Genomic DNA, 144,179 nt, shown 5'->3' with positions numbered 1-144,179 from the left:
AGAGTAATTTTTTAATTAGTAAAGGTTTAGGAATAATTAATTCAACCCCCCCTTCTTAATTATTCTGAGGCCACTCGATCCAACACAAAGAAAAAAAGTCCTCAATTGTGGTGGCTATTCTCTCTTTAGTGTTTAACTCAATTTGGAGTGCTTATTATTCCAATAGCTCTTAAGGTGGTTGGCCCCTTGCTTCTTGACTCAAATTCTTCAAGATATGGCACCAATCCTCCTTCCCAATTCCCTATATGGTAACTCACAAGCAAGGAAACAAAGAGACAAGCAATAACCAAAGAACAAAAAAATTGAAATGAAAGCTAAAACAATATAGTTTTAACAAGAAAAATTTTCAAGGATTATTCAACAATTAAAGCAATGAAAAGCACAAAAAAGCAAGCTAGGACTCAAAGAGAAACCTAGAATGGCTCTAGAGTAGAGTAGAAAAACTAAAAAAAAGACTCAAGAAACCTCTAGTTTTGGCACTTGTTTTCACAATAATTTTCAATTGAAATTTCAGAACTAGGATTGGTATAAAATAGGCACCAATTATAGAACAAATTTTGAGCCAAAACAACAAGCACACTTCCCTTTCACTTTTTTTTTCCTGGACACAGATTTTTATGCCAACTTGTGTGATTTTTCTTATTTTTTCCTTTAACCCAAATCGCTTGTTTCTTTTTTTATAATTTTGGTCCAGATGCCTAGAAAATTCAGTAAACATTTCAGCTCAAAACACGTAGTGACCAATCCCCAGTAATTTATACAAATTCATATGTTCAAGCTGCCAACACCAGCGATTTCAACCTAGAAATCAAGAGTAGTGTTTATGTTGCTTAAGGCTTGGATAGTTACAATTTGTGTTTGCTTATGCTCAATTATCTTGAATAACACAATTCAAGAGATCTTAAGACTTATTTGATTCACAAATCCAGCCACAACTCAGCACCACAACTCAACTTCATCATAGGCATCATGTAGGAATCTTGGAAAACAAAAAAGAGTTCAACAACAAGACTACTTTTAGGAATTGATTTAGAACATGTTATGAACTAAATAACATGCATGAATTAGACTCAAAATTCAAAAGATAGGCTAAGAATGATAAGAATACATGAACAAATGTATCTAGAATTCAATAAACAAAATAAAAATTCAACACAAACTTACGACTCTAAGACAACATGGATTAAGTGATTTACACTTAGATTTTTTGTGTTTTTTTTTTCTAATCAATATTTTTGGAAGAACATTTAGATCTAAGGTTCAGCACAAGAATATTATGAATGAAAAATGCTAGAACCTAAAATCAACACAAAAATAAGATTCAAGAGTAGATCTACAAAATTTGAACCATAGAAATGCAAGAACAAGTGTAGATCTAAGATTTAATCGGTTTATTTTTTTTAATCTACTCTAAATAGCACCAAACCACAAGACAATGGAGGATATACATGGAGAATAATATGAAGAACAAGGAATTAAAGATAATTCACCGAACAAAAAGATAGAGGAAGCAAAAGAACATCACCTAGATGAAGATGCTCTTGATACCACATGATGTAAGCTTCATGGAGCTTGTAGGCCTAGGATCTTCTTCATCAATGGATTCCTTTGCTTCTTGGAAGATGAATGGCAGTGGAATGAAGAAAGGAAGAGAGATAGGAGACGCCACTTCAAGGAGAAGATGAGTCTAGAAGAAGCTCACCACCATAGGAGGCCATGGATAAGAGCTTGGAGGAAGAAGGAGATGAATGAAGGGAGAGGGAGAGAAGAGCACGAAATTTTGTGCTCCAAAAGAGCTTTGAAATCTGAAGTTTAATATTCAAATGATCAAAGTTCAAAAAAATGCACACACAAGGCCTCTATTTATAGCCTAAGTGTCACACAAAATTGGAGGGAAATTTGAATTTCTATTCAAATTTCACTTGAATTTGAAATTGAATTTGTGGAGCCAAACTTTGGAGCCAAAACTTCACTAATTATGATTAGTGAATTTTAGCTATGGTTCAGCCCACTAAATTCAAGATCAAGTCCAAGATTCTCCACTAAGTATGCTTAGGTGGCATGAGGCATGCAAAGCATGAAGCACATGCACAAAGTGTGACTATATGATGTGGCAATGGGGTGTAGCAAGCAAATGCTCACCTCCCCCTCTAAAATTTAATTGGATTGGGCTTCTCCCAATTCAATTAAATTTATTTTCCAACACACACATCAAATATTCACTTAATGCATGTGAAATTACAAAACTACCCCTAATACAAAACTAGTCTAGGTGCCCTAAAATACAAGGGCTGAAAAATCCTACATTTCTAGGGTACCTTACCTACATTATGGAGCCCTAAATACAAGGTCCAAAAATAATGAAACCTTAATCTAATATGTACTAAGATAAGTGGGCTCATACTTAGCCCATGAGCCTGAAATCTACCATAAGGCTCATGAGAATCCTATGGCCTTCTCTTGCATCTCTGGCTCAATCTTCTTGGAGTCTTCTATCCAATGCCCTTGCGGGGCAGGATTGCATCAAACTTCTAGTAACTTCCACTTCCAACTTCCAACTTCCAACTTCCATTTTTAACTTTCAACTTCCAATAACTTCCACTTCCAACTTCCAACTTCCACTTCCAACTTCCACTTCCAACTTCCTACTTCCACTTCCAACTTCCAAATTTTAATTTCAAATTTCAATTTTCAATTTTCAAATTTAACTTTTCAAATTTCAATTTTCAAATTCAAATTTCAATTTTCAATTTCAAAATTTCTTTTTCTAAATATGAAATAGTTTTCTTAAAATATGAAACTAATTTGAAAAGTTTAATAGATTCTTTATGCAAGTCATTGAATGCATCTTGAAGTTCATCAAAAGAAATAGATAAGTCATCTCATAGTTAGAAGACATTACCTCTTTAAAGAAATGGCACAAGTCATTTAATGCATCATGAAATGACACTTCTTTATTCTTCAACCGGGAGAGGTGATTAGCCACCACATTCTCAGATCTCTTCTTGTCTTTGATGACTATATCAAACTCTTGTATGAGTAGGACCCATATAATCATCCTCGATTTTGAATCTACTTTGGTGAGAAGGTGTTTGATGGCAACATGAGCAGTGAAAATCACTACCTTTGACCCCACTAATATGGCATGAATTTTTCTAAGGCAAAGACAATGGCTAGCATCTCCTTCTCTGTAGTGGCATAATTCATTTTTGCTACATTGAAAACTTTGCTAGCATAGTAAATGGCATGGAATGTCTTGTCTTGCCTTTGTCCTACGACTACGTCCACTCCATAGAAACTAGCATCACACATTAACTCAAATTCTTTACTCCAGTCAGGTGCGATCATCACTGGGGTGGTTGTGAGCTTGTCTTTCAGGGTCTGGAAGACCGCTGAACATTCTTCATCAAAATTAAAAATAACATCTTTGTTCAGCAGATTGCTCAACGATCTTGCAATTTTGGAGAAATTTTTTATGAATCTCCTGTAGAACCCTGCATGTCTTAGGAAGCTCCTGATGCCTTTAACATTTGATGGTGGTGGCAACTTCTCAATGACATCAATCTTGGCCCGGTCTATCTTAAGGCTATGCCTTCTCGAACCATGAAATGACACTTCTCCCAGTTTAAAACTAGGTTTGTCTCCACACATCTCTGTAGCACCATCTCCAAGCTCTTCAAGCAGCATTCATAAGAGGGTCTAAGTACCAAGAAGTCGTCCATGAATACCTCGATACTTTTCTCCACCATATCTGTAAAAATGGCCAACATGCACCTCTGAAATGTGGCAGGTGCATTACATAACCCAAATGGCATCCGTCTGTAAGCAAAGACACCAAAAGGGCATGTCAAGGTCGTCTTCTCCTGATCCTTCAAAGAAGCAGTAGTAAACTTGTCCCGCAAGCCTCTCCAACATCTGGTCCATGAAGGGCAAAGGAAAATGGTCTTTCCTCGTGGCTTTGTTGAGCTTGCGATAATTTATGCACATTCTCCAGCTAGTGACAATCCTTGTTGGGATTAGGTCATTTTTTTCATTCTGAATTATTATCATGCCCCCCTTCTTTGGTACCACCTGGACTGGGCTTACCCAAGCATTGTAGGAAATGGGGTAGATAAGCTCAACCTCTAGTAGCTTGAGCACCTTTTTCCGCACCTTTTCCTTCATTGATGGGTTAAACCTTCTCTTGGGTTGTCTGGCTGGTCTATATTCTTCCTCCATCATTATCTTGTGCATACAGTAGGTAGGATCGATTCCATTCAGATCTGATATGTGCCATCCAATTGCCTCCTTGTATCTCTTAAGGACCTCTATCAACTTGTTTTCCTCTTCTGTTGTAAGCTTATTGTTGATCATCACAGGCTTGGTCTCGTTCTCCTCCAATAACACATACTTTAGGTGGTTAGGTAAGATCTTCAGCTCCACCTTGGTCTTCTCGGGTGGACTCCCACTTTTCAATTCTTCAAAACTAGTTATTTTCTTCACGATCTATGTCTTCCAAGCAAGCCCTTAGATCCTTCTCCTCTTCATTGGTTAGACAATCTACAGCATTGATCAAAGCTTTCTCCAGTGAAATTTGTGTAATTGAAAGAGCACTGACATCTTCTTTATTGACCTCCTCCACCTTGAAGCACCTCCTATCTTCCTCTGGGTATTTGATTGCTTCAAAAAGGTTGAAGGTTACCTTTTGGTCGTCAACGCTCATTTCCAAATTTTCATTCCCCATATGTACCACACAGTTGGCAATCAACATGAAGGGTCTGCCTACGATAAGAGGAATCTTCGTATCTTCTTCTATGTACATGATGACAAAATCCACCGGGAAAGTAAAGTGGTGAACTTTGACACAGATATCTTCTCCTACCCCGTACGGTCTTATGATTGATCGGTCTACGAGCTAGAGAGTCATCTTGGTAGGGTCTATCTTCAGATTTCCAATTCTTCTACACATTGACAGGGGCATCAAGTTGATGCTTGCCCCTAAGTCAATGAGAGCCTTCCCTACTGACTCATTCCCTATAGTGCAAGGGATTGTCATGCTCTCAAGGTCTTTCAATTTCTTGGGCAGCTTCCTCTGTATCACCGCACTGCAGTTTCCTCCCACCATAATGCTTTCATTATCAATGTACTTCCCCTTCTTGGTGAGGATGTCCTTCATGAATTTGGTGTAGAGTGGCATCTACTGCAAGGCTTCCCCAAATGGCATGGTTATCTCCAACCCCTTGAATATCTCCAAAAAAACGCTTGAAGTAGTGATGCTTATTCTTCTTTGATGGTACTAAAGGATATAGGGGCTCCTTTAGAGAGGCTAGTGGCTCTTCTTTCCTAGCCTCTCAGGCTAGCTGGCTTTTGGTCTTAGAGGTTAAGACCTTCTTATATTTTTCTTTCTCTTTTTCCTTCTTCTCTTCTTCCTCATTCTCTTCTTCTTTGTCTGCCCATTCCTTCCTCAGACTATTCTCCTTTAGCTTTCTCTTTTTCTCCTTGCGCTCTCATCTGGCTTCTAGTCAACACCCCCCTGCGTTCCTCCTTTAGGTTCTTCTCTATGTTGGCTCCAAAGCTGCTGGTGGGTCTTTCAGCCATTTGTTTGGCTAATTGTCTTACTTGTATCTCCAGGTTCTTGATGGAGGACTCCATGCTCCTATAGTTGGACATGAATATCTGCATGAATTGATTCAGCGTCTCCTGAAGCTTGTTGGTCTTCTTATAAAGATCTATCCCTTGGTTAGAATTTTGGGCTGGTTGACTTTTCTGCTCCTTTTTGAACTGGTTCCCCGGATGATTCCTCCAGCTTGAGCCCTGTGTTAAATTCATCCCTTGGTTGAATCCCGATGGTCCTCATTGGTTGTAGCCTTGGAATCCGTGGCGACTCTGAGCTCCCATGTAGTTCACCTCCTTGGAAGAATCTTCTTGGGCTATGCATTGCCCTAGCTCGTGTGCTCCACCGCAAATGTGGCATCCCCCTATTTGCATGATTGAATAGTGAGAGGGACATACCGCTTCTATTTGTTGAGGGAGCTTGCTGAGGGTTTTCGTTAGGTCTCTATCTGTCGGGCCGATAGCTTGTTTTGGGCCAATGTTACATCTTGGGCTGTGAGTTCCAGAAGGCTTCTCTTTATTGGCATGTATGCTCAATCACGAAGGATGGCGTAATCATTGGCTGCCATGTTCTCTATCAGCTCCATTGCCTCCTTCAATGTCTTCAACTTGATTTTTCCCCCTGCGGATGCGTCAAGGAGTTGCTTTGACTGTGGTCGCAGGCCATCTTTGAGATGTTTAGTTGCACCAGCTCGTTGTACCCATGTGTAGGCGTCTTTCTGAGTAGTCTGTGAAAATGGTCGAGTGCCTCACTGAGTGATTCATCGGGGAATTGGTGGAATGAGGATATTTCCATCTTCCCCTTAGCAGTTTTTGACTTTGGGAAGTATATCTTTAAGAACTTTTCGACTACTTTCTCCCAGGTCCGCAAGCTATTGCCTTTAAAGGAGTATAGCCACCTTTTTGCTTCCCCTACCAAAGAAAAAGAAGATAGATTGAGGCATATGGCATTCTCAAGAACACCGGCTATCTTTATCGTGTTACAAATTTCTATGTAGGTGGTGAGATGAGCATAAGGATCCTCATTTGGTAGACCATGGAAGAGGTTTCCTTATATCAGTTGTATGAGAGAGTGAGGATAAGATATGTTGGCCGCTTGAACCTTCGGCCTTGCAATACTGGTGAAGAATTATGGGGTAGTTGTACTAGAGTAGTCCTCTAGTGTCACTCGTCGTGCATGCTCCTCTTCCATTTGATAGTAGCTTTGTGGAAAGGATGGAGGTGAGGGTTGACTGCTCCCTTGTATTTCTTGCTCTCTTCTTCTTCTTGCGGCGTTGTTACGCCTACAAGTGGCTTCAATTTCTAGATTAAGTGGAGCTAAATCTTCGGCTACATTTCTACCTCACATACACAAAAACAAGCACTACCATGCAAATTATAGAAGAAAAATAATGAATAAAATTAAAATTGTAAAATAAAGAATAAAAGAATTAATAATTACAAATTGAAAATGTATGGCAACCAAGTACGAAGAACAAAGTCCAGGCAACGACGCCAAAAACTTGTTAACGATTTGGCAATTGTACCAAATGTTCAAGTAGTAAAGACTCGGAAGTCCGAGTGTCAATTTCCACAAGGACTTTGTTTTGTACTTGTGTTGGATAATTTTTAATTTATAGAGGAAAATATAAAATGAGGTAAAAAAGATGAATTTAAAAGAACAAGATATAAAATAATAAATATTAATAGACAAAAGAAATAATAAAAGACAAAAGAATTAATAGGGAATTCAATGATATGAGAATATTAGGGCCTAGCATGCCTCATTTGCCTAAGATGTATTATTTTTTATTTTTCTTTATCAATCAGGTGAATTTATCCTACCCTCATCTATTAGATTACTTGCCCCTGATATCTCACGATGACAAGTCTATTTTACCTATCTATCCCCCAAATGGCTTTGCAAAGATTCAATAGATAAAATGCATGAAGTTCTTCTAGATACTTACTTTGATGCATGGACATAATGCAATCATTCCATGTCTAACAATGATTTTATTAAGATACTCATTACTTTTAGTTCTATTAGAAATTACCCTCTGTCGAGCAACTAATTCTTAAAACTAATGCATACAAAACCTTTCGTGTATTCCTATTAAGGATTACCCTCTATTGAGCACCTAACTCCCAAAATAATGCAAGGATGAATGATGCATGAAATGAAAAGTAAGAAAGGATAATAGGAAAAAAAACACTTGTTGCATTGATAAATATGAAGTGTACAATACATCTTTTGGCCTTTTAGGCTTGCCTGACCCTAACTAAGAGTTTAGCCTTTCATAGCCATAAGGGGTCTTACACTTGAAAAGAGGTTTAGAAACTGATGGAGGAGAAGGGATAGAAAAAGGAATAGAAAATGATGAGAGAGAAGAAAGCATTCCCTAAGGTAGAGTTCTCAAACTTTGGGTGTGTATTAGAGTGCTCTGAGACTCGGTGTGTCTTTTCTCCTTGGCTTGACTCTCTTTTTATAGTTGTTGGAGTAGACTTGAGTCTGCGTGTTTGCGCTTAGCACGCTTGCTTACTTAGTGCAGGTGCCTGCCTGTATTTGTGCTTAGCGCGTGTTGCTCACTTAGTGTGGTGCTTGTATTCACGCTTTGCGCGCCTCTTCCTCGCTTAGCATCAATGCTTGTTTTCACGCTGAGTGTGCCCTGAGCGCGTCTTTGGCTGAGCTTTTTTTTTCTTCAAATATTTGCTATTTTCTGCATCTTTTTGACTTTTAATCTCTCATTTTTCATATATGCAAAAGTCACGAATAAGAAAAACATCAATTTCTAACAATTAAGCATAAATAATTGCTAAATAATTATTTTTAAAAATATTTTTCCTCTCATATTTAAGAGTTATCAGTATACCATTTATTCAATCCATTCATCAATTGCTAAATATAACACTAATATTGTAGCAAATGCTTTCCAAATAAATTATGTTAGAGCATTTATATAACAGAAAAGATTTATTAGTTTGAATTAATGCAATATACTAGTTCGTTGGAATAATTTAAAAGTAAAAGCGCTCCTTTTATTACTAAATATAATTCATATTTGTGCTTATTTTTGTTAGAAATTTTGTCTATATTTATACCTCGTAAGCTTTAAATCAAGATTGACTTGTGTAAGAAAAATAAAGATTGACTTGTTATTATAGGATGTTGTATCACTTGTTTCGATGCCTTTAAACTTTTCTTAATCTTTACCTCAATTAATGTTTCTACTATTTGAAGAATGTTTTTTTTTTCAAATTGAATGTTTAAGGCTTAATTGTATTTTTATCTCTAATTTTTTATTTTTGATGAATTTTATTTTCAATAAATTAATTTGATAAATTTTACCTTTAACTTTTAAGAAACTTTCGAATTTTATCCTTTGTCGTTTTATTCCTGACACTTCTTATCCCAAATTTTTTTTGACAAATTTTACACCCAAATTTTTTTTGGCAAATTTTATCCCCAAACATTTGTGTTTATTAATGAATAAATGATAAAAAATAAAATTCAAAAATTTATTAAAAGTTAGATAAAATACACCAAATTAATTTATTGAAGTACTCGTCAAACACTAAAAAGTTGAGAATAAAAAATACAATTAAGTCTATTTTTAATTCTCTTCTATTGATAATGTTATTTTTTGTCTATCTTAATATGCAATGGTAACTTTTTAAAAAAAACTGGAGTGTGAATTGATCTTTGATAGTTTTGTGTTTCAGGCTATTAACGTCATTAGGGAATTGTTATTCTCACCTCCACTTTACTATTTACACCCCCACATGCTTTAAAAAATTGTTCACTAAATATCTTTTTTCATAAAAAAAAAACATGATTTCATTAAATAAAAAGGTTGCAACAAAATACACAGCAAAAATATGTTTACACAATAAAATCATATTTTTATTGTGTGTGTTTTTTTTTTGCACCCCTCTTACTCAATGTTTCCATTTTGTTAATTTTTTAAAATTATTTTTGAATTAATTATGATACAAATCATTTGAAGAGATGACACACATTACCTTTTTAAATAATAATGCAATTATTTGTGATTTAATTACCTCAATTTTTAATTAAATTTTTTAATTTGATGACTCAAGTTATCCTTTTTAATTGTAATCAAATAAATTATGACACAAGTTAGTATAAGAATTAATTCAATTATTATGATTAATAAAGGTCATTCATATGATAATTAATTCTATTAATTTTATAAATGCTAACCTCTATTTAATTAACTCAATTTTAATTAAAAAGATAATTTATATAATACTGAATACTATTAAAAAAAGGTAAAATGTATCTTAATTAATTTAATTTCAATTTTTAAAAAAGATAATTTATATCACTATTAATTTGATTACTTTAAACAAAGTAACTTATATCAAATAATTAATAAAAAAATTCTTGAAAATTTAATCCAACAAAAATGAATTTTTGTTGAGCAAAATATATAATAGAATAATGTTTTCATTATGTATTTGATCCACAAAAATGTGTTTCTACTATGTAAGGGAGGTGCAAAAAAATTAGACAACCAAAATATGATTTGGTTGACAAAATATACAACTAAGTCACGTTTCAAATGTTTATATTTTGACATCCCCTACACGATGGAAACATGATTCTTTTGTGTATTTTGTCAATATAATCATGTTTTCATGAAAAGTGTATTTTTAGAATATCAAAATTTTAAGGCCATTCCCAATTCCCATGATTAGGGGTTTAAGTGGGTGTAGATCACCCGTGAATCTGAAATGATCCAAACCAACCTAAGTAGTTTGAGTTGGGTAATTTTTGTGTTTGAGTTAGACCCGAACTGAACCAATCAAATCCGTTGAGTTTTGGGTTAGGTCACGGGTTTTAATATCTAAACCTGCTGACCTGTTAATTTGTATTAAATTATTATTATTATTATTATTATACTATATATTTTTAAATTTTTTTAAAATGAAATACTATTGACTATTGATTACATAGATTTATTGACTTGAATTGAGTAAGTATCAACACATCTTTAACCTTCAAGATCAAAGCAATAAGGATTTTATTAATTAAAGTCACTTTAAATGAGCTTCTAAAAATATTTAGAATCTATTTACAAAGAGTATGTCTCATAATGTATTATTGGTTTTAGTAGAAAAAAGTGTTTGAAACTTATCCTCACTATGCTTATTGAAACTCCTTATCTTGAATATCATATGTTTAATTTCTCATCCCCATGGATAGATAGATAGATAGATAGATAGGAGACAATTGTAACACCATTTACCCCAACATGCATATAAATGAAAAAAAAATATAAAATATGGAATCTAATTAGAATCAATTTTATTTAATAAAATCGTAAGTAAATCCATGTAGGTAAAAGGTTTGCATTCGCTTCACTGTTATCAAATAAGACTTATTATAAACATTTTTGACTCACAACAAAACCGTTTAAGTTTACAAAAGAACTCAAGTTAAGTAAAGAAATAAATAGTAAAATAACATGTTCAGGACATTATGCAATTAAAACAAAAATCAATGCCCCAATATCACATCCTACCAGAGCATTGTGACCCGGCGTCCTCCAACATGAGGTTCCTTAAAGCAATCCACCTAGTTATCTGCTCCCACTAACATAAGTTTCGAGATCATCACAAGATCCAAATACAAACAACACAAAGGGAGTGAGTCATCACATTTCTCCACGAATAGAGATAAATGAACGCATACAACTATGTTATAAATATAACAATAATATAATTATAGCAACAATATAGGTATAACAAGGCTCAACTTTGGCATAATTCGCATCTTTTCAACACTCATCACGTAACATCACTTGTCCTAGAATTTAATCACAAATCACATTCTATGCCTTCACGATTAATCACATATTCAAAACAACACATTTCATATACAATACAACATCTCACACTTACACAATTCATTACACACTATCACATAACATGTCATAATAATCATTACATAGGCATTATACAACAGATATACTAAGACTCAATCTTATATGCAATGTGGTACCATGTTAATAAAAAACCTCGTGTGGCACCTAGGAGTACATGACAAGATGGACCACACACTAGAAGTCAGGTTACTTTCACTAGGTGAAATCATAGGAAGACCAGTTAGGGTCACTCCATCTTGCGAGAATACTCCAACCATATGGGATCAATATATGCTTAGAGGAGCACTCAAACCGGGTGTATTTACTCCCAAGGTCTAGACTCCGAAGAGTTCATCAGGGTCTCTCCTTCTTGATTCAGGTCCAACTCAGAAAACATTTTAATACACAAACTCTATTTATGAACTATAATAAACATGTAACATCTCCTTTTTCGTAGACTAAATTAAAAAATATTGTTATTTATAAATAAATAGAATTTTATAAAATGATAAGGATTTTTATAATTAAATAAATAAGAAGAAATAACTATATTAATTAAAATAATGATTTTAGAGAAAATAAAGAGTGTATTTTATTTATTCGTTTGATAGAAAATAAAATAGAATTCTTTTTTATAAAATAATAAAAATAAATAAATAAAGTAAATAATAAGTTGTGAGTATTCTAAATATAAATAGTGATAAACTGACAAGCCTCCTCTTCTCCTCATTTTCGTTTTTCCCTCATTTCCTTCCAAAACTCTTTTTTTTTCACATACCACCAAACCTATCTCAGAAAAACAACGATCTCGGACTTATTTACCGTTGGATCATTGTGAAATTTAAACACCATGTTTTAAATTCAACTCTGAGCATTCTCACCGTTGGGAATTTCGTAAGCATGTCGGAGATGAGAGCAATACCATTCGTATTGTAACTTTTCCTTTTCCGCAGAAACCCAGAGCTGTCTCGGTAAAAATATGTAACCAGATTTTTTAACCGTTGGATTGTCGTGAAACTTTGATATGTTTTTCGAGATTCAATTTTACACACCTTCACCGTTGGGATTTGCGAGAAAATATTCATGGAGGGAGATAATGGAATCGCACCAAGACAGTACAAATGGAGGCTTCAATCCCTTCTCATTCTCTCTAACGTTTGGGAACCTTATAAGAGCAATCAGAGGAGAAACTTGAGAAATCTCAAGAAATTGCTAGAGATGCCGATATCACTGTCGGAAGACACGTGAGCCCGCTTAGAGGTAAGGAATGAGTTATTCATAATTGGGGATTAGTGAGAACATATATAGGAATACTTAGAGGATTAAATTGGGGTTTATTTTGGGGTGTTTATTAAATTATAATTTTTCCTTTACAATTATAAATACAATATTATTGTCCTTATGTACCAATTGATGTTCTCATAAGAATTAATTGATAAACTTGAGTGTTCTTGATGTTTTGAGTTTTAACCCATGATTTTGATATAATTGTGTGAAATTATTTAAGGGATTTTACTGTCCATGTTGTGATAAACCTTTTGTATAAATTGTTATAGTGAGATTATGAAATGGTGATTCAAATTGTGAGTATGTAATAAATTAAACCTGTGATGAATGGTTAAATAAATGTGTATTGAGATGTAAGCTATGAACTGTGCAATCACACAATTGTAAGATCCTTTAAGGGCGACGAGTATTGTGATGGAATCCATGTGGGAACCCGACGAGATAAAATGATTTTGAAAAATAATTGAGTAGTTGTGTGTATTGTATAGTTCATAGGTAAAGTATATATGATTCATGAGGTGTGATAACGTGTTAAATTGAGATTATACCATTGTGATTGAGATCAAGTGTAAGTGATAAAATGAGTATGTATATGATTGAGATATATATGTGCATTGAGATGTTGTGTGCATTGAGTTGTGAATTATGAATTGTACAATCACACGACCATAAGACCCTTTAAGGGTGACGAGTTAATGCTAAGACCCTTTAAGGGCGACGAGTTAATGCTAAGTCCCTTCAAGGGTGACGAGTTAATGCTAAGTCCCTTTTAAGGCGATGAGTTAATGCTAAGACTCTTTAAGGACGACGAGTTAATGCTAAGACCCTTAAAAGACGACGAGTTAAAACTATTTTGAGAACAATTGAGGAGTCGTGTGTTCGTACAGTTCATAGATAAAGTCTGTGTACTAAAATGTTTTTTGGGTTGGACCTAAATTAGGAGGGAGAGGCCCTGACAGACTCTTCGGAGTGTAGGCCTTGGGGGTCACCCGGTTTAAGTGCTCCTTTAAGCCTGTGCGGATCCCACATGGTTGGAGCATTCTTGCAAAACATTGTGACCCTGACTGGTCTCCCTATGATATTACCTAGTGAAAGTGACTTGACTTGCTAGTGTGTGGTTTGTCTTGTCATGTACTCCTAGGCGCCCGACGAGATTTTTCACTGACATGGTACCACATTGCATATAGGATTGAGTGTTAGTGTATATGTTTCATAACGCTTGTGTATTGATCGGTATTGATTGACTTGGTGATATTGTGTGTTGATCCTTGAGTACGTGAATGTTGTGAAGATGAATGAGATGTGTTGTGTTATGATGTGATGTTGGGTGACAAAGTGGTGAAATGATGTGAGTTATGTTTAAGTAAGTTTTATTTTGTTTTTATGATATATACACCTACATGTTGTCTCGTTACTCTTCATTAGTTAGGAATGTGATAACTCACTCCCAGTGTGCTATTTGTGTTTGGATTTTGTGATGATCTCGAACCTTGTGTTCGTGGGAGTAGATGAATAAGTGGATGACTATGAAGAACCTAATGCTAGAGGACACGAGAACACAATGCTCTAATAGAATGTGACATTAGGGTATAGGTTCTATATTAATTGTATGAAGTTTTAGACGACCTTGTTTTGAGCCGAAGTCAATTTATTATTTATTTGAACAAGTTTTATTATGATGTTAGAAAGGTAAATGTGAGCCTTTTATCCTTTTGAAAGGCTTGTATTTAAATGTGTTTTAAAAACTTTTAATTAAGTTTGATTTCTTATTTCTTTTATTATTAGTACATATATGTATGGGGTAGAGGGTGTCACAAAACACATGACTCCTCAATTGTTCTCAAAATAATTTTAACTCGTCGCGTCTCAAAGTGATTCAACTCATCGGGTTCCCACAGTGGATCTCATCACAATACTCATCGCCCTTAAAGGGTCTTACAGTCGTGTGATTGTATAGTTCATAGCTCCCAAATCAATGCATACAAAATCTCAATACACATGTATCTTACAATTCAACACATACTCAATTTATCACATACACACAATCTCAATCACAATGTTATAATCCCAACACAATATGTTATCACGCCTCATGAATCATATAAACATCACACAATATTAATATTTACATGGCATAAAACATGTATATATTATTTTCAATTAAAAAAAGTTAATAAATAATTAAACTAAAAATGCATTGAAAGTATTTATCGTTGAATCTTAATATATTAATTTACTTTGATTTAATTTTATTATTTGAACTATTAATTCCTAATTTATTTTAACAATTCATATACATATATATGTGTTATAATCATCAACACGTAATAAGCTTATGAGACCAAAACATGACAAAGAACATTTCCAACAATCTAATCTCATGCTAATCTAGTAAATCTTGTCCAAAACACAAACGAATTATATGGAAATTAAATGCTTCTCACAACACGGGGAGTAAAACTGCTCAAACAAGTTCACATAATCATATCAAATCAAATGAATTAAAATCATAGGTTCAAAAACACGAAAACACTAAGAGCACTCAATTTTATCAACCAATTCGCATTATGGCATCAATTAGGCCGTCAAACATAATGTTGGATCAAGTGGCCTCGGAATAATTAAGAAGGGGGAGGGGTTGAATTAATTATTAATGAACCTTTACTAATTAAAAATCTATCCTTCTTAATGTTACTAAATTCAATTAGGCTTTTACTATAATGTTAAGAAAGTAAAGAACAAAAATAGAAACTTAACCAAAAGTAAAAGCGATAATTAAAGTGCACAGTGGAAATTAAAGAGTACAGGGAAAAAGAAGACAAACACAAGAGTTTTACACTGGTTCGGCAATAACCCGTGCCTATATCCAGTCCCCAAGCGACCTGCGGTCCTTGAGATTTCTTTTCAACCTTGTAAAAACCTTTACAAGCAAAGATCCACAAGGGATGTACCCTCCCTTGTTCTCTTTGAACAACCAAGTAGATGTATCCTCCACTTCAACTGATCCACAAGAGATGTACCCTCTCTTGTTCTCAGTTACAACAATCCAAGTAGATGAACCCTCTACTTGTACCACAAAGGATGTACCCTCCAATGTGTTAAGACAATGTTCTCAGGCGGTTAGTCCTTTGAAACTTTGTGAAGGGGAAACAAAAGATATCTCAGGCGGTTAGTCCTTTGAAATCTTTTGTTTAAGGGAAAGGGAAGAATCAAAAGAATTCTCAGACTGTGTCGTTTTGAATTCTTTGAAAAGGGAGAAGGGAGACACAAAAGAATTCAGGCGGTTAGTCTTTCATTCTTTTGGAAAAGGGAGAAGAGAGACACAAAAAGAATTCAGGCGGTTAGTCCTTGGCAAATTCTTTTTGGCAAAGGGAGAAGAGAATGAAAAGATATAACACACTTGTTTTCTGTGAAAGAACAAGGTTTGGAAACCAGAAAACTCAGAAAGATTTTGGCAAAGGAAGAAGAAGAAGAAGAAGTTCAAAAAGATGTTCAAAGAGATTCAAAGGTTGTAAAAGTATATCTTAAAAGTTATTGAAATGCAAGTCAAGGTCTTGCTTTTATATACTCTTCATGTCTGGTCAAGAAAAACTATTGGAAGAGTTATAACCTTAAGAAAAACCTGAAAACCATTGGAAGAGTTACATATCTTGATTTTTATTTAAAACTTGTCACTGGTAATCGATTACCAAGACCATGTAATCGATTACACAAAGCTTTTATGAAAAGATGTGACTCTTCACAATTGAATTTGAATTTCAACGTTCAGATACACTGATAATTGATTATCAATATATTGTAATCAATTACACCATTTAAAAATCAATTGGAACATTGCAAATTCAGTTAAAAGCTTTTGAAATCAAACTTTGTCACTGGTAATCGATTACAGGAAACTGGTAATCGATTACCAGAGAGTAAAAACTCTGGTAACTTAGAAAATTTTGAGAAAAACTCTTTTGAAAAACAAAATTGTGCTATGTTTGTTTTTTGAAAAATCTTTTCAATACTTCCCTTGTGAAGTCTTCTTGATTTCTTCTCTTGAATCTTGAATTCATCTTCTCTTGAATCTTGAAATCAAACTTCTCTTGATTCTTGAATCTTCTTGATTTCTTCTCATGAAACTTGAAATTAATCTTGATCTTGAACTTGTTGACTCAATCTTGAAATCATTCTTTAGCCTTTTTGTTATCATCTTTATCATCATCAAAACTGCTTGAATCAACTTGATTCATTATCATGATTCATCATCATGAAGCTTGCTTCTAGACATAACAATCTCGTGATTATAATCATAAAGGTAGAATTACAATAAAATAAACATCCCAAAATAAACCTCAATTTGATCCTCTAAGGATCCTTAGTTGTGTTCCTTCTAACCCCAATTGCGATAAACTCATCCCTTATCTCTAAGTGGGCTCACGTGTTTAGTCTGACAGCGATAGCGGTGTCTCTAGTGATTTTCTAAGATTTCTCAAGCTTTTCCTCTAGTTGTTCTATTAAGGTTTCTAAGCGTTAGAGAGAAGGAAAATGGATTAGAGCCTCAATTTCACTATCTCCGAGCGAGGGACATTTCTCTCTCTATTTGGGTGTATTTGGAAAAAAATAGGGTTTTGGGAGAGGAAGAAGGGAGAATGAATTTGGGTGGAAAAGAGAGTGTAAAAATACTCTGATCCTATTATTTACTCTATTTTTTTGTTTTATTATTTTATAAAAAATGAATTTTATTTTACTCTTTTATTAAATAAATAACCAATTAAAACATCATTTTATTTTCTAAAATATCATTTTACTCTATTTATTTTCTAATACTATGAGACCCTTATTTTAATTAACAAAAACTATTTCCTCTCATGTATTTAATTTCTAAAAACTTTATTAAGTTTTAAATAAAACGCTTTTTATTTATTTTACGAAAAATGAGGTGTTATATCAATGGAGTGGAGTGGAGTGTGGTAGCATAAAAAAAAAATCTTTTTAATAAAAAATTTGACAAGAAACAATTGTGTCTAATTCATTTAAAGAACAAATAAAATTAAATGTTTTGATATGTTGATTCAATCTAACTCAAATCGTTTATAAACCGATTGATTTAGGTTAGATTTCATTTTTCTTTTAGAAAATCAACCCAAATCAATCTATTTAAATTTAATTGGGTTGAATCATAGATTAGATCAAATTCAACCCAAACTCACGACTCCGCTTACACTTGTAGTCATTATTGCTTTGTTTGGAGAGTATTGCTAGGTGCACCCAGCATTCTAAAAAAATGGCAAAATTGTCCTTGCTTATTTTTCCTCTTACGGATCAACTTGATCCGTAAGAGGAAAAATAATAATTTATTAATTATACAACATATTTAAAGATATTTATTTTATGATAAAATTTATAAAGATATTTATTTCATTATTTATAATATAATTTAATATATTTATTTATTTTATTTATTATAATATATTTATAAATATTGATTTATTATAAATAATTAATTTTTTAATATATTTTTTTAGAATAAATTTGTTTAGAAGATGATATTAAAATACTTACTCAGTCCCATTATAATTATTGTTTAAGGTTATTTTATACATATTAATAAAAATCAATAAATACATAAAAGATAATAATAATTTTAGTAAATTAATATTATCATCACTAATTTATTTTTTATTTTTATAATTAATTTATTTTTTATGTCCATTTTTTGTTTAATTTTTTTCTACTCATGATGTCCATTTTTTGTTTAATTTATTTTTTTCTACACCCTTCAACTTCTTTATTTAAATTATATTTAAAGTTATATTTAAAATTATTTTTTATTAGTTGGTAAACTAAGTTAACTAGACCATTTATAATATTTTACATATATTATAATTAAGTTAACTAGACCATTTTAATAACACGTGTGTATATAGACACAAATGGAATACACAATCAATGGAAATAAATAAAACTAACATTACTAATGAAAATAAATAAAACCAACGCTACTCATGAAATGGGTTCATGTACAATATCTGTATATACATGGAATATCAATAGAAAATATGTAAATAAACTACGCCTGATCTGTGCGTCGCCTGCGTCTAGACCTAACATATACTAGATGGTCCTGTGTCACACTCCTGGCCAATCTGAGGCATTCTTCGATCACCTCATGTGTCGATGAGCCAGGCGTGACCACCCCTAGACTCAGATGGCGCTCCAACCTCTTAGCAATGTCATCACAAATTTCCTGTTACATACAAAACAAACTGATTACACAAATTATTATGCAAATATTGAGGTAAATGACATAAATTATTAGTATTACTTACCACTGCATGTCTAGGCTCCTCCACAGATGTCGACGATGCTCCTGGCTCCGGCACGTGAGGGATATCCGTCTGTGGGGCCTGAGGGACGACTCGGGGCTGCGGGGCGTGACCATGAGGCAGAGGATCTGATGCGTGGCCTGGTGTCATAAGAGGATGGGAGATGCAGAAGAACCAGTCCATGTAGTCACTGGAACACACCCCTAGCACAACGCACACCTCACCTGCTGGAACGATATGATCCTCGTAGTGCATCCACCTGTCGTGTATATCATCATACGAGACCCATGAATCGACAGGAGGAGCAGGAATGGTCTGTGTGTAGCCAAACTGCCGCACGACCCTCCGGTCGATAATAAATAGCAATAGGCCCCCAACGCAAGAGACCGGAATAGCATGATCTGACGTGGAAGTCCCGGACCTCCCGATGCTCCCCATAAGGGATCCAACAGACATCCGGAATCCGGAGTCGGTCTAGGTGCTCCTTGTACGCCGGCGTGCGAATGCTCTTCACGGTCTTCTTCGTCGCAATCCACCTGCACGCACGCGAGGAAGCCTCGTCGTAGTCCTGATCAGCGGTGGACTCCGCGACCGAGGGAAAGTGCTCGTAAATCTAGCACTACAGATGTAACATTAAAATTATAAACATTAATAATGAAAGTGTAACAAAATTTAAAGTTGAACATTGTTGAGCCTGAATGAATGAAAAACATATTTGTTACCTGCAGCAGTGTGATGTAACTGCCAAGTTGTCGACTGTGGCTCATAGATGCATCGTTCAGCTGGTCGTACATATGAACCAGAGCAGCCACTCCCTAGGCGTACCTCTCTGTCATACTGAGGTCACGAAGGGCCTCCAAGTAGACAACATGCACATTGGTTGCACTCTTGTTAGCAAACAGAATGCAACCCAGAAGATGGAGAAGATATGCGCGAGCCGCAGCTGTCCAATGACCTGTCTGGCATCGACGCTCATATATATCACGTACCCACTGCAGGCGTACGTACAGTCCACGACACTGGGCTGTCTCAGCCCTGGCAGACTCTATAGAGACAATCAATAAGTCGACCAGCATCTGAACCACATCGTCCACGTGCAAGGGCTGAAAGGCGTGTAAGTCTCCAATCACAGGCAGATGGAGAAGCGAGGAGACGTCATCCAGCGTGATGGTGAGCTCTCCCACCGGGAGATGGAAACTAGAAGTCTCCCGGTGCCACCGCTCCACAAACGCGGACAAAAGTCCCTGATCGCCGGTGTCTACCGAACACGCGATCAGAGGACTTAGTCCTGTACCAGCAATAAGTCCCTCAATGGCAGGGACAGGCCTGCCTAAATTGTGGACCTTCCTCCCATGAGATGATAGCTTCAATTCAGGACGCTCTTGAATTGAAGTATAAAGGAATGCAAAATTTGTTAAAATCATCATTTAAAGGATTAGTGTAACCACAATAGTCTGCCACAATAGTAATAAAAATTTCTAGGGCCAACCATGTGGATTAGTGTTTTTATATTAATTAAGGACGTTGGTGTCATACAAGCACTAGGTATTGATGGTTTGGAATATTTGGATAATTTCATACAAGCACTAGGTATTGATGGTTTGAAATATTTGGATAATTTCATACAAGCACTAGGTATTGATGGTTTGGAATATTTGGATAATTTCATACAAGCACAAGATATCTTTTGGAATTTTTTAAATGAAGTAATTCATGCTAATCAATCAATACTATTTATCTATAATCATAATTCATACAAGCACTAGGTGTCAACATCTCAATATAATCATAATTCATGCTAATCAATATATACTATTTGGATATGATTGTTCTTTAGTAGAAATTGAGTAGATGTAGATCTATGTAAGTTAGTCCTTGGTTGCTTCTCTGCGTGATTGGAATTTAGAAGGGATGCTGAAACCTTGGTTGCTTATCTGCGTGTACCCTCATAAGCTTCAGTGGATGAGTGAAGTCTTAAGTCGTTTTCTTGAATTATTGGTTACTGGAGGAGAACATGGTTGAATGTAACATTGACTATTTACATGTCAATATAATCATAATTCATGTTAATCAATATATACTATTTGGATAATTCCCTAAAAGAGGATATATCTATATATAATCATAATTCATGCTAATCAATCAATACTATTTATCTATCTATATGTCAACATGTCATTATTTACAACCAAATTGTGACTAAGGTCAAAACAAATTGTAACAACAATCTAATAAGAATGATCCAAATTACAACCAATATTTACTATTCTACCAAAGTAATGCTAAACGTTGAAAAAAAATTTCGTCAAATATATAAAGTACTCACCTTGTTCAGAGTTCAAACGAAGACCTTGTATTAAAGAAATAGCCTTGATGAAGTAAGCTACAAATTTCAGAATCAAAAACACACAAAATTCAGAGTTAGCAATTTTAAAAATGCAGTTCTAGACAACTTCCGGATCAACATGATCCGTAAGCTGGTTCTACACTACTTACGGATCAAGTTGATCCGTAATAAAGAAAAGGTGTAAACACAATTTTCGGATCAAGTTGATCCGTAAAATTTTTTGGATCATGTTGATCCGGAAATTGTGTTTACAAATCTTGCGAATCAAGTTGATCCGTAAGATTTTCGGATCATGTTGATCCAGAAAAGCTTACGAATCAAGTTGATCCGTAACCTTCCCTGTCAACACCCATGGCGGAGACAAAGACGAAGAGGAACTTACCTCGACAATGCTGACGCGAGGATGCAGCAACACCACCGTCAACACCCACGAAGAAGAAGACGAACGAAGCACGCGATTGGAAGGTCACAAAGAAGACCAGCGAAGGTCACGAAGAAGACGCAGCTAAGCTTTTTCGAGAGGAAGAAGAAGGATTGGAAGGTCACGAAGAAGCAGGAATGGCGAGGAAGAAGTAGAAGAAGCAGAAATGGTAGAAATGAACAGTTTTTTTTTTAAATTAAGTAGCCCAGGGGTACATTTGTCTTTTCCTCTTAATTGCTGGGTGCACCAGCAATAATGCTAGGTGCACCTAGCAGCACTCTTGTTTGGATTAGGAAATGTTGGTGACCAATATGGACCATAACTAACAAGGCCCAACTCAACTATCCTAACCCAATGGAAAAGCTTGACTCCCTCTGAGAGGAGTATATCATAGAGACGGCATGAGAGAATATCATAACCGAAGCTAAAGGAAGAAAAACCAAAGAGGATTCCAAGCTGCCATGCGTAATTCTAGACTCTAGTGGTTAAGTGTGAGCTTTGTACAAAACCAACTTGTACGGGGTTAATACTGTAAAAAATACTCTCTGTTGACTCTAAATAAACACCTGTTAAAGAAAAGTCAAAATTCTCAATGTTACTAACTAGTAAGTATCATTCTTTTAACTAATTTATAACTTTAGTTGATTAATTTATATTTTATTTGATTGAAATAGAAGTGTTTAGTAAACAAATTTATCTTCCTAGTTTACAGTATTTTTTTTTTAATTCCTACATTGCACTTTTGATTTCCATGATGTAGTATTCGAGAGATTTCAGTCCTCACATTTTTATTAATTTTCAAAATTAGTAGTATTATTTAAAAATTTAAAATTAATCTATTATTAAATAATCCACAAAAAAATCTCAACAGAGATCTCATCTTAACACACTCAACTTTCAGGTTACTTAAATATGGTCTAGACAACCGAAAGAAAAAATTATACTTCCCTTGTTCTCTGTTTAAGGTGATAAACGAAGTCTACAAAGCCAAAATTTTAAAGGAAACAGATAGTTAAACGACAATCAATCCCACATCAATGCCCATCACCTCTTTAAACAGCAAATCAATGTATCTAACTGCTTCCAACTAAGTTCCTTGATAGTCATCGCTAGCTAACTCATCCAAGTATGCATGTAGCTTTTGAAGTCCATCAATTTTGACTCTTGTTTTTTTAGTACCTTGAGCAAGCAAAGGAACCTTTCCTGATGCTACTTCCTTACAATCATCATCTTCTGAATCACAGATTCGACCTCGGCAGCATTATACAAATAAATAAATATCTATGAATAATTTGGCAAAATTTCGGTAGTTGTGTCCTTTCCAACAACCAATGCTATCTGAGATATATTATTATCTTTAGGTTTACAGTAATTAACATATGAAATTAGATATTTGATCTTTTGAATTGATTCTTATTATATTCATTTTTAAGGTTAATTAACTACTTTATAAAAAATCCAATTTAAAACTGAAGTGATTGCATGTTAAAATAACACATTAATAGGATTGGATTGAATGACTTTTGTTCAAAATTAATCTAATATATGTTGCGGACACTCCTTCTATGTTTCATATAAACTAAAATTGCTAGCAAATCATGTTTGTATGTGGTGGCGTAGCTATGTTGGAGATGGCAACAAAAAAATAAAAATAAATTGAATAGGTATAAGTAATAATTTCCTTTAAAGCAATAATTTTCTATGTACAAAAATAAATAAATAAAACAGAGTTAGATAAATGTGAAAACTTGACATTGATAATTGCAAAACAAGGGAAATATTATAACATAAAAAAATCATCCTACAGTCCTCATCAATATTAAAATTGAGGAAAGCATTTCAGGCCTGGACAATAAATAATGAAACATTATTCAAGTCATCAGTGTATATAAGAACCATTGATAATTAAATAATCTATTTTTCATTCCAAAATGAAAAGGAAGGAGATTGAGATTATCTCATCCAAATACTGCCAATGCTTACTCCATTACAGTGTGTATATTCTAATAGTCTTTTACCTCTCCCAATCTTTGCAAAAAACCAAAGGCATTTGCCTCAGCTTTCCCAACTAAGTAATCTATACATGAAAATCACTCCCACCAATTTACTAAATAATGGAAAAGGCTTATTAATTTTGCACTTCAAACAACCATTTATTGTCTGATCATAAACTAAACGAGAAAATGCTCACACTTTTTAACGTTTTCTTCTTGACACACTGTCATTTGGTGAATTTCATACTAGTCCCACCAAAGATGGAATGAGACCTGCATAATTTAGTAAGTCTTTTGCATGAATTTCACCTAATAATAAAATGTGTTAAGAAAAATGTGTCAAAAAAATGTATTACTAGCATTCCTCCCAATTGAATAGCATATTTCCTAATCGCAAGTAATAATAGATCCAAATGAATGAGATGAGGGAAATGGTGGAGATTGACGAGATTTGGCTCATCTGAAGACAAGATGGTGGCATGTATTATCACAAGGGTAAGGACAATCAATGGCCTTAACAACTGCTCGGTCGAAATACCAGTCTCCAACAGAAAGAGCAATTGCCTGCATAAGTGCATATAGTTTAGACTTAGACAGGAAGATCTTAAAATTTAAAAGGGAAGCATAAGAAAATTATAAATACTAGCTTCAGAGATCAAAGATAGAGTCCGAGAACACGATTAGGTTTTAAATAGCACCGACATGGAAGATTATAGAACCACCACTGGATAATCTACTATGTTATGATTGACTTTGATGTGAGCTTACTACTTATACTGATAATAGTAACAGACTAACAGACCACAATGCTTAAGTTGCACAATGCAAGGCTTAAACTTTTTTATTCCTTTTCTTTCTTTCTTTCTTTTTTTTGAGAGGTTCTTTCTTTCTTTCCCAATAAGCACATATCATGAAATGGAATATTGCCATTGTTTCAAACAACAATGTCGTGGATCCATGGCGGAGGAACAAGAATAAATAAAGAAAACAAAAGTACTTCAATGCAATTAATACTTTATATATCAAATATCTAACTGGAAGCCTATTCTACCTCAGAGCAGAAGGATGAAATATTGGCAATCAAACCCCATTAAAAAGCAGATTCCATAAGCAAGCATATATGGCCAATAAACAAAGCATGCATTTACAATTTCCTAGAATTTTTATCAAGGTGAATATCCTATGGCAAAAATCATATAATCATTAAGTAATTATAAGCTCAATCTAGTATACAAACTCCTCCACATACCAAGATGCGATATTCTTAACTAAAACTGCATTAGAGACATGATGAAAGACCCACCTTGTTCCCAATGACAGGAGAGTTGTCAGCAAACCATGTATCCTGCCTCTCAGATTGGCAGTGAGCAAAACATGAATTTATGAACAATCCATTCTGACGTGATCTTGAGAAGCCTTTAATAGCATTCAGCATTTGATTCCTGAATCCTGTATTAGATACAGGGAAATGACTTGTTACACTAATTTACTGAAGATATTTTTGTACTTCTAGTGAAAGCTATATCTCATACGTCAAACCACCTTGCAAATATTGGATTTGTGAAGAAGTACATTTAGCATGATTTAATCTGCAATCATGCCAAAAGCCATGGGGATCTGCTGATGAAGGAGCTAAGCTTGATTGGACCTGATGATAAACAGAAAATATTTGTTTAAGTATAATATGTCTACAATTGATTTAATGCAAGATTTATCGGGAATTAAGCCAACCAGGTGACAAAATCCGACATTTACCTGCCATGAGTCATAGGCAGTATTAAGAATGAATAGCGGGGTTCTAATACCAGCAATCAAATTCTGAGGGAAGAAGCACTGAAAGAGGGGTAAAAGATACATCACTAAAAGCCAAACTCAGAGCAAGTAACAATTATGGAGCATCAAATCTTCGCACATTCATTCAAATGAAACTGATTTTTCTAAATTTTCAAAATAAAAGATATTTATCATTACCGAAGTGGGATCAAGGTGACTAGTACAAATGTGTGGCAGATTCTTTTGCACTCCCTGCAATGGATGGACAAAATATTTATCAAGCTGTAAGAGCTATAAACTTATAATCATGTCAAAATGGACAAGTTTCAAACCATACAAGCTAATTGGCATGTAGCAGATCCTCATTTCATATTAAACAAAGTTTTTCAGAATTCAATTTAACTCCAAACAATATAAGTTCCTACTGAGATTTGGTGAAAAACCTTGTGAAGATCCATGATTAGAACAGCAGTATCCAGCATGGAGTTTGAGTAAAAATGACATTTTATTTCACATTAGCTTATTTGAAATAGTTGAACCAAATACTATTAGTCAATTATCACGATGACCATGAAATAGGAAATGTTATTTTGCTTTCATACTTAAAGAAATTGGTGGCCTCAAAAAAACTGTGGTACCTGTAGCCTTACGACACCACTGAAAAAATTCCTGATGGTATGTCCCCTGGAGACATCAATCCTGTAATAGAATTAACAAAAAATTTAAGGACCAAAAATCCTGTGGTAATGATGGAAACGGCATTCATGGAATGAAATTCTGCAGTTAGTCACATACGCATCAAGAAATAATCCTGCATCACTAAGACACTTCACTTTCGTAGTCTGTGGGAAAAAACCTCTGAATTCATCACAGTGTATAATAGTAGCCAAACCACCAGCCGAGCATCCAGAAAGAAGAGCCTGAAGCAAAAATAGTAGTATCTAACGTGAGAACAAAGATTATATAAGTAGCAATGTATGTGTGCATATGTGTGTACAACCTGCCTGGCAAATCGCATTCCCTTTGACATCAAATCTTCGATTGCTGCCGACCAAATACGCTGTCCTCTAAATTGCAGTTGCGCAGCCTGTCTCAACAGATAATATTTGCCAGTAAGTATTGTCCAATGTAAAATTAAGTGCGTGAAGTGTCATCAACATCATGCCTCAGTTTTTTATATGTTAAAATTGTGATTATCTACACCTAACTGGTAACCAAAAAATAGATGTATCTACAGCTAACATTAGAAGAAAGATGTTACTATTATCAAAACTGAATGAAGAAAGTTGGAAGTCGGCAAAGTTCATTAAGACATGTTGCAATTCAAAGTTTCAAAAAAAAAAAAAAAAGCAAGATAAGAAATAAGAGTTAAGCAGAGGTATTTGTATATTCTCCTATTATCAAATCAAATCTATATACTGCAACGAATGCTATTGCAGATACTACACTAATATTGTAAGCTAACTACGTTTCTTTTAGTTTTTTTTTTATTTCATCTTCTTGTCAGCCTCCACAGAATTAAACACCGTTTCAATTTTCAATAACTCCAAGACATCAAAATCTACCTTATCTTCACCATCCCCAGCAAAAGAGGCACCGTCACAATAACGAATTTTCACTCTGTTCCAGTTGAAAAAATCTGCAACCATAAGGAAACAACATGAGGAAATAGGGGCTGGGGATGGAGAAAGCATAAATAGAATAGTTCAGGTAATTAAATTGAATGAAAACCTGGATTATCTTCAACATTATTGCTTAATATTCCAGTAAAAGGTATCTGTTTTTCCATGAATGTTGATGACCCACGCCGTGTTTTCTTGCGATAAACACATGATCTAACGTCATTACACCACCCACCTCCCTGCCACAGGATTTACACTTAAATACCAACAGAATTTTTTATAGCACAAAAGGGAAGTAGCTTCATCAACACTTGGAAACAACCATACATGACATGTTCAGATCCCAAATAATTTATCTGAGTATTTTCAATCATTATCTTTTCACACACACAATAAAAGTCAATTCCAACATTACTTACACTAGAAATGCTTACTCATTAATCTTTACACAATTAAACTTGCATGGTATATTATTTCGGTATACAAATCTAAATCTATTAAGAAGATATAAATAGAAGCACGTGCTACAGATCAATTTGAAAGATCATATTCATGTGATACCTCTAAATTAACGATCCAGCTGTTTGCTCCTGATCCATATCCCCGATGCAAATGATAAGCAGGCAATGTTCCATCCAAGCAAACTGCGACAACGAAAGAAAAGAAATATATTTAGCTAAATTAAAGGGCTACAAATTCTTATCTATCACCCAAAAATAAGGCTCTATATATGCTTTCTTTAGTTGATAAAAGTGTTGGAAAACTACTAGACAGGACGCCAATGACAGATTCACTTAGAAGATTACTGCACAAGTTCAAACCGTAACTCCATAAGCAATTCTGCCATGCTGCAGCTACTCAACTAGCCCCTAGGTGTTAAGGGATCTCCCAGAGAAGGTTGTCCACCAAGTGGAGAAAGTGACATCACGGATTCAAACCCACACTGATGGAAAAGGTGGGAATTTGTACCAGATCCTTAACAACTAATATCAGCCCGCATAGGCTCTGTAAATGCTTTAGTTTCTGAGTACATGCCTTCATATTTTTAGTCATTTTTTAAAAATTAATTGACATGCAACAAGACTTTCAAGCAATTTTTAATTAGATGAACTACTTTCTAAATAGCAATGGATCTTACTAAAACAAAAATCAGAACAACTAATCAAATCTGCTTCACAAACTCGCATTCATGAGATGAAAAAACAAAGAGGGTGGAGTTATACTGTACCTGCTCCTTTGCCAGCAGCACTTTGAATAACTGTGAGTCCAACCATGAGAGAAGTTCTCCCAAGGAGGGATGAATGTACCTGTTCTTGAGACTCCAACAAAGAGAACTCGGTTTCATTGAAGTGGTGATATTCATAGGCAGAAAAGGAATCAACCCAGAAGCTGAAAACAAGTGCTGCAACAATGCCAAGCCAGAAGAGGTTCCCCATTCTCATTCTGGCTGCTGTTGCTGCTTGTTTGTGAAAGAAACAGCACACAAAATGCACAGTTGGAACAGCAGAAGAAGCCAAAAGGTGGTGTTTTTCCTTGGTTGATTAATAATGGCCCAAACAATGCACTATGTGCCAAATACTAGAAAATAGAGAAATGTGGGAAGGTTCATAATAATACTAAGGAGAGAAGAAGGAAGAAGAGGGATATATTTATAGACAGTGAACAAACAGTGTTTGCCGGGCTTTTTTCAGGTTTTAATTTCAGCATGCGCGTTTCGGATCTTATGTTTAAGCCTTAAGGTTTGATTCAGTAGCAAGACCGGACATAACTTTCGGTCTTTCATAACTTGCTATTACTATTATCGAATTAAAATTAGAATTTTATTTTAATAATTACTATTGAACAAATACTTGTTATAATTATCTCTATATCTAAAGTTGTTGTAAAATAAATAGTAATCAAAAGTGCGTTAATTGAAAATAGACCATTAAAATAAAAGAATTGGCTCTAAAGTGAAAGGAGTACTGCAATAATGGTCCTTAATTTGAAAATCAATTGTTTTTGTTGATTTTATTGTAATTAACTTTATACTTTGTTATATATGTATTTGGTTTTATCATGATTCTCGATCCTGAACTTTTTAATCAATGATTTTGAGTGTACTTTGTTATGAAACATAATTTCATCCTATTCAACCACGTCCAAGAATGCAAAGATCCAAAATGAAGTGTGACAAATGAAGATTTAAAATAAAAATATGACAAATGCCATCGTTTCAACCAAGTCCAATAAACGAGTGTAAGGTCAAAACCAACGTTTCAATACTGTGAAATTTTCATTTTTCTATGGCATAACCTCTGGCGCATAAAACTAACACCATGTTTATATAAAAAATAAACAATTAATTAATCTTTACAACTTCAACTTAAAATGTATATAACCTCTGGCGCGTAAAACTAACACCGAGTTTATAAAAAAAAAAAAAACAATTAATTAATCTTTACAACTTCAACTTAAAAGAGTTTAGAAGTTGGTTGAGTTATAGGTTAAACGATCCATCATTTTTAGTCACGTCAATTAGCTATGTGACAAGAATTATACGTGGACCGGATCTAGTTCTTGTGGTACCCAATTTACAATTCAGAACTGCCGACAGAATCAGAGAAAAAAAGAAACATGGAGCTTGATTTAAAACTTGAGTAATCTTTAATCACTTTTTATATTTCCTAAATTTGATGCCAGGCCAAGTTTGGACTTTGGAGTGTCTGAAACGAACAAAATGCTTTTTATTATACATTCCTTCTTCTGCTACTACGGTTACCAAACTCTTGTTTTCAATGCCCACAGTTACATAATGTACTTGTTTGGTTACACATACAGATCAGGTTATGAAAGTTATAATTTTCTTTTTTTCCTTAAAAGATTAAGAGTGTTTACTCACTAGATGAAAGATTAATGTATGATTCATCTAAGAAAATTTTACATATATAAAGAATCAAACACATTCTTCCACTAAATTAAATAATAACATGTTTGATTTATCATTCAACTTGTTGTGTACGAATTTTAAGATAAAATATAATGATCTAATGAAAACTACACCACGTCAATTTTATGTTACCAAGATTACAATTTAAAATGTGCTAATGAAATTAATCTAGAAACACACTTTAGAGTAATAAAAAAACACACACCTTGTCTTCTCTTATATATATTTTTTTCTAATCCCCGTTTAAGTAAAATAACTATAAACTAAATACACGCTAATCGAGTGATTAGTAAAGGCCATTCCCACTAGAGGAGTGACATTCGGTGATAGCTTTTCAAATTTGAATGACCCCCGCGTCAATAATCCAGAAAAAACGACACTTGGTGTCTTCGTTTCGTTCACGCAACATCTCCTTTTGATATTATATAGATTTTTCTCATAAAATAAAACAAAAATCTGATGTGTAGATATTGTGTTATGGACTTATGGTGTTGTGTGTTATTGTGTCTTCATTGAAGACACCTAAACATACATTCACTCGAGTTCACACACTCCTCCACGCAACACAAACGTAAACCAAGTTTTGGGAACATTTATGGGGCCTAACTTGTGCACCACTGAAGTGAAAACTCTAGTCAAGTGGATTCGGGTTTATCCATGATTTGATTAATAATCAAGTTGCGTATTTTCATGTAATTTTCTACGTCTTAATCAAATTTATCGATATGAAATGGTCCAGAAAACTTCATTTTAGTGCCAAAAAATACTCAAGTGAAAGTGACTTTATATCTATCTACGTCTAATTACCACTACTATGAGTACTCTATGATTCTTCTCAAAAAAAAAAAAAATGAGTACTCTATGAGTACTGTCTTTTTCGTAATGGAATTTTCATGAGATTATGAGAATTGAGCTACCTATTTTAAGTACGACGATGACCCTTATATATTTTTAATTTTAATTTTATTTTTATGAGTTCTCATCGAAGTTAAACAAGATGGTCAAACTGTTATTAATCATAATGTTTGTCTGTGATCACGTGCTATAGACACAAAGATTAATGGTGAACAGCAATTGATGGTCTCGAATCATGATCGATCGTCACTATTTTTAATTATTTTTAGAAGAAAAAATAGAGAGAAGGATAGAGTAGGTGCATGTGAGATCTGCTATCACGTACATACATACATGTGCATCTCTAAGAGTAGTTGCCAATGGCAAAGACGCGCACACAGCTAGCAAGCCCACCAATTTGCCGCTTCCTGTCCTGTACAAAAAAATTGAGCAGGCCCTATTTCTCATAAAAGAAAAAAAAAAACTTAAAATTGGGATTTTTACAATGACTCAACACCTTACTCATTAAACTAATACTAATTTAGACCCCTTTGATATTTCGATTAAAAGTATTGAATATTTTTTAAACAATTAAAAAAAGTAATCAAACATATTAAATATTATACTCAATCATATGATAAAGTTGAAATCTAAAGAATTATTGTAAGGTTCTATTACGTCTATATAAATAAGAATGATATATTTAATGAGAGAAATTATATTTAATTTTTATCATTATCATCATTATCATTATCATCATGTGTAAAAAAAATTTGAACTAATAATAATCTCACACCGTGAACAGATTTAAACTGATTCGGTCGATTGGGAATCCCTGTCATATTTGATATGAAAAAATATATATGACAAAATTGAGAAACGGCCATCTAACATAGAGGAAGAAGCAGCAGCCGAATAGAACAACAAATTTAGGTCTGGCCAGGCTCACATTTAACCTTTTTTAACATAAGCCAAATCATGTCATCACTGCAACGCAGATTGTTTTATTATCAATGGTTTGAAGCTAGCTCCAATTACTAGCAAAAATTAAGAGTAATATATTAAAATTAAATATAATAGTAGTTCAGTCAAGTCTTGTCGCGATCTTAACAATTGTAAAACAGCCTTGTAGATGCGTCGGTGGTGGTACACCAATACATCTTTCGGAATTCTTTGCTAAAAAGTCAATGTTTTGTTAATTAATCTGTGTTACTGTATTCTTTGTCCTTGATATATCATAAGTGTAATAAAATTTCAACTGTATGTAAAAAATAAAAATAAAAAAGTTAAAAGTTTTTAAATCTATCCAAATGTTTTAAATTTTCGATCGATGCTGTCTAAGTAAAAAATAACTATACCATAACTTCTGTCAGCTTAGGTTTTTAAGGTAGATAAGAGGTGTCTTCTAGCTGATATTTTATTTGGGGTGCATGTTCTATCGTTTAACAAATAAAAAGTCACGTTATGTAATTTTGTATATGGAATTGAAGTTAAACTAATTTTACACATAAAGATAAAATTATAATAAGAATTTCATTATATTTATTAGAGATGTATTACAAAAATCAATTAAGTATTTTCGCTTAATGACTTAAGTTTTGGGATTATTAATTTGTAATGTGGTATTCGAATCTTTATGCTCGAGTAAATTAAAGTTTGCTTCATAAACATGTATATTATATATTTTAAGTCCAAAGAATCCTTGGTCAGAGAAACATGTTTTTTTTTTTTTAAGAGGGAGAAACATGTTATGCATGTATTTTCATCTGAAAAAAGTTTTTAAATTATTGGTTCATGAATCATGATAATGTGAAGGTACTTCTATTCAGACTATAAGGAGAGAGGGATGAGGTGCACGAGGACTAAACCGTGCTTCTGGATCTTGAATCAAAACCAAATTTATATTCAGTTATTTTTAAAAAAACTCATCCCGGCCCATTTCCCTTACTCTTTTTTTTTTTTTTTTTAAGAAAACAAAGTAAGGTTTCTACACATGGCTTGTCTCGACATAATACAATGCCTTTCCTATCCCTGACCATTCCACGTATAGGTATTGCATAAAAGAAGAAAGAATTGTACGGCAAGAAGTTTTTTTATGTACATTATTATATTCTTACAAAATCTTCAATCATGTATAAAAAAAAAGGAGAGAATTCACGGAAGGTACTAGCTAATTCAAATTATAAAGAGAAATTATATTTTAGTATAATGTCAATTACAATAAAATTTAGTTTTTAAATTATATTTATTTTTTTATTAGAGATAATTTTGTTCTGAGTAAAAACAATATGATGGGCTTAACTCTTTTATATTGGGTTTATTTTGGAAAAAAAAAACAAGGAAAGAAGAACCAATGGAAAACCCTCAAAAAAATTATTCCTTCCACCTTTTGGTTCACCCAATAAAGAAGATGAAAGAAACATTTATTTGAGTCCCATGTTAGAAATTGGTTCCATCCAAATCTTTTGACAGAAAAAGGGAAGGAAAAAAGTTGTCGCATTTACAAAGATAAAATTGTTCTTACTTCTCTTCTCTCCCAGTGGTCTGCACTACTTCATGCATACTCCCAAAATCTTATCCCTATTTCTCATTTTGCTCATTCTTACGGATCTATGTGTTTTAAAGTCAACCATTAGAGGAAGATTTTGAGATTAGAAGGAAGATGGAAGAAGAATGCATAAATAGAGTCAACAATATATGATAGATAGCGCTACTTATACGTGAATAGTTTATGAGGTCAATTAGTCTCATTTTCACACTATAGGATCTACAAATGAACATTATTAGACTGAACCACCTCAAATGACATGAATCACATGCAGGAACACTTACACATACAATTTTTAGCAGGATTTATGGGGGTACAGCTACATTCGAGAGATGCAGAAAGCAATGGTCCAAAATGAACAGGTGTTCAGCTCTAAATTTCAGGGGCCTAGTAAGCCCTCTTCTAAATCTCCATTCATTTTGTTTTGGCAATGGCAATAGATTAATTATTACAAAATTTATTATATAAATTTATATATGTATTAAATATACATTAGAAATTTTAGTGTTATATATAGCGACACTAATTATTTTATAACATAATTAATCTCTTAGTAAGTTTGTCAGGGGTAATTTTGAAAAAAAAACAAAAAAGTATTGGGTGTAAAAAAAATGTTTGGTGCACAGAGAAAAAACCTTCTGTTTTTGGTTGTTTGGGCCAAAGTTCTAATTGGCACCGCGCCTTTTCTTTTTTATTTAGAGTGTTACTTGGTGCACCCAACATTTTTGTTGGGACACCCAGCAGCTGTGGTGAAAAGGCAAAAATGTCATTCACCCTAATAATATAAAAGACTTACATTTCTCGTCCGTATTGCGTGAATCCTTCGTCTTCTCTTCCTACGGCCGTTTCTTCTTCTTCCTCTCACCATTTGCTTCTTCGTCTTCCTGTCACCGTTGGTGTTGGTGCTTGTTCCACTTCTGCTCATCCTTTGTCTTCCTCCGTGTCAGTGGTTGTTGCTGTTAGTGGTTGTTGATCCTTCGTCTTCATCAATTCTCCTTCTGGTTCGTTGGAAAATCTTCTTTGAGGTAAGTGGTCCTTCGTCTTCCCGCTTTGAAGTTGTTTTTGTTGAAGTAATGAATGATTTTTTGTTATTATGAGGTTGTTGCATGATTCTATTGCTATATGTAATTATTTTTTGGTGTTTATTGTTGCTGGTGTTGGTTATTTTGAAGCTTTGCCGAAAAAAATGGCATGTTGCCAACAAAAATCCATATGGATTGATGATCCGTACGGGTCATACGGATTGATCCGTATGACTCATACGGATTATCAATCTGTATGACTCATACGGATTACTGATCCGTATGAGCCATATGAATTAGTGATCCGTATGGGTTTTTGTCGAAGTTAATTGGATTTTTTTTTAAATTATAAAAATATGTTTGGTTGGTTACAATTTAAAAAAAAAATTGTCGCTACTGCCATTTTTTATAAACTATATGGATCACTGATCCGTATGGTGTATTTTAATTATTTTTCAAATTAAATGTTTTTTTAAAAAAACTTTGCCATACGGATCACTGATCCGTATGGTTTTTTTTTGTTATTTTGAAATTTATAAAAGAAGGTTGAATTTTTTGAAATTTATTTGTTTAAAATAAATTAAAAATAAATTTCATTAATTTAATTTTGTTGTATTTATTTTGAAATGTTTTTTAGTTTAGTGATTTTGTTGATAAAATTAGTGTAATTATTTTTTGTAGTGTCATAATCATTTGTGAAATTTAATGATTAATGAAAATTTATTATGTATGGACTGATTTGGTTAGTGTTGTTGATTATTTGGCATGTTATTTTATTTAATTGTGTTTGATAATATAACATTACATTTGATTAGATTAGTAAGAATAGATTATATATCCCATATGAAGAGTAAGATTAGATTAGATTTCACAAATTAACACTAAGATTATATTAGATTTCCTAAATTAAGACTAAGATTAGATTAGATTTCTCAAATTAAAACTAAGATGAGATTACCTAAGATTTCCAAAAGTAAGAATATATTTAAATTAATTATAATTAGTTATAAAAAGTAATTTTGAATTAAAAATTAAAAATGATTGAAATCGTTTATTAAAATCTAGGCCATTGAATATAAAAAATAGGATAATTATTATGCAGATAATGGTTAGAATTATAGGTCTTGGTCGGGCTTTAGGGTGAGCAATAGGAAAATTGTTGGGGAGGAGAGACGAGAGTGACGATGATGCCCCCCAGCGACGAAGGCCTACTGCATCAGCCCGTAGACAGCGACAACAATAGGTTGTTGTTGAGGACCCTCCTATGGCCGAGGAGGAATTGGTCGACGACCAACCAGAAGCACCTGTTGAAGAAGGTGCTGCTGATGTTGAGGGTTTTCCAGGTGGACCCCATGAGACATCAGTTCTGACAAATTTTGAAAATCACATTGCTTTGAGAGTATGGAATAGAGAGGTATGTAATTTTTAAAAAACATAACGAACGTAGTTTACTACTTAATTATTTTTTTACATCATCCATAATATTGTTTGCAGGAACGTCTTGAGTTGAAACTATATTCCCATGGAAGGAAGATGGCTAAGTTCGGAAGGCCTGCCCCAGAGATTGAAGGCCTTGTGGTGGCCAGTGGACTGAGTCCTTTGATCGCTTGTTCCCTAGATACGGGCAATCGAGGACTAATGTCTGCTTTTGTGGAACACTGGCATAAGGAAACTAGCAGTTTTCATTTGTCCGTCGGAGAGGTGACTATCACCTTGGATGACGTTGCATCGTTGTTACATTTGCCTATTGTAGGGGCGTTCCACAGCTTTGAGCAACTTCATATCTACGACGCTATTGAGATGTTGGTGGAGTTACTCGAGATCAACGTTGTAGAGGCGAGAGCTGAGACCATTTAGTATCATGGGTCTTATGTGCGACTATCTTGGTTGCGCGACCTGTATGAGCTGAAGATTGAGGCATGTGATTGGATTGTAGCAGCGCGAGCATATTTGTTGCATCTCCTTGGATGCACACTCTTTGCTAACAAGAGTGCCACACACGTGCACGTGGTATTCTTAGATGCATTGCGTGACCTGACGTAGACTGCGGGTTACACTTAGGGTGCTGCTGCACTTGTGCACATGTATGATAATTTAAATGACGTGTCCAAGAGCACGGTGAGGCAACTTGCAGGATATATCACTCTGTTACAGGGTAGTTAAGATGTCACGAAAAGTTTTTTCATTGAACTTTATTATTATATGTTATCGTGTATTTTAATAAATATGTTTGTAAAATATATTTAGTGTTGGATTTACGAGTATTTTCCGTCTGTTGCCTCTGATGTTCCTACCGAGGATTACGACGAGAGGAGATCGCGTGCATGTCGTTCGACCTCTGGCAAGGCACTGCCCGTTTCCACGTATCGGAGGTGTTTGGATAGATTGACCCTTGACGAGGTGTGCTGGATTCCGTACGGTGATCATCGTTCATTTAGAGAATTTGAGGTCTTCTCATTATTTTTCGACTATCTTAGATGGGGCCCCTTGATTGTCATTCACTGATTGGATAGGGTTGTACGAAAGTTTGGCTACATCTAGACTATTCCGCCACACCTTGTTGTGTCTTTGCTGTTTGCTGCAGAAATTGATGATAGATGGATGTAGTTTGGTGACTACATTGCACCTGTAGGGCAATTATGTATAGTGCCTGACCACTATTCGTCAGATTACCTGGATTGGTTTTATATGATCTCATACCCATTCATGAGTCAGGCACAGCCAAGGAATCCTCCTAGAGTACTGTCGGTTCAGCAAGATGAAGAATTTGTTGAAGCGGATATGTTTCAGCAACCGATGGTGGTAGCGGCACCTAATGAGGCAGACATTGATCAACATCATCTTTGGCATATAGTGGTAATTTTTTTTGGGTTTTTTTCTTTGATGCTTTGTTTAGTATTTGATTACCAACAATTGTTATGTTTGTTTTATTTCACTTGCTAGGATGACTTTGCAGCAATTGCTGATAGGTTGGACAGGCTACTGAACCTGAGGATCTTGATTGAAAGAACAAAAGTCTATACTGTTGTTGAAGAATGTGCGGGCATCGCAAGACGCTACATAGGCCAGCCAACTGTAGCCCACAGATCGAGGCGAAGGTGGCGTACGGACGGACATTGAAGTTTTACTTAGGGTTTGTAAATTTTCGGTTTATAATTTTTGTATTTTTATTTATTTTGGATATTTTGGATATTTTGTGTATTTTGTATATTTATTTATAGTCAGTGACACTTGTTTATTTAATTTTAATCATTATGTGATATAAATTGTTGTCATTCGTGTATCCTTAATTATTACGCATGTATGATACATCATTGTCAGAATTGACAAGACATTGTGAAATGCATGTGTATTAACATAAAGCATGACATGACATTGTAGGACTTGGCAACACATTCTGATGCAAGATAAAGCTTGACATGACATTGTTGTAGTTGACAACACAAACATAAATCATGTGCATTCGTCTCTATTTTTTTAAAAAAAATTGAGCTAATGTTAGTGAAAACCATCTATATATATGACACACGCCAACACTCTAAAAAATCACACAATCTCTCACAACCTAATTCTTAGAACAAAGTATGTAATTTTTGGGAGAAACAAGCAGTCAGACGATTGTGAACTCCACATTGGATTTTATTTTTCCAAATGGATCGATTATTCACAACGATAGTGGTGTTTATTTTCAAAGTTCCACTCCAATATCCATTCGAGTACGTAACACTTGTGATTTTGAAACGCTAAAAACCAGAATACACAATACCCTTCAGCTAACTGACAAACAATATTTGGATGAAATTTACTACCAGCAGTCAGTCACAGATACAGGTAACCAATTTCGCTTTCAATGTATGCAATTGAAAAATGATGATGATGTTAAGACAATGTTAATGTGTAATCATCAATTTTCGTGTGTTGGCCCAATTGAGTTATTATGCACCATCGACAAAACACCAGATGGTATATTAAACTTACTTGAAGTCACTATGACCCCTACTCATGATGCCCTATTATATTACAACGGGAGGTGGAACATGTCACGCCAAAATGAGTTTGTCGATTACTCGTTCACAAGAAAAAATCTAAAAAAGTTTGACATTCCTTTTGGATGTACCATCGATGAACTGAAGGACTTGATCAAGCAAGTTGCACCTCATGAGATTCTCCCTTATGGTATTCATGAATCACAAATGGTAAGGCAATTTTTTTTTCGACAACCAAGCCACTATGAGTATTCAGATAAAGTTATCAAATTTAAAATTATTGAGCTGAAAACTAACGATGACGTGCTAAAGGTCTTAGCACAATCTAACTACTGGAAACAATTTAGGCCAATAGAAATTTAAGTTGTTTTTAGTAAACAGGTAATGGAAATGGAAGACGATGTGTATCGGTCGCAACATGATTGAATGCAAAATTAGTATTACTTAATTGTAGTTTTTGATGCAAATTTTATTTGTTTCTACTATGTTCAACTTAATGTAATGTTTGAATTCATGTCCATTAGCGAATGAAACCGTATGATTATGATTTTTAAAGCTTTTAATTGTTTTTTACCTTTTAAAAATACTGATTGAAAGAAAAATTCTAAATGTAAAAAAAAAAAAATTACACAAACGTCAATGCTAATAAAATTTTATGTTCATGGTTCACCTAAATCAACAAATTCGGTATTCAACCTAGACAAAGTGTGTAACACTGCATTCTAGCTATGTACGGAGTGGACCACTGCTTTGCTTGAGAATGACAATGTGTACTCCACAACAATGCCACTGGTGGTAAAGGACAGTGGTCTCGTAACAACACCTGTTACATAACAACAGTGGTAATTGAATGTTAGATACACTATTAAATTTTTAGCATCTTTACTAAATTCATAATTATACAATTACATGTACAAAATGATTTCCATACACATGACCAATGCATATTACACGATGCACAGAAGAATCTGGCGGCGGCTGACTTCTAAGAGGAAAAAATGTCATGCTTTGTTGTCCTGAAAGAGAAACAATGATCATGTTGTTTCGTGAAGCAATGACGTATCCCATATCCATAATATTCATTCACTTGTCCATGGTAACCTACATGTAACAGATAACAAATAGTGGTTACTTAAAATGTTATTTTAACAAAAAATGACATAATAATAAAATTTTGCACCTTAGATAAGTCGTCAACAAGTAGAGAACACTTTGATGCAATCTTACCCCGCAAGGGCATTGGATAGAAGACTCCAAGAAGATTGAGGCAGAGATGCAAGAGAATGCCCTAGGGTTCTCATGAGCCTTAGGGTAGATTTTGGGCACATGGACTAAGTATGAGCCCACTTATCTTTGTACATATTAGATTAGGATTTCATTATTTTTGGGCCTTGTATTTAGGGCTCCATAATGTAGGTAGGATGCCCTAGAAATGTAGGATTTTTCAGCCCTTGTATTTTAGGGCACTTAGACTAGTTTTTGTATTAGGGGTAGTTTTGTAATTTCACATGCATTAAGTGAATATTTGATGTTTGTGTTGAGAAATAAATTTAATTGAATTGGGAGAAGTCCAATCCAATTAAATTTTAGAGGGGGAGGTGAGCATTTGCTTGTTACACCCCATTGCCACATCATATAGTCACACTTGGTGCATGTCTTTCATGTTTTACATGCCTCATGACACCTAAGCACACTTAGTGGAGGATCTTGGTCTTGATCTTGGATTAGTGGGTTGAACCATAGCTAAAATTCACTAATCATAATTTGTGAAATTTTGGCACCAAAATTTGGCTCCACAAATTCAATTTCAAATTCAAGTGAAATTTGAATAGAAATTCAAATTTCCCTCCAATTTTGTATGACACTTAGACTATAAATAGAGGTCATGTGTGTGCATTTTTTCAACTTTGATCATTTGAAAATTAAACTTCAGATTTCATAGCTCTTTTAGAGCATAAAATTTTGTGCTCTTCTCTTCCTCTCCCTTCATTCATCTCCTTCTTCCTCCAAGCTCTTATCCATGGCCTCCTATGGTGGTGAACTTCTTCTAGACTCATCTTCTCCTTGAAGTACCATCTCCTCTCTCTCTCTCTCTTCCTTCTCCATTCCGTTGTCATTCATCTTTGAAGAAGCAAAGGAATCCATTAATGAAGAAGATCCTAGGAAAACAAGCTCCAATGGAGCTTACATCACACTTTAATTCCTCAAATCTCTCTATGCCACCAACCAGGTTCATATACTCATCGGACCAGCTAGTCAGTTCTTTATGCAGATGGTTCCTCACCAATGACAACGATTCTTCACCCATTCCCAATAAGGCAGCTATTGCACGATAACCACAATTACCATCTGCCTTGACATCAATAATGTTTTCAATAGAATCCTGGATGCAAGGATGAAATTGATTCAACATTGAAATATTTTGTCTCTGTATTGGGTCCTGAGATGATGATGCACTATATTTCACTGAATAATTACTATTTTGCACAGAGTGTAACACATCAACAACTCCCAATAAGACGGATCACTTTTTGTTGACTTTTGTTGTTTGGCAAGCGGTTTTTTTGGAGCACCCTTGGTCTTCACTTTTTCTGGAGAAGGACACATGGAGTTTATATCAGGGTAAGCAATTTCTCACAACTTTGACTTCAAATGTATTTTACCACAAACATCGAGCTGCTCAAAGCGTTATGATATGGTTTCCATCTCCTCAGTTATGGTCACCTATGTCTCACTTAACCTTTGATCTGAAAAACTAAGTCTCCGCCAAAAAATGTGAATTGTCTCCAGTGGTATAGAGCTAAAAACATATTTAAACAACTCACATGCACATGGAAGACAATGGGTACTCCTCATGAAACATCCACATCGTGAAGGGTTTTTGCCTACAGAAGCGACACGCTCATACTCAACAGTAATTTCATTTAAAGCATACCTTGATACCATGTCAAGTAGTTTTTTGTACAAGGTTACTTTAAACACATGTCCAACCACGTGTGTGCTTGTCTCAAAAGATGCTTTAATCTGGGTGTGTTGAAGTGTTATCATATTATTCATTGCTTCCCAAACACTGCATATGTCACCAACAGAGTTTTGTAGGAGTCTCTTTAGTGACCAATGAGCACTCTCAACCTTACAGATGAAATATACAAAAAGATGTAAACAATCACATCAATGCCATTTAAATCAACACTTCAACAAATGAAAACAAACAAAAATTAATATTCATACCTGTTAGTGGTTGTGTTTCCAAGATGCATCACTTGTTTGTCCATACTTTCACAAATCTTTCTTTGTGTGGAATCACCCATGTTTGACACACATAGTCCACAAACATAGGCCACAGAGAGCAAGCCATTTCAAAGTTTTTAAGATACTCATCAAAAGAACTCTCATTGGGACAATCAACCAAACTCCCCCAAGCCTCCATTACATATTCCCATGCATTCTTTTGAGCAACCAGGGTTTTGCACTTTTCCTTGACATTCTTGTCAATGTGGAACCGACACAGCAAGTTCGTAGCATTCGGGAATACAGTTTTCACTGCATTCATCAAAGACAAATCCCTGTCAATGACAATAACCCCAGGGAGTGCATCAACTCTCATGAAAAGACCCCGAAACTGCTCTAGAGCCCATATAACATTATTAAGACGTTCTCCTTCCAAGTAAGCAAAACCAGCGGAGAATGTCATTCTTGTTGGTGTAACACCAACAATATCAAGCAACGACAGGTTGTACCTATTTGTTTTATAGGTACTGTTGATCAAGAAAACCAAATTACAAGAATTGGTTAACTTTACTGCATCAGGATGACTCTAAAACAAGTCGCGTACAACATTATCATCCTTCAGCCTATGCCAATGAATATACTGATCTTGATCAAGCAACATCATCAGTTGTTGCATTTCAGTGTTACTCCCTCTTATGGAAGAACGGTAAGCATGTCTCGCATTGTAAATTTGTTTGATTGTTGTATAATTATTGTCATTGTGTTCCTTCAACGTCAACAAAATATTTTTTGGCTTCACCGTGGACTTCGTCATATTAGCAACAACAATCTTCTCATCCTTTGTCAGTCGACTTGCATATGGATGCTCAACCAATGACTTTGCCATTTCGTGATTGTGAATCCCACAAATTAACTTCACCATCCAATCGTCTCCTCCCGAAACTGGCTTCGCACGCAACTTAAACAGGCATCCATATTTTCTACTGCCAGTGCATGTTCTTACCAAATTATGTTTCTTAGGCCTATACTCCCCACTTCTTTCACAAGCTATCAACAGAAATGAGGCTCTTCCTTGGACACCGATATTGGTGTCTGACCTCATTATAACGGCAACAAATCCAATGTCGTGAGCCAACGATCGAGCCCATTATAAAACTTCATCACGGCTACCAAACAACTACAACACAATTCAAATTAGGTTTGCCATGAGTAAACATTTATGTAACATAATTATTGTACCAACAACAACAAATTGCACATATACCTCAGAAGTATTAAAGACATCAGAGCAATCAACTTTAACACCAACATCTTCCTCATTTTCGACATTCATTTCAACTTCTTCAGACATGATACTATCATACATCCACTGGTCTTCATCTATCTTAATAAAACATTTAACAAATTCAATAACAACAAATTCAAATTCAATCCACACAAATATAGTTGTTTACACAAAAAATATTTTACAGGACTTTTTCATTAAAATGTCATATAAATCTAATAAATACATCCTTCAATAAAAAACATTAAATACATAATCATTCTCATATAAATTTATTTAATTATTAATCATTAGTATATTCATTTTTAAGCAATGTAATATTACAAAAATTACTAAAAACAAAATTTACTAAATTATTAATAATTAATTTAACAATTAAAAAAAATCCGTATGGGTCATATGGATTGACAATCCATATGACCCATATGGATTGACAATCCATATGACCCATATGGATTGGTGATCCGTATGACCAATACGGAATTGCGACCCAGTGATCCGTATGGTCATATGGATTGGTGATCTGTATGACCCATACAGATCACCAATCCGTATGCCAATCCGTATGGGTCATACGGATCACAAATCCGTATGTTCTTCGCGTACCTCTTCTTCTCTTCTCCGACAACAAAAACCGACCACAATCCACAGTATACTCCTCACTATCGCACGTACACCACCGGAGAACAAATACGCTTCGAAATCACCTTTAATGGAAGCAACGTACACTGACTTATGAAAATTTTGCGGAAAAAAATGGTGTTGCATAAATGAAAAAATCCTACTGTTATTTATAACCGAAAATACCATAAGGGTATTTTCAACATTTAGGAAATTTGTTGGGTGCCCCAGCAAAAATGTTGGGTGCCCCAAGCAATTCCCTTTTATTTATGCTATCTAAGCAAGTTGTTTGGGCCAACTTTAACATGATAACCATCTAACATTTGTTTTGGATATTTATGCTATCTGCACCTTTTGTTGTATTTTGAAAAGCACATTTTAGGATGTAAATTTACATTCTAGATGAACATTCCAATATCTAGTGGGAGGTGCAAGATTTAAATAAAGGAATGCAGGATTCAAAATGCCTAACCTTATGGATATCACATTGCTAATGGCCAATAAAAGGATATCACCTAGCTTTTTTTTTCTTTTTTTCTTAATGTCACCTACCTTAACTAACTTTTACTTAACCCAACATCATTAAAAAAAGGATATTGCATTGTTAATCATATTAAAAAATTATAATAACGTAATTAATCATATTAAAAAACAATATAATTAATATTATATTTACATATTGTCATATTTCTTTTAAAAAAACTATGTAATGATAATGTAAAATAGTTGTATAGTGTCATCTAATCACAAATCATCATTTATGATAAGTTTATTAACTTTTACAAAATTATCTTAGAAATCATAACAATAGTAATTTATAATTAAATGACAATATAAATTATTTTACATTATAAATGTATTGTCGATAAACTCATTTCTTAAACTCATTTCTTAGACTGATAGTGATGACCTAACATTTTTGTCACACTTCTTATATAGCTATTAATTTTTATTTTAATCAGTTATATCTTTTGTAATGAACAACATGCATGCTACTTGAATCAAGATAATTACATCTCGCTTCATTATTTTTTTTAATTAGCTTCATTAATTAAGACATAATATTTTTAATCGTTTTTGTTCCAAAAAATTAATTTTAAAATATTCACTTTTAAATTCTTCCCTAATTGCTTCCATGATTTGGTCCCAATGAAATATCTTATTTTTAGTTTTAGTTCTTTATTTTATTTTTTTTAGTTCCTGAAAAATTTAAAAATTTAGTTTTACTTTATGATGTGAAGTACTGATGATGTCAGACCAACATTAAGAGTTGATTAACTTGTCATATGATTAAAAAATATGACAAGATAACAATATGTAAGTTTTTTTTATAAACTATATTTTAATATAAACTATATTTTAATCTAGTTTGACGTGATTAATTGTTCTTAAAAAAATATATGTGACTATTTTGTTAGATTTGTGAACACATGACAAGTAAATTGACTGAGAATGTGGTTATTACCTCATATGTTATACTTGACAACAGAGATTAAAAAAAATTACAAGAATTAAAAGAAATCTTTAAAGGACTAAGATCAATAAAATCCATTTTATAAGGACCAAATTGTAATAATGTAAAATAATCCACAATACAGAATCGATCAGATTAGTTTTCATTTCTATAAGAAAAAAACCTTCAAAACAACAAATTTTTCACTTATTAGTTTTCTGTAGCATTGGTCAGTTTTCATCAAACTTGAGCCGATTAAACAATTTATCCCCTAAATTTTTTAATGATCATTTTTCTGAGTCATATAAACAGGGTATGTAACCAGTTCATTGATTTTTCACTGTACTTTTCCTATTTGAGAAAACGTTGAAGTACAAGCACTTAGTTTCACTGAAACTATTTTCAACAGATCTCATATTAAAGCTGTTCAAATATGAGATAGTAACCATGCATGCGTGCGTGAATGTATAACCTTACCTAAAATTATCGTGTCAAAAACTATTGTAAGATTTGGTTCACATACCGAGTAAGTTAGTAAATAGTAAGCAGTGGTATAGTATTGGTGCAATTGGAGATGCTCCTATATCACTATATGTATAAAGTGAAGCTTCGTATTCAAAATCCCAGTGCCTAATTTTAACTTTTGTTGTCAATGTTGCTGAAAAAACAAAAGCAGTGTTACAGTTGTGATGACTCTAGTATAGTGTTGCTGATTAAAGAAGAGATACGACGAGGTTGGTCTTATTTTCGGCCTACCCACATAATTTCACTCCAATTCCGACACACCTCCCATTAGATTTCTGTTCTGCTTATCTTCCCAAGGTCCAGCTTTCTCCTGCATTTGTTCTAGAAAAGGAAATGCTGGCACTGATTCATACTACAGTGGGAACAACAACTAGTCATAAAACAAGGAAAGAGAGAGAGAGAAAAAAAATGATGTGACTGTTAATGTGATGTAATTGGAAGGGAGGAAGACAAGTGAAGTAAAAAGAAAAATAAAAGATAAAAGTAGTATGTATAAGGTAACTAGTATTATTGATATTATTATTGTCATCACAATTTTTGTCAATAAGACAGTGACGAGGACAACAGTAAAAATAATGACATAACAATGATAACGATAAACACTATTATCGTCATAATAATTATTGTTGCAAGTAGGGATGATAGTGGACTTGTGAGAAAAATAATGACAAAGTTAGTGGTGATAATAATGAAATGATCTTTACAATTTAAATGAATTTTTAAATGTCTTTTAATCTCATTGTTGCATTTAAATTTAAAGATTGAGTTTAGGTTTTCATCTAAAAGTAAAAAATATTCTCATGATATGTTTTTATACACATACATAAATGAGTGATGAAATCACACTAATATAATTTATGAAAAGTATTAAACCATTCAATCATTTTTAATTAGACAAATTTTCTCAAAATTATTTGATACCCATTTTATGTACATCAAAACTAATCCTATGTGTGCGTATTTGATACCACCATTCATGTAGACCAAAACTAACTTCGTGTGTGTGTGAACCTTACCTAAAAGGTTTGATATGAGCCTTTTCACACGTGACAAATGTGACAGAAGTTATAATAGAAGAGACATGGTATTGTGGAATATATCGACCTTGGACTATGCCAGTTGTCTAGCTAAACATGAGTGTTATGTGGTTGTTCACAACCCTGTAATAGACAATCTCTAAAACCTCCATCACCACGATTATGATGAACACCATGGGACAACTTAGAACAAGGCCTGTTGCACAAGTCACGAGGATCCTTACTTCTACTTGTATCTCCTCGCTCAATGGTCAATGCCATATTCAAGGCCTGCTCATAGTTCATATCACTTTGTCTTACAATCATCTTAAACAAATAACTCTTTTAGTTCTCCTCTTCTAAATTTTACACCAAATAAACTATTTTTAAATAATGTTTCCTCTTATTGTTCTTTACTATGTTTGAGTGAGGAACAAAATAGAGAGAAAACAATTAACTAAGCATCTCTTAATACATAGTTACAAGTGCAGGTGAATAATTAATAAACTTATATAACAAAAAAGAACATGTTAAATGAAAGAAAATAAAAAAACCTTTGACCCTGCACACAACAGACACACAGATGGTGCCAGAAGCAACAATGCTAATCAATCATACAAGAAGCACACATGCAAGATAAGAGAGATTTCAACAACCACTATCTTTTTCAGTGTTTCCACATAACATGTTTTATCTTATCTAGTCCTTAATACCAAATCATGTCTTGAGCCTCCTGACTTTATCTGTGCTTCCATTCCCTAGAGTTCCTTCCGTCATCTGTTTCATCAGAGGAAGAGGGTCCCTCAGTATTGGCTTCACTTGTTTGGCTGCTTTCTCTAGCCTTCACTCTCATATCCTTCTTCTCTTCCTCGTCTTGTTTTCTCTCACCAACCGTTTTGAGAGGAGCCTTCAAATTCACCTTTGAATTGTTGTCTTCAACTTTGTACTTGTACCAAGAGGCCCAATAAAGGAAGTTAAAAAAATTAAGGCAGCTAAGGATTGCTAAGAACCAATAGAACAAATTGAGATTGTTTTGGTTTAAGTCCAAGCCATGCAACCATCCTTGTTTGCTTGGAGTGACCCTTTTGGTAACAGCATTAATGACATCCACAAAGACTGTGCTCAAGAAGTAACCAAGAGACATGGACAAATATGTGAAAGAAGTTGACAGTGACTTCATGGTTTCAGGTGCTTCTCTGTAGAAGAATTCTAGGAGTCCTACAAGAGTGAACATGTCTGCAACTCCAAATATAGCATATTGGAAGGATAACCAAAAAAGACTAATTGGCCTTGAAGGGTCCTTCCTTCCTTGGTCCCTTCTTTTCACTTCTATTATCCCAGCTATTGTCATTGAAATTGCAGAAAGTACTAGTCCAACGCCAACTCTTTGAAGCTGTGTAACCCCAGAAGGGTGGTGAGTGATCTTTCTTGCGAATGGAACAAAGAAAAATTCATAGAGGGGAATCAGGATGGACATGAAAAGAAGGGGGATAACTGGAATGGATGGTGCAGGCACAGTGAAAGAACCAAGTTTCAGGTTCATCACACTCCCTTGCTGAACTGAGAATGTTTGAAGCTGTGCTAAACAAGTGTTCATTATAATGGTACTGGCTAGTATAGGTAACATTCTGGTTAGGATCTTCACTTCTTCAACTTGTGTCACTGTGCAAACTTTCCATTGCTGTGACTTGATGTTTTCCTGAAGAATGCTTGCTCTATCTAGAAACCTGATTCATCAAAAACCAGACCATTAAAACAAAATCAAAAATAAAAACATTGTCATCAATTATTAATAAGCATGGGGAGTTGTCCATTTAAAAGAAATAAAGAAAAAGAAAAAGAAAGAAGAATAAAATTATTGGCATGTATTGATTGAGAAGTAAATTGCTTTTCATTATCTCTTCAGTGAAGTACTACACAGAACGGAGCCAACAAAAAAAACAAAAGAGTGTGATTGCAGCTAGTACTGTTGTTTTAAAACTTTTTTTTTCACCGAGTTATTGTTGTCAGGAACTTATTTATTTTTTCGTGTGTGTGTGTGTGTGATGTTACAAGCGGTTCAGATATATGTTTTCCGTGATCATTCTCTGTATGGCTTGCAGCTCCAAGCGTGCAGCAGTGGTAGTAGGCCCAGAGGCCTTGGCGCTATCTACTCCGTCGTACATTAAGAAAAAGAATCTCAACACGCCAATGTGCTGGACCATGTAAGTATTAGTTACTTGTTTTATCGCTTACACAACATTATTAGGATGAGTGAGTGTTGCATTATTATGCAAGCTGTTAACCATGAATTTTGAACATGTAGTATGTAATGTATAATAGACCAAGAGTCACCTCATTTGGTTGGTGTGTGCAATCTTCTCCAATGTAGCATCTTCATAGACCTCATAAAGTTCTTCATCAGACTCTGGCAGTGGTAACTTCCGGTTTTTAAAAGCCACAACAATAACCTGTAGTGAACAAAACATTGGTTGGTTTGATGCTTATTGTATATATAGTTTGCTTGATAAACTTTACAACAAATATGTATTACGGTCCTATTTATAAAAAACGTTATAAAAATTTTAATTTATAATAAGTTTTTTTTATAAGTTGAATTTTGACTTATGAACAACTTTAATTTATAAAAACTCTCTCGTTTAACTTATGGAAAAGTTTATTTTAATTTATGCATAAGTTAATCTTAATTTACCTGAGCGATCCTCAAAATGGGGCTCTGGCCGGGAGTTTTGATGCGGTAAAATGGCTTGCCAAGAGCAAGGGTGAGAAATCCAATGGAGGAAGCTATGGTTATTATGATGAATCCCCAATGCCAAGCCTTTTGGGTGCTAACCCACACAACCCCAGTGACCCCTATAATTGATCCCAACGTTGAACTCAGCAAAATCCAATTGAAGAAGCTAGCAAGAGCCTTTGCTTCTCCTGGGTTCTTCTTTTCGTCAAATTGGTCAGCACCAAATGCAGTCAAGGAGCCTCTCACTCCTCCCATGCCCAAAGCCAACAAATACAATGATGAGTAAAACATGACAGCTATGCCACCTTTGACACAGCTTGACTTGCCACAATAATCTGGGTGTAAATGGTCCAGACCAGCTTGAACCGTCAGCATTACCAAAGCCTGTCCAACATGAAGAAACAAACTTTAACGTTTTTTTAAACCACTTTTTTTTATGTCTCATTGGACGCATTGGTATTTGAAATTTTCAAATAATATTAACATAGTATATTTCAAACAATAATACTATTGTTTAGCAGCTACCAGAACTTCGAGTGATCCAAAAAGCAAACATGTGGTTAGTCTGTTGAAGTAAGTGTCCGAGATGAAGCCACCAACGAGTGAGAGCAAGAAAGTTGAGCCCATAAAGTTTGTCAGGGTGTTGGCAGAGTTGGACAGATCAAAGTGCATCACCCCATAAAAGTATAGAACCAAGCTCACCATGTTTGCCACAAAACCCATGTTGTCCAATGCTGATAACACTGCAGGAACAAAGGAAGATCAAAGATGAAGATAAGGTATATACTAGTTTGCAAGCTAAGCTTCAGAACATTGAGAACAATCTTCAACATCTGTGCTTACCAAAAATAAACATGGAAGCCCTGAATCCACCTTTTTGTTCTTCTTCCTTTACCTCTTTGTCTCCCTGCATGACAAGATTTGAAATTCATCAACTAAGAAAGGAAGTAGAGAATGAGCCAATAAGGGGTGTTGAATGTCTTACTTACCATTCTCGAGTTTCAATTCAAAATGGTGGTGGTGAACATATAACTCAAAAGGGAAGCTTTTGAGAAAAAAGGTTCACTTGAGACAAGGAAGGTAAAGAGAGAAGATGTTTAGTCCAATGCTTTAAAACTGTTTGCTTATGTTGTCCTCCTTGCTATTTATCATGATCTCTCTCTCTCTTTTCTCTTGGACTCTGCTGTGCTCACCAGTTTGAAACGTCCAAACAGAAGTTACGTACGGGTTGAAGTTGAATTATTATTGACAGGGTCAGCACAAATTTCAAACTGAAGGGGTAAGAGGTTTAAGGCTGCTAATGCTTAATTATGGATGCTGAATCAATCAATGATGTTAACCAAGGCCAACATATGTGCCCCACTACACTTTATATATGTGCTTGTCTTCGCTGAACAATCCGTTTGAGGCGTTGTATCACTATTCCTAAACTAGAAAGCTTTTCAGTATTGCTCACGGGTCAAATTGAAAGGAAGAGTATACTTACAGAAAACTGGGGGAGTGGGAAGACTTTTCAGTTTGATGCATAGCATGTGACCCAGTGGTGCCAGTGGCTATATTTTCAAATTCGTAGACTATTATGTTTCTTTACAGCTGAACCGTGCATACATCACATGCTTTCCCTAATAATTAGCTCTTAATTATGTCCTGAGGATAACATTGTTAAGGAATAATTAATGGGGACATTGAATAGTTGTGTTAAATAAAATAAAATATGTTATTATTCTATTTCCTATTTTGTGTGCAGAATATTAGGAATAAGATCAGCATTTTATATTGTTTCTTGTTAATTGCACTAATTTGTGATTAGAAGTTGTGATTCTATTTGTAATATTTACAGACGAAAATGAGACCAGAGAAAGATAAGAGTCAAATTTTCTAACATTAGAATTTATAACTTATCTTTGTGTTTGTTTATTCTTGCAGATTCGTTTATTTTAGTAGGCATCCATGGAGATGGGGTGCTAAGAAGTTTTATATAGTCTGTTTTAATTCTCAAGATGTAACTTATAAGTTAAATAATTACCTAGTGACAATTAGTTTTAAGTTGAAATGTATTATGTTATAAGTTGGTGGTCAATTAAGTGCTTGTGTACCCGTAAACTCGTGTTATTGATAGTTAAATGTGCAAAACATTAAACAATCTTGTGTCCTAAGTTTGGGTTTTTTAAATTTTCATGATACTGAGCCAGGGGAATGAATGGGGTTGAAACTTGTCCTTGGTTTGGCACTAGACAGCATTGTCAGATGGAAAAGGATCCAATATTTTTCCTTGCTATGGGAAAAACCACAAGTGCCCCTAGAATTTCCATGTGTAATAGAGGCAATAGTTGAATTTGAAGCTTACCCAATTTCTCTACAACCGACCTTCCATCCTCGAGGGACAAGTGGAGGTACATCATTTTATTTGAGTGGACAAAAAAAAAGAAGAAAAAAACATCATTTTTAAGAGGACAAAGTTGAAGTATTAAAAAAAATGTAAAACAAAGAAAACTTCATATTTTGGGGGACCAAGTAACCAAGCCGGGTAGCCCTCAAAATACAACGCAGCTTCAACCTGCCTCAAAGACTGTAAAAAATGTATTAGGAAAAAAAAATATCGAAAATCCCAAGTCAAATACTCAAACTATGGGTCACATGATACAACTCATATGCGGTCCTTCATGTCTCGTGGAGCTCCATTGTTAGGCAAAAGTTCATGAACCTCATTCTCCCCCTCTTATCCTCTCATGGGAACTTAGTTTTGCCTTTAGCTTTGGTCTTGTAGTCTCAATCCAATGATAATAACTCACATCTCGTTTGAACTGTCTCGATCTATCAAAATAGCAGTCTAACTTCTACTATCTCAATCATGCTAAATCTTTTTTCTGTTTAAAAATCGTTATCAATTAGAAAGCACTCTTAATTTTGGTAAGTTCCACCTTGTTTGATTGGTGTGTGAAGAAAAAATCATTTTGAAATCTTGACTTGCAAAAACTAGCCGGCCTTATTAGCTGTCCTGTAGTATGTGACAAGTATCCAAAGGCGGTTTACTTAGTCCTACGTAGTTGCTGAGAATAATGACACCAGAAATCAATATCAGTATTCAAGTGGCTTCTTGTCATAATGAATTTGTAATGCATAATCCAAACCATGTTAATGCCCTTTGAATAGAATGTCAAAACATTCCGTGTGATAAATGTCCCGCATTGAAGATGGGTTTTTTATTTTTACATACCACAAATATTCTTTATGGGAGTCAATCTGCTTGAGTTAGATCGAACTATATTATTATGAGCCATAAGATTCTCCCTCTAAATATTGAATACAATTTCATATTTAAGATTGGAACTCAAGCTCACTTCTTAAGCTTTATTACAAGAATTGAAAATTAAGAGATATGTTTATATTTATTTATATACTTATACAACTGAGATAGCCTAGGATCATTAATTCTATTTAAACTTTAGAAAGCAGCAAATGCTGCCAACCTGTGTGGACTAGAAGTGCCAGAAAATTCTGAGCTTAAACTCGAAAACTAAAAGGCAGTTATTGTTGCCCATATCCCATTTCTCAAAAGCATAGGTAGGACTAGGGTCAGATGTAGTCAGAAACAAATTCTCTTTTGGTTCAACTAATCATTATCATCAAGGAGCACGTAAAAGAATTGAGTTCACTTTGAAGTTTACCATTTGATGGAAGATAAAGTAGCATTTTATTGCCGTGGTGGGCTAATAAATAGCCACTTAACTACTAGGTCCACTGTTTGGAGAAGTTGGCAATGCGGTTGAAAATTTTGGACCGAACCTATCAATTATTAGTGTGTGATACACCCTTTTGCGTGTGTGTGGCTTTCTATATATGAATGAAATATACACTTTCATAAAGGCTACGTAGATGCTTCTCTATCTCAAAGACACACTGTTATGGTCCTTAGTTGATAAATGTTCTTTTTTGATAAAGCTTGGTTTATTAACCCACCCTCCATGCTATATGCTTTTCAATGACACCCGTTCTATCACTTTTTTTTCCCCACAAAAATAGTCCATGACTTTTCCAAAGTGCTTGAGTGATTGAGTATGAGTTTTCTTCTCTCATCTTCTGTTCTGTTTTGTTTTTCTTCTACTACTTCCTACTTCTAGACACATGCACCGTGTTCCAGTAGTTTTCAACCTTGGCAGTTCTACTATTGTTGTTTCTTGTTGCCCACGACACCCCTGTTGTTGCTTTCTTCTGATCATGCTGTGAGTCTGTGCCAGAATATGTCGCTTCTGCATGTGTATGCGTGTGAGGCTGATTCAACATTTATTTTAGTATATTTTGCAAAATGTGACACATTAAAGAGAAAACGTGTTAACGTTGATACGAAATGGAACTTCATCAACTAATCTTCAACTTTATATTTTAACGTTAACATCAATATTCAAAATATTGATATACAAAAGAGATATAACTTAATTGATTGCGTAGAATGTCAGTTGATTGACAAGAATATGTGAGTGATCAATTCTTTTAGGTAGTAAGAGAGGAATGTTTTAGAAGGAATTGTACCGTGCAAATGTTTAAAAATTGTTGCACCGTGAAAGAGGATTTTTCACTGTTAGATTAACTTATTTAAAATCTAATGGTTAAAAAAATATTTCTGTTTTTTTCTTTTTCTCTTTTTCTGTTTTGCTTGCACAGTTTGTCCATCTCTCTTAGCAGTGTCATTAATTATTTGGTTGTGGTCATCACCGGTCAACTCCGCGCCACATCGTGCAACCCACAAAAGGGGTACGCATACGTGAATTTGCCGTAAACTTATTTGTATCTATTTTCGATTCTTACTCGTTCCAAAAAAATATATTGATATATACAAGGAAAAAATTAAAAGGAAAATCCTAAGGTTCAAGTATAGCAATAGTAGCTGTCTTTGGCGTGTGTGGGGTGTGAGTTTATCATGTGTCGCTTCAAATTGATCATTATTAGTTTATGTAAGCGGAAGTGAAGGGACTTGACCTTTTTTATGGGGTTCGTGTTATTGTAAACTAAAAAATGGATGGTGCCGCCTAAGTGTAAAATATGCATATGGATTGTGTCTATGATACTCCATAATTATTATTGCCAACGAACAAAAACCAGGGGAAAAATTGGGACTACCATGTGGATTGTATTTGGAAAGTGGAATGCTAATTAAGTTACGTCCAAAGTTAGGATAGTTCCATTGGTTCAACCAGTGATTTCAGTGAAAATGGTCAATCTATGAATAGTTAATACGTGGACTTAATTTTTTTAATATGTAGATTTTGAGTTTTATTTGCATGCTAATAATTTTTTTGTTATGTTATTAATTATTAATGTTGCTTAAAATTTTTAAAATAAGCGTCTAATGTATTAATCATTTTAGCTTTTTTCTTTTTAATTTTATATTTTTCACATTATTTATTAGGTTTTTTATTTTTTTTCTCTTCTTCTTCTTCTTTCTCAAAATATTAACAATTTCAAAAATATGAAAAACTACTTTTTAAGATTCATTTCAAAACACTTTATACTTTAAAATCAATTTTTTTATGTTTATATTTATTTGTTTATTTGTATAAAAATAATAAATTCACATTCAAATTGCAACATCCTTCGTTATAATAAATCCACAATAAAACAATTTTTTTGAAATATCAATAATATGATTTTTCTTTGGAAACTCCAATGGTTTGAAATACTTCACATATTATAAATAAGATTGAATCATTACAAACTAAGAACATTCTCAATATGGACTTCTAAAATGAAGGTTAAAAAAAATGTCTTCAACTCTCCTTAATTTTAACAATTTTTTCCTTGTATTATGAAAATAACATTTTTAACGAGATGATAATCTTAATGAATAAAACAAGTTCTAAAAGGGTACTTTTAATGGGATAATAATCTCAACGAATAAAACAAGTTCTAAAAGGATTTGCAAATAGTTTTGCTTTCAGCCGACGCGGTAATCCGAAAAATCAACCATGATGTCTACATTCTTCTAAAATAACACTAGTAATAAATATCTTAAAATAATAGTGTTTTCATAAATATTATAGAATTGTCACACATATCTTCCACATAACAACAATTAATCATAGTGACACTACTATACAAACGGCCTATTACACCGGTTATTTTTGACATACAATGCCGGTTACAAACCGTCATCGTAGCGGACGTTGTAGAAAGCTTATGCGTCTTCCACGACGGTTCCTTAAAACTATCTTAGTATGTGTTACATTTTAAGACGATTTCGTCGTGAGAACCGTCTTAACTGTCTTAGAATTCTAAGACAATCTTGGAGACAAGACAGTCTTTAAATGTGTTATATTTTAAGACGGTTTTCACTATGAGACCGTCTTAGAATATAACACATTCTGAGACGGTTTTTGATAGAACCGTCTTAGAATATGTTTTTTTTTTTAAGAAAATGACATTTGTTTTTGTTGCCACCTATATTACAATCATTCAAACCAATTTGTTTTTATTAATTATCACCTAATAATTTGTAAAAGGGTCTACCATTTTACTCATGTAACAAAATAAAGCGATATATATATATATATATATATATATATATATATATATATATATATATATATATATATATATATATATACACACACACACAGAGAGACACACTACAACTCTTTGTTGTTAACCCTGGTATAGCAATGTGCATATCCACTGATATATATGACTTAAACTCAATCAAATCTACATCATCAACAATATCGCTTTCATCATTAATTATATCACCCCGCTGAGATTGCTCAGTATGTACCTCACTTAACTCATGGATATTGACATGGTCTGTATCTTCAATTTGCAAGCTTGGTTGAGTAAGGCCATTAGAAGGATCTTCAGTTAGCATCGTATCAACATTTCCTCTAGTGCCATCTTCTTTTTCAAACCTGGTACTAGAAGATGATTCCAAATCTCTTGTTTCCACATGAGCAGTAAAGCCTTGTGGATCTAAATTCTCACAAATGGTTCCTTGTGAACAAATCTGATCACCTGATATCTCAAGTTCGTCACTTACCCTGTTATTAGGTTCAAATTGTTGAGAATGTACAGTGGGACTGCTTGTCAGCTGCTAGCTCCAGTTTCTTCAATAGTATTAACATCAATATCATCCTCGGATGAGGTATTAGATGTGTTACTGGTTGCTTGACTGCAACCAAAATTGTCCTTTGTAAAAATGAAACCTTCCTTGTTCAGAAGTTAACATCATTGGCATAAAGCAAATACATAAAACAATTTAACATGAAGGATGGAAAATGCACTCATAGCTTTAAGCAATAAAGCTAAAGCAACAAATAACAGTTAGACTTTCATTTGGTTTATGGGGAAATAAGGTAGAGAAGGTTGTTTCAACAAATAACAACTTAGATTCATTTGACGTAACATAACTTTCAAAATGACCTTCATGCATTGGTTGCCTTAAACCCTAGGTCTATCATTTTCCAACAAAGTACACACTACCAATATAATATAGTTCACAAAAAGAATCACCATTTCAAATTTACCATCATATTTAGAAGTTATATAACTGCATTAAAATTGTTAAAGATCTAATTGGATTTGATGTAAATAAGGAAGCTTGGAAACTACTGTATAGCTAATTTGTAGGGATTCGTATTCATTGTAATTATTTTATCATTCTCTGATTATAAATAAACCAATGTGTCAATGCCACTTGGCAAAACTGAAACATATTTTCTCTAGCACACCCTACCTAGCTCATTATTATTACTAGAAGAATGCAGTCATGCTTAACTAACCAAATATATGTATTGTAAACCAAGGTACCAGACTAGGGCTACACACATTCTCCAACTAGCTCTTCAAATTGAGCCACAATGTGTTTTCCATAAGTATTTTTCAAAGCATCAACATTAAGTGTTATGCGAGAAAGTAATGTTGCTCGCTGATTTTCAGAACAGATCTCAAGAACCTTCGGGATCACATAATTTGAAAATTGGTCTTTCATCATTGTCTACATTGAAATCAAGCATGGTGTAGTAAGCAAGAGGACAAACCCCAAAATGCATAGGTCATGCCAGTTATAAAATGAACCTATTAATTATAGCACAATTCACATTACATGTAAAGAGATGAACTTTCTACCATTGTAATAATTTGGAAGACCTCAACAATACTAATATGGCATAATAATCATAATATATGGAAGCATCAATAATTCTAGCTCATAATTAATGTAGAAAAAGGATCTTAGAGTAGTTTTAGTGTCTCAATCAACTACAAAATGAAACTTGAAAAACTCTAGATCGGTCAAGTAAAACAGCAAAAACAATATCCATTCATGCCCTGCCGCTAGACATCTAAGTACAATATTATACAATTTTAAGTGACCATACACATGCCCTTTTAAACAAAGATCCAGAAACAAGCAAATATGCCTTCATTGTCATATGCAGGTCTAATTCAGAAACGAGTAACCCACTAATTTACATTTTAGCAACTACACATGCCCTCTTCCTGTGAAGAAATATAGGATTCTCCATATATCCTGGGTATCTCAAAACACATTTTAGATGCCGAAATAAGGAGGCTAAGACTTGACAGTGGTGTCATTTTTAAAGTTCACTAGTGTATTTGAAAGGAATACCAATGACCACTTTTTAGTGCTTTCAGTGCTCTGCTCATGGTTGTTGCAAGGAAGTCTATATTACTCATATATGTAGAGAGATTTTACAACTTTGTATTATTTTGTAATGTTGTTTTCTTCTCCTCTACCCCTTCCTTTATTTTGGGAGGATTTTTTGCCTTCCCCCAATAACTGTTTCTTGAACAGTCTATTCATTTCTAATAATATTTTTATCAGAAGAAAAACAAACAAGCAAAACTCTAATCCAACAGCTTTCCTAGATAATTAGGTTGCAATTTTTCTTCTATGCAAGTTTCAGGGATAAAATCTGCTATGCATAATAATATATGAAAATTTTATTAACTAGTAAATGTGATTAGCCTTGAGAAATTAATACTTACCAATAAATTATCATTTTGTTTGTCATGTCCAACAATCTCCACAATTAACAAATGCCATGAACTATGGCATCACCATACTCCAAACATTTCTCAACAACATTTGATGCAAATTTATGCTGGGTTAATTGGACGATATGTCTTGACAGCTTGTGAATAATTTGACTCCTTTCCTGAGGTTTTCCTCTCTCCAACACATGCTGTAAAGACATAACCAGAGCATCATAACTAAATAAATCAAACAAATTTTAGACATTAAAGATCAACAAGCCATACAAATATCCCATGTGCAAAATAGTAAATGTTAGGCAAGTAAACCCCAAAATTTATCTATATCATTCATAGCATATACATAAAGCTGTTTGAAAAGGCATTATTAATTAACACATAGACAAAACAAGTATTTATAGGCTAAGGACAGTCGAAGAGGACCTTGAACATCTCCTCAACAAATACACACACACACACACCACACAAATACACAAGATGTGTAAAATTTAATTTCAAGATAGTCCTTTTGAATGAATTGGATTGTTCCCTCCCAAAATTGCACATTTGATTCAGTTTCTATTATGCATCATAACCACCATCCACCGCTAAAAATTTGTATTACAATTAACATGGAGAGAAAAATAGTAAATAACTTGAGTAACATAATTACCATACTGGTCCTGAGCAAGAGTAAAAACTGACTCCAAGATTTGATCAACTATAAAATGACATTGAATCTCATCTGAACAATGTTGTAGAACTCTTTACAAGAAACATAATCATGGGACTAAGTGCACAATAAAAGAAACATCATTTTCTTAATGGAAAAGGTAAATGCAATAACCTTACCTGTATTACAAAGAAGTAAGGACAATTTAGAAAGACATACGGAAGTCTAAAGATATGAGGATGATCAAATTAGAAAGAAGTATGAACAAATTAATCTTAATGAGTAAACCACTCCAATCAGTATTAGTGTGATAGAAAACTAGAGATTTAGAATGACACAAGGGAAACTTTCTCCTCTCTAACTCTCAAGTATTTGAACTTGAGCAGCCTGGTTATCTCCCCTATCCCATTTGATTATTGAATACAAGTAGTTTATCTGTTACTAAGAAAATTAGGTCCCAATCCCCTACTAAACCTTTTACTATACGTATCCCATTTAAATTTAGGGAAAGGAGTGCTTGTATTGACAAAAAAAATCAAATAATATTCAGTTTTCCTTTTCTCAAAGTGAGAGGATATGTGCCAAAAAGGAAGCACAAAGAACATGCTTGTATCATGGTATTAGTCAACATTGTTTGCTTCTGTGACTACATATACAAAACCCAATTTGTAGTGACAATAGACAATTCTTGCTTTGATGAAGTCTTACTTCATTCCATTTTCTATCAGTTATTTACACACAAAAAGCCCCATAAATTCATGTTGACACTGCTTCATCAATCCTTGATAATCAAACAGAATTTGGGCTGAAGTAAAAAATATTGCTCTTCAAAATATGGAGTTTTCCAGCATGGGAAACTATGCAACTCGTATTTGACATGGAAAACAAACAGACCATAAATAGTCTCATCTTGATCTATTGCAAACAAACTTATTTTGTCATTACTAGGAACTACACCTTGGCTAGAAAGATAAGATAAATTTGTGAGATAAGCAGCCCCATTTTCAGACTGTAATTTGCAAAAAGGCAGACATATAGCAAATGCTTAAGTAGGATCTTCATATATTTAGATCATTGATAAATCTCAATCAGAGATCCTTTGGTTAAAAATGGTAGAAATAGTCATAGTCATACTGACTAAAATCCATGAACATATCTTCTAATAGCTTTCAAGACAAACAACTGACATGAATATATACCAATGTCTTAATGTTACATGAATAAAAAAAATTACATACCTTTTTGGATTACATAACAACCATACATCTGCAGACTTAAAGGCACTATCTAACCAAGAAGTCGATTTGCAAGTTCCTTTCTCTGCTCAGGGCTTCCATACTCAAAAAACTATGCACAAGAGAAACAGACAAATTGAGCATAATAGATTCCAAACAATCATAAAGGTAGTTAATGACAATGTACATCACTTCAAAACATGCCTTTTGGATTACATAGTTTTAAAATACATCAGTCATTAATTTTTAAGTATGTGGAAGAACCTCTTTGAACACTAACTCCTTCTCTTTAACACCGCAACTTTCCAACTTATGCTGTAAAAAATGACTCCCATGCTGATTAGTGTTGGAGTTAACAAAATGTCAACTTAATTTCCAAAGCCAAGGGTTGATAAAGTGATAGGTGAAAAGATCACCAAAGTATTACTTGCCTAAATACAACTATATGAGGTTGCTATATATAGAAAGTATATTAAATATATGACAAAAAAGAAAGAAAGCTAACACAACATTACAACAATATATTAATAAAAATAATAATTAAAATAAATGAACACCTTACCTTTATTTCATTAGCCTCATCTACAAATCTTAAATGATTTCTCCAATGAAATGCAAGAAATTATTACGATTTAATCAGGAGCGATTAAAACAATTAAGGATGGTACCTTTTTGCATGTGGTTATTGGGTCATCGGACAAAAATGGAGGATAACCAAGTATTACTAAAACAACTTTATTAACTATTTGACATATCAGCATTCTACAATGTATCAAAGGTCATGTAGTTGTTTCCCCCATGGTTAATTGTTGAAACAACAATCCAACTGTCTCAACATTTTCTTCTTTCTTTGAACATAATTTCCTGGCAAGTCAACCATGGATCTAGACACATTCAAAGAATTGACCACCCTGACCCCTTACTCTAGTATAAGATGGTAAGAGCCTAATTTGTCCTTCACACTATAGAAAGCTTGGAGCATTGGCATTTTCCTCAACTTTCTTCCCTTCTACATTATTGTTTAACAAAGAAGTCATTGTTGACATTGGAATGGGAAGGAGACCATTTCCTTAAACTAGGCCTCACTTACAAGAGATTAGACAGCAAAAATAATAAAACAAATCAGAATAGACAGAAGAAACAATTGAAGAAGAAAAAGATGGATAAATTCTGAAAATACTTCCTGGATTAGAGATTTGTCGAGTCTAAACTTTGAACTTCATTATCCTTAACATGATTGACAAGACAAGATAGAAATCCTTCAACTACCATGGTTTTTTTTCTATTTAAACAGGATAGGAAGTCCATACTAAACATCATATAGTTTGTTAATCAAAAAGTCCTCACTTTCATCCTGAGAAGAGAACTCCAATTCAGAATATGCAACAAAAGCCTGTAAGCCTCCTAATGTACTTTTCTTATTGGCAAACAACCCAAATATCATCCTTAGCGTGGGGAAGAGGGAAGAACTAAGTTTATCTTAACTTAAGGTTGGCACCACACTTTCAGGTGCAAGTGTAAAGCCATTGTTTCTTTTTTAATTTTTTTAATTTCCGATAAGTCTATCAGAAAATAGTTTAAGAAAAAATTTCTTAACCTCAAAATAATCCAAACACACTAAAATATATGGCCTTATCTTTGAAATTCTTCATGTTAGGAATGTAACTATTTGGTTGATTTTATTCTGTTCAGCCACTTGTACCTTGGAGATCTTTCTAGTTTCTAATATTCAATCTCCATATCCTTTAGAAACACATTTTTTTGGCTCAAATAGTGGCTTAGTTGTTTGCTAAGGAGGTTGTTCATCTACATGGAGTGACAACCTCCATAGTAAGAGATCCAAATCCACATTTTAAAAACAAGGTCTGATCTAAATTGTTTTGCCTAAGGTACTACTCTTCAAAAGATCTCAGCACATCACCCAATAACAGATGGTCTAACTAAACTACTAAATAAGGTGCTACAGACTTACTCACACTATTTTGCTTGTGAGTAGCCTAAGAAGTGGGCAAATTGGTTGCATTGGGATGACTACTACTGGTATAATATGTATCAACGACCACAGTGCTGCTTCTTGCATTCAATTTGAACTGACCCACTGCAATAAACCACCTACGCTATGTACCTAGGGAATGGTTGGTATAAGTAGTATGCGCATCCTTTCATGTGATTCCATCTATCAATCAAAATAGAGTCTTATTTATAGCATAGACAAATGAAGTTTCTACAACTGCACGAACCTTGAAAACTTTCAAAGTGGAAAAAAAATACCAACGATCTACCTAGCTGCCAAGTATAAAAATACAAAATCATGTAATAAATAAATTTGTCTTGAACTCACTTCCCAATTTCCTTTCAGAGACAAACAAGGTGGACCGTATAGGACCTTAAGCCAGTACCAGCTGGCTGCAAACATTAACCAAGTTAACTACTTACAGCAAGTAGGTCATACTAATAGTAAAAAACGTGTGCACATTCCATGAAGGTACAAAGTTAAAGGCAAAAATGAAAAGGGGCACACAAACCTTTGACGGCGGGGTGACACGGTCACGGTACGGTCTGAGTCAGGGCATGAGGTTGGGGAGGTACGGGAACCACCTTTGAAAGACTGTGGCTGACTTCGGTGGGGCGACACAACCACGATCTCAGTGACAGCACACGATGATATCAGAGAAATAACCTTGCAAATGATGTAACCACTGTAAAGACTATAGAAAACTTTGCAGCTTGTGAGCTTCCTCTTTGAATTCAAGAACGCTAATGTTCTGAGGCACTATAACACTGCAAATTAAGAAACACAATTAATATTATTCACCAAACAAAAAAAACATTAATATTTTTTCTTTTTCTTAATTTAAATGCGCAAACGATGAAGGTTTTCTTCTATAAATCATCTTTGATAAAGCCTTCAATTTACAAAAGTGCCATCGCGGTTGTGTAAAAACATTGTAGTTTTATTTCCATTAATTAGACAAATGCCACCGCTTCACATTCTAAGACGGTTCCTTAGAACTGTCTTAACATGTGCATTGTAAAAAAAAGGTTTTTTTAGTAGTGTGAATGTCACAATCAATCTACACAACACTAAATCAAGCAAATTCTATGGCATCCAAGTGTTATATGAAGATATACTCTTTCTTCAAGGAAGTTACCTCAATCTCAATAATGTGGAGCACTAGCTCAATCTCATGTGAAAATATACTCATTCTTCAAAGAAGTTACCTCATTCTCAATAATGTGGAGCACCAGTTCATTCTTATATGAAAATATACTTCTTCTTTGAAGAAGTTATCACAATCTCATGTGGAGATATACTCATTCCTTGAATAAGTTACCTTAATATCTTGTAATGTGGAGCATCAACTCAATCTCATACTATCAAACCATCATATTGTTGGAATACAACTGTGAGGTGAAGTCTTACATCGAGTAAGAAGGAGAAAGTTGAGAACCATATAAGTGAGGATAAGATCCATAAACCAGAGCCTTAAAGTTTTGGGTTAAAGTGTGGTGTCAAGTTCACTCATGTGGTTGCTCATGTCTCATCAGTGCAAATCTTTCTGATGTTTACTCCCTTCAGACGAACAACAATTGACATTAGAGCCGATGGTTCGACTTGGTGGCCAACACAAACGAGTAAGATGGCGGCAGTGGATCCTTGACCTGGAGATCCCATGTATCAAAAGTCTTCCTGACGGTGGGTTTAGGTGGCGTGTTCCATGGGTGGAGCAGCGGTGCAAGTATCTAGAGCATGTGGACTTTAATGGCCATTATGAAAATACTTGTGGGTCATAATAGATTCCGCTCAAGGGGAGACTACCATATGGAAAAGACTCACACTTGAGAGGGAGATCATTGGAATACAAGTTGAAGTGAAGTCTTGCATCGGGTAGGAATGAGAAGGTTGAGAGCCATATAAGTGAGGATAAAACCCATAAACCAGAGCCTTAAGTTTTTGGATTAAGGTGTGATGTCAGGTTCACTTATATTGCAGCACCTCATTTTTCATAGAATAAATTAAAAATGATTTTATTTAAGAATAAATAGAGTTTTAGAAAATGATGAGGCTTTTATAATTAAATAAATAAGGATAAATAATTTTATTAATTAAAATTATGGTTTGAAGGAAAATAAAAAGGATGTTTTATTTATTCATTTGATAGGGGTAAAATCGAGTTTCTTTTTATAAAATGATAAAATAAAATAAAAAAACTAGAGTAAATAATAGGCCCAGAATATCCTGGTTATAAATAGAGATATATTAGGTCAGTTTTCACATTGATGATACATCCTTACACTTTCTCTTCCTTTCAATTTCATTTTCCCTTCTTCATTTCCCAAAACCCTCTCTTTTTCTCACATACACCAAACCTGTCTCAGTATAACAACAATTTCAGACTCTTTAATCATTGGATTGTCGTGAAATTTGAATACCAGATTGGTAACATATTTTCACACATACCTACCATTGGGATTTTCTAAATAATGTCTTTAGTGAGGGGAATGTCCCTCGCCCGTAGCTCTTCATTTTTCCTGCATACATCAAAACTTATCCTAGTAAAACTATAATCCCGGACTCGTCAACCGTTGGATCGTCTTGAAAGTTTGTTACCAGGTTCGGAACACATTTGCGCAGATTCCCATCATTGGGATTTATGAAATAATATTTTTGATGAGAGCGATTTCCCTCGCACGAGGGCAGTGGAATGGAGTTTCAATCCCTTCTCCTTCTCTCTAACGCTTGGAAACCCTAGTAGAACATCCAAATGAAAAGCTTGAGAAATATCAGGGAACCGTGAGAGATGTCGTTATCACTTCGGACTACACACGTCAGCCCACTTAGAGGTAAGAGATGAGTTTATCGCAATTGGGGTTAAAATGGACATGTGTAGGGATCCTTAAAGAATTAAGTTGGGATTTATTTTGGGATGTTTATTGTATTGTAATTCTTCCTTTGATTTTGATATGGTTATGTGAAATTATTTGAGGGATTTTACTCCCTATATTGTGAGAAACATTTTTGTATAAATTGTTTGTATTTTGGATAAAATTTACTAGATTAGTATGATAAATTGTTACATTGAGATCATGAAATTGTGAGTAAATGACAAATTGAATATGTGATGAATTATGAGATACATGTGTATTGAGATATTGTAAGTATTGAATTATGAGTTATGAACTGTGCAATCACACAATTGTAAGACCCTTTAAGGGTGACCAGTTTTTGCGCGACAAGTATTGTGATAGGATCCACTATGGGAACCTGACGAGTTGAATAACTTTGTGGGGCGACGAGTTAAAATGATTTTGAAAACAATTGAGTAGTTGTGTGTATTGGATAGTTCGTAGGAAAGTCTATGTTTGTGTCATGTATATATTAATATTGTGTGATGTGTATATAATTCATGAGATGCAATGACATGTTTCTTTGGAATTATACCATTGTGACTGACATTGAGTGTATGTGATAAATTGTGTATGTATTGAATTGTAATATACATGTGTATTGAGATGTTATGCGCATTGAGTTGTGAGCTATAAACTATACAAGCACATGATTATAAGATCCTTTAAGGGCGATGAGCTAATGCGTGACGAGTATTGTGATGGGACCACTGTGGGGACCCAACAAGTTTAATCACAAGCGTGACGAGATAAAATTATTTTGAGAACAATTAAGGAGTCGTGTGTTTTGTACAGTTCATAGATAAAGTTTGCATGCTAAAATATATTCTGGGTTGGACTTGAATCAGGAGGGAGAGGCCCTAACAGGCTCTTCGAAGTCTAGGCCGTGGGGGTAAATACACTATGTTTGAGTGCTCCTTTAAGTCTGTGTCGATCTCACATGGTTGAAACATTCTCGCAAAACAGCATAACCCTGACTAGTCTCGGTAACATCCCATTTTTCATAAAATAAATTCAAAATGTTTTTATTTAAAATAAATAAAATTTTAGGAAAATAATGATATTTTTGTAATTAAATAAATAAGAGAAATAGTTATATTAATTAAAATAATAGTTTTAAGATAAATAAAATAAATACAAGGCCCAAAATAAAAATGATAAAATAAAGTAAATAGATTTTCTTTATATAAAATGATAAAATAAAAAAATAAAGTAAATAAAAGGCCCAGAATACCCTAGCTATAAATAGAGACGTAATAGGTCATTTTTTACATTTATGACACGTCTCTATGCTCTCTCTTCCTGTCAAATTCATTTTCTCTTCTTCCTTTTTCAAAATCCTTTCTTTTTCCCGCATACATTCAAACTTGTCTTTGTAAAACAATGATCCCGAACTTGTTAACCGTTGGATCATCGTGAAATTTGAACACATAGTTTGAAACTTATCTTTGCATACACCTATCATTGGAATGTTTGAGATAATGACTATGGTGGAAGAAATGTCCCTCGCACTGAACTTTCTCTTTTCTCGCATACACCCAAATCTGTCCCAGTAAAATTATGATCATGGACTCGTCAACCGTTGGATCATCGTGAATTTGGAACCACCTTTAGAACCTGTTTTGCATATTCTCACTGTTGGGATTTGCAACATAATGTTTTTGCAGAGAGAAATTAGTCTTGCACGTTGACAGTGAAATGGAGGCTACAATCTCTTCTTCTCTCTAACGCTTAGAAATCCTAACAGAACAAACAGAGGAAAAGCTTGAGGAATCTTAGGAAACTGCTAGAAATGCCACTATCATTGTTGGACTACACACGTGAGCCCGCTTAGAGGTAAGGGATGAGTTTATCGCAATTGGGATTAGAATGAACATGTGTAGGGATCCTTAGGGGATCAAATTGAGGTTTATTTTGGGATGTTTATTGTATTGTAATTTTTCATATATGATTATAATAGCGAGATTGTTATATTGGGATCATGAAATTGTGTGTAAATGATAAATTGAATATGTGATGAATTGTGAGATAACATGTTGTATTGAAATCATAACATTGTTGTTGAGAGTGAGCATAAGTGCAAAATTGAATATGTGTTAATTTATTAGATACACGTAAAGATGTAATGGTGGATTGTCACGTTGTGATATGTTAAAATTGTGGACATAAATTTGGTTGTGAATAAGGGTGTGGTTAACACTTGATGTGAAAATACTTGTGTTGTGAGCTGTGAATTATACAATAACCCGACTGGTGTTTACCTTGAGAAAAATGTTTATGCGCAGTGTTAAAGAGAAAGTGTAGGATTCCTAGTTAGGAACCTAAAGTGTTAAATTGTAGCGCAATGTGTTAAACGTGTTTGAAACACGAGTGTGAGGTCATGGGTATTGTATAATTCATGAATAGTGTCTGCGTGCAAAAATTGTTTTAAAGGTTGGACCTGAATCAGGACGGTCAGACTCTAACGGATTCTTTGGAGTCTAGGCCTTGGGGGTAAAGATACTCGGTTTGAGTGCTCCTTCAAGCCTATATTGATCCCATATGGTTGGAGCATTCTTGCAAAATAGAGTGACCCTGGCTGGTCACCGTATGATTTTACTTAGTGAGAGTGACATGGTACCACATTGCATATAGGCTTGAGTCTTAGTATAAATTTTGCATAACGCCTGTGAATTATTTATTATGAAATTGATGAATATTGTTACGTCTTGACTCAAGTATGTGATTCATATGTAATGTGATTAGTGATTGAAAAATGAATTTTAAATGATAAAGTGATGAAGTAATGTGGATTGTATTAAGTTGAGCTATGTTATAAATACTTCTATAATTTATATTGATTATGTCTTTATTTATTTGTATTTTATTTGGAAATGTGATGACTCACTCCCTGTGTGTTGTTTGTGTTTGGATCCTGTGATGATCTCGAACCTTGTGTTCGTGGGAGTAGATGACTAGGTGGATGACTTTAAAGAACCTCGGGCTAGAGGACGCTGGGACACAATGCTCTGATAGGATGTGACATTGGGGAATGAGTTTTTATTTCAATTGCATGTGTTGGATCAAGTGGCCTCAGAATAATTAAGAATGGGGGGGGGTTGAATTAATTATTAATGAACCTTTACTAATTAAAAAACTGATCCTTCTTAATGTTATTAGATTCAATTATGCTTTTACTACTAAGTTAAGAAAGTACAGAACAAATATAGAAACTTAACCAAAAGTAAAAACGATAATTAAAGTGCACAACGGAAATTAAAGAGTGTAGGGAAGAAGAAGACAAACACAAGAATTTATACTGGTTCGGCAACAACCCGTGCCTACATCCAGTCCTCAAGCGACCTGCGGTCCTTGAGATTTCTTTCAACCTTGTAAAATCCTTTACAAGCAAAGATCCACAAGGGATGTACCCTTCCTTGTTCTCTTTGAACAACCAAGTGGATCTACCCTCCACTTGAACTGATCCACAAGAGATGTACCCTCTCTTGTTCTCAGTTACAACAACTCAAGTAGATGTACCCTCTATTTGTACCACAAAGGATGTATCCTCCAATGTGTTAAGACAAAGTTCTCAGGCGGTTAGTCCTTTGAAACTTTGTGAAGGGGAAACAAAAGAATTCTCAGGCGATTAGTCCTTTGAAATCTTTTGTTTTAGGGAAAGGGAAGAATAAAAAGAATTCTCAGACTTTGTCATTTTGAATTCTTTGAAAAGGGAGAAGGAAGACACAAAAGAATTCAGGCGGTTAGTCCTTCGTTCATTTGGAAAAGGGATAAGAGAGACACAAAAAGAATTCAGGCGGTTAGTCCTTGGCGAATTCTTTTTGGTAAAGGGAGAAGAGAGACACAAAAGAATTCAGGCGATTAGTCCTTCGTTCTTTTGGAAAAGGAAGAAGAGAGACACAAAAAGAATTCAGGTGGTTAGTCCTTGTCAAATTCTTTTTGGCAAAGGGAGAAGAGAATGAAAAGATATAGCACACTTTTGTTTTCTGTGAAAGAACAAGATTTGGAAACCAGAAAACTCAGAAAGCTTTTGGCAAACGAAGAAGAAGAAGAAGAAGTTCAAAAAGATGTTCAAAGGTTGTAAAAGTATATGTTAAAAAGTTATTAAAATGCAAGTCAAGGTCTTGCTTTTATAGACTCTTCATGTCTGGTCAAGAAAACCATTGGAAGAGTTATAACTTTGAGAAAAGCCTGAAAACCATTGGAAGAGTTACATCTCTTGACTTTTTTATTCAAAACTTGTCACTGGTAATCGATTACCAAAACCATGCAATCGATTACACAAAGCATTTTATGAAAAGATGTGACTCTTCACAATTGAATTTGAATTTCAACGTTTAGATACATTGGTAATTGATTACCAATATATTGTAATCGATTACACTATTTAAAAAACAATTGGAACGTTGCAAATTCAGTTAAAAGCTTTTGAAATCAAACTTTGCCACTGGTAATCGATTACAGGAAACTGGTAATCGATTACCAGAGAGTAAAAACTCTGGTAACTTAGAAAATTTGAGAAAAACTCTTTTGAAAAACAAAATTATGCTATGTTTGTTTTTTGAAAAATCTTTTCAATACTTCCCTTGTGAAGTCTTCTTGATTTCTTCTCTTAAATCTTGAATTCATCTTTTATTGAATCTTGAAATCAAACTTCTCTTGATTCTTGAATCTTCTTTATTTCTTCTCACGAAGCTTGAAATTAAACTTAATCTTGAACTTGTTGACTATATCTTGAAATCATTCTTTGGGCTTTTTGTCATCATCTTTTTCATCATCAAAACTACTTGAATCAACTTGATTCATCATCATGAAGCTTGCTTCTACAACATGATGTTATATTACTTTATTTTATTTTACTGTTTAACAAGATTTCTTTTGTAAACTTTGATGACCTTATTCTAAGTCGGATATATTTTTAATAAGTTTTATTTGGTAATAGTAAAGTGAAGGTGACCCTTTTACTCACATGAGCTCCTTTATGTTAATTGAATAAAATCATTTTAATTAATTCCGCATTTTCATATGTTTTTCTTGTTTATATGTATGTCGGGGTAAAGGGTGTCATAGTCTCCTTATGATTTTACCTAGTGAGAGTGACCTGACTTATCAGTGTGTGGTATGTCTTGTCGTGTACTCCTAGGTACCCGACGAGGTTTTTCACTGACATGGTACCAGATTGCATATAGGATTGAGTCTTAGTGTATCTGTTGCATAATGCCTGTGTAATGACTATTGTGACTCGTTACGTGATGGTGGGTGATGAATTATGTGAGTGTGAGACATTGTATTGTACTTGAGGTGTGATGTTTTGAACACGTGATTAATGTGAAGGTGTGGAATGTGATTGTGTGATTAAATCCTTGGGACAAGTAATGTTACGAAATGAGTGGTAAGATGATGTGAATTGTGCTAAGTTTAGCTTGTTATACTTAAATTAGATATATGTGATTTTGTTTATCTCTATCTGTTTAGGAATGTGATAACTCACTCCCTATATGTTGTTTGTGTTTGGATCCTATGGTGATCTCGAACTTTGTGTTCGTGGGAGCAGATGGTTAGGTGGATGGTTTTAAAGAACCTTGTGTTAGAGGACGTTGGTACACAACACTCTGATAGAATGTGACATTGGGACATGAGTTTCTATATTAATTGCATGAACTTTTGGACGACCTTGTATAGAGCCAAGATGAATTTATTATTTATTTGGACAAGTTCTATTATGATGTTAGAAAAGTGAATGTGAGCATTTTACCCTTTTTAAATGCTTTTATTTTAAATTTGTTTTAAAACTTTTAATTAATTTTGCATTCCTATTCCTTTTATTATTAGTACATATATGTGTAGGGTAGAGGGTGTCACATATATGATCGTTCATCGTCCATTGGTGTAAATCTTTCTGGTGTTTATCCCCCTCAGTTGCACAATAATTGGTATCAGAGTCAATGGTTCGACTTGGTGATCAGCTCTGATGGTGGTGGCAAATCCATGGCATGGAGATCCCTTGTATCGAAATTCTTCAAGGTAATGGGTCCAGGCCGCTTGTCTCTTGGGAGGAGCAGCGGTGCAAATATCTAAAGCATGTGGGATGACGTAGCTCCATGTGGAACTTGTAGGCCTTGGATCTTCTTCATCAATAGAGTTCTTTGCTTCTTCAAGATCAATGACAGTGGAATGGAGAAGGAGGAAAGGTGATTGGAGACGCCACTTTAAGGAGAAGATGAGTCAAGAACAAGCTCACCACTATAGCAAACCATAGATAAGAGCTTGAAGGTAGGAGAAGATGAGTGAAGGGAGAGGGAGAAAGGGGGGCACAAAATTTATGCCTCAAATGAGGTCTGAACTTTGAAGTGTAATTCTCAAATGATCAAAGTTGAAAAAAATGCACACACATGGCCTTTATTTATAGCCTAAGGTGTCACACAAAATTGGAGGGAAATTTGAATTTCTATTCAAATTTCACTTGAATTTGAAATTGAATTTGTGGAGCCAAAATTTTCACTAATTATGATTAGTGAATTTTAGCTATGGTTCAGCCCACTAATCTAAGATCAAGTATAAGATTCTCCACTGAGTGTGCTTAGGTGTCATGAGACATGTAAAACATGAAGGACATGCACAAAGTGTGACTATATAGTGTGACAATGGGGTGTAGCAAGCAAATGCTCACCTCCCCCTTAAGATGGTCCAAAATTTAATTGGAGTGGGCTTCTCCCAATTCAATTAAATTTATCTTCCAACACACACATCAAATAGTGCACTTAATGCATGTGAAATTATAAAACTACCCCTAATAGAAAAACTAGTCTAGGTGCCCTAACATACAAGGGCTGAAAAATCCTAGATTATTAGGATACCCTCTCTACACTATGGAGCCCTAAATACAAGACCCAAAAATAATGAAACTTTAATTTAACATGTACAAAGATAAGTGAGCTCATACTTAGCCCGTGGGCCCAAAATCTACCTTAAGACTCATGAGAACCGTAGGGTCTTCTCTTGCATCTCTGGCCCAATCTTCTTAGAATCTTCTATCCAATGCCCTTGGGGATAGGATTGCATCATTCCCTCCCCCTTGAAAAGGATTTGACCTCAAATCCAAAGGTTCTTGAAGCTCTGGGCTTCTTCCCTCAACACCTGTAAAAAGAATATATATATATATATATATATATATATATATATATATATATATATATATATATATATATATATATATATATATATTAGCGGTGTTTGGTATGTTGGAGTAGGGTAAGGTTTGAAAATTTCTTTCCTGGGCATCTTACCATAAGGGAACATGGTTCCTCACCAACTCAATGAGTGGTGCTACAAGTATAGAAATATATGGGACAATCCTTGAGAACTTCCTATTGACATATCAAGGTAATATTAACTATTAGGAATTCTCAATTAAGTCAGTTCAATGATGACAACCACATATACATCATCTATATATGCAACTTAATAAATAAGATTCCTTAATCTTTATCCAAGAAAGATCATTACATATATATTGATCTATTCGGATTATTGATGTTATATTCATAATAATCTTACGATCAAGAACAATTTAGATTAAAATTATAAAGAACTTATTTCTCATTATCATAATCTCTATCATGACAACAAACCTCTAATTTCAATCAAGGACTTATTAAATTAATAATTTAATAAAACAATAAATATGATAACAAAATAAAGAACAATTTTTTACTAAAATTGATAACATGATGGATTGGATCTTGGACATACATATTTATCCCCAACAAAATTGTTGTTGTGCCAAGGATATTACAATGAGTGGTTTTGCATCTATATTTTCCAAAAATTTTATGGTTTTTGGTTTTCCAAATGGACCATAGTGTTACAACAACATTGTTACAAGCATGAGGTTGAAGGTTTTCAAGTAGATGGAAGATCAAATAAAAGTAACTTTGAGTAGATTCAATGCTTTATTGTGTGTCATTCCAAAGGCCTGTCGCTGTCCAAATTTGCTTAGCTTTTTCACAGCAAATAAAGAGGTGTCATTCATTCTCGTAGACATGATAACAAAAACAACATGAAGGGGAGTAGCTTACTTCTTTGGAAAGGAACCTTTGACGTGTAGGCAAACAATCCTTGAGAGATCTCCACACAAAATGTTTGATCTTGGGAGGGATATTCAAACTCCAAACGGTTGACCAATTCCTATTTATTTTCAAGTGCTCAGTTTGCAACAAGTTATCCATTATGCAGTGGCATGATGTTCTGACAGTATAAGCTACATTTTTGTGAAAATTTCCAAATCAACTATCTTCAACAAGATTTAGGAGTGGGATGGATCGAATGGCAATAACATCTTGTTGGTTGAAGATATTTTCAATAAGGTTATCTCACCACTCCTGTGTTTGGTGATTTATAAGATGACCAACTGTAAGGGAATCAAAACCTAGGGGAGAAGGAGATTCAACATATGAACCATGAGCTGAATTGAGCCATGGTTGAGACCAAAGATTGAAGGAGACTCCATTTTCAATATTCCATTTCATATCTTCCTTGACCATTACCTATGAAGCATGAATACTACGTCAAACGTAACTTGGGTTATTGCCTAACTTGGCATCCAAAAATTTCCCTAAGGAAACTATTTAGCTTTGACCGCTTGTGAAACCATAGTATTTTGGTTAGTGATTAATCCCCAACCTTGTTTCCCTAACATTGCAATATTAAAAGCATGAAGATGTCTAAAACTCATACCTCCATAATCTTTTATCATCGTCAACTTGTCCCAATTTAGCCAATTGATGTCCTTCTTAGAATGAGAATTCGATCCCCACCAAAAAGAATTCATCATCTTCTGAAGCTCATCTTCAAGAGAGGTAGGAAGGAGAAAAATACTCATGCAAAAGGGGAGAATGGATTGAGCCATCGATTTTATCATGATCTCCTTACCAGCTTTTGATAAGTTTTTGGAGGTCCAATGGCTGATTCGCTTCCATAATCTATCCTTGATGAAGCAAAAAATCTCCTTTTTCCTTCTACCAATAATAGATGGAAGACCAAGATATTTCCTAATGCCAATGGTTTTAGTAACACCCAAGAGAGAGTAGATGAATTGTCTGGTGGTGTGAGGGGTGTTGGAACTGAAAAAGACTTCTGATTTCTGGAAATTGATTAATTGCCCTGATGCTCTGTCATAAGTATCAAGAATGTCCTTCAAGATAGATGCCTCAATGGCATTTGACCTACAAAAGAGAAAACAATCATCAACAAATAAAAGGTGTGTGAGGATAGGAGATCCTATACACACTTTGATACAATGGATGTCCCCTCTGCTCTCATATTTTTTAATCAATGAGGAAAGGCCTTCAATGCAAAAAATAAAAAGGTAAGGTGACAATGGGTCACCCTGCCTTAGCCTTCTTTCAGAAGTAATTTGTCCAACAAAATCACCATTGATCATCACAGAATATTGAATAGTTTGAAGACAGTCTAATCCAAGCTATCCACTTCTCATGGAAACCCATTTTTTGAAATAGACAAAAGAAAATTCTAGCCAACTCTATCAAAAGCTTTACTGATGTCAACCTTTAAAGTCACTTCTCCAATTTTCCCTTTGGATTTATATCTCATGTGGTGAATGATCTCAGAGGCCAAAATAACATTGTCTAGGATAGAACGATCCTCTATAAAGGCTGATTGTTCAATAGAGATACATTTGGGAAGGAAAGGCTTTAAAGGACTGACAAGGACTTTTGAAATTATTTTGTAGAGGACATTACATAGGAATATTGGCTGAAAACCAAGCATATTGGCGGGGTTGTTATTTTTGGGAATTAGGACAATGGTAATGTTGTTTACCTGGGGAGGGAAATGTCCTATTTCAAGCCAGGTTGTGCCATAGTGAAAAATCTCAAGACCATAGAGATGCCAAACGTTTTTGAAAAAAGTTGGGTTTAGATCGTCTGAATCAGGGGACTTGTTTGAGTTCATCTGAAAAAGTATTGTCTGGAATTCCTCAATAGTAAAAGTAGCAAGTAATGACTCATTATCATGAGCAGAAACACAATGAAAAATATTATTAATTATTGATATAAAATCATTACAATTATTTTGAGCCCTAAAAAGATTCATAAAGTATGAAGTGACCACATCACATTTTCTGTCATGCTCATGAACAACAATGTCATCATCACGAGAAAGAGAAGGGATAAAATTATTTTTCTTCGCGGAAAATGTTAAAGAGTGAAAAAACTTGGAGTTGACATCTCCCTCATTCAATCAGAAATTTTTTTAACGTTACCGCCAATAAGTTTCTTCTTGAGCAATTAGAGAACCCAATTTATTTTTTACCTCCAAGAAGGAACCAACATCTTGATTATCATTTGAAGCTCGTGCAATCTCCAATTCCCTTCTAAAAACTTCAATTTGATCACGAAAATTCTTTCTTAGCTTGTGCCCCCAGTCATTCATCTGCTTAGTACAAGAATAAGTTTATCAAGGAAATTCTAGGATAAAGAATTAGACCAACCTTCCATCACTTGAAACTGCTGTTATGCACTCTAAATCTTGTCAATTTCAATTTTTTAAAGGTAGGTGTAACTATATTCTTCTAATGAGTTATTATAGAAAGTTCATATCCAACTTCTAATAATTCATTCTTTAATTGGCATAATATCATTTATGTGTCATCATATGACTGATATTTCAGTTATTTGTTAATTTTGTTGGGTCTGAAATTCTGATTCTCATAAACATTTAATAACAACCATTTAATTAAAATTAATGTTTCAAATTGCATATTTAATTATAAAGCTTACATGCTTTCTATATATATATATATATATATATAAAACAAGAGATTCACAATTAAATTTAAATATTCTCATTAACTTCTAACTTAATTTTTGTCAATGCTAGTCCAATGATTTATTATTTAACCCCTATTTGTATTGCTTCTGTTCTCAATATTGAAATAATGAGTTTTTTTTTGTCAAAAAAAAAACTTTTAACTTAATTTCCTATTTATTATTGTACAAACTGAGAGTATAGTGATAATTTTTATATTAAAGTTATATAAACTATCAAATTATGATTAAAAATATAATATTACTAATATTCACTTAAAAGAAAGGTCTTGAGTAAATTATAAATAGATTGTAAAAAAATTAAATTATCAATACAAAATAACAAAATAAGTGTCCATTTGAGTTCTATCTAACAAGAAAATGCTATTTTAGAAAAGTAGTAATGAAGGAATTTTTTACAAGCATTTATAATCTATTTTATTTAAGAACTTAAAAAAAAAAATTAAAGTGCAATTAGTTTTTGCTTTTTTTTTTGTATTCCACGTGTTAAATTTAATATTAATTACACAAATTTTCAATAAAGAAACTTGGAAAATACTAATATATATATATATATATATATATATATATATATATATATATAGTTTTTGGGCCCTATTTTTTTTTACATATATAAATTTTTATTAAACCTTATTTTTATTTAAAATTTATATATGTAAAAAATATTATTAGATCAAAATTATTATTAAATTTTTTACATTATTAGATTAAAATTAATTGTTACAGAATTTATTATGTAAACTTATATGTGTATTAAATATACATTAGAAATTTTAGTATTATATATAATGATGCTAATTATTTTTTAACATAATTGAACTATTAACACAGTTGATTAGAACGTTGTATTAATAATTCGTATGGACCGTATGAATTGGTAATTTGTACCAATATGTAAGGTAAATCGGTATAGGTCCATACGGATGGACCTTACAGATTGTTAATTCATAAGCTATATAAATAATAAAAACAAAAAAAAAAGAAATGAAGAAGAAGTAAAATAATATATATATATATATATATATATATATATATATATTTTTTTTTTTTTAAAAAAAAATATATTAGGTGTAAAAGAAATTTAAATGGTGTGAAAAGAATAACCCATGGGCTGAGAAGAGTACAGCACCAAAAAACCATATGGATGACTGAGGAGTGCGCGGGAAGCAGTTGGTTCTCTTCATTTCTCGTTCTTCTTCTGGCATCACACTTACACCACTCTTCTTCCCTTTTCATTTTCTCTGCGAATTCCTATTCCCACACACATCTCAAATGGGTATTAAGGTGTTCACTTTTTCACCATCCTATCCCTCTATTTGTCTTTCAAATTATCATTCTCGATATTAATTATGTTAATGCCGATTGTTTTTTAGGGTTTAACAAAGCTTTTAGCGGACAATGCCCCGAAGTCCATGAAGGAGAACAAATTCGAGAGCTACTTTGGTCGCAAGATCGCTATTGACGCTAGCATGAGCATTTACCAGTTCCTTGTCAGTGCTAATCTTCACAACACATGACGTAGTTTCAATTTCAACCATGATACTAATACAGTGTGATTATGTTAATAACTTAATGTCACATGTTATTTGTCTTGGATTTTGGTGCAGATTGTCGTGGGAAGAAGTGGAACTGAAATGCTCACTAATGAGGCTGGTGAAGTTACCAGGTATATGCAGTAATCTCTTCATAGGTTGCAATTAGATAAGCTTAATTGTGATTCGTTGTTTTTGTTTCAGTTTTTTAATTTTTATAATAAAATGTGAGTCACTTTGTGTGATGATGGTGTTGGTTTTGTATCTTGTAGTCATTTGCAAGGGATGTTTTCGCGGACAATCAGACTTCTAGAAGCTGGGATAAAACCTGTGTATATATCTATATATTTTAAATTTATTAAATATTTCTTTTGTTGGAACCCTCTGCAGATGATTTGTTCTGAAAATTTTGTATGCTGATTTTTTTTTCTAATGCTGGTTTGCAGATATGTTTTTGATGGGAAGCCACCTGATTTGAAGAAACAAGAGCTTGCCAAACGGTATTTAATATTTTCTGTTATTTCTTGAGAGTTCTAATTTTTCTTTTGGGTTGGGGGTTTTGTTTTATTATATAATTACTTATCAAAAGCTTGCCAATAATGCTTTTCACACTAAAATTGATACAGTTACTCCAAGAGAGCTGAGGCTACTGAAGATTTGTCAGAAGCCTTAGAGGTATATGCGGAATTTGCTATTGACTTTCCTCTTTGGTTCCTTTTTTGTGTGTAATTTCATTTTTTAAATCAATATATTTATCCCCGGGTTGCTTTTTTCTTGTCATTTAGACCGCCAATAAGGAAGACATTGAAAAATTCAGTAAACGGACAGTGAAGGTGGGTTTCTGTTTCTTAGGCTCATTTATTTTTTTTAAAAGTTTTGCACATTATGGATAGAGAAAGAAGCATGTTTTTTTGTGCATGCTATTGAGGCCATATCTCCATATTCTTGCAGGTTACAAAGCAGCATAATGACGACTGCAAAAGACTTTTAAGGCTCATGGGAGTGCCCGTTGTTGAGGTGACATTGCATTACTAAAGTATTTGTTGTACATTGTGTTTACCATTTGTTTAAAGGCTTTGGGTTCTACAGGCACCCTCAGAAGCAGAGGCTCAGTGTGCTGCTCTTTGTAAAGCTGGAAAGGCAAGTTCATATCTGTTGTGTGTCACTTGTTTTATGAACTGGATTCTTGAAAGCTAAAATTAAAAGATTATTACTAATCCTTTTTAAACAGATTTTATGGAAACAAAAAGAAGAACAAATTTTGCTTTATATTTCTACCACTTTTTCTTATAAAATCTGTTTAAATTTCAGTTATATTCTTCCTTTCTTACCTTTTTCTTTTGATAATCCTTTTAATTGGCAACATTTCCTTCAAATAATTTTATCAACTCATTCCTTCAAATTAATTGGCAATATTTCCTTTATTATTATTCTATAGAATTTATGTTGAATTTTTATATATTATAGGTTTATGGTGTGGCTTCTGAAGACATGGATTCCTTAACATTTGGAGCTCCTAAATTTCTTCGCCACCTAATGGATCCAAGCTCAAAAAAAATTCCAGTGATGGAATTCGAAGTTGCGAAGGTCCTTGTAGCGTTCAACATACTTTTGTATTTTTACTGTTTGATCTGCTCATTGTGGTATTTATTTGGTTTCAGATTTTGGAGGAGCTAAATATGACCATGGACCAATTTATTGACTTATGCATTCTTTCTGGCTGTGATTATTGTGACAGCATTCGAGGTATATTTTTAGCCATTTTTATTTGTATGATGCTTTGTCTAAGTTTGGTTTTATGATTTCTGTATGAACTCTATGTGCATATATTTATATAGTATAAATGATAAATGATGTGTGGTGCAGGGATTGGGGGACTGACAGCTTTGAAACTCATACGTCAACATGGCTCTATTGAAAATATACTGGAGAACCTAAACAAAGAGAGGTTTTCTCTTTTTAATTTTATTTTGAAAATCACCATTTCTTGTGTATGCAATTTTACATGTATTAATCACATTACGTAAGTTTGTGGAATAAGGTTTACATGTTTCTGTGTTATGTTTGTGCGGTATTACCAATTAGACATCTGGCCCAGATATTCTGGTCCTTATAAGTTTAATAATAAAGTTCATTTGTATAACAAATGCACTATAACTACTTGATCTTGTAATGTATTTATATCATGATATATTTTATTAGTATATCTTATTTTAATAGAATCAGTTAGGCATTATTAGGTTTTATCAAGTGATTAATATCAGATTAATACTTCCTGTTGACACTAGAAATGCTTACTTAGTGTACGGATTCAATTAGCCTATCTAAATGCTCCTTTCACATGCAAAGTTCATGATTTTTAATTATGGTTTGGTCTTTCATCCTTGGAAATACTTATGTGAGTGTATTGGTTCAGGTACCAGATACCCGATAATTGGCCATATCAGGAGGCTCGGCGGCTTTTTAAAGAACCATTGGTCATAACTGATGAAAAGGAACTTGATATTAAGTGGTCTTCTCCAGATGAAGAAGTAATAACTATTCTCTTTGAGAACTTCAAATATCTTTTCAAATGCACATGGATTCACATATTGACATACATATGTTTGTTGTATCAATATATATTATGTTCTTTGGCAAGATAACTAGATTGTATTATGTTGCATTCTTACAGGGGTTAATAACATTTCTGGTAAATGAGAATGGCTTCAACAGGGATAGAGTGACTAAGGTATGTAGAGCTCTAAATAGTATTATTATGGACTGCTTGAGTAGGATTTCAATTGCCTCTTCAGAAAACTTTAAATGATTTTGTATATGAATGTTAGGCAATAGAAAAAATTAAAGTGGCAAAGAACAAGTCATCACAAGGCCGGTAAGTGATTCTTAAGCCATTGGACATGAGTGTTTAAACCTTTCTCTTATCTTGTCCTACCTAACGCCTCTTTTTTTCTCTTTCTGAAAACAACAGATTGGAATCATTTTTTAAGCCAACAGCAAATCCATCTGTACCTATTAAACGCAAGGTATGTGACCATTATGTCTATCATCTCCACTAGATGTTGGCATCCAGTATAATTTGAATTTTGAAGAAAGCCTGGAAAGTTCTTCACCAGAACTTTTGTGGTCAGACTTTGGGTTGGCTGTGATTCAGTTATTCTGTTTTTATCCCCAATTTATCTGCCTGAAATTAAATCATGAATTATTTTTCCTTGCATTATTTTCATCCTCGTATGATTTTATATGGATAATGAAAAAACTCTTCCATTTCATGAAAAAGTCTCATTAACATAATTTGTGTTATAAACAACATTAAGTATAACTTTTTGAAATCTGAAATACAAATATACACTATATTCATGTATCGAATGAGACTTTGTTTTTTATGACGATGAAAGCAACTGAACACCAAGCAATATATTTATCCTATCATCTTCACCAAATGTGGATTCGGACTCTTCAGCCCCCTTTTTCGTTCCCATCTTTTTTTCACTAGTAATTATGGGAGGCCTTTCCTTCCAAATCAGAGAAAAGAACCAAAAACAGGAATCTTTTCCCCATATTTACTAGAAATCTTAAAGTTGACATGCTAGATAATTTTGGCTACACTTAATGACAGGAAATTAAATCCATGCTTAGATCTTTCAAACGTGCAATTGAGCATAAGATGTTCTCTGTGCAACCTTCTAACTGGTCAAGGCCCATGGTTTTTGGCAAGTTGAGCTTGCCAATTTATAATCTGGGTTCCAAGCTCCATACCTTTTGTCTAGAGGTGTCTGCTTTGGTGCCTGAAGCTGAATATCCATGGTGAACCTCCAAAGTCATTCTGTGCTTATGCATAATCTATATTTTAGTAACCAACATATATAAGTGTTAATTTGATTACAGTTACTTTGCAGAATGATAAAATATAGCTGTTTACAACCTGTTCTGGTATTAATAATTCTTCCACTAATTTTTAATGAGTAATTTTAAAAACGATGTCAAGCCTTCTTACAATGCTCAAGCCATATTTTATAACCAAGTGTATAGTGTATAGCTCTTACCTTTGATTTGTTGTTTGTGGCTTCACTTTTAATTCCTTTAGGTTATGGGTTTGTGGATCTTGTTAGTGTGGGGTGAGGAGTTAAGATTTTTAATTTGAGCACAGGTGATGCTGTACATTGATGAATTGATGATATAGTTCAACATGGACATTAAAGTTGGAATTACATAGTATTTTGTGTATAATATGATCAATTGACATCCTACTTGTACTTGAGTTGGCTACTTGAAATACTGATCAAAATTTTAGGTTGGCTACTTGGCAAAGCTGCCCTTGATCTGCTTTAGAAGCACCACATTGAAGCACCATCTCTCAAAATATCTTCTGATAGTAACTAAACTAACAAATGCTGCTTTTATGTTAAGATAAAGCACTCAACACAAAATACTGGAAGCAGTCAAAGTACCCAAGAGCAAATTACTATTCTGGTTTGGAAAGTCCATGCTTTGACAATTTATTTATTTATTTTTTGTTTCTTTTTGGATAGGAAACACCAGTGAATAATGCTAAAGAAACTAACAAAAAGACCAAGGCTGGTGGTGGTAAGAAGAAGAAATAGTTGGCTTTGTGTCTTGACAAAGGTTAGAGTTCTGGATGTCTTTCATCACCTGTTTATGTTACTGTCACTTTTGCATGCTCACATCTGTGACTGTGCCTCTATTTTCCCCTGGTTTGTCGCCGTTAGCATGAAGGAGGATGGATTCACAATACTGATGCAGTCTTCCAAATTGTAAAATATTAATGTGAGGTAGATTTAATGAGCTTGACTAACGTAAGCTAGAGTTCTTCTTCTCATAGAAGGACAATTTGAGATACGGTACTTCATTTGACAGATACTCAAAATCCTCCTTTCCTGAGTGTAATTTGACTTGTGGTTTCCTTTCCTGCTGCATCGCATGACTATTTCACTGGCTTTTGTCGGTTCTGGATATTTTCACGCACGCACCCAGTTGTTGTTGCCAGTTACTGGAAATTTAGGTTCTGTTAGAAGGTTCTAAATATCTAGTTATGTTATTTATTTTATGAGATTCCATCTACCTTCAATTTGTACAAGCCTTTATCCAACATACACCCAAAATGTTTTCAAATTTTGCCGATGCAATATGGTTGAAAATTAAACATCTCTTGGGGCTGGAATATCCAAAACAATAAAGTAGAAAAAGAACTCGGGAGGAATAATGATGCCACTACAACAAAACAAAATAATGAAGAAAGATGGACGGGGCTTGATCCCAAAATAAGCTAAGTCTATTTTTTTTTTTAATTTTTTGTTTTGATGGCGATTGGCAGTTAGTGAATGTAATAACGTAAATGATAAGTCATTACTTTTCCGTTACTCTAGAAAACTAGCGAAATATTGTTCATCGAGTTGTTTCTTTCTATTATTTCCACAAACAGAATAATAGGAATGATAAGCCATTACCTTAAATTTTAATCTGTTGCTGGAAATAATTGAACATTTGAGCAACAACTCCCAATAATCGAGTGTGCGCCAGCTCTCTTTCGAGCATAAAGGTGGGCATGCCGATATTGAAGTTTAGTTGGAGGTTCGTAATCTCTCTTCGTCGATGTTATTATGATTTTTCTTTTCTTTTTTGTCTCATGAGATGTTTCCGCACTTTTTTTTTTTAATGTGGACCTAATTTGAGTCATTTCCGTTAAGCAAACCCTTACAGGGTAGGTATAGTTTACCAACTGAATTACAACTAATTGTTTTTGCCAAAAACATATCATTTCATTGTCGAAATTCTCGTAAAGGAAGCATTATGATAAATTTCTTCCTATTTACGAAGTCGACTAATATAATTGATAAGCTCATATTTGCAACCAAAAAAACCTTGGACATGTTGATCTGTAGTAGTCATGCAGAAACGGTTATAAGCAAGCAGAACCAACTCGGAAAATGCCAATATTTTATTACGAAGAAAGACAACAACAATTAACAGTGATTTAAGAGGAAAAAAGTCCAATAATTAGAAGAGTAGGTTTGAACTTGGAGGGTTATCCGTGTCTTTATCTTGGCTCAGCAGAGATTTATGTTCCCAACAAACACACCGTATCAATACTTTTCTCATGCAGTGCCAAGCCAGAGCTCTTATTTCATTCGAGGTACGAAACGCACAAGAGAAAGTCACAAGTCACCTCCACCAGGGCCACCTCCATTACATTTTAACTTGTTCATCAACTTTATGGGCCAAGACTTCTTGAGATTCTTTGCATTTTGGATAAGCTTTTAGTAATTAATGCGAATGAATTGCCAATTGTTTATTAAAAATAGAGTTATATAGATATTGTCCCTCTACTCAACCCTGTATTAAATTTCAAGGAATAGCAACATCATCGACAGGAAGACAGCTATATACTCAGGATGCGAGAACGAAATACGAACTAATGATGTAAAATAGACAAACTGAAAGACAAGAAATAGTCACTAGCATAGATTCTAATGTCACACTGCCAATAAAAAATGACAAAAACTTAAGGATGTGTCTTTACATTCGTAACATTTATTAGCATACATCTGAAATTAATAGCTACAGAAGGGAACCATTATTTTTACAGGTAAATAATAAGGAAAAATGATATTTGTACTTTGAAAGATTATTGAAAAGATGGGAAGACCAAGACCATTCCTCTCTTATATTCGTTTTTAAAACTTTATTTACACCACATATCTAGTGTGAGCAGACGTGTGTTCATCTAACATGCAAGCATTATCCTTAACATACATTTGAAGCTCACTGATTTGATAATAAAAACTGATTTGATGATAAAATTAATTCTAAAAATACTTGGAATTTCCTATATCAAGGAAAGCAAGGTGTCAAAACTTGAAAAGGGCCTAAACCAAAACTGAGGCCCGAGGATCAGGCCTCTGGGGCCTTTGTGTTCCTTTGCTTTGGGTTTGGCATGATCCATCTTCTTAACTTTTCTTTAAGTTTAAGAAATGGCACGCGTGACCAAAAAAATATGAATAACAACCTCGTTTCCTACTTTAAATTCTCACACTATTCTTCTTTTTCCTTGTCAACTGTCTTGCTATAAACACACAAAACCCCACTTTTGATTATCCTAAGACTTCCAACCAACTAGTTCGCTTGTTGATTTCTTTTCATTTCCATTTCGTCAACTTATTGGCTACCAAAGTCTCTTGTGGCTGCCTCCTTAGAGTTATAGTGTTATAGCATTTATTTTCATTTCATAAACACTCATCATATTATGGCTAACCATACCATGAAGCTGGTCAACTTGCTGCTTCTCGTGACTTTGGCTCAGCTCTTAGCCACCGCTATCTCTTCAGATCCTGACCTTCTTCAAGACCTCTGTGTCGCCGACCTTGCCTCAGGTTCTGCTCCTTTTACATCACTCCATTCATTTTTTTCTTCTTTTCTAATTCTATTGATTATACGGAGTAGAAGAGTATGCAAATTTTCATGCATGATGCATCCAACAAAGAGTAAGGACATGTTTGGTTTTCAAGTTGGGAGTGCCCTTAAAATAGTTCAAAAAATAAAACTGAAAAAAATCTCTCGTTTGATTTTCTACTGGAGCAGATAAACTTAGTTCTGCCTCAATTTTACATCACAATTCTGTTTGAAATAGAAAAGAATGTAGTTACTTTTGCGAACTCATAAAATTAAGTTCATTAAAATTTAAGTTTCCAAACTTTAATCTAAACATGAAATAACCAACCTGGAAAAGAATATCTCTTCCCCCGCCCTTTTTCTTTTACCAGTATTATTTTTTCTTCCCCTTTGAATAATTAGATTTGATCCTTTTTCTTTACCCTTCTATTTTTTTTCTTTCTTTCATTTGGTTTTCTTTCAACCATGTTAAATCAACATCATTCTCCAACACATACTCCTACCAACTACTTTGGCTTTGCTTTTTCCTGACTCCACTGTTTAATCATTTTAACACTCGGATAGTATTCCAACTTACATGATTAACTTTTATTTGTCCCTTTCCTGTAATTATCATTACTTTATACCACACGTGAATAGTTCCTTTGATATTATTTTTCTAAAAACAACTTCAGCATTGTCCATAATTCTTGCATATTTTTCTAGCATTATTGACAGCAAGTGCAATTCTGTATGGTAGACACTTCTTATTCTAAATAAAATGTGGCACGAAGAACTTTAATTTTTATGTACCATTAATATAATTTTTTTATACCATTAACTAGTCAGAAGTTATAATTAATAAAACTTTTAAATTAAAATAATTATTATAAATGTTAACAAACATATGTCATATTTTATGATTTGATAATAATGTATATATTCTATTTACTTTAGTGATAAATAACATGAAAAATATTTGATAGACACCTATTGTGTTATCCAATATCTAGAGAAAGAATAAAAAAAAGAAAAAATATAAGTATAAAATAGGATTTATAATTTGATAGGAAGAGAGTTGTTGATGAGATTGGTATTTAAAAGGTGATTTGTGTATCATTACTTAGTAGCTGTGTCTGTGATCGAAAATAGGTGTGAAAGTGAATGGATTTACCTGCAAAGAAGCAACCAAGGTAAATGCCTCAGATTTCTTTTCCAACACACTAGCCAAACCAGGAGCCACAAACAACACCTTTGGTTCCTTGGTGACTGGAGCCAACGTTCAGAAAGTCCCAGGACTCAACACACTCGGTGTCTCTCTGTCAAGAATTGACTATGCCCCAGGTGGCATAAACCCCCCTCACACCCACCCACGTGCCACTGAGATTGTGTTTGTCCTTGAAGGCCAACTAGATGTGGGGTTCATAACCACATCCAATGTGCTCATATCAAAGACCATTAACAAGGGTGACATATTTGTGTTCCCAAAAGGCTTGCTTCACTTCCAAAAGAACAATGCTAAGGTTTCTGCTTCTGTGATTTCAGCCTTCAATAGCCAACTTCCAGGGACACAGTCCATTGCTACAACCTTGTTTGCTGCCACTCCATCTGTTCCAGACCATGTCCTGACCCAGACCTTCCAGGTTGGAACCAAGGAGGTTCAGAAAATCAAGTCTAGGCTTGCACCAAAAAAGTAAAAAACACCTAGGTGGTTGGTTAATTTGGCTTGTCTTGTATCTTGTAGAGGATAAATTATTACATGATACAAGATCACATGATCCTCATCAATTTTCACGTGACATTTTATTAATTTTTTTATAAATTAAAAAATATAATTACATGTCACATGAAAAAATAATCAGATCAAATAGTCTTAAACTATGAAATAATTTATGTTTTCTGTGAAGTATTCTTTTACCCTCTCTTTTAATATTTTGTCACTTTACGATTCATGGTTGGAACAACTCATAAAGGGGAAGAATATGATCAAATGGGGATCGCACATTCATTTGTTTTAATAATTTAAATTTGAAAGATGATTGCATGGTTGGTAACTAAATTAGCCACCAACAGTTTGTTGACTCATTATTTCTTCCTTGTATTTATTCTCCTGTGAAGGAATAGTACAAGTTATTCCACCCCAAACTTTCACTTTCTTTTTCTATTTCTTTTTCTTTCCCTTTCGTATTTACTTTTCCATCAGTTAGGTTAGGCGAATTTTAAATTATTGAAGCTTCCTTGTGATCAAATGTGTAGGAGTTTCGTTAGTGCTCAACTTTTTAATACGTAAAACATATATAGGTAAATGCATCCCACTAGGACTAACTGGGTCAAATAAATCAACAGATTACGTTATCCCAATGACACAAACCAAATCTTAAATTAGTCTTTCGATTTGTACAAGTAGATTATTTGAATTTCTAAAATTTTAAAAGTTTTCTGTTATTCTTTAACTTTGTAAAACATTTAGTTAAGTCCATTTTATTATAAAATATTTAAATAAATGACTTTTTAGTACAAAGTTAGACAAATAGAATTTTAAAATTTCAGAAATTAAAATATCTAATACATACAACTTGATGAGTGACTTGGGGATGTATCCATTTACCTTGTTTAACTTTGCATCCCATGAGAGGAAACAAAGTAGAATATCAACTTACTTAATATATTTTGTTGACAATATTTTGCTTCAGATATGTTTTTATTATTTTCTGTAAACTTATTTAAATGACGGACATATACATAGGCACGGTATGGCAACTGATCTTAAATGACATGTAACAATAATTTTAATGTATGTCGTCATTAATAACAATAAGTGATAATAAAAAAGTCAATTTTATTTTTTAAATTTAAAAGTTTATGAACAAATAAAAAACTAAATTAACTATATTTTTTTAAAAAATAAAAATATATTTTATCCCAGTATTTTTTTCCTTGTAAAAGCTCCATGACTATAACACAAACAGACATAACTCCTAATTATTGTGCCTGTGGTGTTATCCCACTGTAGTGTGATTCGAGTGAAATCCTCGTTACTTATTTATATCCTTTAACGTATCTAAATAATTTCTTAAGTCATGTATTCTGTATTTCCCTAAAAAAATGTATTTTGTATTTAAAACATTCATTTAAAAATAATTACTACTTTAAAACTAATAAACTAGTTTGTCAAACTAAAATTATAAGCTAATCAAATAATTTATAAGCTACTAGAATGATTTATAAAACACTCAAATTATTTTAAATTTTATTTTCATCTCTTCATAAAAACCAAAAAAATGAAATAATAATTTAACTAAATTATATTTTCAAAAATTAAGGAAAACATCTTTCTTTAGTTGAGAAGAAAAAAAAAATAGAATGCATTTTTTATTAAGAGAATAATGATAAGGAATAAAAAAAACAAAATTTTCTACCATACTATTTCCTCTTCAATTCAAATTAAATTGTTTTTCATCTCTTTTCTACTCTTTATTTTTATCAGATTTCCTGGTTTTCTTTACTCCAAAAATAAAGAGAGGATAACATACTAGGCTAAATGGCTAATAATTCATTACTATAATAATTCTTTAACGCTTTAAGTCAAGTAGTTTTGCTTAAGGAAACATAAAATCAATAGCATTTTCGTAAAGGGTATTGCAATTTGTCCCAAAAATAACAAAGACGAATTTTCCAATTACTAGTAAAAAATCCAGATATAATGGTTTGCATATAAACAGTACAATGTGATGGTAAACATAAAAGTAGTTCCACAAACTTGTTATCACCATTACCAACTATTCTGAGTGTGAATGTGGCCCAAACAGTTTCAAGACCAAAAGGATTACTTCAAACTTGTCTGTTGCCTGCCATCAGGGATTGCATATAGCACGATTGGTTGTGAGGGGCGAATGAAGGGTAAATCACACCTGAAATATCCCTTTCTCTCCAGTTGCAATACATCTCCACGCTGAAGATTTCGCATGTTGGAGTCTCCATATGCTAAAGTCTCCTTTTTGGTACATGGGTTAACCACATCAATGAAATCCTCCCCTTCTTCAAGCTGCAACCAGAATAACATAAAGTATTACTATTAATAACATTGATTGCAAATAAAATGGGTCGATGCTAAAACAACTCCTGATTTGAGTTTCACAAGGAAGCAGGCAGGTTAGAAGTTTTCATAGTTAAGAGATGAAAGGAACATCAAACTACGGGTTTGTAAGGTGAGCATGATAAATAATGGTGTAAAAGAAGGGATCGGGCCAGGAGGTAGTATATAAAACTGGTAAATTCTTGTTAAGTTTATTGCATGCTGCACATGTGCCCATAATATCTAATGGTATAATGTTGGGAATTCAGAACAAGGGGACCTAGAATTCGAGGTCTAGGAAACCTCCAGAGCACAAAGGAGAAGAGAAAGGGAGCTTATATTTCTTGTCTACCTTCTTACACGATACATAGGTATTTATAAGCAGCATATAGGATGCTGTGTGCAAGATACTACAATAACAGAAATGCAGAAGATAACAGAAAAGGTATAACAGAAAGGAAAATGACAGACAATAGGTAGACAGCATCTTCTAGCTGGCCAATGCTATCAAGCCAGCTCAGCAACCAATAACTGAATCTGTTAAATGAAATCCTTTAGATGCCTTGGTGGATTGATCTTCCTTTTGGGTCTCTCATTCGTGCATATGCCTATAGTATCTTGTTGAGCCATTATTCCCTTCCTAACATCCCCTATGCCATCGAAAAACACCTTGTCCTCAAGGTGATAGTTATGGTCAAGCTGTCAAATGAACACCAAGTTCAAACCCCTCACTATATATATATATATATATATATATATATATATTAAGAACAATAAGAACCACTGCTACAGATGAAATGCAAGACACGGTTGTTAATTCCTGTATAAAAAAACTTCGTACCCCATTGCCCAGAGGCTCTTCGCTATGCGAAGGTATGGGGGAGGGATGTTGTACGCAGCCTTACCCTTGCATATGCAAAGAGGCTGTTTCCGGATTCGAACCCATGACCAACAAGTCACCAAGGCACAACTTTACCGCTGCACCAGGGTTCGCCCTCAAAAAACTTCGTACCCCATTGCCCAGAGGCTCTTCGCTATGCGAAGGTATGGGGGAGGGATATTGTACGCAGCCTTACCCTTGCATATGCAAAGAGGCTGTTTCCGGATTCGAACCCATGACCAACAAGTCACCAAGGCACAACTTTACCGCTGCACCAGGGCTCGCCCTCAAGTCTCCTAGTAATACGATAGGAACATGTCCACCTAGTGCTTGTTGTGTCTTCTCAAATGCAAGCTTATCAAATAGAGGTGTTGCTTTGTGTGGGGGAAGACCATTTTCTGTGGCTGCCACTCTGTCTGTTACAATAAGTATGTGGTCAAGAAACATCACTTGAGCCATGAAACCCCGTTCCAGTGGAGACAATAATTGAGGTTCCAAGGGTGTTAGACATCATGGTTGCATGGTAGGCAAACATCTCACACATGTGGTTCTTCAACACTTGACCAATGTTAGGTGGCATTTTACCACCTGGTATAGTGGCTTCTGTCCGCAATGCTACTGTGTGCATTACTTGCACAGCTTTTAGTGGGAACTTTCCATGAGCTGTTTCTCCTGACAACATTATTCCATCAGAACCTTCTCAAACAGCAATTGCTATATTTGATACCTCTGTTCTGGTTGGAGTTGGGTGAACAATCATGCTGTCTAGCATATTTGTTGTCACAATAATAGCCTTTCCCATGCTACAACACAAGTTGATTATCTCTTCCTGCAAAAGTGGGCCCTCTTCAATATGGAGCTCAGCGCCAAGATCTCCTCTGGCAACCATAGCCCCACAGATGCAGTGATAATTGAATGCAAATTTGGTATAGAGTTAGCACTTTCAATTTTTACGATGACATGTATATCAGCACCACAGCTCTTCAAATAATTCTTCAGTTCATGAACAACTTCAGCATTCTTAACAAAGGAAACAGCATAGAAGTCAACTTTCTTATCCACTCCAAACGTGATATCATCATCCCAATCCTTCTCAGTGATTGAAGGTAGTGTTGCACTTTTTCCTCTAACATTCAAAAGTCGCCTTGACTTGAGCTCTCCTCCAACAACAACTTCACATTTCATAGAATCCTCTGTCATAGACTTAACAACCATAGACATCATACCACCTTTCCCAAATAGCACGCAGTTCCATGTGGCACAAAACAGAATTGCAACTCTTTTATTCAACATCCTTTTTGGATATGCAGAATCATGAAATGCAGGATGCTGTGGAAGCATTTCATGTGGATTGGGTTGGGCATGTGCCAAATTTTTGCTCCTTATACCACCAGAACAGAACCACTTGATAAAGGGGCGCACCAATGTTGCATCTGCTACCCAACCAACCAGTATCATCAAATAGTTGGCATGCATCAACTACCCAACCATCAAATAGGATGAAGTAGACATCTAATTGCTTGAGGAACCACAGGGCACAAACATAAGAGTGGGGAGTTTCATCATTGCACAACAATTGAATGTCAATGTGGTTTTTCCGAAATGGTTCCATCCTGATACAGTGGACTTTGAGTTTTTGGGTGGAAGGGCAAAGATGAGTTAATTTCTGAGATAATGATGATGATTCTAAAATTTGTTGTGGAGACGGATGTGGGCACAGTAAACGTAAAAGGTCCTATGGAGGGTAGTATAAATGCAGGGGTGGTTGGTGGGGGATAGTTGTGTTGAGTGGCTGCAACGGCGATGGAGTCGGCACTGTGAAAGCCATGGCCGAATGTTGACTGGTTTCGAGATGGGCCATTTTCTGAAGAAATTTGTCGAGTTTGGTGGACATGGTGTTTTGAGTAGTGATAAGGTTGAGTTGATTGGAAGTGAGTTTCGCGATGGCCTCTTCGATGTGGTCCATAGTGGACTTGGAACAAGTAGACTCAGCCATGGAGCTCAATGAAAGCACCAGATGTTAGGAATTCAGAACAAGGGGGACCTAGAATTCGAGGTCTAGGAAGCCTCCAAAGCACAAAGGAGAAGAGAAAGGGAGCTTATATTTCTAGTCTACCTTCTTACATGGTCCATAGGTATTTATAAGCAGCATGTAGGATGCTGTGTGCAAGATACTACAATAACAGAAATGCAGAAGATAACAGAAAAGGTATAACAAAAAGGAAAAATGGCAGACAATAGGTAGACAGCATCTGCTATCAAGCCAGCTCAACAATCAATAACTGAAATGAGATGCCTTGGTGGATTGATCTTCCTTTTGGGCCTCTCATTCGTGCCTATGCCTGTAGTATTTTGTTGAGCCAATATTCCCTTCCTAACATATAGACAAATATCCACTTAGGGGACATTTGATAGGGGAGAAATTTTTTCATACTTGAGAATCATGTTTCCTAGGAATGAATAAAATTTGTTTGGTTGATTATTAGAACCTTACGATAAGTTTCCTAGAAATCAAAGAGTTACACAATATTTTTACCACATCAAATAATTTAATAAAATATAAGATGATACTTTTACTGCAGTAAAATAAAAAATACTCAAAAAAGTAAGATTCTCACCTCCCTCCATGAGAAAGTTTTAGTGGGAAACTGATTAAAAAACATTCCCAGGAAACATCATTTCCCAGGAATGTTATTTTTTAAAAATTGATACCAAACATGAAAAACTAAGTTTCCTAGCCTTTGATTTCCGGGAAACCAAAAATTTTTCCCCTACCAAATGCCCTCTTAGATAAAAGTGTCATTTTTTCAAGGGAGAGCAGGTGGAGGTGACAATGGTTTTAGTAGTAAGTACTAAGTAGTAGCATCTATGAATGGTGATGATGGTGGCTGTGGGGAAATGGTTCGTGATGGCAGTGTATATAGGTCTCAAGGTGGTAGTTTCTTATTCTATCTAGTTTTAACCTAACCCTGGTTAAGAGTTATATTGCAAACACAATAAAAAGTATCATCTAGAAATTATTCAGTGCATGCACCACAAATTTTACAAGGCCAAATGGGATTGCTTATCTCATCCAAACAATTTTTATTTGATGTGTCAAGTTCTAGAAAATTGAAAATGACTGCAGTCTAAGACAGGGTGGACAGAAAATTCAATTCAATTATTCAACACATCATATAGAGACAATAAAAACTCTTTCATAGGACACTTTTTCAGAGTAAAGTTTCAGCCCAATGTTAATAGATTCCACCAACCACAGCATTGGTTAAGGTAAGATGCAAACGGTATATAAACAAAACATTAACAAAAATGAAAATTACTATGGTGCTGTTTACTTTCAGAAAATGTTCTATTTTTTATTTTTATTTTTAATTACAAAAATGTCACCTTCTTTCACTTTGTTTTCTGTCTTCAAATATTTCTATAGGAAATAGTGAAACAATTTTTTTATTTGTTTTCACTGTTTCTAACACAAACTTTGGAAAATAATAAACAAAGTGTAAATAAGTTGAAAATTGTATAATTAAAAATGAGAACATAAACCATTTTCTGATTTTTTTTCTCAAACCAAACAACACCTAACTTTTCTTAAAAATTTATATTTCCTAAATTCTGAGCAATAAAAATCAATGGGCTTAAAATACAGTGGATGAACACATACCTTTTTCTTTGTAATTAGATAATCAAACTCCACTAATGTCAGGCTAACTAGTTCATCTATCTCAGGTAGCCAAGTGAGTTTCAATTTTGTGGTCTTCACAGATCCTTCAAGATGCAAAACACCACTCAACCCTGTGATATTTCCATCTTGGTCCTTCTCTATTTCCTTCACTATGGCATTTCCCCAATCCATCAATGTTACTTCCTCGCCTGCTGATAAAGACACTGCATCAGCAAGGTCAAGCCATATCCTTTTAGTATATGTTGTAGCTTTATCTCCAGCAGCTTCATATTTCTTGTGCCGAGGTATGATGCGGACAAATGGTTTCTCAGGACCATCAGTGAGAGTCAACAAAACACGTCTGTCTGCAATGACAGCAGTGTGTCTAGGACAGACAGGGTCAATAATCTTCTTATTAATGGTCCAGAGCTTGTCCCATTCCATGAGATTGAGATTTTTGGACGCCCCCTGTACGAGTATCAGAGAAGAGTCATCAACATTCTTCAGCATATGAGTAATTAATACAGGAATGAAAATACAATAATAAAAACATAACAATTGCTAAACACATTCTACTTGTCATTTCAAATTTGTTAGAGAATGCATCTTTCTTTTTCCTTTTTTAAAATAAACGAAAGCAAAACCTTTTGCATACCTGCTCAACAATAAACTGTATCAGGGCTTCAATTTTCAAACCTCTACGCACAATTCCTTGCACTGTAGGAAATCGTGCATCATCCCATCCATCAACTTTCCCATTTTGTACAAACCACAAAAGCTTTCGTTTGCTCAGAAGAGTGTAGACCATATTCAACCGGCTAAATTCATAGATAAGAACTTTTTTAAGACCCATGTCCTCTTGAATCCAGTAATACTGGGCATTGCGATCATGGTATTCACTAGATCGAAGGGCATGCGTGATTCCTTCTATAGAATCAACATATGGACAAGCAAAATCATAAGTTGGATACACTTTATACTTGGATCCAATTCTATGATGGGGCATTGGATTGCAACGATAATAAACAGGATCTCTAAGTGATTTGTTTGGGTCCTGCATATCCAACTTGCCACGGACACAACACTGCAAGCCCCTCTCTGTTCCTGCAATCATTTCCTTCCACAATTTTAGATTCTCCTCTACACTATTATTTCTGCATTTAGAATCTATGCCATCCATTCTCTCTTTTTGCATTTGTTCACGTGGTGTGTCATCAACATATGCTTTACCCTGGCGAATTAATTTTTCAGCCATCTCCATCAACTCAGGGAAGTAATCTGACGTATATGTAATTTGTTCATATTTGATACCCAATGTATCAATATCTTTAATAAGGTTGTCCACAAATTCATTGCTTTCTTTAGCAGGATTGGTATCATCAAAACGCACAATAACCTGACCCTTGTATCGCTCAGCAAAATATTTGTTCAACAAAGCTGCTTTTGAGTGTCCAATATGAAGATAACCACTTGGTTCAGGGGCAAATCGCAAGCGAACTTTTCCAACTTCAGCATCTGGAAGATCTATTTCTGCTGATGGTTTGCTTCCTCCTTTGTTGTTCTCAGATACATCCCCATTCACCTTCTTCACTTTATCAGTGTTTACTGACTGGTCTTTTGACTTGGTTGCTGTTGGTTCTCCCAATCCTTTTTTGCCAGCATACACTGATGTGACTTCATTTAACACAGTACCATGTTCTGCCACTATTGAATTGAACCACCGTGCAAGATTTGGATATTTCTTTGACTTCCTTAGACTTTCCCATCTCTTTCCAGAACCTGCAAAAGCATAGCACACATAGAATCTATTTGAATAGTGGGAAATAACAGCGGGCCATCAAGGTACGCAGAATAAAGGCTGAAGAACCTATTGGCTTCCAACATTATAAAGATAGAGATATGGAAGATAGAGTACTGTTTTGCACACACTATCACAGCATTCTATAAAATTATCAACTACGATTACGAAAAGCATGTAGTTTGTTGGCATCAATACAACAAAGAAATAACCTCAAAATGTAATCGAAAACATGGTTTTCTCTTCCATCGGCAGGTTGATTAAAAGTGACCTAGCAGTGCCACAAGGCAACAGGTGTGGTGTCATAAGAAAAACCTTTACCTGCAAGACCTGCCCAGATTGCTAGGTCTGCAATTGACAATGAATAACCAACCAAAAAAGTACACTTCTCCAGGTACTCATCTATATATTTGCATGCATTCTCAAAAGCAGGGCCAGATGAGAGGATAGGAGCATAGTCCAGCCATTCATCAATCTGAAAGAACATAAGGGTAATCAGAAAAGAAAAAAAAAAGGAGAGAAAATAAAGTGTGAACAACTAGGAGCAAAGGGTAACACATGAAATAACTATTTGGAAAACAATTTTATTAATCTTTAGCAACATAATATATTTGTCATGAAAAGTATATTCAACCTTTCATTTTCACTAAAACATCTTGGAGAGGACTCCTCTATGCATTATTAAACATGTTACATCAGGAAAATCACCTGGCTAGATTCTAATGCATTTTGCCCATAGAAATTGGGAAGGCTGGCAACTCGGCCGATATAACGTAGAAGAGCATATGCTCCATGCAACTTGAGCCTGCAGAGTAAATGCATTCATCAACTAGCAATCACATAAACTTTTTTTTTCCTTTAAGAACCAAATTGAAGAATTGACATAATCCACTTGAAAGGGTAGCCATACGAAAAGAATAAACATAAAACCTAAAACCCACATCACATTATCATAAACATACTATATATTTTGCATGATTCCAAAAAATGTCAATCCTACACAAAAGGGGGGCTATAAAAATTATTTTTCAAAAGAAATAAATGAATTGGCAGTCATCTACGGTTGAAAACGAACTTCAACGCACATATGCACTTCGATAGCAGTGTTGCTAGTTATTACACAGAAATGAACTTTGGGGGTGCGAAAAGCTGAAGACATTGGAGAAATAAAGAAATAAAAAAAAAGGAGATCGGAAATGTACCCATCGGAGAAGATAAATGCGGGAGGTGAGTCAGGAGAGAGAGAGGTATCAATCGAGGGAGAGATTCCGGCGAGCTTGGCGGCGGCGATTACCGGTAACGGCGGAGAAGATGGGGCGAAAGCAAAGGTTTTGATGTCCATGCTATGCAAATGCAATTAAGACACACACCTTAGATGTTTGCTCCTTATAGCATGGTCGCTTAGGTTAAGCAAATTTGGTTTTTTCTTCGCTCTTCATTTCTCCTCATTCCAATTTTTGGCTTTATTTTATTTCCTTTTTCAACCTGGGAGTTTTTTCAACCCAAGCCCATATATTGTCAAAGGATTGGCCCACGGGAGATTTTCATTTTAGATGAAGAAAATGGGAGGTGCTTTTACTTTAGATCATATCAGCACATAGTTTTTATAATTTGAGATGAAGAAAATACGAGGTGTTTTTACTTTTAATTGGTACAAAATATAGACTAATTTCTCTTGCTGAATCTGATAGATAATTTTTAGTGAACTGTGGAGGTGTTTTTACTTTCAGTGCATTTTTTTTCATAATAGCAGATAGTTTTTATGATACTAGTCAAAATATTGCATTATTAAATCTGGCCTTGCTTTAGGAGCTTCTTTCCTTCTCTTCAACGGGTTGAATTTTAGTGCAAAATATATAATGCTAAAATATTGGGGAAATTTGTGAAGGCTAAGGAAATATTAAAAAGTGATTTAAAATTCGGAGCAAGTGATTTCAGTTTATGATAAAAAAAAAGATAATATTTTTATCCTTAACTTTATCTTTATATTAATAAAATAAACAAGTCTTCGAAAAAAAAAAATCAAGCGCAACAATAGTTATTCCACCGATCGATATATCCAATCTTTTAAAACATTTTATGAAACACGTGAATATGTATAGAAACATAGAAAAGATGTTCTTTAATGAACAAAAAGTAGAAATTGTTTGTGATGAGAATGATTTATAATTTTATTTTTAGTAATATACCCAAAAGATATTTTTTAATTTGAATTTATAGAATTACAATTATATATTTATCATGTTTTATAATTTTTAATATATTCTTAAATACATATCTTACACGTATTATATCTTATATAATTTAAAATAATCGTGTATCACGGCATCAGATACGTATTGTATTTGATATACGTGTATGTTGATATTCTACTACATGCATAATTTGTTTTGTATGAACACGTAATATTAATAGTTAATTTTTAATTAATTAGTAAGATTATTTAATCTACTTAAGTTTAGTCAAGCTTGATATTGACATGATTTTTCCTTGAGAGTTAACGAATAGTAGCAATTTTACACTGAAAATCAAACTAGGAAACTGATTGACCAATCACGGCATAGAGAGAAAACACTATTACGTGTACGTTTTATCTTATTTATTTGTAAGTTTGTAAGAACATTTTTAATAAGAGTTATTGAGTTTAATTCTTGAGTTAAAGAATCATTATCCACTAGATTTATTCTTGTTCTGCTCAAGAGTTCTGGCTGGGGTTGAATTACAGGAAAAACTTTTAAGAATTCCACTTTTATTAAAAAAATATTATTTTTAATGTCATTGAGAGAAAAAAAATTGGTTTTTTATATGCAAATAAAATCTAATAACCCAAATTAAGTTCTACTACTAAAGTAAAAATGATAAAAATTCTTGTATCCTGTGATATTATAGGATCCACAAAAGTGATAAATTTTTTTCATTTAAAATACTCTAAGATTTAGTACTTTTCTAAATTTTATTATATTTATAAAAATCCTAATTACGACAGACACGCCTATAACATATGAAGAATGAGAAAAGTCTAAGGTTTAAGATTTCTTTTGGTCATTTGATCGAATTTGAATCATTAGTCGTACAAAAACACAGCTAGCAGAGAAAAGAAAACCGTGTTTACAAATCCACGAATACAAACAACCTGCAATAAATGTGCAGATCAATAAATTGAAGACAACTTATATACCGTTGCAAGCAGGAAAAAAAAAGTTAGGTGGTAATCAAAAAGAAAAAAAGTTAGGTAGAAAACCATGGCTAACACGTGAAGATAAGAAGCGAGAGACAGAATTAGCCTCATCATTGCTGTTTGCTGAAGGAATAAATAAGGAAAAGCTCTAGTGAGAATGAGAACAGGTCAAGGAATGGGAAGAAGATTAATCATACATATCTACAACGTACGTTACAAGAAGCAGTTAAAGAAACGTGGGAACAAATTAGAGTTACATTGGATGCAAATTAATTTCTAGCTCCGTTCTCTTTATGATGTAGAAAACAGATTGTGTTGCTGTTGCATCATCTTTTATTCTTTTTTCCAAAACTTTTAAGCTTTCAAATTATGGGCTGCAGCAAGTTCAGCAGAGAGGATAAAAGCTGATTTGCCTGCTTCCCTTAGATAGCGAACATCTCCATTCATCAGCTTCAGCAGCTTTCTGCTTATCAGTAGGCTAATACCCTCCTCGGATTCTAGCCCATTGTTTCCGAACATCTGATTCAGTAACACTTCTGGTACCCCACTCCCACCATGTGTTATGCTACATAAATACCAAAAGTAACACTTACTTAGAAGTAAATCAAGGTTATAGTGTAACTTCCTTCTTTATGTTTTGGTTGAAAACAAGGAAAATGTTAATCAGGACACTGGTTAAGGAATCAAAAGTGAAAAGTTTTTTATTAGAAAACGTATAATCTCAACCACTTGTTGATTCCTTAATCAGTGTCCTTAATGGTTAGCAAGACCGCATAAACAATGCAAGTTTCTTTGCCTAGCACAAGAGAACAATGTGTTGATCATGCAACAATTTATGGCACAGTGTTTCCGCCAGGCATTTAAATCACATACACAGTGGGAATGCGAGCGTGGAAGAGTTACCTGAGCTCTAACTTAACAAGATGGACAGATTTGCCTAACTGTTCTTTGGTTAGAGAGCCTGCTACAACAACCTGACCTCCATTTGGAGTGAAATTGATGGAAATAAGTAAAAAGTCAGCCAAGACCTGCTGAAGCCTAAGACTATCACCATATAAAGTTTCCATCATAATATGCCCTGCAACATCATTGACTATTCGGATACTCTTTCCATTACTTTTTGTCATGACTTGACTAAGGGAGGTAACCAGAACTTCATGCAGGGTGAACTCAGCCATCTCAAGATCCAAGTAACTGTTGAACATACAGGGGGAAAAAATGATTATAAAACTGTTATCGAAGATTCCAAGACAAATAAATGAGGAAACTGTATTTTTACACAAATTAATCTAGCACTACAGAGTGACTTTGAAAGCACCGTGTGAATGAAAAATAAACATCCACATTGGATGCCTTCTTTCAAAGATGCTAATATTTAAACTTCTAAATAGGTACACTAAACTCTAACAAAAGTACAAAACATGACAAAACTACATAACAAGAACCTTGAGAACTACATAACATGATAACAGTTTTTGCTGAGCAAAAAAAAAAAAACAGAACATGATAACAGTAAACACCCAATATCAGTTGGGTTATATACTAGTCAATGTTTTTGGAGTTTAGTTGCATGAATGAGGTTAACTTTCTAGTCATGAGTTTCAATGAGGTTTCAAATAGGAACTTTTATGCTTTAGTAGGAGTTCCAACTGATAAATGCTTCACACCACATGAATGTAAATAAGGGGGAAAAAGAACAAAATGCACAGATATCATACCCATCTATGATGGTGTCAAGATCTGAGTCATCAAGAATTTTACTAAGCTGCTGCTGGCACTGAGCACTAGTGCGCAGAAGTTGTTTCTGTTCTGTTCCCAAGTCAGTACCCTCCAACATTTTCCGGGAAAATACAATTCCACACAAAGGATTCCTGATCTGCCTTTTCATGTAACTTAATGCATTCAATCTCTTCGAAGCAGTTTGCTCAGATAGACGCTGAATATGTAATGCTTGTTGGAGCTCTGGGCTAGCTAGCTGTAAGAAGCAGAAGACCCCAGTAACTAGGCCCTCTACGTCCAATTTCTTACTCACAGAAAGCAGGCATTCTACATACTTGCCATTCCGAGCAAAGAAACCAAAAGGAACCTTCTCTGTTTCTGAACCAGTCATGGCTTTATTAAGTACGACGCCCAAATTAACAAAAGCTTCTTGATTCTTTAGGCGACAAGCAGCCATCTGGGTGCCAAAAATCTCTCCCAAAAGCATTTTATCCATCACCTCCTCTCGCTTCCATCCAGTTAACTTCATCATAGCTGGATTCCACTCACAACACCAGCCAAATTCATCTGTGCCAAATATAGGAGGGATTAATGGATTGCGGTTCTGTACAATTGCCTTGTAATCACCTTCAATACGGATGAATTTGTCCATGACATTCTTCTGAGCAGTTATATCATGGGCCACAAAACAAACCCCGACAACATTATCTCGAAGATCCCTGCTCGCGCAAGCATTTACTACCAAACTAATAGGACCAGAATCCATCTTAGACCCATGTGTTTTGATCTCAAATTGGACATTCTTCTCTTCTTCACCTAATTAACAGAACAAAACAACAATTAAGAAATATGGAAAGCAGGTTAGAAGAATACAAGCCCACTGTGTCAGATAAATTGCATCAATTCCTCCCACCAAGCCCCCAAAATAAAAATGACATCACAACTCCTAGGGTGTTCCATTCCTTCCCAAGTTATTGTAAGGGCACAAAATTGAATGAAACTGTCAACAAGACATCCTTTTCTTCTCAGAATTCTTCACCAATGCAATGTTCATGTGTGGCTTTAGGGAACATAATATGCTCAGTTGCTCACAGCTAGATAGACACAGGCACATACTAACTCATTTTTTAAGCTTTTGCTTATGAATGATAAGGCTTGAAAAAACAAAAGAAAAGAAAAGAGTATAGAAGGATAAGATAGAGAAAGAAAAAAAGACATACCTAGCAGTGCTAAGTTAAGCATCTTCTTGACTCTATCAGTTGAAGAATCCTCAACAAGTGTGAGTAAATGCTTTCCAGTAGCTTCACCAATTGGAAGACCCGTCAACTCAGCAATTTTTATGTTCCACCCATTGACCAGCCCATCAACATCAACGGCCAAAATAGGCACTGTTGCTGTGTCAATCAACCTAACGATCTCACTTGTCACTGCTTCCAGTTCCTGCATCCTTTCAATCTTCAAATCGTTTATCCCTTCAATCTTCAAATCACTTAGTCTTGTATTAATTGCTTTTGCGTTTAAATCCAAACTCTCGGTATCTTCTTTGAATGCATTTCTCAGTATTATCTGCAAGGAATGAATAGCATCCATTTCATATTCCTTCCAAGGTAAACTCCTTGCCTTCACAACTTCAAGGAAAGCCTTGAATGATGATCTTGGATGCATCCTCCTACTATCATCTTTTTCTCCAGCCTCATGCTTTGCACCACCCCATCGGATTTCTGCAGCAGTGTGTGACCGAAACCAAAATACCATGTCTTTTGCAGTTACTCTAACAGATGCCATTCCACACACAACATCACCCAGAGAAAGAGCCGATGGGAACCCTGCATCAAACAAGCTATCTGTACTAAAGCCTGTGGAATCCATATGGTACTCAGACAACCACAAAGCTATCTCTCTTATCTGGGGTTCACTTGGTGTCACTCCTAATCTCCATACTTTGTTCCTGTATATGAGGGCAGCTCCATCACATTTAACTAGATCCATTATATTAGGACTCTCTGATACAATTCCTAGGGGTGCATCTCGCATCAGCATACACAAGAGTGCCTGGGTGCGCAGGATATTCTTCTCAATAATCTGATATTCTAACTCTATTTCTTTGTGCACATGGACGGCAAATACTTGAGCCAGAAATTCACAAGCATACCTTAGAGGAAAGGGAACAAACCTGGGAGTAGTGTTATGGCAAACTACCAAACCCCAAAGTCTCTCCCTCTTTTGTGGCTGAACAGCATCAGTGTCCCCATCTTCTTCGTTGTCATTGACTACAACTGCCAAAACCAGGGAAGCAATTGAATCCATGTTAGCCATGTACTGCGCGTGGCAACTATGAGGAGCTCTTAAGGTGGAACCACACAAAATCAAATCAAATTGGAGTTTTTCATCTTGAAGAACCCTCACGTGTTTTGCATGACAGTCAACTATCATACGAACCTTGTTCTTCCTAAATAAAAAGCGTGAAGCCTGGGGAATGTCGGTGGCTGGATAGTGCAAACCCAGATATGGCTCAAGACCGGGCTTTGTTATCTCAGCAATCACCTCTCCATGATCATCCTCATGAAATTTATAAGCCATCACCCTATCATAACCTGTGAGTTCAAAAACTTCCTGAACCATAGTATCACATAGTCTTTCCATGTTCCCACTAGGCAATGATTGCAATCGGGTAATTGCTTTGGCAGCAAGCTTGTAAGATTGCAAGGCACCTGCTGCAGTCATGGGAACTTCATAAGGCTTGACTGGCTCAAAGTCAACAATCAAACTACCAGTGACGCGATGGACAATTGCATAAAAGGGCTTCCCAGAGGTCTTGCAATGGACAAGTATGGGGTTAAGAAGCGAAACGTCCGCACATCCTAGAGCCTTCTGCAATCCAGAAACACTTGGTGCAGTGAATAGAGTTTTTATGTCAGTGCCAATGCCAAGGGCAGGGTGGTCACCAACACTGGGGACAGCATGGCTAACCATGGTCAGCATTTCGGGCGCGTTCTCACTGTATGCAATGACCTTACATGTTTTCTCATCAATGGCCAACAAGCAACCAAAAGGCTGAATCATCTTGCCTCTCTGCATGTGATTGAGGTAAGCTGTTGTAACTTTGTCAGACCTTGGTTGATTGACTCCATCAGCTGTACCAGAGACGCGCACCGAACTGGAGTAATCAAAGGAACTACCGGACTCCTCAAAAGTTGCATGGATTTTTGCATCTACAGTTGCCTGAGCCATTCTAGCACTATGTCTTGATCTCCTTGAATTGCTGGATGATTGGCTAGGCCTTGAGGTAGACATTTTCACTCCAAACTGCACTGGCAATGTAAAAAAAAAAATGAGTAAGTTAATATGAATCATATAAGAACATCTGAAAAACAAGTTAAATCAATTATCAATTTACTCCAATGCCAATCAATTCACTCCTGTTCATGTTTTTTTTATTATCGGCAAATGTTAAATGTTAGTGTGTTAGTTTTTGTCAGCAGAAGGAATCGAACAGGCAACTTTTCCCCTCTTTTCTCTCATCTTAACCATGCAACTCACCTTATATCCTCTTCCCTCCAATCTTAACCATCCAACTCATCGCTCCTGCTCATGTAACAATTCAAGAAGATAATAAAAAATTTCCAACGCATTCCTCAAGATGACAAAATTACAAAAAACTTTCAGTAACTACTAAAAAATTTATTCTGACCCAATCATGAAATACAAACAATCTCCACAGCTCAGGTGAACAAATAAATACACATCATTATTGTTCTGCCCTTCTCTAGAGCCTATACAAATTGTGAACAACAACCCAATCACACAGCAACTGTACATGCTTAATGATGGAATAAAATTGAGCGTTATTATTATTAATTTTGAAGAAAATTGATCATACTGTACGTTAACACACTGAACAACCATGAGCCGACAAAACAATTTCCAGTGAAACAATAACATGTTTTTGGCATGAAAAACGGACACGCATCAGAAACATTAAAAGCAGGAAAGTGAATAGGATAAGTGATAACATAACATCACAACAGCAGAGGAAGGAGAAAAGGGAGGGGAGGGGGGGGAAGATGAGTATGGAAGCAACGAACCTTGAAAGCGAAAGAGTGGGAACAAAGGGAAGGAAGCAATGAGGCTAAGGGTTAAAATAAAGAAAAGAGGTGTGGGCAACAACAACAACCATGGAACCCAACCCCCTCTAGTCTTCTTCAAACTCACCACCACAACTGTGAGTGTGACCAGAGACCACCATGGCATAAAGATATCATTTTTATAGTACCCAGTTCGAGCACCATGTGAATGTGGGAGTTACTGGGGAATGAACTCTGATTATTAAAATAAAAATAATATTAAACAATTCCTCATTTTTATTCGTTCTACAGTTCGAGCTTTTATGAGTGGCCAATATACCAAAATCAACATTTACTATTTAGTTAGCACTCCTTGTAGACTATTTGGTTTGGATAGGATGTTGAGTACATGTGTTAGGACTATTAGTAACAAAAATTCATCTGAAAGATTATTGTTGTGCGAGTCTAAACTATAAGTAATTTTATTGAATCACAAGTTCACATTTATTCAACTAGTTCTTAAATATTAGGAGAACCTATGTGAAAAGGGTCGTCCACACCAAATAGAATTTTCATATTAAAGAGAATCAAATTTATATCCATAAAAAGAAGAAAAGAATTATTTTGGAATCTTTAATCATTTCTGCGGACTTATCTTCTTATAAGAGTTTAATTTTTATATATTATTATTATTATAAAAAAAATAATTAAAAATTATTTTATACTTAATTTTTAAAATAGTTCTTATTAAAGTTAAAAGTTTTATCATATATAATAATTTAGATTGAATATATAAAATATTATATAATTTATATGCTGGTCATAGTTACAATGTATAATCAATTTATTGAATTTTGAAATAATTAAATATTTACAATGAATTTTGATTAATTGATAATAATATACTCATAATACATAAAAATTAAAACATAATAAAAGCTTATATTATTCATATATTTAATCTAAATTCTTATAATCTTTATGATAACAAAAACATCAATAGTAGTACATTTTAATAATAAAATAGTATTTTATTGGATTTTACACGCGATGCGAGATTAGATTCACTCCGATTCTGGCAGCAATTTGTGCATTTAATATATAAAAAAGCAAACTAAACTGAGCAAGTGGGTTTGGCTTTGTTGGTACCCAAAACAGACAACAAAGACAGTTGTCGATCTTGGATGGGAGGGAGGTTTTACTACGCTTATTGCCCCCTTCTTTTCTTTCACTTCTATTTCGGATTTCATGACGGCTCCCAATTCAGCCAACTCCAAAAAAAATATCCAAACCCATTTATTCAACCTACCATTAATCATCATTTTCCTTTAGTGGAGTGTTTTCAATCTTAAATTAATGTAATTTGGTTTCATTATTGATCGCTATGTCTCAACTTCGACCAATTACAACAATTTTAAACTATAAACACGGTTCACGAATAACTTCATTTTGAAATGTGTAGGTAGAAGTTTAATTCATAAGTTTATATATGTATGGTGTAATATTTGTTTGGAAAGACTTAGTTCCGTAAGTAATTTTTTTTTTCAAGATTCCTTATGAGTTTTAAAAAATGTTAAACTTTCCTACAATGGATTTTTATAAAAATTAAAAAAAAAAGAATGTAGGTTGTGCTATTAAGATAAGATATTAAATATATATATATATATATATATATATATTAAAAAATAAAATTATAGAAAGGTGAGTAATAAAAAAACATATAACATTACTCGTTATTGATGAATAAAGAATAAAGAAAGCAGGGAGTCCGTAAAGTGGAAGAAATGTGTGGAAGTGAGAAGAAGGAAAAAGAAGAATGGATTTTTATAATATTTTTCTGGATGGATTCATTTTTTATCGGATAGCCACCCCATGCCTTGAATTTGGAGAAGGGAGAATAATAGTAGGAACAAGAAAGTGAGTTATGGGTGTCACGTGCACTCCTCGAAGCAGTGTCGTTTCTCCGCCTACTATAATTGTAATAAAAAATATCATTAAGCACATAAATCAATTAAAATTAAAAATTTAAATATATAATTACATGTATTTTATACAATTTAAATAAAATTATCTTTATCATACTTATGATTTGGAGAAAATAAAGTAAAAAGTAGAATAAAGTTTCAGAAACTTTTCTCTACTTGGCTTGCCTGTTGCCATATCGTCATCATGTTTATTATTTCATGGCACTGTCTGAGGATCACATTAACAGGTCATAACTGATATAAACGGATAAACCACCAAACTAGCCCATGCTGTGTAGCGCTGTAATGTTACACCACCTGTAGGGTTCTGTTCCTGGCTTCCTGCACGCCATTTTTTCTAAATTTAGTCACTTTTCCTACCCTTTCAGGTTTCTTATTTTCTATTCATTTATTCGTTTCATATGCACCCTATTTTCGTTATTACATCAATTATTGTTAACTATTCTTTTAATAATAAAAGAATAGAGTGCATTTTCCGATGCACACTCACTCTATTACTCAACCTTTATTTTCTCTTATTTAATGAATTTTACTAATAATTTCATAATTTTAATCAATAAAATAGAATGTGTTAGAAAAGAAACATCGAGGAATTTGTTGTTAGCAAACTCATTGATATAAAATAAAATAATTTGATATGATTGAGAGAGTTTTTTTTACTAATCACAAGAATAATGTAAATATACACTTAAAAGAGAAAAAGAATATCGAGGATATTTAATTGAGAGAATGAAAAATAATAAAAACCTACTTTTTTTAAACAACCAATTCATGATATATATATATATATACACACACACACAAGGAAGAGGATACAAAATACCAGGAGTATTTGGTCCAAAAAAAACACATGCTAGAAATTTGTATAGGTAAAAGCTACTGATATATCCTCTTCCCCTCATAAAAAATAAAGTAAATAAGTAAAACCCACTCTTTGTATGTATATTTTTATTTATAATATTAAAAATATGATAACATAGGTAGAAGTGTCAAATAAACCATGTTTAATAGACCAATTCAAATAATCGGGTTCGGTTTATTGTGATGATATCACAAGTGTATATCACGATTTTTTTTATAATTTTACTTTTTGTTAAAGTTAAAAAGAAAGTTAAAACAGATTTGTGGCTGAATTTTTTTTTCCTAAAATTTAAGATTATTATGCTTCTCGATCGTTTTTTTCTTTCTTTCATCCAACTACCAAAAAAAATGTGCGGCTGCCATTTGTTTACAATAGCAGACCTATTCTATCCACAAATGCATGTAGGGTAAAATTTTGGCTAGCCTGACGCAAAAAAGAAAAAAAAAATCGTTTTAATGGGAAAAATAACCAATGAATCAAAATTACGATAAAATTCATGAACATATAAGTATTATTATACTAAGTATATGTTTGGATTATCATTTATTTTTTTATGTGTAAGAATTAAATACAATATAGAGGTCCTGAGCTATTGGTATTTGTATTATTATCTAAGTTATTATAACATGCATTTGAATGCACTTTTAATGCATAAATAAACCTTTGATTCATTTTTCAAATGTAGTTTTGGAGTCCCATAAGTTTACTCAAACATGACTTAACTCATTCATTAATAATTTTACGCCTACTTTTTTCTTATAATTAATGAACCATGGTCTATAAATAAATCAAATTTCCTCTTAAAAAATCAAATTTATGATGTAAGAGTAAATATTTCTTTGTTTTGCTAATTTTCAAAGAAATATGCAATCCATTTACAATTTTTTTGTCTTTTGGATAAAGATCCGTTCACAAATTTTTTGTTAGTACAAGAGTATACGTGTATGATTATAAAATGCAAACTTTCATCAACACAGTTACACAGCACGTGCTAGAATCAAAGAATTGACCACACATATTGCTTGTCATTGAGCTTTAAAGTTCCTAACAAGCCCAAATTAGTTGTGTAATTGGATTTAATTAGTTCCTATTGCTTAAATCCTAAAAGCTACCCTCTTCTATTTAACTATTATAGCATAGGAGGATATTACTCTGAGTGTTAATTTTTCTACTTAAGCAGGACTTTGAACGTCATAATGTACTTGCAAATATATACCTCGCACTATGACTAATGCTGCCATACTTGCGTGAAATTCTTTGGTGTAATTCAATTGTCTCCATTACACTCATTTTCAGGCCATAAACTAAGCATCTTTGAAACGGTTTAACACACAAACATACAGGAAGGAACTAAGAAGAGTGTGCTTTTACTTCCCACTAACCAATATACTAGTATAGTCTACACCCGATTCTGAAAGTAGTTACTCTGCGAACTCGCTAATTATGGACATGATTAGTTAAAAAAAATAAGAAAAATTTGAGACCCAGTGTGCAATCCCAATAAAGAGATTTCAGATTGTTTCAACTCGACAAAACTTAATTTCCAGAATCAAATTGTGTACAATGGGATTATCATAGGAGAAGATGCCAAGTAACTTTTGCACCAACGGCTTAGCTGCCATAGAGCATTGAAGGTCAATTTAGTTATACCCTGCAGCTTAAAAGTTCTCCAAACATTAGTAATTAGTAATAAAGTGAAAGTTTAAGGTCTACCAAAGTTAAATTATGCATTGAAATGACTCCGATGTATAATCGTCCAACAACCCCTTCCTTGCCCATATAGCATATGCTTCTTGTGCAAAAGATGGTTAGTTCCATACAAAATAACAGTTGCATCCAACTATACAATGCAAGTGAAAATAATCTCCTTGTGCCTGTATTTCTGCTGCGTAGCTTGGAAAGACCCTTCCCTCTTTACCATTACAATAGTACAAGTCATGTAAGATGAAAACACAATCTTCCAACTCAACTGATTAATACTCAGAATTGCCAGAGCATTCATGTAGGGCTAAAATCTGTCACAGGCAAAACAACTTCATAAATGTCTCGAATCACAAGTCTTAAATTTGGCCTTATCTTTTGGAAGGAAAAAAAAAAAAAAATATCAGCAAATGTTGATTGTTAGATTGTTAATTTTTGTGATCAGAAAAGATTGAACCTGCCACTTTTATCTCTTTCTCTTTTTTCTTAACCACCCAACTAATCTTATATCTCCATAAATCATAACATCAAATTCTTACCCAAGATGTCTCTTTAGCATTATGCTTACTTGAAACAGTAATGCAAATTAAAAAAGAGGGAAAATAATTTAAATTGATCATTCATGTGATAGCTGGGATGGAAGATCCTCACCTTTTTTATTTCAACCAGTTGATCAACTCGATCCACCCTCTTCAGCAAACAAGAGCTGAAAATTAACATAGTTGATCATCCATCTATGTCAGTTAACTGTGTATACGTACACCATATACATAATGAAAACTTCGTTTCCGCTGAATAGTAGGACTGTAGGTGTGCAAAATAATAATAACAATGAAAACTTATTCTTTTTATTTATTAAAACTCCTACTTACCTACAACAGAAACTTGTTTTGTGTATTAAATTCGCCCAGTTTGATCTGGCTCAAAAATATAATGACCTGTTATGGGATGGTCTGAACGGAATGATTCCAAATTAATATGTTTATCTAAAATTAGTGTAGTTAGTTTTTTTTACATAAAAATTAGTGTAGTTGGTAGTTTCCAAATTAGTATCTATAAATAATTATAAAATTTTTTTTATTTTTATTTTTAACAATGTATATATCAAGTAAAAAGATGAAGTGTCATTTATATAACTATTAATAAAGAAATTGTGTTCTTAAGGTAAGTAAGACTGAGATTTTTGACAAAAAGAAGTTAAGAAAAATACCCTTAACATTCGCAGGTTAAATTTGCGCACATCTATTATTAGTAACAAAAGCCTCAAACTCAATCAAGACCACGAACTACCTCTCATCATCTCATGGCTAATTTCCATGGAACCGAGAAGTATATCACACTTCTTTGTGGCAATGACTAATTAACTAAACTATATTGGAATCCGTACAATACACAGTTTTTTAGTAAAAGAAAGAGTAAGAGAAAAAAAAATACTATTAGAATAAAATATTTAAATTTTTTGAAACAAAACTAAAATACATTAAAAAAAAAAGTACAAACTGTTCCGTCTTTGACACATAACGCCGACCAGACAGTTTTTATATACATATAGATTAAGATTATTAAAACAGAGGTTTCTTGGAGCTGTAGAAGCAGATAAAAAGCACAAGCCCATACAAAACCCCACAACTAAATTAAGAGTAAACAATATATGATTCATGAAGCAGAAAAAGAAACAAAAACACGGGCTATTCGTTCATCTTCTCCTAGGAATTTAAGTCCACCTTAAAATGAGACGATTGAATGCAACTTTTGTTCTACGTGACTCAAGTTGTTTGTATTCACCATCAAAAGTGACTTTAATCCATTTTTTTCTCACACCATGATCTAATTTAAAACTTTAATTCAATACAGAATATATAATAGCCCGAGCCTGAAAACTTACCAGTTATTTGAACACAGGCGATAACATGAAGTAAGTGGAGAAAGGAGAGGATATGCATGGAATAAAGGTAAATAATGTAACAATGAATACATTCTACTAAAAAGAATAAATAAATTTATATAAAAGATTAATTACATGTCATCGTGTCAATTACAAAGATGGTTTTCTCATTCATGCATTTTCTTTATAATAAATAAAAATTAAAATCTTTTCAGGTACAATTAATATGAGATTTTACTACGGTCCTACTCCTACGTCCCTGACTAATTTTAAGAGTAGGAAAGTTGAGACTTCAATTAAGTATATTTGAAAAATTGTGAGGTATAATTACATTACTTTTTTAAAAAAATTGTTTTTTTAAACCAAAAATTTTGTTTTTAAATTAGTCCTTCAAATATTAAAGTCTATCAAATTAATAATTCCAAAAATACTTCCACTAAACACAAAATTATCACTAAAATTGTCCAAGTAAAGGACTAAAATAATGATAAAAAAAAAACTAAACTTCGTGATAATTTTGTATATTTAAATGTTACTACTTTGTTGATTAAAAGATTTAAAATAATAATGTAAAACAGTAAAAGTGTCCTATCCTTGAGACATGAGAGGACCAAATTCAGCATTTATACTAGAAGAAATAAAGGGCTTCGTGTATAACGAATTAGCCACTAGTCAGGTGGGTCAATTCTGCAGTAGTTACTGGGGGCGAACTCCTACACAGGAATGAAGAACAATAATTAGAGAACACTATGTGTACCATCATATCTTAATAAAGGATTGGAGGTACAAGGATTTTGTGGCAGATTACCACCGTTGCCATTTGAATTTCGTCTTTGCTCGCGTTGTTCAATCTTCAAACACAAATTTTAAAGCAACTAGTACATGTTTGTTTTTCGGTTGCAAACGAACGGTTGAAACAAAATAAAGTTTGTAAAAATATTCACATCCTTTTTTTAAAAAAATTGATTTTGTGTATCATTCAATTTACTTTCGAAATTCGTGTACCGTATTTTAAACATGCACTAAATAAAAGAAAGAAAAAAAACATAGAGAGCAACGACAGCAATTGACATTGACAACCGAGCACTGGGAATATTGTAGCAGTAGCTAGCCTACAATTTTTGCTTTAGTGAAGTTCATTTTGAAAATTTGTAGTTAGACCCTGAACACAAAAGTGTTGTTAATTATTATTACCTACTCAAAAAGATAATGAGTGGGATCTGAACTTAATCCTTTGAATGATTTCTAATGAAATATAATGTTAGTTCGGTTGGAAAAAAACTATAATTTATAAGCTCATTATGATTAAAACATAGTTGTAAAGGAATGACGATTATTGCTTTTGTAGGCAATCACAATTTTTTGTGCCCCCTTTCAATAGCTGCTAGCTATCCAACTAATCTGATTACTCAAGGAAATTCCCTTGATCATATTGCATACACATACCCTCTCTTCTTTTCTTAGTAATATATAGAGAGAGAGAGAGAGAAGAGTTAGAACTAAATTTGACAACTCAGATTTCATAAGGTCACTCAAGGTATATATCATCAATAGGCATAGTTTTATTAATGTGTGATGTGTTAGTGGATATGTACATTGTTGAAAATTGAAATTAGAAGCAAGAATGAGGAGGGCATGCAGGAAAATATGGCGATCGGTGCCTTGCACGAGCAGGAAAAGCTTGCGAACCGACTCGAGGTAGGACATGGAGGAGATTCTGAGGGCTAAGCTTTCAACTATTAAGGAAGAACCAGAATTGTGTGATGAGAACTTTGCATCACCAAGACATGTGCGTTTGGCCAAGAAACAAGGGAAGAAGGTTAAAGGAAAAGATAAGACAGGGCGGTGTTTAGTTCCACATGTTAATCTGAAACAATCTTATGTCCTATTTATTACAGGGTTTGCATCCAAAGGTACCTTTGCTGGGTTTCTTCAACGTACGGTAACCTGAACCTCCTTACCCTATTTCAATAAGAACATGAAGAAATGAGAAATCTCTTCTTGGCAAAGACCAGATTGCACGGTTGGCTAATTTCAATTTGTGATGTAATGTTGTGTAGTACTTAACTATTTTATGTGTGCAATATGTACAGTTTATTTCCTTCCCGTAATGTAAAATCACTGAATGTTGGCTTGTTATCATGCTGGGTCCTTTTCCCCATTTTGGCCTAATATTTTTGGCCATAGTGGGTTGCATAAAAACCTACCAAAATTATATTGACATCTACATAGTATATAATGTTGCTGTAGATTTGGCTAACTTTTGCATAATCAATAACTCAAATAGTTTTCTATATGCATTATGCCAGCCCACATTGGAGGAGACTGAAAGAAAACAAGTTAGAGCCCTTTAGATTGTGAATATTTTTCATTCAGTTATGGGTGTAATAATCGTCGGAGTTTAGCCTATTGACTACTATTTCAAAATTTCAAGGCCTTATATGTTTTGTATCATGAAGATGATCTAGTAATAGCAACCCTGCAGAACTACGTACCCTTTTGAAAAAAATTAAGAAAGAATTCTTCACTTGCTACTTAAAAATATCATTATTCAATATTCTTCCAATATTAATTATGAAGTGAAAAAATGGAACTGCAACATTCCTGGTAATCAAATATCTATTTAAACCCTCTAATGTTCTGTATAGGAAAGTTACGCATCCATTCAATCATTGAAATTTAGAGCGATGTTTGAGGATTTTATATTTGACTATACTATGAATAAAAGTTACAAATGTTTGCCTGCAGGAATATTGTTGATACAATTTTTTTCCCCCAGAATGGTGGGAGCTTGAATAGTTTGCAAAAGATCACAAGCTCAAACTTCAGTATGATCATTGTATCAAAAGTTACAATTTTTGTTTTGTGAATAGATATTTAAGTTTAGGGTATTGTTAAATAATGTCTTTAGGACATTAATTAAAAAAATAAAAGAAAAAAAATATTTATTGTAAAGATTATAAGAGAGTATAAAAAAAATCGTAGATCACATAATGTTGTATCTTTCAATAAAAAAATATTTTATTTCTTTAATTAATACTTTAAGAGCATCGGTTAATATTTGTTTTATGAAAAATTTGACTGCATTGACTCGATGTAATCGACCATTGGTGCAAGCAGGAATGCAGGATTAGTGGATAACTATTAGCCATAGTAAAGTGGAGCAAAAAAGTTTATTATGTCGAAAGGAATAAGAACAAACAAATGTCACTAGTTGTTCTTATTCCTACTACATACACATTGTTATAACTTGTAAATATAAATCACGTGCATTGTCGATAAGATGTTCTTTTACATTCCGAGACTCAAGTTAAATATTGCAAATTTGCAATACAACTAAGTTGGTGAGAAAGGGAGTATTGAACACATGTGTAATGATTGATGCTCCTAAGCCGAAACCAATCATTTGCTTAACTATGGAATGTGTGTATATGGTTGTTATCATTATACTGGATCAAAGCCCATGAGCTGTTGTTGGTCTAATTTTTCTTTTAATAGCAAAAGTAGTATGTGCTGTTTGTTTAGTTTACCTCTTTAATTCTTTCTTTTTCTCTCTTAGTAATTATTGAAAATATTATATGAACTGGTTTTAACTTTTAAGTGTTGTTGTTTATTTTCTACTTTTATTTTCCCTTTAAAAGCACTATTAGAAAGTAGGTTTTCAATATCAGTTGTTTTTTATTTTTAACATCGATTTTTAACTCATGTTGAAACTATCAACGTTAACATTATCAACATTAACATCGATTTTTTAACATATACTACACGACAATGGTTATTACCAAAACCGATGTCGTATACTAACAAATATAAAAAAAAGAAGTAAAAACTACAAAAACATAAGTGAAGCAAAAACTACAAACACATAAGTTTTGATCAAAACCGATATTGTAAGGTACATAACAACATCTGCTCTAAAAAAAGTTGATGTTGAATTGTGTATTCTGAAACGCTTTCTACATTAGTTCTGACAAAACCGATGTAAAAACTACATTTACAACATCGATTCTTGGCAAAATCGATGTTGAATGTGCTTACGACATCAATTTTGGCCGAAACCTAATGACACTTTCTACATCGGTTTTAAACCAACCGATGTTTTATATAATTTTTTTAAAAATTTTGTATGTTTTACAATAAAGCAACCATAATCAATTTATAAAAAATATATTAATTTTAAATTAAAATATTTAAAAATATTATTTTCATTACAATATCACATTACTTACAATCTCATAATATTAATCTAGAAACAAATTTAAATGATAGTATAAATAAAAGACCTCAAAATTGAAAATTGACAAATAGCCTATGAGACTTAACAACTACCCTCTTTCATTCAAAATATACACTGTTCAAGGTTATTCACACATAAGGATCAAGAAAATTATAAAATAGTATCTGTCAAACCGTAATTTTGTCTAGGGATTATCATTCATTGATGTTTTGATTTTCGCTAGCCGAATTGAACTATTCGACACCAGTTACCGCGTAAGATGAAAGATCATTCGACGTTTTGGGGAAGAATGTGAAAAATACCCAAAGGTGATGAGGACAAGGCAAGGAATAAGGGCAAGGAACCTTTAGAAGGACTTGGAGGACCTATGACAACGGCTAGAACAAAGAAGACCAAGGAAACTCTTCAACAAGTGTTAACCATGCTATTTGAATTTGGGCCCAAGTTACAAGTGGAGAAGCTTCGGATTGTTAATTGCACTATGTTCCAAGAAGAGTAGAGGGTGCCACTTTTGTTGAGTGGTTTTATTAGCATTTTGTTAGTTGAAATAAAGGCTCAAACTTGTGTTAAAGTGGCTGTCAATTCTCTTGAGATTTGCACCACTTATGGGCTTGTTTTAATTTAAAGAAATTAAGGTTTAATAAGGTGAAAACTCTAGGATTATGGCTGCCTCTTGGCTGACCAAGGAGTTGCACAATTTTCCATATGTTTATGTGTCTTAATTCTAGTTTTAATTAGGTATAATGACACCATCAATTGTTGTTATCAATTCTAGTTTTAATTAGGTTTAATGACACCATCAATTGTTGTTATTGGTGATCATTTCACTTGTGTAACCAACTTGATGTCATTCCTCTTTATAGGCTGCATATTTTCTAATAAGAAAATAGACCTTGAATTTGAGTTTTTAATCACCTTCTAAAGTGTGAGAGTGAATCTCCATAGTTACTTGAGTGATTCAAGAAATTGGTTAATCAAGGAACACCACCTTGTGTGTGACACCAATTCCGGAGGAGTGATTCTTCCAACCCCCTTCTTTATTTTCCTTCTTCATCTTTATAAACCTTCATTCTTTAATCCTACTTGAACACCATTGTTATCATCTTTATTTTCCATCCAAACACATTCAAACTTTGAACCAAATACCTTACATTCAACCCTCCATAAACTCTTCACTTTCTCTCTCATTCAATAAATTTCATAAAAAAAAAACCTTTGAAGATCCATCTTCAACCCTTGTGCAAATGGGTTTACATCAAAAGGGGAGGGCAAAAGGATCATTTTTAGCTTTTTTTTTTTGGACTCTGGCTCGCCCAGGCTAGCCTCTGGCTTGCTTGGGCCCCCAAATAGCTTAGGGATGAAGTAACCAACTCACCTGGGCGACCAAGGTTACTTCAGGTTGAAGCAACAACTCACCTGGGCGAGCTCCAGCTCGCCTTGGTGAGCTGCCAAAGTCCCAAGCCCCCTCATTTCCTATAAATAGGCGTGAGGGGGGGCTAAAGAAAGGGTTCAGGTTTCAAACATTGAGAGGTTTCAGGGAAAATCAGAGAGAAGGAGAAGAAAGAAGAGAAAAGCGAGGCCGAGGCGCTATCGAATTGCAATCGTAATCGACTTCTACATCGTTCTTCGTTTGATGTTCTTCGTTCGTCATTCAATTAGTATTTGTTTTAAGGATTTGGATACGACCTATGCACCCTTAGGGGTCCTCTTTGTTGCTTTGCACATCTTCATCTCATTCTTCTACCATCAGTAATCTCTTTTTTTCTTGTAAAGTGAATTTTGACTGATCATTTACGTCACAAATCATCTTTTCAAGAGATTGAAAGTTAATAAGTGAAATCAAGATGAAATCGTCATGTAATTGAATTTTTATCCATAAAGGTCGCTTGAATCCGTTCAAGGTCCAATGCCTTAACGGTCTCTTTTATTTTTGTTGGTTAAAATGAACCTTTCAAAAGTTTAAAATCAACTCAACACACAACTTTTGTGCTTTTAAGAACTACGTAGGTCTGAATTCCTCATCGCACTTGAGGATACGTAGGAGCAAGGGCAACACCCATGTTGACCCCAGAAAATAAAAAAAAAAACATAAAAAGGGAAAATAATAATGTCGAAGTCACGTTCTTGCCCACTCGATTAAAGGTTATCGTCTCTTGTGATGGACGCATGGGGTGCTAATACCTTCCCCGCACGTAAACAATTCCCGAACCCCTTTTCTTTGAAATTCGCAAACCCCTTTTTGATTTTTCTAACGTTTTCTCGAATAAACGTTGGTGGCGACTTCCACGCATTTTTCTTCATGAGAAGATGTCCTTTTTCTTTTCGCCTCGTCCTCCCGTCGAATGGTAGATTGCGACCGTATCAATAACAATACACATTTGACTAACTTATCTTCATTAAAAATACAAATAGTATTGTCACTTCATTAATATTTTTTTTATCATTCTCCAAAAAGAAAACTAAAGGATAAAACCAAAATTTTCTATATTTATAGGGAGTAAAAACATATTTAACCTAACCTTTCTTTTCTATATTTATATCCAAAGAGAACCCTTTATGTATAGAAGACTTAAACAAAAGAATAAAAACATAATTTTTGGATGTGCTTTCTTTTAATTGAACTTTTAAAAATTGCTTCATTATATAATAGAAGGGAGAAAAACATCATGAAATGCCTAAAGTGAATCTCAGTACTACTTACCTGACATTATCAAGCTCAAAACAATGAGGATTTGCACAAAATCTAAAGGCAAACTAGCAGCTATATGAAAAGCAAGTAAAAGTTAAGCAAATTATTTAGAAAAACAAGAACTAAAATACAAGAGCCAAGCTAATGAAATGAACTTGACTCAATAGAACATATAGCTCCTTTATTAGCTGAGCCACTCTTGAGAGATCCTTTGAAGCCAAATTATGCAAATATTGATGAAAAGGCACATAAATCAAGTTAGGACTAGCGATTAAATTCCAGAAAATTGCTTGTATTACACAAATTCAAAATGTTTATTTTAAATAACATAAAGAAAAATATACATATTTAACAATAATGATCGAGAGAAACTTAAATAGCACGATCCAGTTGCAGAGGAGCAACAATAAATTAAAAGTTTATATTTTAACATATTGATCCCTTTGTTTAAAGGGCAAAAAGCAAGATATTTTTCTTTCAACTTTTCATTCATTATTAATTTAATGAAGAATATTTGAATTTTACATTATATTATGTTTGATAACTTGAAAATCAATTGCAAAACAAGTTTAATTTATGAAAATTCATATTATAATATATAAAAAAATATGAAAACAATTAGATTATAATATGTGTATATATATATATATATATATATATATTAATAAATTAATATTTTTAATTTAAATTCAAAATGAGGAGACAATGACACATTGAGTTTAGGGAGTAATCAAAATAAAAAAATATATGTATGTTAGAGTTTATTAACTTAAGAATGGAAAATTCTTTTATACTATATATGAAAGCTAAACTAATACCATACATAGAGTTTATTAACTTGAGAATGGAAAATTGGATGTGACCTCCAAAAATTGCTTGAATCTTTTTTAACACAAGAAAATGCCATAGAAAAGCCCCAACAACAATACCAGTTAACATTAATTGCATGTAATTTCCATGCATAGGTTAAATCAAACAATTTTTTTCACAATCCCCCTTTGGCAATTACTTGTACGATAAAGATCTAGTCTTGCTACACCAACTGGGCATATAAAACTAAAAGATTCATTCAACAAACTCACTAAGATACAAACATCAACGCTTAATATTAATTGACTGTGTAAAAAGGGTGAAGAAGATAACTAACCCGAATGAGATCGAAGAAGGAAATGGAAAGTGTTGAAATTTCCCATCACAACAAGCTTCTAGATTTTATTTATTTTTCCCAGTTTAATATATTTTCAATAAATGAGTGTCTCACATGATATGTCAGGATCCCTTCAAAAATTCTCAAGCTGTGTTTTGAGTTTCCCTTCACTTGAAATGAGCCTATCTGCAGCCTACACAGAGAATTTCAGCAAGAGGAAAATTAACAAAAAATAAAATACGACACACAAAAGAATCTAAATATTTGAATGATGGAAAGAAAATAGAATAATGCCATAAAGGAAGAGTAACAAAAATTAAAGGATCCTTAAGATCAGCAACGAGCCAAAAAATTAAAGGAAGAAAATATAACTACAAGCAGTAACAATGTTGTAAGTGTAAACAAAAATTAAAGGATCCTTAAGTTCAGCAACGAGCCAAAAATTAACCCGCTTTGCATCACTACATTGATTTAACAATAAGACAGGGGAAACAGGGAACACAAAAAAAAATAGAGCTGAAAACCAGGTGGCTAACTCACATTGGTTGAGGAAGCTCGTGTTTTTCCAACAACCCATCCTCGACAAGGCCCTCAAGAGATATCAAGAGCGTTTTGCCGCACAATTCACATCCTGAAAAGAAAAACGTCAAAACGAATGCATTGCATTCAAAGAGTAGCGCGAAAATAAAAAATGGATAACCTAACCTAACTGAACAGAACCTAGCCAGAGTAAAGGGATCCTTTCGTTGGCCTTTCTACTAGGTGGCATGAAAATTATATGGTAAACATTGAATGGAATTTGGAATGAGGAAATCCCCAATGCAAAAACCCTAACCCCCAATGAAAAAATAAATAATTGCAAAATTCCTTAGTTATGAAAACCCCTAACACCTAATCCAGAAATCAAAGCATCAAAATCGAAAGGAAAAAAAACAAGATAACTAACCCGAATGAGATTAGAGAGAGTGACCTGTTCTTCACGAAATCGACCCTTGAGACATACCCTTCAACATCTTGTGACTCTAGAATGAACAAATAGAAGATGAAAGATGAGAGCACGAAGAGAAATAAAAGAAAGGCAACGAACAAACCCTCTGGTTGCTTTCAATGCTAAACGAACGAAAGAACTGGCTTCTCCACCGACGTGGCCAACTTCTTCTTCATCTTTTTCTTGGCGGTCACGGGCGGAGGCTTGGTGTTCATTTTGGGCGATATTGAAAGAATATTGGCGACTTGGTGTTCATTTCTTAACATGGAGGAGAGCCCTAATACAACTTAAAAAAGAACTATGACTATGCTATGACTATTGTTATTGAAGTGTTAAAAAAAAAGAACTAACATGGTTAAAAAAATGATGTTATCTACTCATTCGATAACATCAATTTTGTAAAAAATTATTAGTAATTATTTAACATCAGTTTTTCAAAATCGATGTTAACATTATACTAACAACATCTATTTATAAAAAAATTGATGTTAAGTAATTACTGCGATTTTGATGAGTACGGGGGCGTTTTCGTTGTTGCTTCGATGTTTCTTTTCTTGCATGATTTTCGTTTCACAGAGAAGCTCGAAGAACACACTAAAACTTCAATTTTTGGATTTTTAGAGGTATGGTTGCGTTTATATTGATCTCCTACAAAGCTTTCTGATGTTCCTTTGCTTAAACTTATATTGCATGTTATTTCTTTCGCAGAGAAGGTCGAATAACACACTAAAACTTTGATTTTTATGTCAACAAAACGGCGATTTTTATCACCGTAGGTGCATAGGCCCATAAACGGAACCCGTCTTCTGCTAAAGATGAGATTTTTAACATCATATGTCTTCATTTGCCCACCCGTCTTCTGCGTTTTTTCTTTTTGTTTTTTGTCATTTCGCTTCCTGTGTACGGGGGGTTTTCTTTGTTGCTTTAACATTTCTTTTCTTGCATGTTTTTTGTGGGTGTTCCTGATACTTCGAGCTATTTTGTTTCACATAGAAGCCCAAACAACACTAAAGCTTTCATTTTTATCTCAAGAAAAGCATCGATTTTTATCACAAAGGTGTGTTTTCTTTGTAGTTCTTTCAAAGCTTAATTTTTTTTGGTTTATTGTTTGGGTGTTCCTCATCCTTCTACTACTTTGTTTCGCATAGAAGCCCGGACAAGACTAAAGCTTTGATTTTTATCGGAAGAAAAGCAACGATTTTTATCATAATAGGTGCGTTATGTTTGTAGTTCTTTCAAAGCTTATTTTTTTGGTTAATTCTTTTGGTGTTCCTGATCATTCTTCTACTTTGATTGGCATAGTAGTCCGGACAACACTAAAGCTTTCATTTTTATCTCAAGAAAAGCAGCGATTTTTATCACAACAGGTACGTTTTCTTTGTAGTTATTTCAAAGCTTAATTTTTTTGGTTTATTGTTTGGGTGTTCCTCATCCTTCTACTACTTTGTTTCACATAGAAGTCCGGACAAGACTAAAGCTTTGATTTTTATCTGAAGAAAAGCAACGATTTTTATCATAACAGGTGCGTTATGTTTGTAGTTCTTTCAAAGCTTATTTTTTTGGTTAATTCTTTTGGTGTTCCTGATCATTCTTCTACTTTGATTTGCATAATAGTCCGGACAACACTAAAGCTTTCATTTTTATCTCAAGAAAAGCAGCGATTTTTATCACAACAGGTACGTTTTCTTTGTAGTTATTTCAAAGCTTAATTTTTTTGGTTAATTGTTTGGGTGTTCCTGATCATTCTTCTACATTGATGGTGCTTTCTATCATTCTTGATCGTTCTTCTACTTTGATTCGCATAGTAGTTCAGACAACACTAAAGCTTTCATTTTTATCTCAAGAAAAGCAGCGATTTTTATCACAATAGGTACGTTTTCTTTGTAGTTATTTCAAAGCTTAATTTTTTTGGTTAATTGTTTGGGTGTTCCTGATCGTTCTTCTACATTTATGGTGTTTTCTATCATTCCTTTTTTTTTTGCTTCTACGTTTCCTGTGTATTATATTTGGTTGGACCTTTTGTGTTTCAAATGTTAAATTGCACCTTTTGTATCCATTGCTGCTGGGTAGATTTCTTATTTGTGTTCTACCTCAGCCCTAATATTTGGGTGTTCCTGATCGTTCTCCTACTTTGTTGAGCATACAAACCCGAATAACACTAAAGCTTTTATTTTTTTTCTCACAGAACAAAAGGATAGATTTTTATGACAACAGATGCGATTTGGAGGGTGTTCCTGATCGTTCTTCTACCTTGATGGTGCTTTTTATCATTCCTTTTTTTTTTGCTTCTACGTTTCCTGTGTATTATATTTGGTTGGACCTTTTGTGTTTCAAAAGTTAAATTGCACCTTTTGTATCCATTGCTGCTGGGTTGATTGTTTATTTGTGTTCTACCTTAGCCCTAATAATTGGTTACTTTAGTGTCTTTTGCATTTGTTGGTTATGATTTTTTTCTGTGGGTGTTTATTAATGTCATTTATAGATAATAATTTGTTTGCTTTTGTAGCAATGGTACATTTTGTATCACATACTTATTATTTGTGTGTGCATTATGTTGTTTCAAATATTGAATTGCACCTTTTGTATCCATTTCTGCTGAGTAGATTGCTTATTTGGGTTCAATTTGTATTAATATTGGAAAATAAAATTCTACTTGCAGCTTTTGTATTTCAAAAATTAATTTATACATTCTTTGGTGGATGTCTATGATTATTTCTTCTTTAGACTTTACCTTTCCTGTGTATTATATTTGGAGAAATCTAAGATGTTCAGGCAACCCTTCACAAGGCAAGACAACACTGTTATCCAAACCTGTGTTCTTGCATCCTCTGCATAGCCTTTAGCAGTACCTTCTTTGTTTCATTATATTGTATGCCTTTGTTTTTCTTGCAATTTTTATGATAACCAATGGTTGTTTCTTATATCATTCAGTATTTCTATTTTGACAGGATGGTGAAGGTGTAACTGAGGAGGTGAAAAACAGTTACCATGTTTTCATAAAATTAGAGTCATGATCATCCCATTTGTATGATTTTTATTCTTTAGCTTTTACCTTACCTTTCCTATGTATTATATTTGGTTCGACCTTTTACCATTTCTACGATTCTTTGTATCCATTGTTGTTGGGTAAATTGCTTATTTGTGTTCTACCTCAGTTGTGAATGATTTTTTTTTCCTTCTACCTTTCCTGTGTATTATAACTAATCCTTCTATGTCAACCCTTATTTATTTGATTTTACCTAAGCCTTCTATGTCAGCCCTAATATTTGTTTACTTTATTGTCTTTGGCATTTGTTGGTTATGATTTTTTTCTATGGGTGTTTAACCATGTCATTTTGTAGATAATAATTTGAAAAATTAAGTTGCACCATTTGTACCATTTGTATTCTGTTGTTTAGTTAATTTTGTTTATATTTTGGTATATCCTAACTGACATTGATTTTTAATTTTGACCGAGACCAACAAACTACACAAATAATAGTGTTTGGCATTTCAAATACAGCTTTGTTGAAATTTTGATATTGTTTACAATATTTATTGTCCTGAATTGAAGTAATCAAAATACAGAGTCACCGGCGATTGTTACTTTGCTGAAGTAATCCAAATTCAGCAAGACCTTTTTGTATCTTTAACCGGAAAATTTAGTTTGGTGTACAAATAATGTTGTTACATGAATATTGATTTTTTGTGTTTCTTTCTTTTGTCTTTTCAAGGTAACGTATAGACCCCTACAAAATCCCGTCAGCAGATTTTTTGGAATTTGTGTTTATACAGGTGCTAATGACTACTAACACTTTATCTTGTGGATATCAGCATGTATTATATTAATAGTCTTTGTGTAGTGATCGTCAATATTCTGATTTCAATCTTTGAAATGGGATGTCACATCCATCATCCCTCATAATTATTATAGTACACTACCAGATGTTTCCTGACGTATAATTTCCCGTGTAATTAATACACTACTAGATGTTTGTTGAGATGCATTTTCCCAATGTCAAAACACTACCTGTCTATTCATATTTCATACATCGGGAAGTAAAAAACATTATTTTTTCCATATACACATAATTACTGTTTTTGATAAAGAGTTATTGTTATTATTTTTTAAAATTTAACCTTTGCATGTAATTATTTATTACTATTTAATTATACACCAATAGTCATCATAGACTAGCACGAGAAGTGTAATAGCCTCGCAATAAAAACACAACAATAGTAACCATAATAAACTAGCACGGGAAGTGTAAAAGGTTATCGGTTACTTTGTACATTGTTAACTGTTCTTGATAACTGTTCATCCTCCCCCTCCCATAATTAAAACGCAGTATTATATATATCTATAACCACCCAGTATCCTCAAATCTTCACCCATTTGTCGAAGGACTTCTCCAAACACAAAACACTATGAATACATCATCAAATGTTTCTGATGCTGTAAGTTTAACTTTTCCATCCTTTATGTTTACCTTCTTATATGTTCGACTTTGCTTCATCATGCAGCATTCATCCTTCTATCCTTGATCTTTTCGTTCATACTACATGTTTGATATTGCGATATTTATCTTCTCCTTTCAATGGGTACATCTTTGTTCACTTACTCATTCACTTACTCATTACATAAACGTTTCTCATCTAGGGCCCATCAAATTTACATGTACCGAGAATAGTGCACCGATTTGAAGCGTCATTCCATGTTCAGCAGGTTACGAATCTCACCCCTAAACATTTAGTTATTTATGTTAATATCAAATAAATAATATGCTTCAATTGTTAATGTGCAGAATGCCATTGAGGTTCCTTTGTCTTATCATAGACAATAGTCCCCAAATTATCCAAATTATGTGTTATTTGATTACGAAGGAGACAAACATTTTATAAAGCTTCATAAATATGGTAATCGTTTCTATTTTGGTGATGGACTCAAGGAACTTAGGAGAACCCATGGTATCCACGAAAGTGTTCTCATGCGGTTTGTTGGAAGGGACAAAAATACTACTTTCAGTGTGGACGTTGTGAAACCTCTACACCAAAGGGCAGCCCCAACCATAAGGTATCATGTTTTTACCATTGATGTCTCTGAAGATATGATTCAACAAAATTATCAATTGGTAGGTGTTTCTTAATTTAATCATAATCCTTTATATTATTTATTGTTAACTTCTTATATTTAATCACCGTGTTCCTTCTAACCTAGGTTCTGTCACTAGAGGCTTCAATTTATTTAACTGCATAAAAAAAATATATGGTTGTGGATCGTGGTAGTGGTAGGCATCAGAAATGGATGATTACCATGAACAATGGCCTGTCATGTGTTGCTGACGCGTGGATTCATTATTTAGGTGACTGTCATTTGAAGGCTGGAGATGAGGTCATCTTTTTCTACAACATTGACCAACATCTATGGGAGGTCCTCTATAGGAAGCAGGTTACATGGGATGACACAGAGGATGAAGCTGACTCCCCTTGAAGAAATATTTAATTACTTATCTTTGTTTTATTTTGATATTTATGTCTGTAATTTAATTACCCTGAGGTAATGAACAATTTTTTTTTTAATTTTGTTTCTGTTTAAACATTCCTATCAACAGTACAAATATTATTATGTTTTATTCTATGTTTGTGGGTTTGATTTTTCTATGCTATATTTATTATTTAGTTAGATTCAATTTTGGTTGTTTCCAAATAATATTACTTCGGCTTTCGAAAAAAGTCTGCACTTTAGTGAAGGTGGTTGTTCACCTTTGCTGAACCAAGGGACAATGAAATGTAGATCTTCAAATGCTTCAAGTACATGTAAGTTATTTTTCTTTGTCTACTTTGTGATTCATTTTTATTTACTTATTGCATACATTTATTGTTGTAGACCATTGAAGTTGTCGAGGCTTATTGTTTGGGATCAGAGACCCTAATTCAAGATGAAACCTCATATTTTATGTGTGTTTGACATTGTTCTTTGAATTGTAATTACATTAGCCGTCTTTTCACAAAATGTTACATCTTTTTACATTAGCAGTCTTTCCAGTCTGTATTATCTGTTTGAATATTTAAATTAATTTTTTGTACATTTTTAAAAGATTATTAATATTTAACAATTAACAAATCTCAAATCTGAGAATAAACACATGTTGGTAATATTCAAATAGGAGTATGAGCCCGAGCGTTCGCACGGGCAAAACTCTAGTACAGCTTAAAAAAGAACTATGACTATGCTATGACTATTGTTATTGAAGTGTTAAAAAAAAAAAAGAACTAGCATGGTTAAAAAAACAATGTTATCTACTCATTCGATAACATCAATTTTGTAAAAAATTATTAGTAATTATTTAACATCAGTTTTTCAAAATTGATGTTAAGTAATTACTAATAGCATAACATTGGTTTTTAAAAAACCAATATTAAGAAGCTTTAATTATTTACAGAAATATTACCGCGTATAGTTTTACATCAATTTTTTTATAACCGATATTAAATTTGATTATGTTAAATATATATTTTGTAGTAGAGTAGAAACTATTTTTTTTTCACAATTATTCGTGGTATTTCTCTCAATTTATATTCAAAATTAGATGATAGTAAGAATTTGTTGCCGGATAAATGACGAAAAGTACTGTAAATCAACCTACCATACCACATGATTTTCATTAAAATCCAATTTTTTATATTAGATTAGAAATTTCTATAAAAAAAATACAATTATATAAAATTTATTTATATTAGATTAGACGTGGTAATGTGATAGATAAGATCAGGATCCTACAATTAAGATGATAAAGGTTAAAATTGGAAAAACCAGATTTATTTATATTAAAATTTTATAAAATTATATTTAAAAATTGTGATTATAATTCTATAAGAACTTTCAAATATCATAATCAGAATTTTAAAATCCGAATTTATTCAAACCTCAAAATTTCACACCTAATACCATGCTTCAAATGTAAATGACTGTCATCCTCAAACTGTGGGCATGATTATATTTTGAGAAAGCCAGTTAATTAATGTGAACGTGGTTGTAAATTATAGAAGTCTATCTCACTTTAAGTGTCGTCGTTATTTTCATGAAGTTCTAGATTCAAAATCGTCGTGGTTGTTAAATTTTCGAAAACAATCTTCGAAATCTGGTTTACTTAAAGATCACACGTCAAAGTTTTGCAATAATTACATTTCTATGTGTTGCTTACACATGTACGTTATTTTATGTTTGTCCTTGACAATTGCATTTTGCTATTAAAAGCTCTGAGTAGAGGACTCGCTGCGTTTCATTATCTATGAATTATTTTCAGTTTGTATCTGATTATGATTATGATATTCTTTTTCTACAAGGTAAATAGACTAGCAGCAATTAGTGAGTACTTATCAGTCCCCAGCCAAATTCTACATGCAATCAAGGACCGTAATATTGGACCGAAATTTCAATGGGTACACACAAGAAATATTTATGGCAGAGAAGAAAACTATCTATTAAATGGCTCAGATCATGAGTAAAATTTTATGATATGATATTTTATTATCCTATCATAAAATTTATTTTAATGACTTAATTTTTTTATGTCAAAATCGAAAAATCTAACTTTTTATTACTATCATCATCTACTCTGATATTTTGTCCAAAAAAAAATCCACTATGATATCTTTATCTTTAATCATCTACTATATGATATCTTTATTTATAATGGTTATGATGTGTTCTAATTAAATTGGTCTAAGGGATGAGATGTTCAAGGAGAATTTTTTGTAGATTTTTGAACGAGTCGAATTTGATCAATTAATGGTGCATCTATAACGACTTTAACACTTAAGTCTGTATATGGAAAAAGATGTTAAAGTGTGTAAAAGACCGATAGAGAATCTACTAGAAGCCTCTCTATGACTTATTTGTACTTCTCTTATTGGCTATAGACTATAGTAGTATTTCTTTTGAGAGGAAAACAGTGTCTATAAAGTGAATCTTGTGATTTATATTGTCCGTTGTTAACATATATTACGTATCAATTCTCATGTTTAAGCATCAATGCAAGGTCAGAAAGTTCTCAACCTTTGGAGGAGTTATGGTTCCCGGGATTCAACTTGTAGTATTCGACTAATGTGTAGGCTTTATCTATTTACGTGGACTATAAAGTCTCTAAATAAAGTTTAAAACATATTGCGATATTGTTATCAAATCATTTTTAAAGTTTGTGAGTTGAACAACATTTTGTTTATCGATAAATATTAGTTTATTTTTTATCGATAAATATTAGTTTGTTAGAAGTGTTAATTTTTTGTTAATAAAAAGGATCAAATTTTTAATTTTTTTATTCTCTCTTAATCATTTAACTCATCTTATCTTTTCTTTAACCATCCAGTATATGTTAGTTTTTTGTTTTCTTGGGTAGTCTTCATGTTTTTTTTTTAAAAAACATTGTTAAATTAATTAATCATCTAACAACTATATCTTTAATTTATAATTAAGATATAACAATTATACGCAATAAAAATATAAGTAATGGAATTGAATGAGTATTTAAGTATTCACAAAGTACGGAAATAGACACTAAAGTTATTAACTTATGTGTACACTAGTCATATAGATTTGAAAATAACTATCGTTTTAAAATGCCAATGTGATAATAAACAATATAGTACGCTATCTACTCTAAAAGAAATATAGTACTCTATCTAAATTTCCGCGGGTGGCTCATGGCTGCATTACTTACAGTGTTTAGTTTAATCCTAGATTTACTATTGTAACTTTGTAAGGGGTGTTTTATTATTATTATTATTATTATTATTATTATTATTATTATTATTATTATATATCATCCTCGGTCAAATAATCTCACAACGATACAAGTGCCAATCAGAGACAAAAAAAAAAAAAAACTTTCATTATCCATTAGTAGAAGATTTAGGTTGAAATATATATTCATGTTCGATTTGCCTGGCACGGATGTTACGGCGGGTGAGTTTGCAAAAATAAATGTTGACTTTAATGAACACAATTTGGATTCCATGCAATTGGAAAAATAAATTGATTTTATAATATTTTAACATTTTAAATGCCCCAATACGTACTGTTCTTGTATCCATATTCTTTCTTTGTTTTTTTCAAAAGAAGACAAAATAGAAGAGGTGAGAAAAAAAATTAAAATCTAAACTGAAGATAAAATGAAAAGGGGTAAATTATAATTTGTTTTTTCCTTTTTTACAGTAAAATTTGTGTTAATTTTTATCTTTTAAAAAATTGTTTTAGTCCTTTAACTTTTAACTTGAGTTAATATATATGGCCCTTTTGTCCGTTTGAAACAAATGAAATTAGTTTTTCTATTCTATTTGATAAAAAATTAAAAGAACTAAAATATTTTAAAATATAACATTTGATATTATATTTTTAAAAAACATTACTTATTATTTTTATTTTTTATAAATGATTAACAAGTACGCTAAGAGCACAGCCTGCTGGTATATATAGTACATCTAACAATTCTGCGAGTTTTTTTCTTAAGCAGGTTTCTAGGGTTGCTTTCATTTTCTTCTACTAGAAGCAGCCAGCAGGATTCTTATCCGTTAAGAAACAAAATGCATGATTCACATTCATTTATTTAATGTTATTGTCAACTTAGTGATAAGGTCATTAGCTGTACATCAAAATTAATATTAGTAATATTCTATAAGTTCCTACGTATTTTTATATCATGGATGGATCTGCCAAGATTGGGAGTGGAAAATGCTTTTCAAACGTGTTGCTTCACATTTGTCACCAAAAATAGACTAAAATAATTTGTTAATCAGAGTGACGTTGCGTAGATTCAATTCGACCACTTGAAGTTGGTCATCTGGTTCTATGAAGGAGCTGATCTTGTTGTTATATATAACTAAATAAATTTAAGTTAAAGCCCAAAGGGTAAATAAATTATAGTCTAATTCCAAAACAGAATGACTGATGAATGAGTGGTCTTTCTAGGTTTATTTATTCATTTATTTTTGTTATGACTTATGAGTGATTTGATTTTTTTTATTGGTAGAAATTAAAGACAAATACTTACAATAACTTACCTATTTATTCAACAATTAGATTAAACTATCTTAGTATCTTTTATTTGATTTAAGGATAAAAATTGCTTCAACTTGGAGAAGGCAATTCACCTTTCATAATTGTTTATTTCTAGCTGGTGCTTCTCGATTCATTTGGTAAAATCATACTATATTTCAACGAGCAGTAAATATTTTTTTCCTAGAAAAAGTTATATATATAGAAATGTTTTAATAAGAATGTGTCGTTTCTATTTTCTCATATAAAATAGCTATCTATGCCAGGAAAATAATATTTTTCGCGGAATCATAAAAGTGTAGTACTTTTTTTAATTTTCTTACAATGGCATAAATCAGACAGATGAAAATACATTGGCAGGTGCCGGCTAGTTTCGGTGGAAAATTTTTGAAGTAGCTGGTGTACCTTGTATTGGATTTGGACAGTGAATATTTTGCAGTTGGGTGCTTCTTCCTTTTCACACTATCATTTTATACCTCATCCTCATAAATAAATTTGATGGTCAGAAACTAGGAGAAGCAACCACCAAATATAGTTGCCCTTGAATCTTAAAGTCAATTGAATCACATAGGTGAGGAATATGAATTGTTCAAAAGAAATAATAATACCACAGAGTATGGTACTCTCGACCAATTTAATGGCAATTTTTTTTTTTTTGTTACATTTTTAAGGGTATGGTTACATTTCAATGGCAAAATGCATGCCACACAGCTGGGAAAGTAGAAAAATAAAAAACAGTTATGTTATTTATCTAACAAATTTTTACAGCCTTCTCTTTCATTTTTTTATTGTACAAAAAATCATATAATGATGATATACCAATATAATTTTTTAATGCAAATAGCCTATGTTCAACAAGGACACTCCAATCAATTATTCAAACCTGGAACTTCGAAATACTTTTTTGTGCTTGGTTCCATATTCTTGAGAACTCAAACTGTGGACCTAATTGCAAGTTGCAATCACGCTCCCATTCCCAGCTTTTTCTCTTTAACAAAGAAAGGATCCCCCACCATAACCCTCAGCTCTTGCAGCTTTGCCGGAGCAAAGACTACCAAGCATCTCGAACTACTTCACATAGAACATGATGCTAATGTTCATTGGAGTGTGTGAATTTGTACTATTATATTATAATATTGGGATTAATTTCTAATTCTAATAACAAGCATGAAATCCTGGTTTAAAAATTGACCATTTTTTCTGTGCCCTAGTTAGTTAATCTAACACTTCAAGTTTGGTGAAAAATGAAAACATATATATAAGTGGAAGTTTTCTTTATTGATAAGAATGAAGCACGCTTATCATGAAATTTATAACCATGCATTTTGTTTAATCAATTGAACTAGATTTTCTAGTTGATAAATATGATTAAATTAGTTAAATATATTACATATAATTATCTCTCTATCCCTTAATTGTTTTTATACACTTGTCTAAAAAAATACACCTAAAAAATAAAGAGGGACAAGAAACATTTTCTATTTCTGCAAACGCCATTAGGGAGCAGTTAAAGGCATGATTCATGAGGCTATGATCAAATCGATTAAACAAGGAAGAGAAAGAGAAGCAAAGCCAAACTTTTTTGTGATTAATGAACAATATTATGTAAGCAACATCAGTGCCAAATGGCCATCACAAACTCATATTGAGAAATCATAACAACTGGTTAATAACAAATAGAAACGAAAGAAAGAATAATAGAGGTGTCTTGAGTGTGATGAGTTGTGAATCTCTCTTTTGTTTACCATAAACATGAAGAAGATTCGGTTATGCGGTTGTTGTTGTTGTGTAAAAGCTGGAAGAACCTTCTCCTGCGGTAATAGAAAGCGCATTTCAAGGACCTCCTGAGTTTGCAAGCAGACCTTAGCCTTAGCCAAACAATTTTCTTGGCACGAACCAAAGACCCTTTGATTCTCTCTGTGAAACTCTTCTTTCTACAGAACTGGTAGCTTCTCAGGAATACTTGCCTCTTCTCTAGCATGGTGTTGTTCTGTTCAGTGTAGTTATTATTATAGTAGTAATACCCAAAAGGTACTTCACTCCGAAACACTGGGTTCATACTCACACTACCCATGTCGTGATACTTGATTAATCAGAGAGAAACAATGGTGGAGTATGTATGGGAGAGGGTGCCTTAAGAAGACGAAGAATAAGAAGAACAAGAGAGGGAAAAGATGAAAGGAAAAGAAGTATACAATACAAGCATTTATAATTAGCTCTGTTTTCTTCAAGTCAGAGACATTAAAAACATTAATAAAAGAAACGGTTTCGTCAAAGATAAAATAATCAAGGCAAGTATATGTGAAAGAGGAGAAGAATAAGGGTTCTGGTCTCTCAGCTGTAGAAGTTCAACGCCCCTATTTTTACTTTGTTATGTTTGTAAAGCCACCATGGTAGCTAAAGTCTAAACACAAGACTTGTATTCTTTTTTTCTTTCGTACCCTGTAGCATTGTTTTAACTTTTAAGCACTTTAACACGTGGGGATGGGATTTGACTGAACCTATATAAAATTATTTTTAATTAAAATTGATTTTAAGTTAAAGTGATTTGTATGAAAGTTACTAATAGAACTCAACAGAGATATTTCTTATCCCATCACAAAAATTACTAGAAGTGGTTTCAACTCAATCAATTTGAAACTTCAATATAATATCAAACATAAGAATATTAACCTCAAATTTCATTAGTTGATATTTTAAAATGAATTTTAGAGAACATAAAGTGAATACAAACATGCACTTAGATAACTTCAAGAAGTTGATTGAGTAGAATAAAACAAGGTCTCACATTATCTACATGTTGGATTTGCAGTTCAAAATATTATGATACATGTTTCAATATAAATCTAACGAATAAAAATAAAATGAGCATAAAATAAAAAATCATAATTTGTTGACAAAATTACTTTTATTTCAAACGAAATTTTGTAACGATATTTCAAACATGCTTGATATGTTTGAGTTAAAGGACTTTTTTTAGTCTAGAACTTGGGTGTTATATTATTTCCTCTTCATAAATTGTAATCTACCAAAAAAAAAAAAAAACGCTCACTTAGATGGACGGTGACTTTTGTGATCGGCCATACATGTTTGACCCTTCTCTTTTTTGTACTTCTTGTTTTTGCCCCTTAATTATGCTTATGACTTATGGCTGCTTATGTTAGTTATTATGACCATATAATTATCTTTTTATATATGTATGACCATATAAACAAACTCCCATGACCTCCTAATTCATTATCCGTATGAGTCCATGCAAGTCCAAACAAACTTGCTCCTACTGTTGTGGGCTCCATGGATGTTTTGGTAGGGTTAGATCAGAACCGTCCAATGAGGGAGCATCATTTCCCAAACCCGTGGGGCCCGAAGGCTTTGTTGGTGTTAGTCGCGGTTCATACCAAAACATGAGCCTAGGCGTATGCCAATGAATGCAAAAAAGGACCAGCAGTTACTGTCACCACCAAACGTCGTGACATTGGCCACAACAGCAGGCAGTGCCTGAATACATCCGCAAAATGGCAACAATATAAAACGATTTCTATGATCATGAAGATGATGAATTGATGATCACTAGTACATGTTAAAGATAACTAATTGATTGTGTGAATTGGAAGCATGAGATATTCAACAGCTATTGATGAATGCGACGATGAATTGACATATATAAAAAAGATGCTTGAGTATGAGGCATCCCCATTGTATATAATTGAGATTTTATGAATGAATTGCAGGGTCATTTGGCATGTATAATATTACATTACATTACATCTTATCTGTGATCATGATGGAAGTGCAAGCAATGGTTTGAAAAGTATCTTGGAAAAATGGCATTGTTTATTGATAATACCTTCTCCCTTTTTTGTCGTAGTCGTAGATACTGATACAACATTTTAGTATAATTCAACCATGATATGAAATTAAGAAAAACAAATCGTGCAAGGTTTCAATTACGTTAGGCCTTTGACTCAAAGCAATTATAAAAATTTATCTTTCTTGGAAAACTAAAGATTGGATCACGTGATACGGTATATATTCATATTTCTATTCATCCTTCATGTGGATCAGCAAGCGTTACGAGACATTCCAGAAGCAGAAACTTAAACTTTGGAGTAAAAATCTGTAGAGCAAATTTAAAAAAGATAAAAAAAAAAATGGTGGCAATGGCATTCTATGAAATCGAACGGTGATAGGTATTCAAGGTGCGAAAGAGAAAATAACCTATCAATTAGTTAATTTAGTTAAAATCCAAATACACTCAGGACCTGTCGTCGTGTTTGAAGTAAGTCAACCATTTCTGTATCTACGATGTGCACACGATTCACAATCAGTGGAGACAATTACAGTATCAAGACTGAAGACCCATTATCAAGAGGATTGGTTTGGTGGGGACTTGGGAGAGATTAGGGCTTTTAAGCAACATTGATACAGACACAAGAGCCAGACCTGCTTACATGCTTTCCTGGGAATCAAACAAACCACACTTTACTCATAATTCTCTCCTAGAAGAGAAAGATATAGGATGCCTCTATTACTCTCTTCTCTCTTCAACAATGACAATTTTCCCACTAACTTGGCTCTGAATGTTCCTCATTGTCACCTAGAACCGGCTTTATCAGCTGCCGGAACTTTTTCAGGATAACTGGATGCATCCAAGTCGATAAGTGTCATATCATACGGCACAGACAAAGAATTTGACACATCCACAAGTAAGGAAGATTTCATTGCACCAGAATGTGGAACATCAGAGATGGGATCAGAATTTGAGGGGCTGCTACTATTTGAAGAAAAATTTGAGAGTTGTACGTCATCAGTCTTGTTTCCAAACAAATGCTTATTTCTTCTCACCGTGTCCATCTCAGGGCCAATTGGAACAAAAGTTCGTGATCTATACTTCCTAGTTCCCTCTTCACCTTCACCACCATGGTTGTAGAGAACATAATCATGGTATGTTGGTGCAAACTGCCGGAAGAAAAATGTCAAACTGTCAGCAGATATTAAAGAAGCAAAAAGAAAGACGGAATCATACAGAAAAATCCATGGAACTAGAATTGTAACATGATGATTCCAAAGTCAAGCATTGAGCCTGATGCAAAGAATTATGATGAGACTGTAAAACTATGAGAAAAAAAATTAAAAGTGACTGGCCTGGTGGACAGTATCATGGTAAAAGTCATTTAACTTCAAAGCATGAGCAAGGCTAGCTGTCAACCCACGGGATCCACCTATGTTAGCCCCAGCGTATTCTTTGTATGGAAATGCATAAAAGTGGCCAACAGCAGCAACAAGCATCTCAACGCAAATGAAAAAATCTTGAAGTAGAGCAGCTTCATCTGCATCCTTAACAAATTCTGACTTTGCGGCAAGGAAAACTAAGACACCCTAAGATATCAGAAACAAAAAGTTGTCCAGCTTCAAACCTCTAGTGGAGATATGGTATAAAATTAACAGTGAATCATTTTCAAACTCTAAATTAGATCCCATAGCATAGCACAGCAACTTTTGAGTAATCAGCAAAAGTGAGTGTAATACAGTTAAAAAAATCATGGTAATATAGCAAACTGACATCTTAGCATGCACAAACAAGCACATATGTCATTGAGTTTTTATTTCATTATTATTACTATAATCAATTCTGGACTATGCAAATAGTTTTTTGTTGTTGGGGGTAAATGCAGTTGGCAAATGTGCTTGAAATAATTGGGGTTTTGAGCAAAACAATGAAAGACAACAGAAGTAAAATCCGATAACTTACACAAAGCAACAAATAGAGTTTAATATTACAAGGAAAGAATAGACCATTAAAAGAAAGATGCATGAAAAGTACCTGCCAATAAGTTAGGAATACAACAGATTTTATTATAATAAACTTTGGGACTGGATTGAATGGTTGAAGCAGATCCTTGCATGCCACATAAAACAAAACAAGAGCATAGAGAGCCATTGTGTATGAGAACGTATAGATGATTGTAAGATACAAGTATGATTGCTTTGGACTGAAATTTCCATCCTTATATTTCCCCTTTGCATAAAGTATAAGTGTAACAACAACTAAAATGGGCTTCAAAATCACAAACTGCAAACACCCTTGCTTGCATTTCCGTATAAAACGCCTGCAAAAAAAGATCAGGAATGAGAGATGATCATCAACTATGGTATAATAATCAAGTTGTCCCATTACATGTTCGAATTAGAGTTTTTGTTTCCCTGGGATCCCACGATTTACATTTTGCAAAAATCTATTAAAAGTATTTTTTTCAAATAACTTACATAATCCCACTCATAAAAGTTAGGTAATACATTATTTCCATGGAAAATTCTAGGGATCAGTTTTCAAGGAATATTAAACAACATTTTCAGGCACAGAAACTTGTAATACAAAAATATGAATCAGATTAGTAAAAACTCACCCATCAAGCGCCAGAGGAGGTAAGCAACAGGTCATCAGAAACCATGATGGCTTTAGAACCCGACCTGTTAAACTTAGGACTACTGATCCAGGACCACCAACCCATTCGAGACACAGTGATAGGAAATTATAAATAACCCAAGCTTCATAGCTGAAAAGGCATCCAAGAGAATGTTACTAAATGCACTGCTTCTAGTTGATAAAATAGGGATAAATCCATTAATTTTTTAAACAAATAACAAGAGAGATTAGAGAATTAAAGTTTACAGAGACACTAAAAAATGTAAAAGAGTCAAATCACATTAATAAAGGGGGCGGGGGAAGGAAGTGCCATTCAGGATTATGACTGCATATGTAAGCACAGACTCTCCTTTGCCACCTCAGTCACATAATCAATAGAATATGGGAATAATAATACTACTCTCAAGCACAGTTTAGTGGCTACCTGATCAGAAATGTACAAAAGTTAAACCAATCTTTAAAAGGTCAAAGCGTAAAAAATTTATCCTTGGAATTGGAATTCATCCGGAGTAGGATATCAAACCAGTAAGTTCTAGATGCAACTTCAAGGGGTTTCTGGATAACTATTTCTGGCGTTCACTAGGGCAAGACTTAAGCAGAAATGTCGCTTGTAGTTCATATAGTCATATACCCAAACAATTCAGCCATAATTGGTTACAACTTATCTCCCAAACCATAAAAACAAAATACACATGTAAACCATGATACATAAACGAACAAATAACAAATATATAGCAGCAACCACAACAAATACAGAAACAGAGAATAACTTACATTTCCCGTATTGAATTAAAATAGATTGAACCCTGTGGTAGAAAAAGTGATAAGAATGACATCAACGCATAAACCTGCAGAAAATTAAATTTCAAGTTGAGCAGATCAACAAAGGAATTTTCTCTTAAAAAGCATAATGAACTACTAGGAAACACATAAGCATAACAAATTGGTGAAGCAGCAATCACTGAAGGAGCTGCAAAGATTTCTGGAACTTTCCATTTCCTAGACCTAGAAGATGTAGAAGGAAATGGAACAACTCCTCAATCTCCACTTCTCCATTGAATAAAAACCCACACTTTAACAATCCTTTTCTGACATGAACGCAATGCATTATACTATGCATTTAATTTGATATTTCAACTTCGATACATGTCAAGGTGGGTATTGTATTGTTTGATCACTTAAGCTACTAAAAAAAAACTTTCCGCAATTAACATAAAGCTTTCAGCTACCATAACAATCAATAGTTAAAAGAAAACAGTGAATTTATTATATCTTCATTTTCCGTTTAAAAAAAAGGGGGGGGACAAAACCTTCGTTGATCAAAATCACCAGGATAAATGATAAAAACCGAAAAGGATTGAACACTGACCGGGACCATAAAAACGATCCGAACGATGAAGCGCTGATAAGTAGGCTCGGTGTAATTGAGGAGGTGCTTATAAATGTGAAGCAAGGACAACGCAATGGCTCCGCACGTGCAAATGAAAGCGACGATGTACAACAAGATTGAAACCATTTGGCGGCCGAATTTCGAATCTCCTCCGTCAGCGAGAGTCGGCGAGGTGTGCTAACGGAGCCCAATTCATGACAGAAAACGGCGATTCGAAGTGTAAACCCTAGGCGCAATCGGAGAATGATTTTGGGAAGAGGAAAAGGAGTAGATCTGAGAAGGTGTTGGATGAGAAAAGGGAAAGGTGCATGCAGTGGCCACCGAATAATGGCGGCGATGAAGGAATCGGAAGGTTTCTTTTTCTTTCTATTCTTCCCAGTTCCCAGTGCGAACATACACAACGGTACAAAAATAAAATAAATAAATTCCATATATTTCTATGCTTTCAATAATTTGTTTTTCTCGTTTTCTTATTGATATTTTTCACTTTTCAGAATTCAGACAGTTGTTTTCTTCTTCTTTATTCTCCTAAATTCCTTGTCTTAATGTTTTGTTTATTTTTTCGTCAACCGTCGTGTTTATTTACTTTTTTAATCTCTTTAAATGGGATATATATTGTATTTAATTTCACATTTTAAATATTATAACATTTAAAAAAGAATTTAATCTCATATTCTGACGGGTTCACTTAAGCAAAAAGGTTTCTAACTAGGGGACTCCCTATTTCATATAGCAATTGATTATTGAAATTGAGAAATGGAGAAATGAGTTTTATCTTAAAGTGGTGTTCTTTTTTTTTTCTTTTTCCAATATGAGATACCAAAGTGGCTCCTAATCTATTGAGTCAAAGATTAATTTTCTTGCGGGATGTGATTATTGTTGGTCCAATGAAATTTTGAACATGATGGAAATCGAACATGAATTCTCCTATCAAATAAAACGTTTTCACTCATGTGAACACGATAAGATCTTACGCTACTACATCAATTCTTTAAATTTTTAATGTAGTGTTTTTTTTAACAAGACATGATATGATTATATTATTTGTTGAGAATATTATTTTTTGATGAGATGATTATGTTGATGTTAAATGTTTATATTATGTTAAGATGATCTTATTGGTGTTAAAGTCAATAATGTTTTGATAAGGTGAATGTATTGTTGAAGTGATGAATTATGTTGTGGTAAATGATCATTGATGTTGAAACCTATCTAAATGTATTTAAATGAGTTAATTATTAATTTTGAAAGAAATGAGAAATGGTTATTTGGAAAAGGTGAGCTCCATTGGGAAGTGAAGCTCCAATTCACTAAAAGACTTGTTGGTCTTGCTTAGTGGATATCTTTCCAAGCATCCACATCCACATCCATGTTCTATTATTTTATGAAGTCATAAATTGTTTAACATGTGTTTATTTATGGTAAGCTTGTCCTTGCATCACACAAAAAAACCAAAAAAAATATTTATTGTGTAGCACAACACAAGAATGCTAAAATCCATACCCAAATCCTAATGTTTTTAACTTCGGTTTGAAAGTAGATAACGCGGAAATATGCCTATAACATATAGGAAATGTTAGTAACAGGTGATGAGAAAAGGGTTGCGCTCACATCCTTGTTATAGTGTGGGCAAGTGCATTTGAGATTATAAATATAGCAAAGTGGCTAAAGTGTGTATGTTGAGTCATAAGATGAATCAAGACCCTCAATACTAAGTTTCAAAAGTTGCATCTAATATACTAACAAATGGAAATATTGTATGTGTTTGATGGATCAAACGATAGCAGACATACACTAGTTCTATGAAGCATTAAAGATTGAGTTAATGTTATAATTTCTTGATCCTTTTGTGTAGAGAATGCTTAAACATCATACCTAGGATCTGTCGAAGTGAATAAAGTAAAAAAACATTAGTTTAAACTCTTTCTTCACGTAAAAAGACGTGACATTGTTATGCATACATGCTTTGAGTAAAAGTTTATTTTACTAGTGCTTACAGTAAAAGAAGTGTTGCTCAAGGAAGATAAGCAAAGTGCTTTATCAACTTGGAGTGGACTCGTATTTAATGTAAAACTTAATGTTTCAATAGACACCTGCGACTAGATGAAGTAATAGACACAATTTGAAGGCCATTGTGAGACAAGGGTTACTTGTTGCTGAAGTCTATATATCCTAGAAGAGTTTAAGTGTTGAAGTTATGAATTTTGAACTACATATTCTTTCCTACCTTTAAGCTCTTTCTATTTGAAATTTCTTATATTGTAAAAGCTCTCAAAACACCTTGTAAAACTTGAGAGAAAGAGATATAGTACTTAACTTGTATATTTGTCTTCTATAAGTTGCTCGATAGGAAAAATACTTGGGGTCAAAATTATCAATTTCTTATAAGTTGTGTGCACCCAACTTTAAACAAATTTGGTAATTTGTTTTAGAACCTAAAGTTGCTCGATAGGAAAAATACTTGGGGTCATGAAAGCTTGGGGATAAGCTTTGTGTAAAAGTCAAAAGTGACAGTGAATAATACTTATAATTTGTGAAAGTTAGTGGAACTTGATGGGTTGTCAAGAACTTGACATAATCTTAGTAGTAGAAACAAGTCAGTATAAATCTATTTGTGTCTTTGCTCTTATCTTGTATTTGTTTAATTGACCCAAGTTGTGTTTTGATTTTTTATAAAAACTTGTTTTCAAATATGTTTAAAGCTCTATCTAGTTTAAAGTTTTTGTGAGAACCTTGTTTTTAATCTTTTTCAACCTCCCTTCTTGTGATCGCCTTTACAAAAAGCTTATGAAAATTGTTATATCACAATTCAACCTCCCTTCTTGTAATTTTTGTCTTTACATTTTGGTATCAAAGCTCAACCTCTAAGAGGTTAAGCATCTGACAGTGACTAGAGGAAAAAATCTTGATGGCAAACCAAGATAGTTAGTTAATCACAAAGGGGGTTTCCCTTACAAGGCTGATGTAACATCCCAAAATAATCCAATAGTTGTTTAAATAAATATTATCTAAATATATTTTTTAGTAAAAGAAAAGATAGATTGAATTATTTTAATATATTAGATTGTTATATTTTTTTTTAAAAGATGTTAATATAATAATATATTAGATTGGTTAAAGATAATAAAAATAAGAGATAAATAAAGTTCGGTTAAACAAATCTCAAAAGATATAATTTTAAATTATGTACAATACTTGTATAAGGATAGACAATTCAGTTTCCTAGAATCATGCAAATAAATAGTCTTTCTTCACATTAGTGGGTTATTCAAGGATTGAGAAGAAGGAAGAAAACAGAGAAATTATGTTGTGGCAAAGATAATGAAAAACTTGAATTACTTGCTTCAAGAAATGAGTAAAATAACCTTTTTCAAAACTTTCATTGTAAGATTATTAAAGGATGTGTTTTTTGATATTCTTGATATAAATCTTACTTTTCCAGTAAATTTCATCGAGAATTCAGTTGGCAGTGCTTATTGTTTTTTTTTTTTTGTTCAGAAGATGTGTGTGTGTGTGTGTGTGTGTGTGTGTGTGTGTCATAAGGGATAGGAAAGAGATTTTGGATACCTTAATTTATGATGGGGAAGGTAATGAGACGTCATTGCATAGAATATGAGCTCATAGACCCTTTGAAAAATCTGAGATCTAAAAATCTGAGAACCAAAGAATTGAGTTTAGTGATTTTAGGAATCACTAAGTTGTGTTTGCTATATTTATTTGAGGTGTTGTCATTTATTTAAATATTTTAATTATTCAGAATGTCATACACATATATAATCTTATTATAAATTCATTGTGGATATCATGGCTAATTTTCCAGATTACTGCGTGTCTGTGCCTACTAAGAATAACACTATTTCAAACACTCTAGGATTATTTTATTCACCAAGATTATCATCTCATTAAAAGTGTTATTTTCATAGTACTATGAAGAAGCTATTGGAACTGAGGAGGCTTGAAGACTTAGTTACCTTTAGATACATTTTTATCTCTGTTAGCACTCAAAATAATATGTCAAATGTGGTTGTTACATTATACTTTTAGCGTCAGTTATTTTTAGATGTCCATAATTAAGAATAATATTTTTATTTATGTAAAGGCTTACTTATTTTACTTTATTTATTATATGTGAGGTATTTTTAGACTAATATAATTTTTAGATTTTGTATTCCTTTTAGTATGAGTGTTATTTTAATATAAAGTGTTACACCCAACCTTCCTTAGAGATGATTACCCATAGTGGAAATATTGTATGGAGATGTATATCAAATCCACGCAATACCAGTTATGGAACACCATCATGCATGGAGATCTCCCTATCACCAGACCCAAAGCATAATGGACCCAAGATGATTCTAACGCTTTGCAATTGAACACCAAAATCATATACACTTTGACTTGTGTGTTGACAAAGAATGAATACAACAAAATCTGTATGTTGAAAGCAACCAAAGAGATATGAAATTCACTTTTTGTCCTCTATGAAGGAATGAAGGATGTTGAACTTAGAAAAATTGTTACTCTAACGACACACCATGAGTGTTTTTCCAAGAAGGAAGGAGAAACCATTGATGAGATGTTTGGAAGATTCCAACTTCTCCTAAATGGTTTAGAAGCTCTTGAACATGTGTACTCAAAGGCTCAAGTCAATCTAAAGATTATAGACAACCTTCCCAACGAGTGAGAACCTAAGATAAATGCCATTTCAGAGGCAAGGAATATAAAAGCCTTGTCTTGGGATGAGTTTTTAGGGATCCTTCATGTTCATGAGGTTTATCTGCAAAATAGAGATCAACTACCACTTAAAGATTTTCCTACCCTTAAATATAGAGAAACAAGCTCCAAGAAAGAGGAAAAGAAGAGCTTCACTCAAGCCCTCAAAGTCAAAATAATTAAGTCTAAAGCATCATATGATAGCTCAATTGGATCCACAAATGATGAGGTGACTCTCATGTCTAGAAATTTTAAGAAAATACTAAAAAGAAAGGAAGATACAAGCACTACTCCAGAAAGAAAGACATAACATTCAAAAAGAAGCACAAGGAGAAAAGTAATGAGATCATCTGTTTTGAATGCATAAAATAAGGATACATGAAAGGTGAATGTTCGAGGCTCAACAAAAAGAAGTAATTTGGTGGCAAGAAGAAGAAAAGTTTGATGGCCACACATGACAATTTAGACAATTAGCAAAGCAACAACAACTAAGAAGAGGAACAAACTAACATCTGTCTAATGGTAGATAAACGATAAAGTTGAGGTAAAAACTTTTTCTGAATCTGACAACTCTTCTAGTTCCTTAGTTCCTCATATGATAATGAATAAGAAATGTCCTATGATGTTCATCTTCAAAACTATCATATGACTGTTTGCTCCTCTGCGATGCTAATCGGCAAGTGCACCGAGTCGCACAAGTAATATAAAACGGTAAGAACCGAGTATCGAATCCACAGGGAACTTGTTTCACTCAAAAAATATATGTTCAATAAGCAGACATTTGTACACCATTGAAAGCAAAGTAAATGTCAAGTTGGATTTTTGTGTGAAAATATATTTAAATGCAAACTAAAATATCTAGAGATTGAAAAGTAAAAACAGTCAAGTGAAAAACATTGGGTCATTCTACTGAATTTACTTTGATGCTGCTATGTATTTTTCTCTATTTAATGTTATCTTAGTGTTCTTATGCTGAAAAATTACCCAAACCAAGATCCCTCGACAAACTTAGTTTAAACGAGTTGCATTAAGATTACAACATAATAAAGACTAAATCGCTGCACTCCATTTCTAGCCATACAATTTTCTAGCTTCTCTATCAAGTTCTAAGATTTTAAAGCATTTCCCAGTACTAAAAATCCTAACTATACATACAAATGGGTGATCAAGCCACAAGCATGCAAAAATAAGCATAGATAGAAGCAATGAACACATAAAAACAACATTAAATAGATAGTAGAAGAATTTTTACATCAAAGGTTCAACAGAACTCCCCAACAAGAGGTTTAGCCTTCCATAACAAGTAATGAACTTTCAACACAAAGGATAGATTTTGAGGGAAGAAAATTGCTAAAAATGGTTGAGGATGTCTCCTCCAACCTCTAGAACCCTAATCTCACTCCACTAACCTAAACTCTCTTGGAGGCTTGTTTCTGTCGCTCTAGCTTCTCCCTTGGCTCTGTTTTTCGACTCCTCCTTTTAGTTTTTGCCAACTTCAGTGTTTTAAAGGCTCCTTGACGTTTTAGATTCTGAAGGCTCGTTTAGCGAGATTAGCTCGCTAAGCGCGAGTTAGTGAAATTTGGCTTAGGGAGCTGGGCACACTGAGCGCGAAAAGAGACAAACGACTCACTGGGCGAGCTGGCGGCGCGTTGGGCACGCACATCTCTGACTGATCCTCTTCTAGGGTTTCCCAACACGCTAAGCGAGCTGAGTGCCTCGCTTAGCGAATGTCACTTGCTAAGCGCATATGCCTTGCTTAGCGAGACACCAGCTGCAAGAACCT

General features: G+C 33.6%; 8 protein-coding genes, 1 long non-coding RNA gene and 1 pseudogene across 15 annotated transcripts; 2 read left to right on the top strand and 8 right to left on the bottom strand.

The window, feature by feature from the left end:
- Positions 1-18,804: 18,804 nt before the first annotated feature.
- LOC114371739 lies at positions 18,805-19,854 on the bottom strand. The gene is made up of 4 exons (XM_028329089.1): positions 19,783-19,854; positions 19,482-19,673; positions 19,064-19,390; positions 18,805-18,981 (listed from the first exon to the last, which is right to left on the bottom strand). Exons 1-4 carry the CDS (start codon positions 19,852-19,854, stop codon positions 18,805-18,807), a joined length of 768 nt encoding a protein of 255 aa, XP_028184890.1.
- Positions 19,855-23,711: 3,857 nt separating this feature from the next.
- LOC114372613 (pectin acetylesterase 12-like) lies at positions 23,712-28,926 on the bottom strand. The gene is made up of 12 exons (XM_028330269.1): positions 28,446-28,926; positions 27,779-27,861; positions 27,327-27,456; positions 27,161-27,234; positions 26,596-26,682; positions 26,391-26,515; positions 26,234-26,294; positions 25,794-25,847; positions 25,578-25,655; positions 25,365-25,470; positions 25,126-25,271; positions 23,712-24,386 (listed from the first exon to the last, which is right to left on the bottom strand). Exons 1-12 carry the CDS (start codon positions 28,657-28,659, stop codon positions 24,279-24,281), a joined length of 1,266 nt encoding a protein of 421 aa, XP_028186070.1. The 5' UTR covers positions 28,660-28,926; the 3' UTR covers positions 23,712-24,278.
- Positions 28,927-47,106: 18,180 nt separating this feature from the next.
- Positions 47,107-50,908, bottom strand: LOC114369606 (protein NRT1/ PTR FAMILY 4.5-like). The gene is made up of 6 exons (XM_028326837.1): positions 50,391-50,908; positions 50,245-50,308; positions 49,927-50,144; positions 49,360-49,785; positions 49,002-49,117; positions 47,107-48,394 (listed from the first exon to the last, which is right to left on the bottom strand). The coding sequence occupies exons 1-6, from the start codon at positions 50,391-50,393 to the stop codon at positions 47,407-47,409; spliced, it is 1,815 nt and encodes a 604-aa protein (XP_028182638.1). The 5' UTR covers positions 50,394-50,908; the 3' UTR covers positions 47,107-47,406.
- Positions 50,909-77,166: 26,258 nt separating this feature from the next.
- Positions 77,167-82,657, top strand: LOC114369275 (flap endonuclease 1). Of its 4 annotated transcripts, XR_003657568.1 has the most exons (19): positions 77,167-77,327; positions 77,417-77,533; positions 77,651-77,709; positions 77,848-77,907; positions 78,022-78,075; positions 78,202-78,250; positions 78,361-78,408; positions 78,527-78,592; positions 78,665-78,715; positions 79,043-79,162; positions 79,237-79,321; positions 79,442-79,523; positions 79,992-80,106; positions 80,250-80,306; positions 80,404-80,450; positions 80,547-80,601; positions 81,195-81,382; positions 82,108-82,201; positions 82,306-82,657. XR_003657568.1 is itself a non-coding variant. In XM_028326468.1 (18 exons), the coding sequence occupies exons 1-18, from the start codon at positions 77,316-77,318 to the stop codon at positions 82,118-82,120; spliced, it is 1,278 nt and encodes a 425-aa protein (XP_028182269.1). In that variant the 5' UTR covers positions 77,167-77,315; the 3' UTR covers positions 82,121-82,657. The 4 variants fall into 4 exon arrangements, 3 of the variants coding, with proteins under 3 accessions (XP_028182269.1, XP_028182271.1, XP_028182270.1); XM_028326468.1 differs by having other exon boundaries at positions 82,108-82,657; XM_028326470.1 differs by lacking the exon at positions 81,195-81,382 and having other exon boundaries at positions 77,168-77,327.
- A 1,961-nt stretch (positions 82,658-84,618) lies between these two features.
- LOC114370660 (rhicadhesin receptor-like) lies at positions 84,619-86,870 on the top strand. The gene is made up of 2 exons (XM_028328052.1): positions 84,619-84,966; positions 86,117-86,870. Exons 1-2 carry the CDS (start codon positions 84,840-84,842, stop codon positions 86,659-86,661), a joined length of 672 nt encoding a protein of 223 aa, XP_028183853.1. The 5' UTR covers positions 84,619-84,839; the 3' UTR covers positions 86,662-86,870.
- Positions 86,871-88,588: 1,718 nt separating this feature from the next.
- LOC114369670 (glutamate--tRNA ligase, cytoplasmic-like) lies at positions 88,589-96,848 on the bottom strand. Its single transcript, XM_028326911.1, has 6 exons — positions 96,581-96,848; positions 96,087-96,183; positions 95,700-95,853; positions 94,236-95,359; positions 93,581-94,048; positions 88,589-89,009 (listed from the first exon to the last, which is right to left on the bottom strand). The coding sequence occupies exons 1-6, from the start codon at positions 96,718-96,720 to the stop codon at positions 88,791-88,793; spliced, it is 2,202 nt and encodes a 733-aa protein (XP_028182712.1). The 5' UTR covers positions 96,721-96,848; the 3' UTR covers positions 88,589-88,790.
- Positions 90,140-93,566, bottom strand: LOC114369671 (annotated as a pseudogene).
- Positions 96,849-98,692: 1,844 nt separating the features above from the next.
- LOC114372607 (phytochrome A) lies at positions 98,693-104,593 on the bottom strand. Of its 4 annotated transcripts, none has more exons than XM_028330258.1 (6): positions 104,361-104,491; positions 103,816-103,860; positions 101,496-103,586; positions 100,275-101,091; positions 99,460-99,750; positions 98,693-99,121 (listed from the first exon to the last, which is right to left on the bottom strand). In XM_028330258.1, the coding sequence occupies exons 3-6, from the start codon at positions 103,567-103,569 to the stop codon at positions 98,911-98,913; spliced, it is 3,393 nt and encodes a 1,130-aa protein (XP_028186059.1). In that variant the 5' UTR covers positions 103,570-103,586; positions 103,816-103,860; positions 104,361-104,491; the 3' UTR covers positions 98,693-98,910. The 4 variants fall into 4 exon arrangements, with proteins under 4 accessions (XP_028186059.1, XP_028186060.1, XP_028186057.1 ...); XM_028330259.1 differs by having other exon boundaries at positions 101,496-103,581; XM_028330256.1 differs by lacking the exon at positions 103,816-103,860 and having other exon boundaries at positions 104,361-104,593.
- Positions 104,594-118,890: 14,297 nt separating this feature from the next.
- Positions 118,891-120,115, bottom strand: LOC114369217. Its single transcript, XR_003657559.1, has 3 exons — positions 119,792-120,115; positions 119,386-119,476; positions 118,891-119,038 (listed from the first exon to the last, which is right to left on the bottom strand). It is a non-coding gene; the product is annotated as an uncharacterized LOC114369217 (long non-coding RNA).
- Positions 120,116-134,035: 13,920 nt separating this feature from the next.
- On the bottom strand, positions 134,036-138,110 carry LOC114371905 (transmembrane protein 184A-like). Its single transcript, XM_028329224.1, has 6 exons — positions 137,663-138,110; positions 137,068-137,141; positions 136,274-136,423; positions 135,691-135,976; positions 135,012-135,245; positions 134,036-134,825 (listed from the first exon to the last, which is right to left on the bottom strand). The coding sequence occupies exons 1-6, from the start codon at positions 137,807-137,809 to the stop codon at positions 134,460-134,462; spliced, it is 1,257 nt and encodes a 418-aa protein (XP_028185025.1). The 5' UTR covers positions 137,810-138,110; the 3' UTR covers positions 134,036-134,459.
- Positions 138,111-144,179: the final 6,069 nt, after the last annotated feature.

Source organism: Glycine soja, chromosome 10 (assembly GCF_004193775.1).
Source record: "Glycine soja cultivar W05 chromosome 10, ASM419377v2, whole genome shotgun sequence".
Classification (NCBI taxonomy): domain Eukaryota; kingdom Viridiplantae; phylum Streptophyta; class Magnoliopsida; order Fabales; family Fabaceae; genus Glycine; species Glycine soja.
The sequence above is the reverse complement of the archived record's forward strand: the minus strand, read 5'-3'. Positions and strand labels throughout refer to the sequence as shown.

Coding starts and splice junctions, on each gene's coding strand:
- LOC114370660 (XM_028328052.1), top strand. CDS start 84,840: ATGGCTAACCATACCATGAAGCTGGTCAACTTGCTGCTTCTCGTGACT. Junction 84,967..86,116: donor TGTCGCCGACCTTGCCTCAG/GTTCTGCTCCTT, acceptor GATCGAAAATAG/GTGTGAAAGTGAATGGATTT.
- LOC114369670 (XM_028326911.1), bottom strand. CDS start 96,720: ATGGACATCAAAACCTTTGCTTTCGCCCCATCTTCTCCGCCGTTACCG. Junction 96,184..96,580: donor GCATTTATCTTCTCCGATGG/GTACATTTCCGA, acceptor TTTACTCTGCAG/GCTCAAGTTGCATGGAGCAT. Junction 94,049..94,235: donor TACAGTTTATTGTTGAGCAG/GTATGCAAAAGG, acceptor ATACTCGTACAG/GGGGCGTCCAAAAATCTCAA.
- LOC114372613 (XM_028330269.1), bottom strand. CDS start 28,659: ATGAGAATGGGGAACCTCTTCTGGCTTGGCATTGTTGCAGCACTTGTT. Junction 26,516..26,595: donor GAATGCGATTTGCCAGGCAG/GTTGTACACACA, acceptor TTTTTGCTTCAG/GCTCTTCTTTCTGGATGCTC. Junction 25,272..25,364: donor ACAAATCCAATATTTGCAAG/GTGGTTTGACGT, acceptor TATCTAATACAG/GATTCAGGAATCAAATGCTG.
- LOC114369275 (XM_028326468.1), top strand. Junction 78,076..78,201: donor AAACAAGAGCTTGCCAAACG/GTATTTAATATT, acceptor AAATTGATACAG/TTACTCCAAGAGAGCTGAGG. Junction 79,322..79,441: donor TTATTGTGACAGCATTCGAG/GTATATTTTTAG, acceptor TGTGTGGTGCAG/GGATTGGGGGACTGACAGCT.
- LOC114372607 (XM_028330256.1), bottom strand. CDS start 104,526: ATGCCATGGTGGTCTCTGGTCACACTCACAGTTGTGGTGGTGAGTTTG. Junction 101,092..101,495: donor GCTTAACTTAGCACTGCTAG/GTATGTCTTTTT, acceptor TCTGTTAATTAG/GTGAAGAAGAGAAGAATGTC. Junction 99,751..100,274: donor CTTGACACCATCATAGATGG/GTATGATATCTG, acceptor TATGTTCAACAG/TTACTTGGATCTTGAGATGG.
- LOC114371739 (XM_028329089.1), bottom strand. CDS start 19,854: ATGTACGACCAGCTGAACGATGCATCTATGAGCCACAGTCGACAACTT. Junction 19,674..19,782: donor GTTACATCACACTGCTGCAG/GTAACAAATATG, acceptor CTGTAGTGCTAG/ATTTACGAGCACTTTCCCTC. Junction 18,982..19,063: donor AGGAGCCTAGACATGCAGTG/GTAAGTAATACT, acceptor TGTATGTAACAG/GAAATTTGTGATGACATTGC.
- LOC114371905 (XM_028329224.1), bottom strand. CDS start 137,809: ATGGTTTCAATCTTGTTGTACATCGTCGCTTTCATTTGCACGTGCGGA. Junction 135,246..135,690: donor TATTCCTAACTTATTGGCAG/GTACTTTTCATG, acceptor CTGATATCTTAG/GGTGTCTTAGTTTTCCTTGC. Junction 134,826..135,011: donor ACCATGATACTGTCCACCAG/GCCAGTCACTTT, acceptor TTCTTCCGGCAG/TTTGCACCAACATACCATGA.
- LOC114369606 (XM_028326837.1), bottom strand. Junction 50,145..50,244: donor GGCTTCCATGTTTATTTTTG/GTAAGCACAGAT, acceptor TTGTTCCTGCAG/TGTTATCAGCATTGGACAAC. Junction 49,118..49,359: donor CCATTTTGAGGATCGCTCAG/GTAAATTAAGAT, acceptor TGTTCACTACAG/GTTATTGTTGTGGCTTTTAA.